Consider the following 144,179-nt stretch of genomic DNA (forward strand, 5'->3'; position numbering starts at 1 on the left):
CAGTGCCACTGCCACGTCAGGGCCTATGCCACTGCCCAATGTCACTGCCCAATGTCACTGCCAGGGCAGGGCCCCTGTCACTGCCCAATCTCACTGCCCCCTGTCACTGCCCAGTGCCACGGCCCCGTCAGGGCTTCTGTCACTGCCCAGTCTCACTGCCCCCTGTCACTGCCCAGATCCACTGCAATGTTAGGGCCTCTGTCACTGCCCAATCTCACTGTCCTTGTCACTGCCCAATCTCACTGCCCCCTGTCACTGCCCAGTGCCATGGCCACGTCAGGGCTTCTGTCAATGCCCTATCTCACTGCCCCCTGTCACTGTCCAGTGCCACTGCCACTTCAGGGCCTATACCACTGCCCCCTATCTCTGCCCAATGTCACTCCCTAATGCCACGGCCACGTCAGAGCCTCTGTCACTGCCCCCTATCACTGCCCAATGTCACTCCCTAATGCCACGGCCACGTCAGAGCCTCTGTCACTGCCCAATCTCACTGCCCCCGTCACTGCCCAGTGCCACGGCAACATCAGGTCCTCTGTCACTGCCCAATCTCACTGCCCCCTGTCACTGCCTAATGCCACTGCCACGTCAGGGCCTCTGTCACTGCCCAATCTCACTGCCCCCTGTCACTGCCCAGTGCAACTGCCACGTCAGGGCCTCTGTCACTGCCCAATCGCACTGCCACCTGTCACTGCCTAATGCCATTGCCATGTCAGGGCCTCTGTCACTGCCCAATCTCACTGCCCAGCGCTACTGCCACTCCAGGGCCTCTGTCACTGCCCAATCTCACTGCCTCCGTCACTGCCCAGTGCCACTGCCACGTCAGAGCTTCTGTCAATGCCCAGTCTCACTGCCCCTGTCACTGCACAGTGCCACTGCCACGTCAGAGCCTCTGTCACTGCCCCCTGCCACTGCACAGTGCCAGTGCCACTGCCCCTTCAGGGTCTCTGTCACTGCCCCTCTGCCACTGCACAGTACCACTGCCCCTGTCACTGCCTCCTATCACTGCCCCTGCCACTGCCCAGTGCCACTACCACGTCAGAGCCTCTCCCCCTGCCACTGCCCAATGTCACTGCCCAATGCCACGGCCCCTGTCCATTCCACTGCCCCTGAGAGTGACGGGTGACTGCTGCAGAGCTCTGTCACTGTCCCCTTGCCACTGCCCAATGGCACGGCCTGGGCAGAGGCCTCTGTCCAAGCGACTGCCTCTGAGAGTGCACAGTGCCCAGTCACTGCCCAGGACCCCGGTCACCTCTGAGCCCCGACATGCCACTGCCCAGTTCCATTTCCCGGTATTATGATCGTCACAGGCGCCTGTCACTAGTGAATCACTGTCTTTGCTTCCTGCTGGTGCACACTGTCCCCGACCCTGCACTCCTTGCAGCTGATTGTGAAAACTTCCTGTCAGTGCCACTTGCACCCAGTCTCTGTCACTCTCCTAGCGCCTCTGTCACAGGCCCTACCCCTGGCGCTAGCTCCTGGTGAAAGAGCTGTCAGTACCCCTTGTTCTCAATCTTTATCACACTGCTAGCGCCTCTGTCACAGGCCCTGCCCCTGGCGCTAGTTCCTGGTGAAAGAGCTGTCAGTACCCCGTGTTCTCATTCTTTATCATTCTCCTAGCGCCTCTGTCACAGGCCCTGGCGCTAGCTCCTGGTGAAAGAGCCGTTAGGGCCCCTTGTACTCATTCTTTATCAATCTCCTAGCGCCTCTGTCACAGACCCTGCCCTTGGCACTAGCTCCTGGTGAAAGAGCTGTCAGTGGCTCTTGTAGTCCTTGGCGCTGGCTCCCCGTGAAAGAGCTGTCAGTGCCCCGTGTAGTAATTCTTCATCACTCTCCTAGCGCCTTTGTCGCAGACCCTGTCCTTGGCGCTATCTCCTGGTGAAAGAGCCGTCAGCGCCCCTTGTAGTCCTTGGCGCTAGCTCCTGGTGAAAGAGCAGTCAGTACCCCTTGTACTCATTCTTTATCACTTTCCTAGAGCGTCTGCCACAGGCACTGTCCTTCGCGCTAGCTCCTTGTGAAAGAGCCGTCAGTACCCCTTGTACCCATTCTTTATCACTCCCCTAGCGCCTTTGTCACACACCCTGTCCTTGGCGCTAGCCCCTGGTGAACACCTCCTGGGGCACCACCCTAGCTCAGCTGTGTTTCACAACCTGCTTGCACTTCCTCGCCCACTGCCGGTGTTGCAAGCCTCCTGAGTACCAGTGGTTGTCAGTCCCGGGTCACCTGTGCCAGGTGACCACCCTGCCAGCTTCGGGTGCGCCTTGCTGTGCCCTTGTGTGAGCGCCTCGCCGGTAGCTGCCCGCCTTCCTGCCCGCAGCGCTGGCAATAGGTGACAGGTCCCTGCCTCTGTGCCCTGCCGGAAGGGCCGGAGTCCCCCTGGGCTCTGGAACAGCGACACCCCCTCCAGGTAAGGAAGCGTCCTTTACTCTCGCGATCAGTCAGGGTTTCACCCACAGGAGACCTCCAAAGCTTCACCTAGTGCTGCTGGTGTCAGCTGTACCCTCTCTGCCTCTCTGCTGTGCCCTCTCTGCCTCTCTGCTGTGCCCTCTCTGCTGTGTCCTCTCTGCTGTGCCCTCTCTGCCTCTCCGCTGTGCCCTCTCTGCTGTGCCCTCTCTGTCTCTCTGCTGTGCCCTCTCTGCCTCTCTGCTGTGCTCTCTCTGCTGGGCTCTCTACTCCCTCCGCTCTGCCCTCTCTGCCTCTCTGCTGTGCCCTCTCTGCCTCTCTGCTGTGCCCTCTCTGTCTCTATGCTGTGCCTCTCTGCTGGGCTCTCTTCTCCCTCTGCTGTGCCCTCTCTGTCCCTCCACTGTGCCCTCTCTGTCTTTCTGCTGTGCCCTCTCCGCTTTGCCCTCCCTGTCTCTGTGCCCTCTCTGCTTCTCCGCTGTGCCCTCTCTGCCTCTCCACTGTGCCCTCTCTGTCTCTCTGCTGTGCCCTCTCTGCCTCTCTGCTGATCCCTCTCTGTCTCTCTGCTGTGCCCTCTCTGCCTCTCTGCTGGGCTCCCTACTGTCTCCGCTATGCGCTCTCTGCCTCACTTCTGTGCCCTCTCTGTCTCTATGCTGTGCCCTCTCTGCCTCTCTGCTGTGCCCTCTCTGTCTCTCTGCTGTGCCCTCTCTGCCTCTCTGCTGTGCCCTCTCTGCCTCTCTGTTGCTGTTCCCTCTCTGCCTCTCCGCTGTGCCCTTTCTGCCTCTCTGCTGTGCCCTCTATGTTGGGCTCCCTACTTCCTCCACTCTGTCCTCTCTGCCTCTCTGCTGTGCCCTCTCTGTCTCTATGCTGTGCCTCTCTGCTGGGCTCTCTACTCCCTCTGCTGTGCCCTCTCTGTCTCTTCGCTGTGCCCTCTCTACCTCTCTGCTGTGCCCTCCCTGTCTCTGTGCCCTCTCTGCCTCTCCGTTGTGCCCTCTCTGCCTCTCTGCTGTGCCCTCTCTGCTGTGTCCTCTCTGCTGTGCCCTCTCTGCCTCTCCGCTGTGCCCTCTCTGCTGTGCCCTCTCTGTCTCTCTGCTGTGCCCTCTCTGCCTCTCTGCTGTGCTCTCTCTGCTGGGCTCTCTACTCCCTCCGCTCTGCCCTCTCTGCCTCTCTGCTGTGCCCTCTCTGCCTCTCTGCTGTGCCCTCTCTGTCTCTATGCTGTGCCTCTCTGCTGGGCTCTCTTCTCCCTCTGCTGTGCCCTCTCTGTCCCTCCACTGTGCCCTCTCTGTCTTTCTGCTGTGCCCTCTCCGCTTTGCCCTCCCTGTCTCTGTGCCCTCTCTGCTTCTCCGCTGTGCCCTCTCTGCCTCTCCACTGTGCCCTCTCTGTCTCTCTGCTGTGCCCTCTCTGCCTCTCTGCTGATCCCTCTCTGTCTCTCTGCTGTGCCCTCTCTGCCTCTCTGCTGGGCTCCCTACTGTCTTCGCTATGCGCTCTCTGCCTCACTTCTGTGCCCTCTCTGTCTCTATGCTGTGCCCTCTCTGCCTCTCTGCTGTGCCCTCTCTGTCTCTCTGCTGTGCCCTCTCTGCCTCTCTGCTGTGCCCTCTCTGCCTCTCTGTTGCTGTTCCCTCTCTGCCTCTCCGCTGTGCCCTTTCTGCCTCTCTGCTGTGCCCTCTATGTTGGGCTCCCTACTTCCTCCGCTCTGTCCTCTCTGCCTCTCTGCTGTGCCCTCTCTGTCTCTATGCTGTGCCTCTCTGCTGGGCTCTCTACTCCCTCTGCTGTGCCCTCTCTGTCTCTTCGCTGTGCCCTCTCTACCTCTCTGCTGTGCCCTCCCTGTCTCTGTGCCCTCTCTGCCTCTCCGTTGTGCCCTCTCTGCTGTGCCCTGTCTGCTGGGCTCTCTACTCCCTCCGCTGTGCCCTCTCTGCCTCTCTGCTGTGCCCTCTCTGCCTCTCTGCTGTGCCCTCTCTGCCTCTCTGCTGTGCCCTCTCTGTCTCTATGCTGTGCCTCTGTGCTGGGCTCTCTACTCGCTCCGCTGTGCCCTCTCTGACTCTCTGCTGTGCCCTCTATGCTGTGCCCTCTCTGCCTCTCCGCTGTGCCCTCTCTGCCTCTCTGCTGTGCTCTCTCTGTCTCTCTGCTGTACCCTCTCTGCCTCTCTGTCTCTGTGTCCTCTCTGCCTCTCTGTTGCTGTGCCCTCTCTGCCTCTCTGCTGTACCCTCTCTGCCTCTCCGCAGTGCCCTCTCTGCCTCTCTGTTGTGCTCTCTCTGCTGGGCTCTCTACTCCCTCTGCTGTGCCCTCTCTGCCTCTCTGCTGTGCCCTCTCTACCTCTCTGCTGTGCCCTCTCTGTCTCTATGCTGTGCCTCTGTGCTGGGCTCTCTTCTCCCTCCGCTGTGCCCTCTCTGTCCCTCCACTGTGCCCTCTCTGTCTTTCCGATGTGCCCTCTCTGGCTCTCTGCTGTGCCCTCCCTGTCTCTGTGCCCTCTCTGCGTCTCCGCTGTGCCCTCTCTGCCTCTCCGCTGTGCCCTCTCTGTCTCTCTTCTGTGCCCTCTCTGCCTCTCTGCTGATCCCTCTCTGTCTCTCTGCTGTGCCCTCTCTGCCTCTCTGCTGGGATCCCTAACCCCTCCGCTGTGCGCTCTCTGCCTCACTTCTATGCCCTCTCTGTCTCTATGCTGTGCCCTCTCTGCCTCTCTGCTGTGCCCTCTCTGTCTCTATGCTGTGCCCTCTCTGCCTCTCTGCTTTGCCGTCTCTTTCTCTATGCTGTGCCTCTCTGCTGGGCTCTCTACTCCCTCCACTGTGCCCTCTCTGCCTCTCCGCTGTGCCCTCTCTGCCTCTCTGCTGTGCCCTCTCTGCCTCTCTGCTTTGCCGTCTCTTTCTCTATGCTGTGCCTCTCTGCTGGGCTCTCTACTCCCTCCACTGTGCCCTCTCTGCCTCTCAGCTGTGCCCTCTCTGCCTCTCTGCTGTGCCCTCTCTGTCTCTCCGCTGTGCCCCCTCTGCCTCTCTGCTGTGCCCTCTGTGTCTCTCTGCTGTGCCCTCTCTGTCTCTATGCTGTGCCCTCTCTGTCTCTCCTCTGTGTCCTCTCTGACGCTGTGCCCTCTCTGCCTCTCTGCTGTGCCCTCTCTGCCTCTCTGCTGTGCCCTCTCTACCTCTCTGCTGTGCCCTCTCTGTCTCTCTGCTGTGCCCTCTCTGCCTCTCTGCTGTGCCTTCTCTGTCTCTCTGCTGTGCCCTCTCTACCTCTCTGCTGTGCCCTCTCTGCCTCTCTGCTGTGCCCCCTCTGCTGTGCCCTCTCTGCCTCTCCGCTGTGCCCTCTCTGTCTCTCTGCTGTGCCCTCTCTGCCTCTCTGCTGTGCCCTCTCTGTCTCTGTGCTGTGCCCTCTCTGTCTCTGTGCTGTACCCTCTCTGCTGTGCCCTCTCTGTCTCTCTGCTGTGCCCTCTCTTCCTCTCTGCTGTGCCCTCCCTATCTCTGTGCCCTCTCTGCCTCTCTGCTGTGCCCTCCCTGTCTCTGTGCCCTCTCTTCCTCTCCACTGTGCCCCCTCTGTCTCTCTGCTGTTCCCTCTCTGCCTCTCTACTGTGCCCTCTCTGTCTCTCTGCTGTGCCCTCTCTGCTCTTCCCTCTCTGTCTCTCTGCTGTGCCCTCTCTGCCTCTCTGCTGTGCCCTCCCTGTCTCTGTGTCCTCTCTGCCTCTTTTTTGTGCCCTCCCTGTCTCTGTGCCCTCTCTGCCTCTCCGCTGTGCCCTCTCTGTCTCTCTGCTGTTCTCTCTCTGCCTCTCTGCTGTGCCCTCTCTGCCTCTCCGCTGTGCCCTCTCTGCTGTGCCCTCTCTGCCTCTCCGCTGTGCCCTCTCCGTCTCTCTGCTGTGCCCTCTCTGCCCCTCTGCTGTACCCTCTCTGTCTCTCTGCTGTGCCCTCTCTCCCTCTCTGCCTCTCTGCTGTGCCCTCTATGCCTCTCCGCTGTGCCCTCTCTGCCTCTCTGCTGTGCCCTCTCTGTCTCTCTGCTGTGCCCTCTCTGCCTCTCTGCTGTGTTCTCTCTGTCTCTGTGATGTGCCTCTCTGTTGGGCTCTCTACTTCCTCCGCTGTGCCCTCTCTGCCTCTCCACTGTGCCCTTTCTACTCCCTCCACGGTCCCCTCTCTATCTCTCTGCTGTGCCATCTCTGTCTCTGTGCCCTCTCTGCCTCTCCGCTGTGCCCTCTCTGTCTCTCTGCTGTTCCCTCTCTGCCTCTCTGCTGTGCCCTTTCTGTCTCTATGCTGTGCCTCTCTGATGGGATCCCTACTCCCTCCGCTGTGCCCTCTCTGCATCTCTGCTGTGCCCTCTCTGCCTCTCTGCTGTGCCCTCTCTGCCTCTCTGCTGTGCCCCATCTGCTGTGCCCTCTCTGCCTCTCCGCTGTGCCCTCTCTGCTTCTCTGCTGTGCCCTCTCTGTCTCTCTGCTGTGTCCTCTCTCCCTCTCTGCTGTGCCCTCTCTGTCTCTCTGCTGTGCCCTCTCTGCTGTGCCCTCTCTGCCTCTCTGTTGTGCCCCCTCTGCTGTGCCCTCTCTGCCTCGCCGCTGTGCCCTCTCTGTCTCTCTGCTGTGCCCTCTCTGCCTCTCTGCTGTGCCCTCTCTGTCTCTCTGCTGTGTCCTCTCTCCCTCTCTGCTGTGTCCTCTTTGTCTCTCTGCTGTGCCCTCTCTGCCTCTCCGCTGTGCCATCTCTGCCTCTCTGCTGTGCCCTCTCCGCTGAGCCCTCTCTGCCTCTCTGCTGTGCCCTCTCTGTCTCTCTGCTGTGCCCTTTCTGTCTCTCTGCTGGGCCCTCTCTGCCTCTCCGCTGTGCCATCTCTGCCTCTCTGCTGTGCCCTCTCCACTGTGCCCTCTCTGCCTCTCTGCTGTGCCCTCTCTGCCTCTCTGCTGTGCTCTCTCTGTCTCTCTGCTGTGCCCTCTCTATCTCTCTGCTGTGTTCTCTCTGACTCTATGCTGTGCCACTCTGCTGGGCTCTCTACTCCCTCCGCTGTGCCCTCTCCGCCTCTCCACTGTGCCCTCTCTACTCTCTCCGCTATGCCCTCTCTGCCTCTCTGCTGTGCCCTCTCTGTCTCTCTGCTGTGCCCTTTCTGTCTCTATGCTGTGCCTCTCTAATGGGCTCCCTACTCCCTCCACTGTGCCCTTTCTGCCTCTCCGCTGTGCCCTCTCTGCCTCTCTGCTGTGCCCTCTCTGCCTCTCCGCTGTGCCCTCTCTCCCTCTCTGCTGTGCCCTGTCTGACACTCCGCTGTGCCCTCTCTGTCTCTGCTGTGCCCTCTCTGCCTCTCTGCTGTGCCCTCTCTGCCTCTCCTCTGTGTCTTCTCTGCCTCTCTGCTGTGCCCTCTCTGTCTCTCCGCTATGCCCTCTCTCCCTCTCTGCTGTGCCCTCTCTGCCTCTCTGCTGTGCCCTCCCTGTCTCTGTGCCCTCTCTGCTGTGCCCTCCCTGTCTCTGTGCCCTCTCTGTCTCTCTGCTGTGCCCTCCCTGTCTCTGTGCCCTCTCTGCCTCTCTGCTGTGCCCTCCCTGTCTCTGTGCCCTCTCTGTCTCTCTGCTGTGCCCTCTCTGCCTCTCCGCTGTGCCCTCCCTGTCTCTGTGCCCTCTCTGTGTCTCTGCTGTTTCCTCTCTGCCTCTCTGCTGGGCTCCCTACTCCCTCCGGTGTGCGCTCTCTGCCTGTCTGCTGTGCCCTCCCTGTCTCTGTGCCCTCTCTGCCTCTCTGCTGTGCCCTCCCTGTCTCTGTGCCCTCTCTGTGTCTCTGCTGTTTCCTCTCTGCCTCTCTGCTGGGCTCCCTACTCCCTCCGGTGTGCGCTCTCTGCCTGTCTGCTGTGCCCTCCCTGTCTCTGTGCCCTCTCTGCCTCTCCGCTGTGCCCTCCCTGTCTCTGTGCCCTCTCTGTGTCTCTGCTGTTTCTTCTCTGCCTCTCTGCTGGGCTCCCTACTCCCTCCGGTGTGCGCTCTCTGCCTGTCTGCTGTGCCCTCCCTGTCTCTGTGCCCTCTCTGCCTCTCCACTGTGCCCTCTCTGCCTCTCTGCTGTGCTCTCTCCCTCTATGTCTCTGCCCCTTCTATTATGCTCCCAGCCCCCTCTGCTTTGTTTTTTGTCCCCTTTGCTGTGCTCCCCAACCCTCTGCTGTGGTCTGTCTACCACCTCTTTTGTGGTCTCTCTCACTACCACATCTACTCTTGTCTCTCTCTCTACCACCTCTGGTGTGGTCTCTTTTTCTACCACCTCTGCTGTGGTCTATCTCTCTCTCTACCTCCTCTGCCGTGGTCTCTGCCCTCTCTGCTGTGATCCCCACCTTCTGCTGTGCCCTCTGCCCTCCCTGCTCTGCTGTGCCTCACACTCAAGGGAGTAGAGAACATTAGAACACCCCCACACACTTTGAACCAAAACTCTGGTGGAAACATGCCAGGAAGCAAATGGCCCCTCCTTTTCTTCTTCCATCCAAGCATCTATCTATTTATCCTTTCACCCACCCACTGATGGCCACTATTTCATCTTTACATTATGTCATCCATTAACTCTTTCATCCATCATTCAATCTATCCTCATTCCATACACTAGCTATTCCATCCATCCATCCATCTATCCATCCATCCATCCATCCATCCATCATCTACGCATGGATCCATCCACACATCCACCCACCCAAACTTCCATCCTTTGACTTACCCATCCATCAATAAAGCCATCCTTCCTCGCTGTCAGATTTCTCTTTACTCTATCTTTACCTGTTCATCCACCTATTCATTTACTTATCCTTTCACCTGCTCATCCACCTGTCTAGCTAACCCAAAAGACTGCGGGGGAAAAATGGACCAGTGTCCATCCTCATTCATTAACCCACTCATCCATCCTCCTGTCACTCTTCCTACCTTTCACTCTTGCTTCCTCCTCTTCAATGGTGTTTTCTTTTCCTCCCTTTCTATCTCCCCATCTCTCACTGGTATTTCTCTATAGAGTTCATTATGAGCTTTTGTCTGCCAAGTTACAAGCAGAAGAGACCCATGAAGGATGTCACCCCTTAAGCTCCTCAAGGGAGGGGGTCACCGCACCCATCCTCATCCTCTCTGCTGGCCTCTACTCCCTCTCCTGTGGAGTGTCCACCTCCTCTTCTCTGATTCCTTCCACCCCTCTGCTCTGTTTCTGCCCCCGCAGTGCTGTCTCTGCCATTTCTCTGCTGTGCTCTCTACCCCTCTGCTGTGTTGTCTGTCCCTTCTGTTGTGCAGTCTAGTTTCTATCCCTCTTTTGTGATCTCTTCCTCCCCTCCACTCTGTCTCTTTCCCATCAGTGCTGTTTGTGCCCCCTGAAGTGCTGTGTTTGCCATCCCTCTGCTAGAATCTCTGCCCCCCCTGCTCTGCTCTCTCTCTGTCTGCAACCCCTCTGTGGCCAAGGCCAGACTGGCCCTACCGGGCATCGGGTGTTTCCCCGGGAGGCTGGAATGGTGGGGGGCTGCTTTTGTTACTGGGGGCTGGTTTTGTAGCAGTGCAGAATTTTTAAAAGCACTGCAGAGTGCCTTTTATATCCAACAGTTTTCAGGCAACCATGAAAGTGCCAAGATCACTCTGGTGTTTATTCTACCTGCTGGAGACAAATCAGAGTTTTGTCTAGTGGCAATTTTGACTCATCTAAGGTAGCGCAGATAGTTAATATGCCGGCCGCAAAGAATGTGCACTATGCAGAGTACAAAATAGTATTTTATGTGGTTTGCTCAGAGGGATACTGCATTTGTCAAAGAGATCTTTTTGTTACTATGCAGTTCATAAGTTCCATTCATAATCTAGCTCAGTGAGCTATGAACTGCCATCAAAGAGCTGCGTGCAAACTGCATAAAAACAGTTAAAAGTTAAATTTTTTCCCATTCTTGGATTATCCTAATATGCTAAAAAAAAAAAATTGGGGTAGAAATAAATTGCTATAAGTAAAGTCATCCATAACCACTGTCTTATACTCTGAAACCTGAGTTTATTCTTCCCACCAAGCACTCTTAAAAATACTTGCCAGTATGGATGACTTGTGAATGCGACACCTTGCAGTCCCCTTTGTCTTATGTAACATTTTCTGTGCACTGATTTACACATGTATGATTCATTGTCTCTGTAAGTGTGTTCGATGTAAAGTGCTCTGACACCCTATCCTGGGAAGAGAGGCACTATAGAACAAATGAAATACATGTGAGAGAGGTGCTCTGAAGAGATGATAGGCACTGTTACGGGGTGATGGTGAGGGAATCATTGAAGAGCCCCAGTAGAGATTGCAGTATCCTGGTGCACTGTAAGGTCATCATTTACTGTGCTTTAAAAACGAATACAATTGAATATATAATGGAACATTTGTTGTAAACTGCACCATTTTTCCCATTTTTCCCAATTTTTCTTAGGGAGGAGAACTCCCCACCCAGTCCCTATTGTGGTGGTCAGACTAGCTATGCACCGTATGAGGGCTGGTCTGGCAAAATTTGCCAGGGCTGTATTGAGTTCCCAGTCCGGCCCCATCTGTGGCCTTCCCCCACCAGTAGTTGTGTGCCTCTGCAGTGTTAATGACGGCAGCCATATTGGAATGGTCATGTACTGGAAGCCAGTGCAGCTGTCTCCGTACTTGAGTCATATGAGCCAGTGTCACAGTCTGGACTGACTGGTTCTGAGTTATCTGAAACCGGTGCAAGAATCCTGTAGACAGACTGCCATGACGTGTGTTGAGGTAGCCCTATGATGAGAACCAATAAGATTATTTTACCCTTGGCCTATCCTGGTAAGATCTCCCTCAGCTCTTGGGCCTGTGTGGATTGCCTGTGAGACTGCGGGAAACAATGGACAAGTGTGTCACTCATGGATGTTAAATGACCAAAAGGCCAGGGGTAGCGAAAACGACATCACTGGCCATTTGACCTTTACTTCGACTCCCACGTACATACGCATTCACACATACTCATACTCTCTCTCACATACGTAAAACACTCTCATCCGCAAGCATGCACACTACATACATGTAAAATAATTTTTTTCTTACCTCTGCTCCAGGGAGGGTGATATTCCACCTGACTGTATTCCATTTTTATTACAATAATAGTGACTCATATAATATAATTCACTATTAGTACAAGCATTTGCAATGCAATAGGTCTTGCATTTGCTTGAGTTAGAGTTCTTGGCGTTGTAAATTCATAACTGGACTTTTCTTGCCACATAAATTGGTCAATCCTGCCTCATTATTTTGTCTTTTCCTCCTGCCACTTAATTGCAGTGGCCCTGCATATAACTAAAGCACTTCCATTTACCTCCTTCCTCTATCTGCAGCCATAAATGAAAATGTTACCATTTAGCATCCTAATTTAAATCTGCCATGCTAATTTCAATAGAATACCACTTTCACCATCCCACCATCAGAGTTGCTGGCTGGCTAACACAATTCCCAAAACAAAACAACCACGGAGGAGTAACGAGAGAAATAAACTAGAAGGGTCACCCACACATATCAAGAGTGTTAAACAGTCATAGTGTTATAAGGAAGTTATGTTGGCCTCAATCATGGTCATAATTACGAAAGGGAGAACTTAATAAAACATATGCAATTATCATATAAAACCAATAAAAAACTTTGTCAGAAATAAATGTTGGATTTAGAAAGTAATGCACAGAACAGCCCCTAGAAGACACCACAATGAAAATAGCATTTGTAAGAATTATGGTCATGTTACCATATAGTTAGCCCCTAGTAGGCATAATGACATGAAAAGAAAATGACTGAAAGTAATGCAGTGTAACCATATATTTAGCCCCTGCCTGGCGTAGTGCATTACACATTTTCAGGGCTAGCAGGCCTACTGCAATAGTATTACAAACAAGACCCTTAAAACACAATCTACTCTCCGCTGTAAAGCAAAAGCTCCAGACATGAGAGAGGTTAAAAAGACACTGAATGGATGGAGAGGTTATTATTTTGGGGTCCCCACTAACCTAGTGTGGGGACCCAGGGTGATCCAGACCGAAAGAGCACATTGTGCTCAATGTTTTGAAGGCGGTCCCATTGTCCTAGGACCACCACAGGCTGAGTTCTGAGCAAAAATGTTTTGTAAAAAAATACCTTGCAAAGCATGACCAAGTGCAGTAGTATGTTGACAGTAATGCTCAGAACAGTCCCTAGAGAACACCAAAATAAAAATGTAATTTGTAAGAAACATGGTCATCTAAGCAGATATTTAGCCCCTAGAAGGCATAGGCCCATATTTATACTTTTTGACGCTAAACTGCGCTAACGCAGTTTAGCGGCAAAAATTTTTGCGCCGTCTAACGCCATTCTGAAGCGCCATGCGGGCGCCGTATTTATGGAATGGCGTTAGCCGGCGCAAGCAGACCGGCGCTGCCTGGTTTGCGTGGAAAAAAACCACGTACACCAGACAGCGCCGGCGTAGGGGGAAAATGGCGTATGGGCGTCTTAAAATGGGGCAAGTCAGGTTACGTCGAAAAAATCGTCGTAACTCGACTTGCGCCATTTTTTTTCTACGCCCATCCCCCATCAACATGACTCCTATCATTGTAAAGATAGGAGTCATGCCCCCTTGCCCAATGGCCATGCCCAGGGGACTTATGTCCCCTGGGCATGGCCATTGGGCATAGTGGCATGTAGGGGGGCACAAATAAGGCCCCCCTATGCCACAAAAAAAAATTGAAAAATAACAAAAATTATACTTACCTGAACTTACCTGTACTTCACTGGGTTTGGTCCCTCCATCCTTGGGTGTCCTCCTGGGGTGGGCAGGGGTGGCAGGGGGGGTCCCTGGGGGCAGGGGAGGGCACTGTGGGCTCATTTTGAGCCCACTTGTCCCTTAACGCCATCCCTGACCCAGGCGTTAAAAAGCGGCGCAAATGCGCCGTTTTTGGCCACGCCCACTCCCGGGCGTCATTTTTGCCCGGGAGTATAAATACCACGTAAAGGCCTGGGAGTCATTTTTTAAGACGGGAACGCCTCCCTTGCATCTCATTAACGCAAGGAAGGGGTTCACGCTAAAAAATGACGCTCACTCCGGGCACTTTGGCGCCCGAAGCGTCTAACGCCATAGTATAAATATGGCGTTAGTTGGCGTTAGTTTAGCGTCGAATTTGCGTCGAAAAAAACGACGCAAATTCGGCGCAACCAGAGTATAAATACGGCCCATAGTGCCTTACACGTTTTCACAAACCACTCTGGGCTGTAAAACAAAAGTTCCAGCCATGAGAGCATTTACACAGACACTGAATGGTGGGAGGTGTTATTATTTTGGGGTCCCCACCAACCTAGTGTGGGGTACCAGAGATGATGTAGACAGAAAGAGCACATTGTGGTGAACGTTTTGGGTGTGGCCCCATTGTCCTAAGACTACCAGAGACTGAGTTATGAGCAAACTATTGTGAAAAATAATTATTGCAAAACATTATGGGGCGAGTTATCCGAGTGCAGTGAATATTTAAGTATCAGCTCTCTAACTGTGTCGGGAGAGCTGCTTTGAGGATTTGTGTGTCTTTTATGTAAGCATCTATCAATTACAAGTTTTTTTGTGGAAGCTATGGAGGGCGAAGGGGAGAGTCAAAAGAACAGTTTGAACAACGTGACCAGCGCTTCAATACCGCCAATGGAGTTTGCAATGTTCTACGCTGTGAGCACTGTGAGCGCCATGGCCGCCATGGAGAACAAAGGGGAGAGACAAAAGAAAAAAACAGTTCGCCCATGCAGAAAAATATTGCTTATCATGCAATAATCTATGTCCCAGGGTAAGTCTGCAAGGTGGTAACAAAACCGCCCCAAGGCTGGACAAGCTTAAAGCATTCACCAATGACATCAAGGGATATTTGAAAGGGAAGCTCACGAACGAGTGAAAGTGATGGGTGTGAGGTGGGCGTGGTTAGAAGCCCACAGAATATTTACAACAGGTCAAAGCGCTTACACACTTGACCTAGTGAGAGGCAAAAAATTAGGGGAGAGGCAAGCCAAGGATCCCAGGTCTAACACCATAGGGAAAAGATATTGAGTCCACTACTCCTGCAGAAGGTCCCACACTGTCAGGACTTAAAAGTACTTCTAAGGAGAATGAACCAGTTATCAAACAAGTGATAACACAGTGCTAAACACATAAAATGGGAAATAATTCAAAATGAAAAAATAATAATTACAGATTAAAATTAAAACCAGCTGCACACTTTTTGTTAAAGTACCTAGATAGAGCCTGGCACCGGCCGTGTACACAGTAAAGGGTGAGGCAAAGTATACAAATGTGATCAGTAAAGCTTCTATTGCAGTGGTGTGAGACAATTAGCCTATATAAACACCAACAACGTGCAGCTAAAGGGGCAGAAAGAATCACCCTGGTAATCTTAAAACAAGAATTTGCAATGCAATAGGTGTCGCATTTGCTTGAGTTAGAGCTATTGGCATTGTAAATTTATAACTGGATGTTTCTTGCCACATAAATTGGGCAACCCTGTCTCATAATTTCATCTTTTCCTGACATATAATTCCAGTGGGCCTGCAAATAACTAAAACTCTTCCATTTACTTTCTTCCTCTATCTGCAGCAAAAAATGCAAATGTTGCCATTTTGAATCCTAATTTAAATCTGCCATGCTAATCCCAATAGAATACCACTTTCACCGCCCCCCATCAGAGATGCTGGCTGACTAACACAATACCCCCCAAAAAAGACACAAGCCAGCGACAGAGGTGAAACAAACTAGAAGGATCACCCAAACACATAAAGAGTGCTCAAACAGTCATAGCGCAATAAGGATGTTAAGTTGGTCTGAATCATGGGCATAATTGTATTAAAGAAAGATTATTAAAATTATCATTTAAACCTTTAGCAGAAATAAAGTTTTGGCATTAGACTGTAATGTTGAAAACAGCCCCTAGAGGGCACAATAACAAAAATATTGTTTGTAAGCAACATGGTCATGTAACCATACTGCTAACCCCAAAAGGGGATAACCCCATGAAAATAAAATCAGGAGAAAGTAATGCAGTGTAACCATATACTTAGCCCCTAGAGGACATTTTAGGGCTAGCAGGCCTACTGCAATGATATTACAAACAAGGCCTTTAAAACAAAACCTCTCCCAGATGTAAAATAAAAGTGCAGCCATGAGAACGCTTAAAAGGCACTGGATGGTGGGAGGGGTCATTAATTTGGGGTCCCCGCTAACCTAGTGTGGGGACCCAGAAATGATGTAGACAAAAGAGAGTTTTGAAGGTGGTCCCATTGTCCTAGGACCACCACAGGCTGAGTTATGAGCAAAAACGTTTTGTAAAAGTAATGCCCTGCAAAGCATTATGGGTTGAGGTTTCCTGAGTGCAGTGACTATTGTAGTATCGGTTCTCCCGCTGTGCTGCCCTTTCAAGATTTCTGTTTTACTCAAAGCGTTCTCCAATTTCAAGTGTTTCAAGGGGATGACCACAAGAAATTACTCTTATGAGGTAACTGTGAACAATGTGACCAGTGCTCCAATACTGCCGATCGAGTTCACATGTTTGTGCTGGGCGGCCCATGGCCGCTATGGAGCACGAAGCGGAGAGACAAAAGAAATAGTTGCCCACTCTGAAGAAGTATAATGCCAATTGTGCAATAATCCATATAACAGGGGCAGTGTGCAAGGCATGACAAAAACAGCCTCAAGGCGGTACAAACGTAAAGCATATACCAATGACATCAAGTGATTTTTGAAAGGCAAGCCCACAAATGAGTGAGTAGTTAAAAGCTCACAATACTAATAACAGGTCAAAGCGCTTGCATGCTCAAACTAAACAGACCGATATCCTGTGATTAGCATCAAAATAAGCAACACACACTGTGCTGGAACGTCCATGGGGCACAACACATGTCAAACGAATCAAGTTAATTGTCATCTTTTGACCACAGCACCCCAAGCAAAAAAAAAAAGACGAGTGGAAATTGAGAAAAGATGACTTAACAAAATAACAAAGTTTGCAATTTTGTTTGTCCTGCTGGCCACGGTTTTGCCAGTCACAAGCCTTCTGTTTGCAGGGCACTGGGTGTTAGAACAAAATAGTACCTCGATCACGCCGGGAGCAGTGGACAGGCACTAATTAGTATGAATCAGTGCTTAATTTGTGCTTGTTGTTTCTGGTGCTGAGCACCGGCACTTATTGTTGAGGGCCGGGACTTACTCTTCTGCCTAAAGCATTTGCTGCGAGCAAAAGACACATATGGGACAGACGGAAGAAGGGAAAAACAAAAAAGCGTCACAAGGGGAGAAAGTAGAAAGCTGCAAGAGTGAGCTGAAGGGGCAGGGAGTGGCTTTATATGGATTAAAGAGGCCCGAGATGGCTTCAGGATTACGCTGCCTCAGTATTCCGTGTTACCACATTTAATTGCAGCAGCCGCGTCTTTAAGAGGGCTTTGAGCACCTGCACGTTTTTATTTACAAATTAATCACTGGAGGGGGTGCTCGCCTGGCTCGGCCACATCTCTTAAACAAGCTCTGAATGGAAACCAACAACGAGCTTCCCTGGATCCAGGTTTACTTTCAGCTCCTAGAACAAGAGCAAGGACAGGAGAGGGGACACTGCATAGGTCTGCACCGTGACCCGGAGGCTGCTGGGCCGGGCTTGGGGCCTCTTAAAAATGTTTTCACCCACATTCACAACCCCTTCCCGTTTGCAAATGGGTTGCCATCTCCTCTACGGAGCTGGTGAAGTATTAATGTTTTGTGACCGCATCCCAGTCGCAAAACATTAATACTTATCAGTGGGACTCAGTTTTAGGAAGGGAACGCCCTGAACATGTCCCTTCCTAATACCGAATCGCAAAATAAAAATACGATTCAGTAATGTTAGAGAGTCGCATTTTGCCTTATGTACACGCCGAAAAGCATTTTACCGATTGATCGGTAAAATGCTTCGTACATCGAGTGCTTAGGATATAATGCACTTGTAATATGGCAGAATTAATAGCTCTCACATTTGTGACAGGGTAACTTGTCCACCAAACTCTAAATAAGGGCAAAGTATGTAGGTCTGGTCATCATGTGTTTTTCCAATGGGCACCCTTCCCTGTTCTTTTTAAAAATAGACTGGTTCCATTTGAGCCTCTACATGGATTAAATTCTGTGTTCAGTCAGGATCACACATCACAGGACCCGGTCAAAGCCCGTAGGCGTGGGTTTTTAAGGATGATCCATACTCTGAATTGGATGGAAGTAGCACTTCTCAGCAGAAGTGTGGAAAGCTTCACATGGTACTAGCAGCACATTAGCACACTTTCATCCCTTTAGGGACACTTGTCACACTTTTTAGCCTGGCTGCTGGAACTTCTCAGCAGGGACGTCATTCATTTCTTTCAGCAGCATCAGTACTTCTGAACAAGGTTGTTAAAGTTTTAAAAGTTCAGAACTGACATAGGGTTGTAGCCTCATCTGAGAGACTGATATTTGGTGGGAAATGGGGGTGTCTGGGTGTAGGAAAGTACCATCTTGCCTAGCATGTTACCCCCATTTTTCACTGTATATATGTTGTTTTAGTTGTATGTGTCACTGGGACCCTGGTAACCCAGGGCCCCAGTGCTCATAAGTGTGCCTGAATGTGTTACCTGTGTAGTGACTAACTGTCTCACTGAGGCTCTGCTAATCAGAACCTCAGTGGTTATGCTCTCTCATTTCTTTCCAAATTGTCACTAACAGGCTAGTGACCATTTTTACCAATTTACATTGGCTTACTGGAACACCCTTATAATTCCCTAGTATATGGTACTGAGGTACCCAGGGTATTGGGGTTCCAGGAGATCCCTATGGGCTGCAGCATTTCTTTTGCCACCCATAGGGAGCTCTGACAATTCTTACACAGGCCTGCCACTGCAGCCTGAGTGAAATAACGTCCACGTTATTTCACAGCCATTTTACACTGCACTTAAGTAACTTATAAGTCACCTATATGTCTAACCTTTACCTGGTAAAGGTTAGGTGCAAAGTTACTTAGTGTGAGGGCACCCTGGCACTAGCCAAGGTGCCCCCACATTGTTCAGAGCCAATTCACTGAACTTTGTGAGTGCGGGGACACCATTACACGCGTGCACTACATATAGGTCACTACCTATATGTAGCTTCACCATGGTAACTCCGAATATGGCCATGTAACATGTCTATGATCATGGAATTGCCCCCTCTATGCCATCCTGGCATTGTTGGTACAATTCCATGATCCCAGTGGTCTGTAGCACAGACCCTGGTACTGCCAGACTGCCCTTCCTGGGGTTTCTCTGCAGCTGCTGCTGCTGCCAACCCCTCAGACAGGCAGCTGCCCTCCTGGGGTCCAGCCAGGCCTGGCCCAGGATGGCAGAACAAAGAACTTCCTCTGAGAGAGGGTGTGACACCCTCTCCCTTTGGAAAATGGTGTGAAGGCAGGGGAGGAGTAGCCTCCCCCAGCCTCTGGAAATGCTTTGTTGGGCACAGATGTGCCCAATTCTGCATAAGCCAGTCTACACCGGTTCAGGGACCCCTTAGCCCCTGCTCTGGCGCGAAACTGGACAAAGGAAAGGGGAGTGACCACTCCCCTGACCTGCACCTCCCCTGGGAGGTGTCCAGAGCTCCTCCAGTGTGCTCCAGACCTCTGCCATCTTGGAAACAGAGGTGCTGCTGGCACACTGGACTGCTCTGAGTGGCCAGTGCCACCAGGTGACGTCAGAGACTCCTTGTGATAGGCTCCTTCAGGTGTTAGTAGCCTTTCCTCTCTCCTAGGTAGCCAAACCCTCTTTTCTGGCTATTTAGGGTCTCTGTCTCTGGGGAAACTTTAGATAACGAATGCATGAGCTCAGCCGAGTTCCTCTGCATCTCCCTCTTCACCTTCTGATAAGGAATCGACCGCTGACCGCGCTGGAAGCCTGCAAACCTGCAACATAGTAGCAAAGACGACTACTGCAACTCTGCAACGCTGATCCTGCCGCCTTCTCGACTGTTTTCCTGCTTGTGCATGCTGTGGGGGTAGTCTGCCTCCTCTCTGCACCAGAAGCTCCGAAGAAATCTCCCGTGGGTCGACGGAATCTTCGCCCTGCAACCGCAGGCACCAAAAAGCTGCATTACCGGTCCCTTGGATCTCCTCTCAGCACGACGAGCGAGGTCCCTCGAATCCAGCGACACCGTCCAAGTGACCCCCACAGTCCAGTGACTCTTCAGCCCAAGTTTGGTGGAGGTAAGTCCTTGCCTCACCTCGCTGGGCTGCATTGCTGGGAACCGCGACTTTGCAAGCTACTCCGGCCCCTGTGCACTTCCGGCGGAAATCCTTCGTGCACAGCCAAGCCTGGGTCCACAGCACTCTAACCTGCATTGCACGACTTTCTAAGTTGGTCTCCGGCGACGTGGGACTCCTTTGTGCAACTTCGGCGAGCACCGTTTCACGCATCCTCGTAGTGCCTGTTTCTGGCACTTCTCCGGGTGCTACCTGCTTCAGTGAGGGCTCCTTGTCTTGCTCGACGTCCCCTCTCTCTGCAGGTCCAATTTGCGACCTCCTGGTCCCTCCTGGGCCCCAGCAGCGTCCAAAAACGCCAAACGCACGATTTGCGTTTAGCAAGGCTTGTTGGCGTCCATCCAGCAGGAAAACAATTCTGCACGACTCTCCAAGGCGTGGGGGATCCATCCTCCAAAGGGGAAGTCTCTAGCCCTTGTCGTTCCTGCAGTATTCACAGTTCTTCAGCCTAGTAAGAGCTTCTTTGCACCAACCGCTGGCATTTCTTGGGCATCTGCCCATCTCCGAGCTGCTTGTGACTTTTGGACTTGGTCCCCTTGTTCCACAGGTACCCTCAGTCAGGAATCCATCGTTGTTGCATTGCTGATTTGTGTTTTCCTTGCATTTTCCCTCTAACACGACTATTTTGTCCTTAGGGGAACTTTGGTGCACTTTGCACTCACTTTTCAGGGTCTTGGGGAGGGTTATTTTTCTAACTCTCACTATTTTCTAATAGTCCCAGCGACCCTCTACAAGGTCACATAGGTTTGGGGTCCATTCGTGGTTCGCATTCCACTTCTGGAGTATATGGTTTGTGTTGCCCCTATCCCTATGTTTCCCCATTGCATCCTATTGTAACTATACATTGTTTGCACTGTTTTCTAAGACTATACTGCATATTTTTGCTATTGTGTATATATATCTTGTGTATATTTCCTATCCTCTCACTGAGGGTACACTCTAAGATACTTTGGCATATTGTCATAAAAATAAAGTACCTTTATTTTTAGTATAACTGTGTATTGTGTTTTCTTATGATATTGTGCATATGACACTAAGTGGTACTGTAGTAGCTTCACACGTCTCCTAGTTCAGCCTAAGCTGCTCTGCTAAGCTACCATTATCTATCAGCCTAAGCTGCTAGACACCCTATACACTAATAAGGGATAACTGGGCCTGGTGCAAGGTGCAAGTACCCCTTGGTACTCACTACAAGCCAGTCCAGCCTCCTACAGTGGGCACATCTGGTGGGACATATCAGGGCGTGCACAAGACAGCACTTGTGCAAGGCTTCAGCGTACACAGAAGAGTTACAGCCCAGGTGTCAACAGGGCAAGCTTCTCAGGGAAACACAAGCAAGTACAACGCAGACATCAGCAGTGCAAGCTTCTGTGTTGCACCCACAAACACACACACACAGACACACACATGCATACACACACACACACACAGACACACACACACCCATACACACACACACACATACACGTGTTACCGCCCTTATGGGGACTATATGTGGACACTTGCCTTGTAGGGACTAACCTTTCCTAATGTTTACAAAATTGACCAGTAACAGGACAATGTTAAGAAAAAATTGATAATACAGGATCCTGCTTCAAATTTACAAATATGTTGTTATTTAATCTCACGCACAGAACTCACACATACACACACGTACACGGACAGAGACAGCAACACTTCATTCAGATGTAGCAGGTATATCAAAGGTATGAGCCGTGCAAGCTTCTCTTGCAAACCCAAACAGGTACAACATAGACATAAGCAGTACACACACAAACACACACAACAGGCTCAGTACAGCAAGCAGAAGTGTTTCATTCAGCTGTAGCAGGTACATCACAAATATGAGCAGTGCAAGCTTCTATGGCAGCACAGACACACAAACACACACACGAGATAGGCCCAGTACAGCGAGCAACAATGCCTCATTGAGACGAGCAGGCACAGATATGAGCACTGCAAGTTTCTCTGGCGCACACACACATACAAGTACACACACATGCAACAGGCCCAGTACAGCAAGCAACAATGCCTCATTCAGACGAGCAGGCACAGACATGAGCAGTGAAACCTTCTCTGGCGCACACACACAGGCACGCACACACACACACACATACACACACACACACACACACAGAGGGCAGGCACAGTACAGCGAGCAGCAATGCCTCATTCAGATGCAACAGGCACAGATATGAACAGTGCAACCTTCTCTACGTGCACACACAAACACACATGTGACAGGCCCAGTACAGCGAGCAGCAATGCCTCAATCAGACACAGCAGGCACAGACATGAGCACTGCAAGCTTCTCTGGCGCACACACACATACAAGTACACACACATGCAACAGGCCCAGTACAGCAAGCAACAATGCCTCATTCAGACGAGCAGGCACAGACATGAGCGGTGCAAGCTTCTCTGGCGCACACACACATACACACAGACAGACACACATACACACACACACACACATGTGACAGGCCCAGCGAGCAGCAATGCCTCATTCAGATGCAGCAGGCACAGACATGAGCACTGCAAGCTTCTCTGGCGCACACACACAGGCACACAAACACACATGCAACAGGCCTAGTAAAGCGAGCAGGGATGCCTCATTCAGATGCAACAGGCACCAATATGAGCACTGCAAGCTTCTCTGGCGCACACAAACACACACACATGCCACAGGCCCAGTACAGCAAGGAGCAATGCCTCATTCAGACGCAGCAGGCACAGACAAGATCATTTCAAGCTTCTCTGGCACACACACACACGCGACAGGCCCCGTACAGCGAGCAGCAATGCCTCAATCAGACTCTTCTCTGGTGCACACACACATACAAACGCATACACATGCGACAGGCCCAATACAGCAAGCAACAATGCCTCATTCAGATCCAGCAGGCACAGATATGAGGAGTGCAACCTTCTTTCAGGAGCACACACCCAAACACACACACACACGCGACAGGCACAGTACAGTGAGCAGCAATGCCTCATTCAGACGAGCAGGCACAGACATGAGCAGTGCAAGCTTCTCTCGCGCACACACACAGGTGCACACGCACGCACACCCACACACGCACGCACACAGACGCACGCACACCCACACAGACACACAGGCATACACACACACAGGCATACACACACACAGGCATACACACACCCATGCACACCCAAACACACACAGATATGCGTGCACACGCACACACATACACACCCACTCACACACAGAGGGCAGGCACAGTACAGCGAGCAGCAATGCCTCATTCAGATGCAACACACACAGATATGAGCAGTGCAACCTTCTCTGGCGCACACACATAAGCACACACACACGCGCATGCGACAGGCCCAGTACAGCGATCAGCAATGCCTCATTCAGATGCAGCAGGCACAGACATGAGCAGTGCAAGCTTTTCTGGGGCACACACAGACACACACACACACACATGCGACAGGCCCAGTACAGCGAGCAGCAATGCCTCATTCAGATGCAGCAGGCACAGACATGAGCACTGCAAGCTTCTCTGGCGCACACACACAGACACACACACACACACACGCAGAGGACAGGCACAGTACAGCGAGCAGCAATGCCTCATTCAGATGCAGCAGGCACAGACATGAGCACTGCAAGCTTCTCTGGCGCACACACACAGACACACACACACGCAGAGGACAGGCACAGCGAGCAGCAGTGCCTCATTCAGACGCAGCAGGCACAGACATGAGCAGTGCAAGCTTCACACACACATACACACAGAGGACAAGCACAGCGAGCAGCAGTGCATCATTCAGACGCAGCAGGATAACCTAAACTCCATTGCAAGTTTAGTTCATCCTGTCTTGTTTGTCAGGTTGCACTTGACTTGCACTTCTGTGCAGGAGAATCCTGTATTTTATTTCTTGTATTTGTCTCACTTGAGGGTTCTATTTTCACACTACGGGAGCACCAATGTCAATGTTTATTTGTATATAGCATTTATTCCACCTCATTGTGCCTACGTTGAATTGCAGTTTTGTAGAAAAGAAAGAACTAACTATTGAAGTCGGTGGCTTGGATTCTTGTTTCTGTTGGGCTGGGGGCGGTAACTGAGTGATTTAGGGCTTCCGGCTTTGTTATTTAAGATCACTCACCTTTCACTGTCAATCACACTAACCCAGGGTTCTGCAAAGTCGGTCCTGGAGAGCCGGGTCCATGCCAGGTTTTTAGCATATCCACATTTAGAAAAAAGATGTTTCAGAAATCTACATTTTACTAAATGTGGATATGCTAAAAATCTGGCATGGACCAGGCTCTCCTGGACCGATCTTTGCAGAACCCTGCACTAACCGAACGTTCGGTGACTGCTGCTGCCCCACCCCTCAATCACTCAACACTGCTACACATCAACAACTGGAGACAAAGACACAGAATAAAACATGCCTGATCCGCTCTGGCAAGTGATCACTCAGACAGCCTGAGTGCCAGGGATTAAAGGATGGGTGGGGGTGTGGCAGATAACAGCGGTATCAATGGAGCATTAGGAGGCAATCTCACTGTCCACAGGGAGGGAGGAAGTAAACACAGAGCTCTCTCTCATGACAGGTGCCTGACAGATTCTTTTCTTACAGGTCTGTGTGTCTCACTGCACACTCAGTGAACACCTTACTGTACACCTGTAATTGCCTGCTGCCTGGCTGGCCTGCTGTGTGCTGCACAAACCATACTATACTTTGAAGGAGAGGTGCAAACTAGGGGAGTGAGAAATTCACACAATTCTCTTTTGCATAACTATGGGAAGTTTCAGAAAAATTATGCAAAATTACGTGAAATGGAAATCGGGCAATTTGTGTTATATTTTAGTGCAAAATGTATAATTGTGCCTATTTTGAAGGCAAGAATGCACCCCGCACTAATAAGGTGGTGCCGAAAACACGTGTCGCAAACAGAAGCCGCTTGCGATCTGTCCATTCACATTGTTCCGGTGCTCCTACGATAGGATTTTTACGTGAGCAATACCCAATTAGGCCAAGTGCATTGTTCTGTGTAATTTTGTGTAAAAAGAGTAATATTAAATTTCATAAAATTTGCAGATTATGCGACCATAGCTGAAATTTTACCTTGGCCTAGTGTCACTGTTTCAATGTGTAAAACAATACACTGAATTAGGGCAACATTTCCAGCAACCCCAGAAAAAAAACAGCTGCTCTCTACTGATGAAGGGCTGAACCCAGAAACACGTGTCTAGAGATATACAGTACTAGCTGCACCCACTAAGGTGAAAAAATACAGACTGCAGATGAAGCAAGCACACATTTGTACTGCATTTACCATAATCAATGGGGCAAACTGCATGCTGGAGTGTGAAGCAGTGTGCTCCCAACTGTTTACTATTCTATTCTTTGGAATTTTTATAGCGCATGGCTACCCGACAGCTCTCCCAGCGCTAATAATAAACGTCACTATCAGTGCTAAACGCATGCCTAGTGCAAGAATACATATGTTTTCAGCTGTTTCCTGAAGCTGATTTCTGATCTGTCCAGTCTTATGCGCAGGCGGAGAGCGTTCCACAGTTTGGACGCTAGATATACGAAGGAGTTTCAACCACATCTTGCAGTCATGACCCTTGTGCATGTAGGGGGTTACCAGACGTTGTATGAGCTGGGGGCCTTTTTTGTTCACATCGCGATGCCAAGCAGAGAGATTTGAACTGTATTCTCTTCTGGATTGGCAAGCAGTGCAAGGTTGCCAATGCAGGTGCTGCTGACGTATGCTTGGGGATTTCGTAAAGAGTACGTGCTCCAGCGTTCTGGACTACCTGCAGTCGATTTGTCACATATTTGGGGCTGCCTAGGTAGAGGGAGTTTCCATAATCCAGATGTGAATTGATTAGTTCCTGTCAGTGCTTAATTTGTAAATAAAAACGTGCTGATACCCAAAGCCCTCCTATTAAATATGCAGCTGCTGCAAATAAATGTGCGAACACTTAACACTGAGGCAGCGTAATCCTGAAACCATCTCGGTCTCTTTACTCCATTTACAGCCACTCCCTGCCCCTTCAGCTCACTCTTGCAGCTTTCTGCTCTCTCCCCTTGTAACGCTTTTTCATTTTTCTCTTCCTCCGCCTTTTCCAAATTTGTCTTTTGCTTGCAATAAATGCTTGAGTCAGAAAATTAAGCGCCAGCCCTAAAAAATAAGTGCCGGTGCTCAGCACCGGAAACAAAAAGCACAAATTAAGCACTGGTTCCTGTACTACGACTCTGCGGAGAGGAACTAAGAGTCAGCTTAGTAGTTTTCTTCTACTGCGAAGAAGTCCAAAGCAGCAGGTGGCCATATTCTTGGCCTGGACTTGCATGTACAACCTGCCATCTAACCAGAATCCCAGGCTCTTGACTAAGAGGGTGTGGGAAGTGATCCAAGGCAGTCAGGCTAGTTAAGTTCCAACCAGCGGGATGGATTGTTTACTACGACTAAGACCTCTGTTTTATCCCCGTTCAGTTTCAAACAGCTGTCAGACATCCAGTTTGTTACTTGTTTAAGGCCTGCGTTTAACTGATTCGAGGTATTAGTTGTGTCTGCAGAGAGCAAGATGACAAGCTGTGTGTCATCTGCATAGGAGACCAGAGCGAACCCATGAGCCTGCACTATTTGTGCCAGTGGGACTTACAGAAGATCCCTGTGGTGCTCCGCAATTTAATGCATATGTTGCCGACAGTGGATAGTCCTCCTGAATCTGAAATTAGGAGTCAGGCGTGACGGAATTACAGCATGGACTTCTGCTCTGCCTGATGTGGAAGAACCAGACCTGATTTTACCATGTGGTAATTCTGCATGGTTAAACTGCATAAGGCTTTGACTGAGAAGCAGCTAAGCCTCAGTCCACTTCCCTTCCCTACTCCACCAAACCCTTCTGTTTCACACCACCGCACCCAGAGGTCCCTCCATCCTTGCTCGGAGGTGTATGGGAATTCTGTGTAGTTTTACAACCGGAAAAATCAGACTCACACCGTAATTCCCTATTCCATGCAGTTTAACTTGTAATTACACAGTACTGGGATGGATTCAACTTATGGTAACAATAAACTCCTATGTTTCTTTACTGTGTCCCCACTAGCCTACTACTCAGAATGAGGACCAATGATGTGCAGTGCATTGAATGACTCACCAACTCTAAGCACTTCTTATCAGAGCTCTCAAGTTCCCAGTACCACGCACGAGGAGCTCAGCCAGTCCAGGAACCGTCTTGAATTCTGAGGAAGGCAGAGGGTGTCAAATTCCAAGACTGCCCATTACTGCACTCTTGTGGCTTTACAGCACTGTAAATATATCCTTCAGTAGTACTCATGTCATTCACTGCTGGTAGAGAGGGAGGAAGGGTGCACCCTTCCTTTCATTCTCAGGCCTCTAGGGCAGGGGCGTCTCCCCACAATAATATGCCACTGTTAGACTAGAGTCCTATATAAGCCTGGTTCTTATTCATCATTGAGGCTTTAGTGCGTGACCACCAGAGTAAGGCCAGTCTAGGACATCCCTGGGTTCACCTGTTCATCATAGAGCCTGTGTCCAGCAGAGAAATGCGGGTCTAGAAGTACCTGGGTTTACTTGTTCATTGTGGAGCCTATGTCCACCAGAGAAAGGCCACTCTAGGACACACACCTGGGTTTGTGGAGTCTATGTCCACCAGAGAAAGGCCACTCTAGGACACACCTGGGTTCACCTGTTCATTGTGGAGCCTATGTCCACCAGACAAAGGCCACTCTAGGACACACCTGGGTTTGTGGAGTCTATGTCCACCAGAGAAAGGCCACTCTATGACACACCTAGGTTCACTTGTTCGTTGTGGAGCCTATGTCCACCAGACAAAGGCCACTCTAGGACACACCTGGGTTTGTGGAGTCTATGTCCACCAGAGAAAGGCCACTCTAGGACACACCTGGGTTCACCTGTTCATTGTGGAGCCTATGTCCACCAGAGAAAGGCCACTCTAGGACACACCTGGGTTCACCTGTTCATTGTGGAGCCTATGTCCACCAGAGAAAGGCCACTCTAGGACACACCTGGGTTTGTGGAGCCTATGTCCACCAGAGAAAGGCCACTCTATGACACACCTAGGTTCACTTGTTCGTTGTGGAGCCTATGCCCGCCAGAGAAAGGCCACTCTAGGACACACATGGGTTCACCTGTTCATTGTGGATCTTATGTCCACCAGAGAAAGGCCAGTCTACAACACACCTGGGTTCATCTCTTCAATGTGGAGCCAATGTCCACCAGAGAAAGGCTAGTCTCAAAGACACCTGTGTTCACCTGTTCATTGTGGAGTCTGTGTCCAGCAGAGAAACATGGGTGTAGGACACACCTAGGTTCACCTGTTCATTGTGGAGCCTGTGCCCAGTACAGTAAGTCGGGTCTAGGACACACCTGCGTACACCTGTTCATTGTGGAGCCTATGTTCACCAGAGAAAAGTCGGTCTAAGACACACCTGGGTTCACCTGTACATTCTGGCACTTGTGACCACCAGAGAAGGCAGGTCTAAGAAACACATGGATTCACCTATGTATTGTAGAGCCAATGCCTACAAGAGAAGGAAGGTCTAAGACACACCTGGATTTACCTGTGTGTTGTTGAGTCAAAGCCTACCAGAGCAGAGAAGAGAGGTCTAGGACACACCTGGATTCACCTGTTTATCGTGACCTATTCAGTGTTCAGGCTGAACACTGCAAACACAGTTTGTCTGGGGCATACATGGACTCAGCTGTTCATTCTAGAGCCTATAGCTACTAGGAAAGGCAGGTCAGGCAGCTACCTGCACTCACCTGTTCATTCCAGAGACTGCAGCTGCTACAGAAAGACAGGTCAGGCATCCACCTGGAATCACCTGTTCATTTCAGAGCCTGCAACTACTGGAGAAAGGCAGGTCATCCAACCACCTGGACTCACCTGTTCATTCCAGACCCTGCAACTACTACGGAAAAGCAGGTCGAGATCCACCTGGACTCACCTGTTCATTCCAGAGCCTGCAGCTACTGGAGGAAGGTAGGCCAGGGATTCACACAGACTCACCTGTTCATTCCAGAGCCTGCAGCTACTACAGAAAGGCAGGTCAGGCATCCACCTGGACTCACCTGTTCATTCTAGAGCCTGCAGCTACTGGACAAGGGCAGGTCAGAGATCCACCTGGACTTACCTGTTCATTCTAGAGCCTACACCTACTGGAGAAAGGCAGGTCAGGGGCCCACCTGGACTCATCTGTTCATTCTAGAGCCTGCAAGTACTGGAGAAATGCAGGTCAGGCATCTACCTGGACTCACCTGTTCATTCCAGAGCCTGCAACTACTACAGAAAGGCAGGTCAGGCATCCACCTGGACTCACCTGTTCATTCTAGAGCCTGCAGCTACTGGACAAGTGCAGGTCAGAGATCCACCTGGACTTACCTGTTCATTCTAGAGCCTACACCTACTGAAGAAAGGCAGGTCAGGGACCCACCTGAACTCATCTGTTCATTCTAGAGCCTGCAAGTACTGGAGAAATGCAGGTCAGGCATCTACCTGGACTCACCTGTTCATTCCAGAGCCTGCAACTACTACAGAAAGGCAGTTCAGGCATCCACCTGGACTCACCTGTTCATTCCAGAGCCTGCAGCAATGGGAGAAGGGCAGGTCGGAGATCCGCCTGGAGTCACCTGTTCATTCCAGAGCCTACAGCTACTGGAGAAAGGCAGGTTAGGCAACCACTTGGACTCGTCTCTTCATTCCAGAGCCTGCAACTACTACAGAAAAGCAGGTCAAGATCCACTTGGACTCACCTGTTCATTCCAGAGCCTGCAGCTACTGAAGGGAGGTAGGCCAGGGATCCACATGGACTCACCTGTTCATTCCAGAGCCTGCAGCTACTACAGAAAGGCAGGTCAGGCATCCACCTGGATGCACCTGTTCATTCTAAAGCCTGAAGCTACTGGAGAAAGGCAGGTCAGGCAACCACCTGGACACACCTGTTCATTCCAGAGCCTGCAACTACTACTGAAAAGCAGGTCGAGATCCACCTGGACTCACCTGTTCCTTCCAGAGCCTGCAGCTACTGGAGGAAGGTAGGCCAGGGATTCACACAGACTCAGCTGTTCATTCCAGAGCCTGCAGCTACACCAGAAAGGCAGGTCAGGCATCCACCTGGACTCACCTGTTCATTCCAGAGCCTGCAGCAACGGAAGAAGGGCAGGTCAGAGATCCGCCTGGAGTCACCTGTTCATTCTAGAGCCTACAGCTACTGGCGAAAGGCAGGTCAGGGATCCACCTGGACTCATCTGTTCATTCCAGAGCCTGCAAGTACTGGAGAAAGGCAGGTCAGGCATCAACCTGGACTCATCTGTTCATTCCAGAGCCTGCAAGTACTGGAGAAAGGCAGGTCTGGCATTTACCTGGACTCACATGTTCATTCCAGAGCCTGCAGCTACTGAAGAAAGGCAGGTCAGGCAACCACCTGGACTCACCTGTTGATTCCAGATCCTGCAACTACTACAGAAAAGCAGCACGAGATCCACCTGGACTCACCTGTTTATTCCAGAGCCTGCAGCTACTGCAGGAAGGTAGGCCAGGGATCCACATCGATTCACCGGTTCATTCCAGAGCCTGCAGCTACTACAGAAAGGCAGGCCAGGCATCCACCTGGACTCACCTGTTCATTCTAGAGCCTGCAGCTACCGGAGAAATGCAGGTCAGGCATCCACCGGGACTCACCTGTTCATTCCAGAGCCTGCACTTACTAGGAAAGGCAGGTCAAAGTTCCACCTGGACTCACCTGTTCATTCCAGAGCCTACAGCTACTGCAGAAAGGCGGGTCAGGTATCCACTGGGACTCACCTGTTCATTCTAGAGCTTGCAGGTACTGTGGAAAAGCAGGTCAGGCATCCACCTAGAATCACCTGTTCATTCTAGAGCCTGCCGCTACTGGAGAAAAGCAGGTCAGGGATTCACACAGACTCACCTGTTCATTCTAGAGCCTGCAGCTACTGGACAAGGGCAGGTCAGAGATCCACCTGGACTTACCTGTTCATTCTAGAGCCTACACCTACTGGAGAAAGGCAGGTCAGGGACCCACCTGGACTCATCTGTTCATTCTAGAGCCTGCAAGTACTGGAGAAATGCAGGTCAGGCATCTACCTGGACTCACCTGTTCATTCCAGAGCCTGCAACTACTACAGAAAGGCAGTTCAGGCATCCACTTGGACTCACATGTTCATTCCAGAGCCTGCAGCTACTGGACAAGGGCAGGTCAGAGATCCGCCTGGAGTCACCTGTTCATTCTAGAGCCTACAGCTACTGGCGAAAGGCAGGTCAGGGATCCACCTGGACTCATCTGTTCATTCCAGAGCCTGCAAGTACAGGAGAAAGGCAGGCCAGGCATCAAGCTGGACTCATCTGTTCATTCCTGAACCTGCAAGTACTGGAGAAAGGCAGGTCAGGCATCTACCTGGACTCATCTGTTCATTCCAGAGCCTGCAGCTACTGGAGAAAGGCAGGTCAGGCATCCACCTGGACTCACGTGTTCATTCCAGAGCCTGCAGCTACTGAAGAAAGGCAGGTCAGGCAACCACCTGGGCTCACCTGTTGATTCCAGATCCTGCAACTCCTACAGAAAAGCAGATCGAGATCCACCTGGACTCACCTGTTCATTCCAGAGCCTGCAGCTACTGAAAAGAGGTAGGCCAGGGATCCACATGGACTCACCTGTTCATTCCAGAGCCTGCAACTACTACAGAAAGGCAGTTCAGGCATCCACCTGGACTCACCTGTTCATTCCAGAGCCTGCAGCTACTGGAGAAAGACAGGTCAGGCATCCACCTGGACTCACCTGTTCATTCCAGAGCCTGCAGCTACTACGAAAGGCAGGTCAAAGATCCACCTGGACTCACCTGTTGATTCCAGATCCTGCAACTACTACAGAAAAGAAGATCGAGATCCACCTGGACTCACCTGTTTATTCCAGAGCCTGCAGCTACTGCAGGAAGGTAGGCCAGGGATCCACATTGATTCACCGGTTCATTCCAGAGCCTGCAGCTACTACACAAAGGCAGGCCAGGCATCCACCTGGACTCACCTGTTCATTCTAGAGCCTGCAGCTACCGGAGAAAGGCAGGTCAAAGATCCACCTGGACTCACCTGTTCATTCCAGAGCCTGCAGCTACTACGAAAGGCAGGTCAAAGATCCACCTGGACTCACCTGTTCATTCCAGAGCCTGCAGCTACTGGAGAAAGGCAGGTCAGGCATCCACCGGGACTCACCTGTTCATTCCAGAGCCTGCACTTACTAGGAAAGGCAGGTCAAAGTTCCACCTGGACTCACCTGTTCATTCTAGAGCCTGCAGCTACTGCAGAAAGGCGGGTCAGGTATCCACTGGGACTCACCTGTTCATTCTAGAGCTTGCAGGTACTGGGGAAAAGCAGGTCAGGCATCCACCTAGAATCACCTGTTCATTCTAGAGCCTGCCGCTACTGGAGAAAGGCAGATCAGGGTTCGCCCTGGACTCACCTGTTCATTCTAGAGCCTGCAGCTACTGGAGAAAGATAGGCCAGGCATCCACCTGGATGCACCTGTTCATTCTAAAGCCTGCAGCTAGCGGGGAAAAGGCAGGTCAGGGATCCACCTGGACTCACCTTTTCATTCTAGAGCCTGCAGCTACTGGAGAAAGGCAGGTCAGGGATCCACCTGGACTCACCTATTCATTCTAGAACCTGCGTCTACTGGAGAAAGGCAGGTCAGGCATCCACTTGAACTCACCTGTTGATTCTAGAGCCTGCAGCTACTGGAGAAAGGCAGGTCAGGCATCCAGCTGGACTCACCTGTTCATTCCAGAGCTACTACAGAAAGGCAGGTCAGGCATCCACCTGAACTCACCTGTTGATTCTAGAGCCTGCAGCTACTGGTAAAAGCAGGTCAGGCATCCACCTGAACTCACCTGTTCATTCTAGAGCCTGCAGCTACTGGAGAAAGGCGGGCAAGGGATCCACCTGGACTCAACTGTTCATTCCAGAGCCTGCAGCTACTACAGAAAGGCAGGTCAAGCATCCATCTGGACTCATCTGTTCATTCTAGAGCCTGCAGCTACTGGAGAAAGTCAGGTCAGAGATCCACCTGGAGTCATCTGTTCATTCCAGAGCCTGCAACTACTGGAGAAAGGCAGGTCAGGGACCCATCTGGACTCACCTGTTCACTCTAGAGCCTGCAGCTACTAGGAAAGGTAGGTCAGACTTCCACCTGGACTCACCTGCTCATTCTAGAGCCTGCAGCTACTGGAGAAAGGCAGGTCAGGCATCCACCTGGACTCATCTGTTCATTCCAGAGCCTGTAGCTACTGAAGAAAGGCAGGTCAGGGATTCACCTGGACGCACCTGTTCATTCTAAAGCCTGCAGCTACTGGATAAAGGTAGGTCAGGGATCCACCCGGACTCACCTGATATATTAGAGCCTGCAGCCACGACAGAAAAGGCAGGTCAAGGATCCATCTGGACTCATCTGTCATTCTGGAGCCTGTGGCTACTAGGGAAAGGCAGGTTAGGGATCCACCCAGATTCACCTGTTCATTCTAGAGCCTGCTGCTACTAGGGAAAAGCAGGTCAGGGACACACTCGGTCTCACCTGTTCATTCTATAGCCTGCAGTTACTAGGAAAAGACAGGTCAGTGATCTACCTGGACTCATCTGTTCATTCTAGAGCCTGCGGCTACTAGGGAGAGGCAGGTCAGGGTCCACCTGGACTCACCTGTTCATTCCAGAGCCTGCGACTACTAGGGAAAGGTAGGTCAGGGACACACCTATAATCTGCTGCTCAAGGCTGAGCCTGTGACAAACAGTGCAAGGCCAGACATTTTGCCAGTCTGGGATTTTCCTGGTAGGCTACTTGCGAGGGGCTGCTGTCAGAGCAGGATAGGCTGCCAATGACCCAAACATGCCACATGGTCCTGTTCTAGTTGTGGTCTACAGCAGTGTGGGGCCGGTTTGAAAATTTTTGCTGAGGCTTATTCTGGCCTCCAGTCCAACCCCTGAGCAGTGGAAGGAATACAGCCACTGAAGAGACAGGTCTTGGTACACACGAGCATTCACATGTTCAGGGTTCGAATTGTATACAGCAGTGCATGGGATATAGGGACTCAAAAGACAGTATTCGTATGCACCAGTATCCACCTGTTCAGTGTTGGGCCTGTGGTCAGGAGATAAAGGGCTATAGAGGCTAGAAATTCAGGTCTTAGTACACATCATCATTCACAAGTTCAGTCTTTAGACTGCGCCCAGCAGTGCATGGGTTATGGAGTCTGGAAAGATACTTCTAGTATGGACCAGTATTCACCTGTTGAAGCTGTGTCCAGCAGTTCAGGGGCACAGAGTCTGGAAATGTAGTTCAAGTACATAAGATATTCGCCTAGGCAGTGTTGTGCCTCTGTCCAGCATTGAGAGGGTTAATGACAGGCCTTACTTAGTACATACCAGTAATTAACCTTTATTTACCAGCACTGCATTGAGCCTGTGGCCAGCAGTGAGGGGGTTAATGGCAGGTCCTACTCAGTACACACCTTGAATTACCTGTATTCACCTGCACCGTGTTGACCTTACATCCAGCAGTGAAAAGGTTGAAGACAGACCTCCTCAGTACACACCTGTAAGTACTTGTAGGCCCTGTACAACGTGGAGTCTCCGCCCAGCAGTGAAAGAGTTTAGGTAGGTCTTACTTAGTACACACCTGTGATTACCTGTATTGACCGGTGCAGACTTCAGCCAGCAGTGAAAGGGTTAAAGGCAAGCCTCACTTAGTACACACTTGTAGTCAGTTACTTGTATTTACCCGTCTTCATGTTGTTAGACCTGACAGCCTTAGGGTGGTCATACCCCAACTTTTTGCCTGCCTCCCTCCACTTTTCTGACACTGTTTCTGCTGGTTTTAGGGCTCTGCGCACTTTACCACTGCTAACCAGTGCTAAAGTGCATATGCCCTCTCCCTTCAAACATGATAACATTGGCTCATACCCAATTGGCAGATTTAATTTACTTGTAAGTCCCTAGTAATGTGCACTACATGTGCCCAGGGACTGTAAACTAAATGCTACTAGTGGGCCTGCAGCACTGATTGTGCCACCCACATAAGTAGCCTTAAACTCCCCTTGTTCTACATATAAGTCACCTCTAAGGTAGGCCCTAGGTAACCCATAGCGCAGGGTGATATGTAGGTAAAAGGCAGGACATATAAAAGTGTGTTTTATATGTCCTGGTAGTGTAAAACTCCTAAATTTGTTTTCCACTACTGTGAGGCCTGCTCCTTTCATAGGCTAGAATTAGATCTGCCATCATATACTGTTTGAATGGTAGATTCTGATCAGAAAGGGGTAGTCAGGTCATGTTTAGTATGGTCGGGGACCCAGGCTTGGCTGTGCACAAAGGAAATCCTGGAGGAGTGCACAGGAGTCGCAGCAGCTGCAAATCACACGGTACCCAGCAATGCAGTCTAGCGTGGGGAGGCAAGAACTTACCTCCACCAGACTTGGACTGAAGAGTCACTGGACTATGGGAGTCACTTGGACAGAGTTGCTGAATTCCAGGGACCACGCTCGTCGTGCTGAGAGGGGACCGAGAGGACCAGTGATGCAGTCTTTTGGTGCCTGCGGTTGCAGGTAGAAGATTCCGTCGACCCACTGGAGATTTCTTCAGAGCTCCTGGTGCAGAGAGGAGGCAGGCTACCCCCAGAGCATGCACCACCTGGAAACAGTCGAGAAAGCCGGCAGGATGAAGCGATACAAGGTTGCTAGTAGTCGTCTTGCTACTTTGTTGCGGTTTTGCAGGCGTCCTGAGCAGTCAGCGGTCGATCCTTTGGCAGAAGGTGAAGAGGGAGATGCAGAAGAACTCTGATGAGCTCTTGCATTCGTTATCTGGTGAGATCCCCAAAGCAGAGACCCTAAATAGCCAGAAAAAGAGGTTTGGCTACCTAGGAAGGAGGATTGGCTACTAAGAGAGGTAAGAGCCTATCAGAAGGAGTCTCTGACGTCACCTGCTGGCACTGGCCACTCAGAGCAGTCCAGTGTGCCAGCAACACCTCTGAATCCAAGATGGCAGAGGTCTGGGGCACACTGGAGGAGCTCTGGGCACCTCCCCTGGGAGGTGCAGGTCAGGGGAGTGGTCACTCCCCTTTCCTTTGTCCAGTTTCGCGCCAGAGCAGGGCTGGGGGATCCCTGAACCGGTGTAGACTGGCTTATGCAAAGATGGGCAGCATCTGTGCCCATCAAAGCATTTCCAGAGGCTGGGGGAGGCTACTCCTCCCTAGCCTTTCTCACCTTTTCCAAAGGGAGAGGGTGTAACACCCTCTCTCTGAGGAAATCCTTTGTTCTGCCTTCCTGGGCCAGGGCTGCCTGGGCCCCCGGGGGGCAGAAACCTGTCTGAGTGGTTGGCAGCAGCAGCAGCTGCAGTGAAACCCCGGAAAGGCAGTTTGGCGGTACCCGGGTTCTGTGCTAGAGACCCGGGGGATCATGGAATTGTCTCCCCAATACCAGAATGGCATTGGGGTGACAATTCCGCTTCTTAGACATGTTACATGGCCATGTTCGGAGTTACCATTGTGACGCTACACATAGGTGGTGCCCTATGTGTAGGGCACGCGTGTAATGGTGTCCCCGCACTCACAAAGTCTGGGGAAATTGCCCTGAACAATGTGGGGGCACCTTGGCTAGTGCCAGGGTGCCCACACACTAAGAAACTTGGCACCCAACCTTCACTAGGTGAAGGTTAGACATATAGGTGACTTATAAGTTACTTATGTGCAGTGTAAAATGGCTGTGAAATAATGTGGGCATTATTTCACTCAGACTGCAGTGGCAGGCCTGTGTAAGAATTGTCAGAGCTCCCTAAGGGTGGCAAAAGAAATGCTGCAGCCCATAGGGATCTCCTGGAACCCCAATACCCTGGGTACCTCAGTACCATATACTAGGGAATTATATGGGTGTACCAGTATGCCAATCTGAATTGGTAAATTTAGTCACTAGCCTGTTAGTGACAAATTTGGAAGTAAAGAGAGAGCATAACCACTGAGGTTCTGGTTAGCAGAGCCTCAGTGAGACAGTTAGGCATCACACAGGGAACACATACGGGGCACATACTTATGAGCACAGTGACACATGGACTAAAACAACATACATACAGTGAAATATGGGGGTAACATGCCAGGCAATATGGTACTTTCTAACACAACACCCCCCCACCCCAAACGAAGGACAATAAGACTAGCCATGACCTGATGAGTCTTCATTGTCTAAGTGGAAATATCTGGAGAGTCCATCTGCATTGGAGTGGGTACTCCCAGGTCTATGTTCCACTGTATAGTCCATCCCCTGTAGAGATATGGACCACCTCAACAATTTAGGGTTTTCACCTTTCATTTGTTTTAGCCAAAGTAGAGGTTTGTGGTCTGTCTGAACAATAAAGTAAGTGCCAAACAGGTATGGCCTCAACTTTTTCAGTGCCCAGACCACAGAAAAGGCCTCCCTCTCTATGGCAGACCAACACTTTTCTCTAGGGGTCAACCTTCTGCTGATAAAAGCAACTGGTTGATCCTGGCCCTCAGAATTCAGTTGTGATAAGACTGCCCCTACCCCTAATTCAGATGCATCAGTTTGAACAATGAATTTCTTGGAGTAACATGGGCTTTTTAGGACAGGTGCAGAGCACATGGCCTCTTTGAGCTCCTCAAAAGCTTTCTGACAGCTAGCTGTCCACAATTCCTTTTTAGGCATCTTCTTACTAGTGAGATCATTAAGTGGGGCTGCTATGGAGCCATAGTTTTTACTGAATCTCCTGTAATACCCAGTGAGGCCTAAGAAGGCTCTCACCTGGGTTTGAGTTGTAGGGGGAACCCATTCCATGATTGTTTGGATTTTCCCTGCAGTGGTGCAATCTGTTCTCCACCTACCAGGTGTCCCAGATAAACCATCTCTCCCTGCCCTATCTGGCCCTTTGAGGCCTTGATAGTGAGGCCTGCCTTTTGCAGGGCCTCCAAAACTTTCCAAAGGTGGACCAGGTGCTCATCTCAGGTGGAGCTAAAGACAGCTATATCATCTAGATATGCTGCACTAAAAGCCTCCAACACATGTAGGACTGTGTTCACCAACCTCTGAAAAATGGCAGGTGCATTTTTCAAACCAAAGGGCATCACTGTAAATTGGTAGTGCCCTCCTATATTTGAAAATGCAGTTTTAGGTTTAGCATCCTCAGCCAATTTGATCTGCCAATACCCTGCAGTCAAATCAAAGGTGCTTAGATATTTGGCAGATGCCAGTGTATCTATGAGCTCATCTGCCCTGGGTATAGGGTGAGCATCAGTTTTTGTTACCTGATTGAGACCTCTGTAGTCTACACAAAACCTCATCTCCCTTTTTCCATCTTTTGAGTGAGGCTTTGGTACAAGCACCACAGGACTCGCCCATGGGCTTTCAGAAGGTTCAACCACTCCCAGATCAAGCATTTTCTGAACCTCGTGTTTTATGCAGTCTCTGACATGGTCAGGTTGCCTATAGATTTTAATTTTGACAGGCATGCTGTCTCCAGTATCAATTGTGTGTTCACACCAAGATGTGGTGCCTGGCACAGTTGAAAAGAGTTCAGAAAATTGTCCAAGGAGATTTATGCAGTTGTCTTTCTGTTCTGCAGTCAGACAATCTGCCAAAACTACTCCCTCCACTAAAGCATCTTCTTCAGTGGATGAGAAGAGATCAGGGAGAGGGTCACTCTCTTCTTCCTGTCCCTCATCTGTTGTCATGAGCAGGGTGAGATCAGCCCTGTCATAGTAGGGTTTTAGGCGGTTGACATAAATCACCCTAAGGGGACTCCTGTCAGTGCCCAGGTCTACCAAATAGGTAACCTCACCCTTTTTCTCAACAATGAGATGGGGTCCACTCCATTTGTCCTGGAGTGCTCTTTGGTGCCCCAGGCTCCAATACCCACACCTTCTGTCCTGGTTGGTACTGGATCAGAACAGCCTTCTGGTCATGCCATTGCTTTTGGAGCTCTCGACTGGCCTGAAGGTTTGTACTGGCCTTTTTCATGTACTCAGCCATTCTAGATCTTAGGCCAAGTACATTGTCCACTATGTCCTGTTTGGGAGCTTTTAAAGGTTGTTCCCAACCCTCCTTCACAAGTGTTAGTGGACCTCTTACAGGGTGTCCAAAGAGGAGTTCAAAGGGGCTGAGGTCCACTCCTTTCTGGGGTACCTCCCTGTAAGCAAAAAGGAGGCAAGGTAACAGGACATCCCATCTCCTCCTGAGTTTTTCAGGGAGTCCCATTATCATACCTTTGAGAGTTTTATTAAACCTCTCTCCAAGTCCATTAGTTTGTGGATGATAAGGAGTGGTGAATTTGTATGTTACACCACATTCCTTCCACATAGCTTTCAAGTATGCAGACATAAAGTTGCTACCCCTGTCTGATACAACCTCTTTAGGGAAACCCACCCTGGAAAAGATTCCCAGGAGGGCCTTTGCCACTGCAGGAGCTGTAGTGGTCCTTAGAGGAATTGCTTCAGGATATCTTGTGGCATGGTCCACAACCACCAAGATAAACCTATTGCCTGAAGCAGTAGGAGGGTCAAGGGGGCCAACTATGTCAACCCCTACCCTTTCAAAGGGGACCCCAACCACAGGTAGTGGAATAAGGGGAGCCTTTGGTGTGCCACCAGTCTTGCCACTGGCTTGGCAGGTCACACAAGACTTGCAAAAATCTTTAGTGTCCTCTGACATCCTAGGCCAGTGAATCAGGGGGACACGCCTTTTCCATGTTTTGATCTGGCCCAAATGCCCAGCCAAAGGAATGTCATGTGCCAGAGTTAGGAGGAACTCTCTGTACTGCAGGGGAATGACCAATCTCCTGGCTGCTCCAGGTTTTGGGTCCCTTGCCTCGGTGTACAAGAGGTTGTCCTCACAGTAAACTCTATGTGAGTCACTGACATCCCCATTTTGCTGTTTGACAGCTTGCTGTCTGAGACCTTCTAAAGTGGGACAGGTATGCTGTGCCACACTCAGCTCTTCCCTGGCAGGCCCCCCTCCATCCAAAAGCTCAGCAGTGTCTGCTTCCAGCTCATCTGGTAAAGGTTCTGCACAGGGAGGAAATTCCTCTTCCTCAGAAGGGGAATCATCTGTAGAGGGAGGGATAGTGGGTAGGGATTTACCCTTTCTACCCCTAGCTTTAGGGAGTACTTGGTCCATTGTTCCAGGATCCAAGTTACCCTGTCCTTTTTGCTTTTTGGCCTGAGCCCTGGTTAAAGCAAAAATATGCCCATGCTGCATGAGCCTCCAACTCCACTTCTGCCCAAGCTGATGTCTCTAAATCATTCCCTAGTAGACAGTCTACAGGTAAATCTGAGGCAACCACAACTTTCTTTGGACCAGTATTCCCCCCAGTTGAGATTCACAACAGCCATGGGGTGGCTAAGGGTGTTGTTATGAGCGTCTGTCACCTGGTACTGGTGACCAAGTAGGTGTTGTTCAGGGTGGACCAGTTTCTCTATCACCATAGTAACAGTGGCACCTGTGTCCCTGTAGGCCTGAACCTCAATACCATTTATTAGGGGAAGTTGCTTGTACTTATCCATATTGAGGGGACAAGCAACCAAGGTAGCCAAATCAATGGCACCTTCAGAGACTAACACAGCCTCTGTGGTCTCCCTAATCAGACCAACCCCAACTAAGTTACCAAAAGTGAGCCCAGCTACTCGCTTGGATTGGCTATTAGTAGGTTTGCTCCCACTACCACTGCTATTACCAGGGGCCCTAGGAGTTGCAGCAGGGGTTGTGGTAGTGGGAGGTTTGGTGTTTTTCTTTGGACAACTGGCATCAGTTGTCCAATGGCCTTTGACTTTAAACAAATAACACCAAGGCTTTTTAACTTGATTTGAAGAGGATTTGGACCCACCTCCCCCACCAGAGGATTTTTGTGGGCCTGATGAAGACTCTGTATGTTTACTTTTGTCCCCACCCTTGTCAGAAGACTTACCATCCTTCTTCTTGCCATCCTTGTCACCCCCTGTATGAACCTTTCTGTTCACTCTTGTTCTGACCCATTTGTCTGCCTTCTTTCACAATTCTTGGGGAGAGGTCAGATCTGAGTCCACTAGATATTGGTGTAACAAGTCAGACACACAGTTATTCAGAATATGCTCTCTCAGAATAAGATTATACAGGCTTTCATAGTCAGAAACTTTATTGCCATGTAACCACCCTTCCAAGGCCTTCACTTAACAGTCTACAAAATCGGTCCAGTCTTGAGAGGACTCTTTTCTGGTGTCTCTGAACTTAATCCTGTATTGTTCAGTGGTTAAGCCAAATCTATCCAAGAGTGCATCCTTCAAAACTGTTAAATTGTTAGCTTCACTTTCTCTAACAATAAGGAGCCTATCCCTACCCTTTCTAGTGAAAGATAGCCACAAAATAGCAGCCCACTCCCTTTGAGGGACTCCCTGTACCATACAGGCCCTCTCAAGTGCAGCAAACCACTTGTTGATGTCATCCCCCTCCTTGTAAGGGGGGACTATCTTGTGCAGATTCCTGGAATCATGCTCTCTAACAGGATTACTATCAGGAATACTGCTGCTTCCACCATGGAGTCCTAACCCCAACCTCTGTCTTTCTTTCTCAATGTTTAGGGATTCCCTATCTAAGGCCAGATGTTGCTGTTTAAGCTTCAGTCTGGTCTCTTCCACTCTAAACTTTTTGAGTTCCCTTTCTAACATGTTGTCTTCAGGGTGGGTGGGTTGGGAATGCTTTGACACAGAAGACAAGTTTGAAACAACAGAGGGGGACCTGTCCCTAACTGTCTGGACCTTTGTAACTTGGCCTTTAGGAATAAAGGATGCCCTACTGTGATGGGAACCTATATTACTACCAACATTACTGGGTGTCCTGCTAGGGAGCAGGCCCTTATCTGAACCCTCCCCATTCTTCTCAGGGAATTCTTCTGAATCAGACTGGGAAGTTTCTATATGTTCCTACCTCTCATTTGATGGACCAGCCTGGTTTTCATCATCTACAACAAGCATATTGAACAGAAACTCTTTTGTAGGGTTCTTTCCTATAACTAAACCTCTATCTAAGCAGAGACTCCTTAAGCTCTTGTAATTTAAGATGTCATAAGTAGCATTGACAGTTTTGGGAGCAGAATCTACCAGAGACATAATAGCAAAAGGTTTAGAGATAGTGAGAAAGAGAGAAAAAGTTTCAGAACTTTTTAAAAAACAGAGAAAAAACTTTTTCTAACTTTTTAGAAACTTTTAGAAGTTTTAGAATATTTTCAGTACTTTGTAAAAAGTTTAAGAGGAGAAAAGCAACACTTTTTGGTTAGGTATACATACACTGAACTTGTTTTGTATATTTTTCTCTTATGAAAAGTACAAAATGACAAAGTGGTAAGTAGTTACAAGTACTTATCCCACCGCTGCACAACCAATGTAGGAGGCTGGCCTGGCTTATAGTGGGTATCTAGGGTACTTACACTATGTGCCAGGTCCAGTTATCCCTTATTAGTGTAGAAGAGGTGTTTCTAGTAGCTTATGCTGATAGAAGGTAGCTATGGCAAAGCAGCTAAGGCTGAACTAGGAGACATGTAAAGCTCCTACTATACCACTGGTGTCATATGCACAATATCATAAGAAAACACAATACACAGAAGTACTAAAAATAAAGGTACTTTATTTTATGACAATATGCCAAAAGTATCTCAGTGAGTACCCTCAGTATGAGGATAAGTTATATACACAAGATATATGTACACAAACCAAAATTATGCAGGTAATAGCAAAAATAAGTAATGCAAGCAATGTAAAGTTACAGTAGATTGTAATAGGAGCACATAGGTATAGGGGCAACACAAACCATATACTCCAAAAGTGGAATGCGAACCACGAATGGACCCCAAACCTATGTGAGCTTGTAGAGGGTCGCTGGGACTGTAAGAAAACAGTGAGGGTTATTAAAATAGCCCACCCCAAGACCCTGAAAGGTAGGTGTAAAGTGCACCTACTACCCCCAGAGAGCACAGAAGTCGTGATAGGGGGATTCTGCAGGAAGAACAAACACCAGCAACGCAACAACAGTGGATTTCCGGACCTGAGTACCTATAAGAGAAGGGGACCAAGTCCAATAGTCGCGACCGTGTCGAGAGTGGGCAGGAGCCCAGGAAATGCCAGCTGAGGGTGCAAGGAAGCTGCCACCTGTTGGAAGAAGCTTGGAGTTCTGCAAGAAAGAAGAGAGCTAGGGACTTCTCCTTTGGAAGACGGATGTCCCACGTCGCGATGAAGCTTGCAGAGGTGTTCCCACGCAGAAAGACTGCAAACAAGCCTTGCTAGCTGCAAGGGTCGCAGTAGAGGTTTTTGGGTGCTGCTGTGGCCCAGGAGGGACCAGGATGTCGCCTCTTGGAGGAGGAGACAGAGGGGGCGCCCAGCAAGTCAGGGAGCACTCACAGAAGCAGGCAGCACCCTCAGAAGTACCTGAACAGGCACTTGGAAGAGGAGTGAACTGGAGTCCACCCGAAGTCACAAAAGGGAGTCCCACAACGCCGGAGGACAACTCAGAAGGTTGTGCACTGCAGGAAGGAGTGTCGGGGACCCAGGCTTGGCTGTGCACAAAGGAAATCCTGGAGGAGTGCACAGGAGCAGAGCAGCTGCAAATCACGCGGTACCCAGCAATGCAGTCTAGCGTGGGAAGGCAAGGACTTACCTCCACCAGACTTGGACTGAAGAGTCACTGGACTGTGGGAGTCACTTGGACAGAGTTGCTGAGTTCCAGGGACCACGCTCGTCGTGCTGAGAGGGGACCCAGAGGACCGGTGATGCAGTCTTTTGGTGCCTGCGGTTGCAGGGGGAAGATTCCGTCGACCCACTGGAGATTTCTTCAGAGCTCCTGGTGCAGAGAGGAGGCAGGCTACCCCCAGAGCATGCACCACCTGGAAACAGTCGAGAATGCCGGCAGGATGAAGCGATACAAGGTTGCTAGTAGTCGTCTTGCTACTTTGTTGCGGTTTTGCAGGCGTCCTGAGCAGTCAGCGGTCGATCCTTTGGCAGAAGGTGAAGAGGGAGATGCAGAGGAACTCTGATGAGCTCTTGCATTCGTTATCTGGTGAGATCCCCAAAGCAGAGACCCTAAATAGCCAGAAAAGGAGGTTTGGCTACCTAGGAAGGAGAATTGGCTACTAAGAGAGGTAAGAGCCTATCAGAAGGAGTCTCTAACGTCATCTGCTGGCACTGGCTACTCAGAGCAGTCCAGTGTGCCAGCAACACCTCTGAATCCAAGATGGCAGAGGTCTGGGGCACACTGGAGGAGCTCTGGGCACCTCCCCTGGGAAGTGCAGGTCAGGGGAGTGGTCACTCCCCTTTCCTTTGTCCAGTTTCACGCCAGAGCAGGGCTGGGGGATCCCTGAACCGGTGTAGACTGGCTTATGCAAAGATGGGCAGCATCTGTGCCCATCAAAGCATTTCCAGAGGCTGGGGGAGGCTACTTCTCCCCAGCCTTTCCCACCTTTTCCAAAGGGAGAGGGTGTAACACCCTCTCTCTGAGGAAGTCCTTTGCTCTGCCTTCCTGGGCCAGGGCTGCCTGGGCCCCCGGGGGGCAGAAACCTGTCTGAGGGGTTGGCAGCAGCTGCAGTGAAACCCCGGAAAGGCAGTTTGGCGGTACCCGGGTTCTGTGCTAGAGACCCGGGGGATCATGGAATTGTCTCCCCAATACCAGAATGGCATTGGGGTGACAATTCCAAGATCTTAGACATGTTACATGGCCATATTCGGAGTTACCATTGTGACGCTACACATAGGTGGTGCCTTATGTGTAGGGCACGCGTGTAATGGTGTCCCCGCACTCACAAAGTCCAGGGAAATTGCCCTGAACAATGTGGGGGCACCTTGGCTAGTGCCAGGGTGCCCACACACTAAGTAACTTGGCACCCAACCTTCACCAGGTGAAGGTTAGACATATAGGTGACTTATAAGTTACTTATGTGCAGTGTAAAATGGCTGTGAAATAATGTGGGCATTATTTCACTCAGGCTGCAGTGGCAGGCCTGTGTAAGAATTGTCAGAGCTCCCTAAGGGTGGCAAAAGAAATGCTGCAGCCCATAGGGATCTCCTGGAACCCCAATACCCTGGGTACCTCAGTACCATATACTAGGGAATTATATGGGTGTACCAGTATGCCAATGTGAATTGGTAAGTTTAGTCACTAGCCTGTTAGTGACAAGTTTGGAAGTAAAGAGAGAGCATAACCACTGAGGTTCTGGTTAGCAGAGCCTCAGTGAGACAGTTAGTCATCACACAGGGAACACATACAGGGCACATACTTATGAGCACTGGGGCCCTGCCTGGCAGGGTCCCAGTGACACATGGACTAAAACAACATACATACAGTGAAATATGGGGGTAACATGCCAGGCAAGATGGTACTTTCCTCCACCTGGGGCCTGTAAATCAAATGCTACTACTGGGCTTGCAGCACTGGCTGTGCCACCCACATGAGTAGCCCTGTAAACATGGCTCACACCTGCCACTGCAGTGTCTGTGTGTGCAGTTTTAAACTGCCAGTTCGACTTGGCAAGTGTACCCACTTGCCAGGCCTAAACCTTCCCTTTTCTTACATGTAAGGCACCCCTAAGGTAGGCCCTAGGCAGCCCCATGGGAAGGTTGCAGTGTATGTTAAAGGTGGGACATGTACGGATGTGTTTTACAAGTATTAACAGTGAAATACTGCCAAATTCGGTTTTCACTGCGCAAGGCCTATCTCTCTCATAGGTTAACGTGGGGGCTTCCTTTTAATACTATTAAAGTGCAGATTCCCTTTGGGAGCAGATAGAAATGTGGAGATTATGTTCTCTGAACTCACAATTTAAAAATACATCTTTTAGTAAAGTTTGTTTTTAGATTGTGTGTTTGAAAATGCCACTTTTAGAAAGTAGACATTTTCTTGCTTAAACCATTCTTGTGACTTTGCCTGTTTGTGGATTCCCTGTCTGGGTCAGTTTGACAGTTGGGCTGTTTGCACCTCTCCTCTAGACAGTGACACAAAAGGGAGCTGTGGTGTAGCCTGCATATCCTGATGAGCCATCTGTGCTGGGAGGGATGGGAGGAGTGGTCACACACAATGTAGTCTCCAACACCCTGGTGTGTGTCTGGGGCCTGGCCTGGGCAAGGCAGGATCTTACAAACAAGAGAGACTTTCCTTTGAAGTTTGCCTACTTCAAAGGCAGAAAGGAGTATATTTAGTGGACCCAAAACCCCTGAAAATTAGATCACTTCTGGAACCAAGAGGAACCTCTGCCAAGGAGAAGAGCTGAAGAGCTGAGGAGAAGTGCTGCCCCTGCCTGTGACTGTGCTTTGTTGGGCTATCCTGCAGTTCCTGCTTCTGCCTGTGAAAGGGGACAAAGACTGGACTTTGTTGTGCATTCCTGCTTGAGAAGAATCTCCAAGGGCTTGAACTGAGCTTGCCTCTTGTTGTTGAAGTCTCAGGGCCATCAAAGACTTCCGCTGCCAGCACCTTGACTCTCTGCTGGGACTCCTGACCTGCCAAATTGTGCCCTTTCCAGTCCCTGGGCCCTTGAAAGGTGAAGCTGAGAGACAAGAAGTGAAAATCCATGCACAGAACGCTGTGCGGGGAAATTTATGACGCACCTTCCGCAACGCGGCTGATAAACGATGCGCCGCCGGCTTCACGACTGAAATCGACGCTCCACCTGCATCGCGGCTGGGAGATCGACGTATTGCGGCCGGAGAAACGACGCGCAACACCCGCTTGCGGAGGCTGTAAACGATGCAAACCCCACACAGCACAGTTTTTTAACACTGTGCAACCAGATTTTCCACGCATCGTCCCTGGGCGTGCAAGTCAACCCGACTATGTGCGGATTTGAGGTGCCCCATCTGGAAACTGATGCATCGTTCTCTTGCGAGGGAGAAAAACGACGCATCAGCAACCCGACTGGAGAACGAAACGATGCACAGCCTCACTTGGGAGTAAGGAATTGATACATTGCCACCCTTTTCCAACACAAGCTCACCCATGCAGCTTTTTATTTTTTACGCTAACCAGGTACTTTGTGTAACAACAGCATTCTCACTGTTTTTTAAGGATTAAGGGGGTTATTCCAATTTTGGAGGAGGTGGTAATCCGTCCCAAATGTGACGGATTTACCACCAGCCGTATTACGAGTTCCATAGGATATAATGGACTCGTAATACGGCTGGTGGTATATCCGTCACTTTACCGTCACTTTTGGGACGGATTACCACTTCCTCCAAAGTTGGAATAACCCCCTAAGACTCTTATTCTTTAGAAAATTCATATCTTGACTTGTGTATGTTGGATTTTTGTCATGTTGGTCTTGTTTTATTTAGATAAGTAATACCTATTTTTCTAAATCTGTGTTGTGTCATTTTGTAGTGGTTCACTGTATTACTGTTTGTGTTGGTAACTAATACTTTACACATTGCTTCTGAAATTAAGCCTGTCTGCTCATGCCAAGCTACCAAGGGGGTGAGCAGGGGTTAACTGAGTCTGATTCTCCTTTACCCTGACTAGAATGAGGTTCCTTATTAGGACAGGGGGGGTAACCTGACTGCCAACCAAAGACCCCATTTCTAACAGAGAGGAACTAAAGCTGCATGCCAGAAATCGACGCAAAGTCCCTTGCAGCATGGAAAGAAACAAAGCATCATCTGTACCGCGTCAGGAAATCTGACGCACACCCTATTTTTCCACGCATCTCCTTCTCTGCGGTGTCCGTGCATGTTATTTTTGATGCAAACCAGGTACTTTGTGCAAATAACAGACAACTGTTGATTTCTAAGATTTAAGACTCTTTTTGATCTTGCAAAAGTAATAACTCAACTTATGCTTATTGAATCTTTGACCTTAATTTAACTAGACAAATAGCCTATGTTTTTCTAAACCTGTGTGGTGTATTTTTGTGGTGTTTTCCCTGTGTTACTATATGATTTATTGCACAAGCATTTTACACATTGCCTTCTAAGTTAAGCCTGACTGCTCAGTGCCAAGCTACCAGAGGGTGGGCACAGAATAATTTGGATTGTGTGACGTACCCTGACTAGTATTGTCATCCCTATTTGGACAAAGGTGTATACCTCTGCCAACTAGAGACCCAATTTCTAACACATGTGTATAGGGCTTAGCCTGTAGTTACCTGAATTCACCTGTGCAGCATTGGTCCTGCTGCCAGCAGTTTGAGTTAAAGGCAGACCTCACGTAGTTCACAACAGTATTCATCTGCACTCACCTGTGCAGACTTCAGTCTGTAGCCAGCAGTGAGAGAGTTAAAGGCAGACCTCACGTAGTACACACTTGCAGTTAGTTACCTGTTTTACCTGTATTCACCTGTGCAGGCGGGTCCTGCACCCAGAAGAGAAAGGGTTAAAGGAGGACGTGTGTTCACCTGTGCTAGACTGATCCTGCACCCAGCAGTGAAACGGTTAAAGGCAAACCTGACTTAGTACACACTTGTTACTGTATTCACTTGTGCAGTGCACCAAGCAGTGAAAAGGTTAAAGGCAGACCTGCATTTACCTGAGCAAAGCTGGTCCTGCGCCCAACAGTGAAGGGGTTAATAGCAGATCTGTATTCACCTGGGCAGTGCTGTCCTGCGCCCAGCAGTGAAAGGGATAAAAACAGACCTGTATTCACCTGTGCAGCAGTGGTCCTGCGTCCAGCAGTGACGGGGTTAAGGGTTAAAGGCAGACCTATATTCACCTGTATTTACCTGTGCAGCGTTGGTCCTGCTTCCAGCAGTGACAGGGTTACACACCTGTATCCACCTGTATTCACCTGTACAGCACTGCACCTGTGTCCAGCAGTGACAGGGTTAAAGGCAGACCTGTATTTACCTGTATTTATCTGCATTGAAGCCTTGGTCCTGCGCCCAGCAGTGACAGCGTTACACACATGGATTCACCTGTGCAGTACTGGCCCTGCGTCCAGCAGTGACAGGGTTACAAACCTATATTTACCTGTGTTCACCTGTGCAGCATCAATCCTGTGCCCAGCACTGACAGGGTTACACACCTGTATTAACCTGTATTCACCTGTGCAGCATCAGTCCTGGCCCAGCTGTGACAGGGTTAAAGGCACTCATTTTGCTATATAGTAGATTGGGAGAGCGTGCACTGGACCAATCAATCTCCTGGTCCCCCCTTTTTCTTAAGGGTTAAATCCACACCTCTTTTAGTTCACACCTGTATTTACCTGTATTTACCTGTACTCACCTGTGCAGCCTTGGCCATGCGCCCAGCAGTGAAAGGGTTACACACCTATATTCACCTGTACAGCGTCAGTCCTGCACCCAGCAGTGACAGGGTTATGGGAAAAGGGCAGCCGGCCAGCCTGGGACACACCCCCCTCAGTGCAAAGACCATTCACATGACATGTGCCACAGTGTGTGTCCTGCCTCCAGCAGTGAAAGGGTTACACACCTATATTCACCTGTACAGCGTCAGTCCTGCCTCCAGCAGTGACCGGGTTACACACCTGTATTCACCTGTACTCACCTGTGCAACGTCAGTCCTTTGCCCAGCGGTGACAGGGTTACACAGCTGTATTCATCTGTACTCACCTGTATAGCGTCGGTCCTGCGCCCAGCGGTGACAGGGTTACACACCTGTATTCACCTGTACTCACCTGTGCAACGTCACTCCTTTGCCCAGCGGTGACAGGGTTACACACCTGTATTCATCTGTACTCACCTGTATAGCGTCGGTCCTGCGCCCAGCAGTGACAGGGTTACAGGAGAGGGCACCCGGCCAGGCTTGGACACACCCTCCCTCGGTGCAAAGACCGCTCACACGTGTCCCACAGAGAGTGTCCCGCCTCCCTGCCACTGGCCCCACAGCCGCCTGTACCTGAGCTGACCAGTGAGGGGCCCTGGACAGACCCCCCGGCCGCGCTGCCCTGCCCCAGCTCCGAGGGGCCACCTGTGGGACAGACTCTCAGGTAAGGGGGCTGTGCCGTGGGGCAATGGGTCCTGCCACCCTACAAACCTCTGGAGTGAGGAGGGGGCTGTAGGGCACGGGACTGGGGTGGACTTTACCCCAGAGGTTAACCTGGACGTCTCCTGGCAGCAGGGGCCCCTGGGGCAGTGCTGTGGCCGCATAGAGACGGTCACGTGGCTGCGGGAGCTCCTTCAGGGCGGATGAGTGACTTACACAGCTCACTGGACCAGCGTGTCCGCTTCAGTGCGCTAGGTAAGGCGAGGCACTCGGTGACGCTGGTGTTACATGCTCGGCGCCGACACGCTTGCATTTCATTGCTTTAATGTTTCATGTTTGCATCGGTTACTCCTGGGTTTGTAGCCCTCCCTTTGCAGCGCCCCCTGCTGGAACTGCGATCTGTAGGGTCAGTAAACCAGGGCTTTAAATGGGCAGGTGCTCTCCGGTACTCAGTATTTGCACTTGCACTTCTAAGCAGTCAGCACTGCTGCTGTACATTTAATGAGAGAGTATCGGCACTTCTCAGGAGCAACAGGTACTCCAGCCAGTGAGTGCCTGCACTGCTATATTTCTATTTAAAGCGCTGTTAACTGTAATGTCTGGCACTAGTGCAAACCGCGGGTGGTGATCGTGCCAGCGCCGAGAAGCTGGCGCCTTGCCAGTGCCGCTAAGTGACTTGTGCCGTCTGATACATGCTACCTTTAAATCACATTAATGCAATGTACCTGTCACATACTTCTGACTTACTTATGCTATAAACTTTGAAAAGCAAGAATTATTACTGAAACAGAATCGCAGGGTGTCAAACGGAAGCCACCGACGAAATGTTTAAAACAAACATTATGTTCCGTGTATATCTTTTAAAATGAGTCATTTTGTATTCAGGCAACTCCGATTTTGAAAGCGGGCGAGGTCTGGCGGACTGGATACACCCATGTCTCACCAAGGCGGTGGGGGGGGGGGGGGGGGGGGGGCGGTACCTCTGGGCACCGAGAAGGGTGTGTGGGGTCAGGCCAGGCCCCTGCCTACTGCTGCAGAGGGATTTAAACATGCCTACTGCTGCAGCGGCTGCTAAGGGCTTTAAACATGTCTACTGCTGCTAGGGCTTTAAACATGTCCCCTGCTGTGAGGGCTTTAAACATGCCTACTGGTGCAGAGGGCATTAAACAGGCCTACTGCTGCTGAGGGATTTAAACATGCCTACTGCTGCAGAGGGCTTTAAACATGCCTACTGCTGCTAGGGTTTTAGCATGCTTGCTGCTGCTGAGGCTGCAGAGGGCTTTAAACATGCCTACTGCTGCAGAGGGCATTAAACAGGCCTACTGCTGCTGAGGGCTTTAAACACGCCCCTGCTGTGAGGGCTTTAAACATGCCTACTGCTGCTAGGGTTTTAGCATGCTTGTTGCTGCTGAGGCTGCAAAGGGCTTTAAACATGCCTACTGCTGCTGAGGGATTTAAACATGCCTACTGCTGCAGAGGGCTTTAAACAGGCCTACTGCTGCTGATGCTGAGGGCTTTAAACAGGCCCCCTGCTGTGAGGGCTATAAACATGCCTGCTGTTGCTAGGGCTTTACACATGCCTACTGCTGCTGAGTGCTTCAAATAGGCCTACCGCTGCTGAGAGCTTTAAACATGCCCCCTGCTGCTAGGGCCTTAAACATGCCGACTGCTGCTAGGGCTTTAAACATGCCTACTGCTGCTGAGGCTGCTGAGGGCTTTAAACATGCCTACTGCAGCTGAGGGCTTTAAACATGCCTACTGCTGCTGAGGCTGCTGAGGGCTTTAAACATGCCTCCTGCAGCTGAGGGCTTTAAACATGCCTACTGCTGCTGAGGCTGCTGAGGGCTTTAAACATGCCTACTGCAGCTGAGGGCTTTAAACATGCCTACTGCTGCTGAGGCTGCAGAGGGCTTTAAACATGCCCACTGCTGAAGAGGACTTTAAACAGGCCTACCGCTGCTGAGGGCTTTAAACATGCCTACCGTTGCAGGGGGCTTTAAACATACCGACCACTGCTAGGGCTTTAAACATGCCTACTGCTACTAGGGCTTTAAACGTGCCTACTGCTGCTGAGGCTGCAGAGGGCTTTATACATGCCGACTGCTGCAGAAGGCTTTAAACACAAAATCTGAGCCCACAGCCAACAACACTATCTAATGCCTGAGTCAACAGCCTCACAGCACTGGCTCAAAGTCTGAACCCACAGCACTGGCACAACATCTAAGCCCACAGCACTGTGACACTCTTCACCTCCATCATATGGTGTTGTACTCTTCACCTGTCTCCTGTGGTGTTGCACTCTTAGACGTCGTCCTGTACTGTGGCACTCTCATCCTCCTTCTGTGCTGTGACATCCTTCACCTCCATCCTGTGGTATTGCACTCTTAGCCTTCATCCTGTGCTGTGGCACTCTCATCCTTCTATTGTGCTGTGGCACTCCACCTCCATCCTCTGGTGTTGCACTCTCATCCTGTGCTGTGGCACTCTTCACCTCCATCATCTGGTGTTGTACTCTTCACCTCCATCCTGTGGTGTTGCACTCTTAGCCTTCATCCTGTGCTGTGGCATTCTCATCCTCCTTCTGTGCTTTCACCTCCATCCTGTGGTGTTGCACTCTTAGCCTTCATCCTGTGCTGTGGCATTCTCATCATCCTTCTGTGCCGTGGCACCTTTCACCTCCATACTTTGGTTTTGTACTAAGCCTTCATCCTGTGCTGTGGCACTGTCATGCTTCTACTGTGCTGTGGCACTCTTCACTTCCGCCCTCTGGTGTTGCACTCTCATCCTTTGGTGCTGTGACACTCTTCACCTCCATCCTCTGGTATTGCACTCTCATCCTGCCGTGCTGTGGCACTCTTCACCTCCATCTTCTGGTATTGCACTCTCATTCTTCTGTGCTGTGGCATTCTTCACCCCCATTCCGTGGCGTTGCACTCTCCGCCTTCTCCCACTTGGGCGCATGTTAGTCCTTAATACTTGAGATGTGTAATTCGGAGCTATCCCAACCATCACCTTGGTTTGTGCAACATGTGTCTGCTGGGGTGACTGTTGTCTGCTGGGGGTTCTGTTTGTGGGAACGTTAAATACTGGTACTGGGGAAAGTGAAGGAATTCAGTCCAATGGGTGGTGGACAGAACATTCCTAAATATATCAAAGCAAGAGGTCCACAAAAAATGACAATACAAATACTGGTAAGTTGAGCATACATGCCCCGGAGGTGCATTGTCTGCTGCAGTGATTTGTGTGTAAAGTGCTGCTCGTAACTTTCATTGCCAGTAAGAACCTACTTACTTACTCATGCCTACTGCCCCTCCTGGGGTATAGACTATCAACCAGGACTCTCCAGCCGTCTCTGTCCTGGGCTTTTCTTTCAATCTGACTCCAGGTGTAGCCCATCTCCTTGCAGCCAGCCTCGCGGCCTCGGTGACAGGTGTTTTTAGCCTCCCTCTTTTCCTATTCCCTTGGGGATGCCAGGTCAGGGCTTGCCTGGTGTTGTTTGACGCACACTTGTGGAGGGTGTGGCTTATCCACTGCACGTCTTCTCGTGATTTCTTCATGTGCAGGGAGCTGGAAGGTTAGCTGGCATAAGTTATTGTTGCTGATGATGTCTGGCCAGTGGATATGAAGAATTTTCCTCAGGCAGGTGCTGATCGAAGGTCTGGACTTTGATGGTGGTGATCACTGTTGTTCTCCAACTTTCTGCTCCAGAAGGACTGATTTTACGTTGCTGTTCCTGACGTTGGTTTGCAGTGTTAGGTCCATGCAGCTCCAGATCTTTAGCTGAATGAAGACAGTCCTTGCTTTGCCAATTCTTGCCTTGGCATCAGCATCTGTGCCTCCATGTTTGTCCAGGGCACTGCCCACTTAGGTGACGGCCTCAACCTCTTCCATTGCATCGCCTGCAGGAGTGACTGCAGTTGTGCGGGCCGTGTTAGCCTTCGGGATTCTGATTTTCCCCTGTGGATGTTGAGGCCAAGTTGTGCTGATGTAGCTGCCGCACTGCCAGCCTTCTATTGCATCTGGAGATGGGTATGGGAGACTAGGGACAGGTCGTCTGCAAAGTCCAGTCCTCGAGTTGCATCGACGGTCTCCACTGGATCCCATTTGTTCTACTTGCTGTGTATGACTTCATGATCCAGTCTAGGGGCAGCAGGAAGAGAAAAGGTTGAGAGTAAACAACCCTGGCGGACTCAAGTCCTCACTTGGAAGTTTTCCGTGATTTGTCCTCATTGAAATATCTTGCACGTAAGAGTTTCTGGTGATTCTTAGGGACCTGTTCTGTGCAGGATTTGCCTTTGTAGAAGCCAGCTCGATGGTCTTGCAGCTGGACACTGACTTATTCCTTCATTCTGTTTGGGGTGACTCTGTTGAACACTCACTTGGGGTTCATAGAATAGTTATCCCCTTGTAGTTTGCGCAATTACTCGTCATCTTTCTTGAGGATCCTGATGAGATATTCCTCCTTCCAGTCTGATGACACCACTTTCTCTTTAAAGAGCCTTCCAAACATGGGGTAGAGCATGTCTACTGAAGCTACAATGTCTGCCTTCGGTGCCTCTTCAGGGATGTTGTCTGGTCCTGCTGCCTTCTCATTTATCTCATGTTTGATGGCTTGCTGTTTTTCTTCCTTGGATGGTCAGCTGCGGGTGATTGGCAAGTCCTTGACAGCTGGCTGTATGTCTGGTGGAGACTGTCGCACGGGCTGGTTCAGCAATTCCTCAAAATGCTCACCTCCTCTTCGTTGTTGGCCTTTGTTACCCCTGATTGTCTTCCTAGCTTTATCTTTAGCAGGTCTTTCTGGCTTTCCAGAGAATTTCCTCGTTATGTCCTGGAGAGTTTCCTTGTTATGTTGTAGAGTTCTTTCAAGTTTCCATGGCTTGTTGCTTCCCGGGCTTCTGTGGCAAGACCATCAATGAATGTTCGCTTTTCTGTTCTTAAGCTTCTATTTGCTTCCTTGTTGGTTTTGGTGTGAGTTAGACTATTGGGTTAATGTGTTTGCTGCAGAAAGAGAGACTCGCCCTATTTGTCCCTGTATGTGTTTTCCAGCCACCTCAAGCATGTTTTCATTTTGTGGCAGATAATTCATTTATTGTGAACTTCATTTCAAGAAGCAGTAAATGGTTTTACAGAGAATCTGTTCCCTCAACACTATACTCCAGGTTGGCAGATTGCCTGTTGTGGTACATTCATTCCAAAATATTTTTTTCATTTTTAATGAGGATGAACCTTAAAAACCACAAACAAATACAATGGGAATTACAGATATGGACATACCAAAAAGGACCCTTTATTCAGTAGAGACGTTTCGTGCACTGTGGACGTTTTAGGAAGAGAGGTTGATGTTTCTTCCCATGTTCTTCAGGGTGAGGTTGATTTCCTGCTCTTGGCATCATCCCTCACAAAGTTTCGTCTGTCGCTTTCACAACCACTCTTTCTGTTTTTTCTTGATATTGGCTCGATCACCGCACCCCTGGGACACAGTATCTTTGGAATGGGTGGTCTGTTGACATCCCCTGCATCTAAAAACATCCCTGTTGTCAACTCATCACCTCTTGTAACTGACTGTGTGTGACCTAAAGGAAGTGCCATCTTTTGCTACTTCACTGGGATAAACCCATTTACCAGGTCACCTCAAACCTAAAGTGCTGCACATAAAACACCCTCGTGTGCATGGGGTGCGTTTGAAACCAGAAGCATAAACTTCTACTGTTGCATGAACTGAGGCCATAGGGCTTCTGAGGCATCCTAACCACCTCCTGCTTCCCAGGGTTTGTGGGTACCGGGCACCAACCCTGAGCTTACCAGGAGCTCACAAACACCACTGATAACTCACGAATGTAAATATTGGGTGTGTGGCATCCCCCCATGAAGACACGCTCTTGTGGATACTGCCACCAGAGTCTCCGGACCTAATCGTCTAATAGAACAATTGGGGCAGCAACACACCAAACATTCCCCTGTAGTTGCACCCTGAGGATCTCACACTCTCAGCTTCAATCAATGCTGTCGCACCCTAAACCTCCTTTCACGCTGTGGCACTCTCGGCCTCCTTCGGTGCTGTCACACTCCAAACCTCCTATCATGCTGTGGCACTCTCGGCTTCCGTCGGTGCTGTCACACTCCAAACCTCCTATCATGCTGTGGCACTCTCGGCCTCCTTCGGTGCTGTCACACTCCAAACCTCCTATCACGCTGTGGCACTCTCTGCTTCCGTCGGTGCTGTCGCACTCTAAACCTACATTCACGCTGCAGCACTCTCGGCTTCCTTCGGTGCTCTCACACTCTAAACCTACAATCACGATGTGGCACTCTCGGCTTCCTTCGGTGCTCTCACACTCTAAACCTCCTTTCACGCTGCAGCACTCTCGGCTTCCTTCGGTGCTGTCGCACTCTAAACCTACATTCACGCTGTGGCACTCTCTGCTTCCGTCGGTGCTGTCGCACTCTAAACCTACATTCACGCTGTGGCACTCTCGGCTTCCTTCGGTGCTGTCGCACTCTAAACCTCCAATCACGCTGTGGCACTCTCGGCCTCCTTCGGTGCTGTCACACTCCAAACCTCCTATCACGCTGTGGCACTCTCTGCTTCCTTCGGTGCTGTCACACTCCAAACCTCCTATCATGCTGTGGCACTCTCGGCCTCCTTCGGTGCTGTCACACTCCAAACCTCCTATCACGCTGTGGCACTCTCTGCTTCCGTCGGTGCTGTCGCACTCTAAACCTACATTCACGCTGCAGCACTCTCGGCTTCCTTCGGTGCTCTCACACTCTAAACCTACAATCACGATGTGGCACTCTCGGCTTCCTTCGGTGCTCTCACACTCTAAACCTCCTTTCACGCTGCAGCACTCTCGGCTTCCGTCGGTGCTGTCACACTCCAAACCTCCTATCATGCTGTGGCACTCTCGGCCTCCTTCGGTGCTGTCACACTCCAAACCTCCTATCACGCTGTGGCACTCTCTGCTTCCGTCGGTGCTGTCGCACTCTAAACCTACATTCACGCTGCAGCACTCTCGGCTTCCTTCGGTGCTCTCACACTCTAAACCTACAATCACGATGTGGCACTCTCGGCTTCCTTCGGTGCTCTCACACTCTAAACCTCCTTTCACGCTGCAGCACTCTCGGCTTCCTTCGGTGCTGTCGCACTCTAAACCTACATTCACGCTGTGGCACTCTCTGCTTCCGTCGGTGCTGTCGCACTCTAAACCTACATTCACGCTGTGGCACTCTCGGCTTCCTTCGGTGCTGTCGCACTCTAAACCTACAATCACGCTGTGGCACTCTCGGCTTCCTTCGGTGCTGTCGCACTCTAAACCTACAATCACGCTGTGGCACTCTCGGCTTCCTTCGGTGCTGTCGCACTCTATCCTACATTCACGCTGTGGAACTCTCGGCTTCCTTCGGTGCTGTCGCACTCTAAACCTACATTCACGCTGTGGCACTCTCGGCTTCCGTCGGTGCTGTCGCACTCTAAACCTACATTCACGCTGTGGCACTCTCGGCTTCCTTCGGTGCTGTCGCACTCTAAGCTTCCTTTCAGGCTGTGGCACTCTCGGCTTCCTTCGGTGCTGTCGCACTCTAAACCTACAATCACGCTGTGGCACTCTCTGCTTCCTTCTGTGCTGTCGCACTCTAAACCTCCAATCACGCTGTGGGACTCTCGGCTTCCTTCGGTGCTGTCGCACTCTAAACCTACATTCACGCTGTGGGACTCTCGGCTTCCTTCGGTGCTGTCGCACTCTAAACCTACATTCACGCTGTGGGACTCTCGGCTTCCTTCGGTGCTGTCGCACTCTAAACCTACATTCACGCTGTGGGACTCTCGGCTTCCTTCGGTGCTGTCGCACTCTAAACCTACATTCACGCTGTGGCACTCTCGGCTTCCTTCGGTGCTGTCGCACTCTAAACCTACATTCACGCTGTGGGACTCTCGGCTTCCTTCGGTGCTGTCGCACTCTAAACCTACATTCACGCTGTGGCACTCTTGGCTTCCTTCGGTGCTGTCGCACTCTAAACCTACATTCACGATGTGGCACTCTCGGCTTCAATCAATGCTGTCGCACTCTAAACCTACAATCACGCTGTGGGACTCTCGGCTTCCTTCTGTGCTGTCGCACTCTAAACCTACAATCACGCTGTGGGACTCTCGGCTTCCTTCGGTGCTGTCGCACTCTAAACCTACAATCACGCTGTGGCACTCTCGGCTTCCGTCGGTGCTGTCGCACTCTAAACCTCCAATCACGCTGTGGCACTCTCGGCTTCCTTCGGTGCTGTCGCACTCTAAACCTACATTCACGCTGTGGCACTCTCGGCTTCCTTCGGTGCTGTCGCACTCTAAACCTACATTCACGCTGTGGCACTCTCGGCTTCCTTCGGTGCTGTCGCACTCTAAACCTACAATCACGCTGTGGCACTCTCGGCTTCCTTCGGTGCTGTCGCACTCTAAACCTACAATCACGCTGTGGCACTCTCGGCTTCCTTCGGTGCTGTCGCACTCTAAACCTACATTCACGCTGTGGCACTCTCGGCTTCCTTCGGTGCTGTCGCACTCTAAACCTACATTCACGCTGTGGCACTCTCGGCTTCCTTCGGTGCTGTCGCACTCTAAACCTACAATCACGCTGTGGCACTCTCGGCTTCAATCAATGCTGTCGCACTCTAAACCTACAATCACGCTGTGGCACTCTCGGCTTCCGTCAGTGCTGTCGCACTCTAAACCTACAATCACGCTGTGGGACTCTCGGCTTCCTTCGGTGCTGTCGCACTCTAAACCTACAATCACGCTGTGGCACTCTCGGCTTCCGTCAGTGCTGTCGCACTCTAAACCTACAATCACGCTGTGGGACTCTCGGCTTCCTTCGGTGCTGTCGCACTCTCGGCTTCCTTCGGTGCTGTCGCACTCTAAACCTACAATCACGCTGTGGGACTCTCGGCTTCCTTCGGTGCTGTCGCACTCTAAACCTACAATCACGCTGTGGGACTCTCGGCTTCCTTCGGTGCTGTCGCACTCTAAACCTACAATCACGCTGTGGCACTCTCTGCTTCCTTCGGTGCTGTCGCACTCTAAACCTCCAATCACGCTGTGGGACTCTCGGCTTCCTTCGGTGCTGTCGCACTGTAAACCTACAATCACGCTGTGGCACTCTCGGCTTCCGTCGGTGCTGTCGCACTCTAAACCTACAATCACGCTGTGGCACTCTCGGCTTCCTTCGGTGCTGTCGCACTGTAAACCTACATTCACGCTGTGGCACTCTCGGCTTCCTTCGGTGCTGTCGCACTCTAAACCTACAATCACGCTGTGGCACTCTCGGCTTCCGTCAGTGCTGTCGCACTCTAAACCTACAATCACGCTGTGGCACTCTCTGCTTCCGTCGGTGCTGTCGCACTCTAAGCTTCCTTTCATGCTGTGGCAGTCTCAGCCTCCTTCAGTGCTGTCGCACTCTAAGCTTCCTTTCACGCTGTCGCACTCTAAACCTACATTCACGCTGTGGCACTCTCGGCTTCCTTCGCTGCTGCCGCACTCTAAGCTTCCTTTCATGCTTTGGCACTCTCAGCCTCCTTCGGTGCTGTCGCACTCTAAGCTTCCTTTCACGCTGTGGCACTCTCAGCCTCTTTCGGTGCTGTCACACTCTAAATCTCCTTTCATTTTATGGCATTCACAGCCTCCTTCAGTGCTGTGGCACTCTTGTCCTCCCTTCATGCTGTGGCACTCTGCCTCCTTCGGTGCTGTCAAACTGTAAACCTCCATTCACGCTGCGGCACTCTCAGCCCCCTTGGGTGCTGTCACACTGTAAACCTCCATTAATGCTGTGGAACTCTCTGCTTCATTCGGTGCTGTCACATTGTAAACCTCCATTCACGCTGTGGCACTCTTGGCCTCCTTCTGTGATATCACACTGCAAACCTCCTTTCACTATGCGGCACTCTTGTCCTCCTCCGGTGCTGCCACATTCTAAGCCTCCTTTCACGCTGTGCCACTCTCGTCCTCCTCCGGTGCTGCCACATTCTAAGCCTCCTTTCACGCTGTGCCACTCTCGTCCTCCTCCGGTGCTGCCACATTCTAAGCCTCCTTTCACGCTGTGCCACTCTCAGCCTCCTTCGGTGCTGTCACACTGTAAACCTCCTTTCATGCTGTGCCACTCTCAGCCTCCTTCGGTGCTGTCACACTCCAAACCTCCTATCATGCTGTGGCACTCTCAGCCTCCTTCGGGCTGTCACACTGTAAACCTCCTTTCATGCTGTGCCACTCTCAGCCTCCTTCGGTGCTGTCACACTGTAAACCTCCTTTCATGCTGTAGCAATCTCAGCCTCATGTTCTGTCACACTCTAAATCTTCATTCACGCTGTGGCACTCCCTGCTTCCTTCGGTGCTATAACTCTCTAAACCTCCTTTCACGCTGTGGCACTCTCAGCCTCTTTCGGTGCTGTCACACTCTAAATCTCCTTTCATTCTATGGCATTCACAGCCTCCTTCAGTGCTGTGGCACTCTTGTCCTCCCTTCATGCTGTGGCACTCTGCCTCCTTCGGTGCTGTCAAACTGTAAACCTCCATTCACGCTGTGGCACTCTCAGCCCCCTTGGGTGCTGTCACACTGTAAACCTCCATTAATGCTGTGGAACTCTCGGCTTCATTCGGTGCTTTCACACGCTAAACCTCCATTCACGCTGTGGCACTCTTGGCCTCCTTCTGTGATATCACACTGCAAACCTCCTTTCACTATGCGGCACTCTCGTCCTCCTCGGGTGCTGCCACATTCTAAGCCTCCTTTCACGCTGTGCCACTCTCAGCCTCCTTCGGTGCTGTCACACTGTAAACCTCCTTTCATGCTGTGGCACTCTCAGCCTCATGTTCTGTCACACTCTAAATCTTCATTCACGCTGTGGCACTCCCTGCTTCCTTCGGTGCTATAACTCTCTAAACCTCCTTTCACGCTGTGGCACTCTTGGCCTCGTTCGGTGCTGTCACATTGTAAACCTCCATTCACGCCGTGGCACTCTCAGGCTCCTTTGCTGCTGTCACACTCTTAACCTCCTTTTATGCCGTGGTACTCTCGCCTCATTCGGTGCTGTCACACTCTAAACCTCCTTTCACGATGTGGCACTCTCGGCCTCATTTGGCGCTGTCTCACCCTAAACCTACTTTCACGCTGTGGCACTCTTGGCCTCCTTTCATGCTGTGGCACTCACGGCGTCCTTCGTTGCTGTCACACTCCAAGCCTTCATGCTGTGGCACTCTCGACAGACCGGTATCATCCACCCCTTGCAGGTACATGTACAGAGCTCCGCTGCCCTTGGCGAAGGTTTGCGCTATAGAAATACCTTATACATACATACTACATACGTACATACATACGTGCACACCACAGCACCTGACGTGTAACCAGCCCCTTAGGGTTGCCACCCGGCTGGCATCTCACTATCTCACCTTTAAATTTAATTTCAAGACCAGTGATGATTGAATACCTTTTCTGTGGTACATGTTAATCTCCCCAGGCTGCACTCTCAGCAGTCACTGAGCAGATGCCCTCCTACATGTAGTGTGTGCGTGCATTGGTGAGCCACATATCAAGGGGCATCATGTGGGGCTTGGAGCATCTTACATGATCCTAAGTATCAGGCAAGAAACCTTCAGTGCTCACATTGTAGGCGCAGGGAGATCCAGTTCTACACACGGGAGTAATTTGTTTAATTTCGTGAGTTTTGCTTTGTGCGTGTTACGCGAAATTCCTGCAATTACAAGATTATTAAGTGACGGATTTGCATTTTGTGTTTTTCAAATTTACTGAAATTTGTCAGAATTATGGGAAATCAAATCAAACAAATTTAGCTCACCGCTAGTTTAAAGTCGATAGCTTATCCACTGAACTACTTCTGAGTAGGCTGGGCTTACGCTGTTACTAGCAGTAACAACCACAACATTTGTAACAGGGCCCTGCTTGTCCCACCTCACATATCATCATTACTTCACTAAATTGTGATCGTCACATCAGCGGCGTAACAAAACTTTAGGGGGCCTCCCTGCAAAGTACATCGAGGTCCCCCCCCCCCATGCACTTAGAAGCTCTCAGGCTAGGGTACTGTGCTGAGGGCGCCCTCTAGAGCTCCCCCACCAGCCCCCGCACACTCTGCGGGGGGCCTTTGTTACCCACTGAGTCACTTTCAAAGTTTTTTCATTTAAGAAAATAAAATATCCCTAGACTTGTCAAGTTTCAGGGTCTCTAAGTGTGACTAGTGGTGCAAGAATAAATGAGTGTACCCCAGAAACTTGCACCCTTTCATTTCTATACGGCAAAGGAGGCCCTCCTTGTACTGTGGACGGGTATGTTTCGGCCAGAGGTAAAGAGTGGAAGTTTTGAGGCTGCGTCAGGTGACAGCCCTCTGGGAAGCCTGGTTCCCTTTGCTCAGGCCCCTGTGTTTACTCAACCCCAGAGGATGTATGCCACGTTGACCTTTCATTTACGACTGAGATTTACGACATTGGCGTATGTCTGGTATTTTATTCAAAGTGGCACTCTCGGTTTTGTGGTGTGGTACCAGAATATTATTGTCAGAATATCGTCAGCCATAAATATGTGTCCTAAATAGTATTTCCCCAGAGAAGTGAATAATAGAAAATCTACACCCAATGGGGCAACAGACAATCCTTCTCTATACTAAATTCTAACACGCAGCCACTTAAACTGCCTGTCTCACACTGCTTTCAGGCTCGCTGCTTCCCTTGTTAACCCAGTGCGGTGCTCATGCTCACTGCAGCCTCAGATGCATCCTCGGAGTGAATGCCTTGCTACTGACTGCTCGCTCAGCACTCTCACTGAGTGCTCATAGTGCCGCAATCACACTGAGGTCACACTGCACAATGCACACTGGCACCTACTGTTGGGGCTTCCCACAGTGCCCTGCACACACTGACTCTCATTCATTTGCACTGCTCTCCTCACACTGCACAGCTCATCCTGCACTAACGATGATGGCCCGGACACTGCTTGCCCACACTGCGCTCACGTAATGTTTACACTAGAGTGACAGTAACTGACCACTCTGTAGTCTCACTCACTCTGGCTGACCTGCTCACGTTACACTGCTCACACTGCAGTCATGTACAATGCTCACGCTGCACTCGCGTACAGTGCTCACACTGCAGTGACAGTAACTGACCACTTTGTAGTCACACTCACTCGTGCTGACCTGCTCACGTTACACTGCCCACACTGCACTCACGTAGAATGATCACACTGCAGTGACAGTAACTGTTGTCTGTGTAGTCACGCTCACTCTGGCTGACCTGCTCACGTTACACTGCTCACACTGCACTCACGTACAGTACTCACACTGAACTCACGTACAATGCTCACACTGCACTCATGTACAGTGCTCACACTGCAGTGACGGTAACTGACCACTTTTCACGCTCACTCTGACCTGCTCACCTTACACCGCTCACACTGCACTCACGTAGAATGGTCACACTGCAGTGACAGTAACTGTCGTCTCTGTAGTCATGCTCACTCTGGCTGACCTGCTCACGTTACACTGCTCACACTGCACTCACGTACAATACTCACACTGCACTCACGTACACTGCTCACACTGCAGTGACGGTAACTGACCACTCTGTAGTCACACTCACTCGTGCTGACCTGTTCACGTTACACCGCTCACACTGCACTCACGTACAATGCTCACACTACACTCACATACAATGCTCACACTGAACGCACGTACAGTGCTCTCACTGCAGTGACGGTAACTGACCACTCTGAAGTCACGCTCACTCGTGCTGACCTGCTCACGTTACACTGCCCACACTGCACTCACGTAGAATGATCACACTGCAGTGACAGTAACTGTTGTCTGTGTAGTCACGCTCACTCTGGCTGACCTGCTCACGTTACACTGCTCACACTGCACTCACGTACAGTACTCACACTGAACTCACATACAATGCTCACACTGCACTCATGTACAGTGCTCACACTGCAGTGACGGTAACTGACCACTTTTCACGCTCACTCTGACCTGCTCACCTTACACCGCTCACACTGCACTCACGTAGAATGGTCACACTGCAGTGACAGTAACTGTCGTCTCTGTAGTCATGCTCACTCTGGCTGACCTGCTCACGTTACACTGCTCACACTGCACTCACGTACAATACTCACACTGCACTCACGTACACTGCTCACACTGCAGTGACGGTAACTGACCACTCTGTAGTCTCACTCGTGCTGACCTGTTCACGTTACACCGCTCACACTGCACTCACGTACAATGCTCACACTGCACTCACGTACAATGCTCACACTGAACTCACGTACAGTGCTCTCACTGCAGTGACGGTAACTGACCACTCTGAAGTCACGCTCACTCGTGCTGACCTGCTCACGTTACACTGGTCGCACTGCTCGCACTGCACTCACGTACAGTGCTCACACTGCACTCACATACAATGCTCACACTGCAGTTGCAGTAACTAATCACTCTGTAGTCACGCTCAGTCATGCTGACCTGCTCACATTGCACTGCTCGCACTGCACTCATGTACAGTGCTCACACTGCACTCACATACAATGCTCACACTGCAGTGGCAGTAACTGTTGTTTCTGTAGTCACCCTCACTCGTGCTGACCTGCTCACGTTACACTGCTCACACTGCACTCACGTAGAATGTTCACATTGCAATGACAGTAACTGTCGTCTGTGTAGTCACGCTCACTCTGGCTGACCTGCTCATGTTACACTGCCCACACTGCACTCACGTACAATACTCACACTGCACTCACATACAATGCTCACACTGCACTCATGTACAGTGCTCACCCTGCAGTGACGGTAATTGACCACTCTGTAATCACACTCACTCATGCTGACCTGTTCACGTTACACCGCTCACACTGCACTCATGTACAATTCTCACACTGAACTCACGTACAATGCTCACACTGAACTCACGTACAATGCTCACACTGAACTCACGTACAGTGCTCACACTGCAGTGACGGTAACTGACCACTTTTCACGCTCACTCTAGCTGACCTTCTCACCTTACACCGCTCACACTGCACTCACGTACAGTGCGTACGTACTGCAGAGACGGTAACTGTCATGTCTGTAGACACACTAACACGTGCTGACCTGCTCACGTTACACTGCACTCAGGTAGAATGGTCACACTGCAGTGACAGTAACTGTCGTCTCTGTAGTCGCGCTCACTCTGGCTGACCTGCTCACGTTACACTGCTCACACTGCACTCACGTACAATACTCACACTGCACTCACGTACACTGCTCACACTGCACTCACGTATAATGCTCACACTGCACTCATGTACAGTGCTCACCCTGCAGTGACGGTAACTGACCACTCTGTAGTCACACTCACTCATGCTGACCTGTTCACTTTACACCGCTCACACTGCACTCATGTACAATGCTCACACTGAACTCACGAACAATGCTCACACTGAACTCACGTACAGTGCTCACACTGACTGCAGTGACGGTAACTGACCACTCCGAAGTCACGCTCACTCGTGCTGACCTGCTCACTTTACACTGCTCACACTGCACTACGTACAGTGCTCACACTGCACTCACATACAATGCTCACACTGCAGTGGAAGTAACTGACCACTCTGTAGTCACACTCACTCGTGCTGACCTACTCATGTTGCACTGCTCGCACTACACTCATGTACAGTGTTCACACTGCACTCACATACAATGCTCACACTGCAGTGGCAGTAACTGTTGTCTCTGTAGTCACGCTCACTCGTGCTGACCTGCTCACGTTACACTGCTCACACTACACTCACGCACAATGCTCACACTGCAGTGACGGTAACTGTCGTCTCTGTAGACACACTCACTCATGCTGACCTGCTCACGTTACACTGCCCACACTGTACTCATGTAGAATGGTCACACCGCAGTGACAGTAACTGTCGTCCCTGTAGTCACGCTCACTCGTGCTGACCTGCTCACCTTACACCGCTCACACTGCACTCACGTACAGTGCTCACACTGCACTCAGGTACAATGCTCACACTGCACTCACATACAATGCTCACTCTGCAGTGATAGTAACTGACCACTCTGTAGTCACGCTCACTCGTGCTGACCTGCTCACGTTACACTGCTCGCTCTGCACTCACATACACTGCTCACACTGCAGTGGAAGTAACTGTTGTCTCTGTAGTCACGCTCACTCGTGCTGACCTGCTCACGTTACACTGCTCACACTGCACTCACGTACAATACTCACACTGCAGTGACAGTAACTGACCACTCTTTAGTCACGCTCACTCGTGCTGACCTGCTCACGTTACACTGCTTGCACTGCACTCACACACAGTGCTCACACTGCACTCACATACAATGCTCACACTGCAGTGGCAGTAACTGTTGTCTCTGTAGTCAAGCTCACTCGTGCTGACCTGCTCACGTTACACTGCATACACTGCACTCGTGTACAAGGTCCACACAACAGTAACAGTAACTGTTCATTTCACAGTCACGTGTGCTGAACTGCTCATGTTACACTGCTCTCACTGTGCTCATGTAGAATGTTCACACTACAGTGACAGTAACTGGCCACACTGCAGATAAGCTCACTCATGGTGGACTGCTCACATGGAATGTTCTCACTGCCATCACATGAAATATTCTCACTGCACTCACATAAAACGTTCATGCTACACTCACATTGAATGTTCATACTGCACTCACATGGAATGTTCACGCTGTACTCACATGGAATAATCTCACTTCACTCACATGTAAAGTTCATACTGAACTCACATCAAACGTTCACACTGCACTCACATGGAATGTTCACACTGCTTTCACTTAGAATGTTCCCACTGCACTCAGATGGAATGTTCCCACTGCACTCAGATGGAATGTTCCCACTGCACTCACATGGAATGTTCCCACTGCACTCACATGGAATGTTCCCACTGCACTCACATGGGATGTTCCCACTGCACTCACTTAGAATGTTCACTCTGCAGTAACACGAAATGTTCACACTGTGTTTACATGTAATGTTCTCACTCCACTCACATGAAATGTTCTCACTGCACTAACTTAGAATGTGAACTCTGCAATAACATGAAATGTTCCTACCGCACTTAGATGGAATGTTCCCACTGCACTCAGATGGAATGTTCCCAATGCACTCACACGGAATGTTCCCATGTTCCCACTGCACTCAGACAGAATGTTCCCACTGCACTCACACGGAATGTTCCCAATGCACTCAGACGGAATGTTCCCACTGCACGCAGATGGAATGTCCCCTCTGCACATAGATGGAATGTTCCCACTGCACTCAGATGGAATGTTCCCACTGCACGCAGATGGAATGTTCCCACTGCACTCACACCTACTGCTTACCTTACACTCCTACTGCTGCCTGTCTGTCACCCATGAAAGTATTGCAAGAGCTCAGGGGCGCCCATTCATAACCTGTGGCCTTTCAGCGAATGTATGTGACAGCTGTGATATACCATCTACCAGTAATCACCATAAAATACTCTGGTAGGCACAGCCCCTGGAGCAAGGTGCGTTTACCACTTGGTGCAGTGCATGGCACCATCTTCAAAGTCCACCAAGCTCTGGTACTTTGTGAAATCTGTACGGATGTCTCAGTATAGAGCAATCTCACAGTAGAGGTGCATCACGAGAGCTCTGTGAATGTTTCTATACTCTGTAATCGGTGCAAGGTGCACAGCACACGGTGAGAGCACTCTGATGCCCTAGTGAATGTCACAGTAGTGAGTTAGTGATCAAGTGATGCCTGGTGCAGGTCCATCTAGAGGTGCATTGAGGGAGCTCTGTGAATGTTTCTATACTCTGATATGGGTGCAAGGTGCACAACACACGGTGGCAGCACTCTGATGGCCTAGTGAATGTCACAGTAGTGAGTAAGTGATATCTGGTGCAGCTCCATGGAGAGGTGCATCACGAGAGCTCTGTGGATGTTTCTATACTGACAGCACTCTGGTAGCCTAGTGAATGTTACACTTGTGAGTTAGTGATATCTGGTGCAGGTCCATAGAGAGGTGCGTTGTGGGACCTCTGTGAATGTCTCTTTACTCTGAAATCGGCGCTGGGTGCACATCACACGGTGGCAGCACTCTGGTGGCCTAGTGAATGTTACACTAGTGAGTTAGTGATGTCTGGTGCAGGTCCATAGAGAGGTGAATCATGAGAGCTCTGTGGATGTTTCTATACTGACAGCACTCTGGTAGCCTAGTGAATGTTACACTAGTGAGTTAGTGATATCTGGTGCAGGTCCATAGAGAGGTGCATTGTGGGACCTCTGTGGATGTTTGTATACTCGGATGTCAGTGCATGGTGCACAACACAGTGTGACAACACTCTGGTAGCTTAGTGAATGTTACACTAGTGAGTTAGTGATATCTGGTGCAGGTCCATATAGAGGTGCATCGTGGGACCTCTGTGAATGTTTCTATACTGACAGCACTCTGGTAGCCTAGTGAATGTTACACTTGTGAGTTAGTGATATCTGGTGCAGGTCCATATAGAGGTGCATCGTGTGAGCTCTGTGAATGTTTCGAGACTGATATCAGTGCCTGGTGCACAACACACTGTGACAGCACTCTGGTAGCTTAGTGAATGTTACACTAGTGAGTTAGTGATATCTGGTGCAGGTCCATAGAGAGGTGAATCATGAGAGCTCTGTGGATGTTTCTATACTGACAGCACTCTGGTAGCCTAGTGAATGTTACACTAGTGAGTTAGTGATATCTGGTGCAGGTCCATAGAGAGGTGCATTGTGGGACCTCTGTGAATGTTTCTGTACTGACAGCACTCTGGCAGCCTAGTGAATGTTACACTTGTGAGTTAGTGATATCTGGTGCAGGTCCATATAGAGGTGCATCGTGTGAGCTCTGTGAATGTTTCGAGACTGATATCAGTGCCTGGTGCACAACACACTGTGACAGCACTCTGGTAGCTTAGTGAATGTCACAGTAGTGAGTTAGTGATATCTGGTGCAGCTCCATATAAAGGTGCATTGTGGGAGCTCTGTGGATGTTTGTATACTCGGATGTCAGTGTATGGTGCACATCACACTGTGACAGCACTCTGGTAGCTTAGTGAATGTTACACTAGTGAGTAAGTGATATCTGGTGCAGCTCCATGGAGAGGTGCATTGGCGGAGCTCTGTGGATGTTTCTATACTGACAGCACTCTGGCAGCCTAGTGAATGCTACACTTGTGAGTTAGTGATATCTGGTGCAGATCCATATAGAGGTGCATCGTGTGAGCTCTGTGGATGTCTCAGTACTGAGATGTCAGTGCAGATCAGTGTATGGCAGTACTGGCACCATGAGACCCCTGCTCTTTCTGTTGTGCACAGTGCATCCGATGGGCACAGATTCTTCACACACTCGTTTTTTGCCTGCTGGGCATCCAGTATTTTCTATCAGGTGCACAACTCTCTTGCAGGCGCAGTTCTACTCCCGACAATTAGTACTCCTGAGTAATGTGGTAGAATGAAGTATTAACACAGCTCATTACTTCCTTTTCAGAACTGGCTTCAAAACATATTATTGCTGAGCCAATGCATTTGAAAAATGGTTTTATAAAGTGCTCTTTTTTCCATATTTATATATTTTTTTCTTAGGCGGCAGATTGCCCCTATTCTCTCTGCAGAGTGTTGCCCGGCTGCACACTCACTGCAGTGAGTGGGGGGGGGGGCAGGGGGTGGGCGAGGGGTTTCATGAGTTGGGGGGGGGGGGGCGAGGGTTTTCATGAGTTTTTGATCAGGGCTGCCACTGGCTTCCAGCCCGGCCAAGAGTCTATGAGTTTCTGCAGTATGTTATATTATTGTCCGGGGGGAGCGGCGGGGGAAGGCCTGGGAACGCTTTTCTAAATAATGTCACCAGAATTCTAACCAGTTTTTAAAATCTGAAAAATCATAGCTCTTTTTGTCAGAGAATGTTGCCAAGTGGCACGTCGAGTCACTGGCCCTGGCCCCCCTCCAGTGCATGGGTGGCATCACTTATGTGCCGCAGGTCACACGCTGGCTTTGCGGCACCTTACTGCTAGAGTCTTGCTGAGCCCTAGAGGTGGCCCGGTGCAGGGTCAGCACCACACGTCACTCCCAGGCTACTGACTGCCTGCTCTGTCCGGCCTCCCTGCAGTATGCAAAGTCAGTACTTGCTAAATGACTAAGGGCCAGATGTAGCAATTTCCGAATCGCAAATTCGGATGCAGAACGGTGTCTCAGACACCGTCTGCGAATCGCTATGGGGTCGCAAAGACCCACCTCATTAATATTAATGAGGTGGGTCGCATTTTGCGACCCCATAGCGATTCCCTGCACTGACAGGGATGGTGGCCTGCTGGAGACAGCAGACCTCCATGTCTGTGACTGCTTTTTAAAGAGCAAGCCTCGCATGTTTTCTGTACTTGGTCGATGCACTCGAGGAGGGCTATCCACCGGAAAAGGCATGACGTATGCATGCCTTCGACTAATGAAACAAGCAGATTTTATTAGGCAAGCCCACGAACCAATGAAAAACACTGACGTGACCTCGACAGGGCTCCGGGCCCTTTTCTAAACACTAAAGCGTCTCGCTGCGATACGCATGCGCGAGCGCATGCAACGCAGGCTCGACCCTAAAAAATAACTAAACCATTTGGTTTCGTTTTTTCAGAGTAGGCAGTGGTCCATTGGACCACTGTCTGCTCTGAAAAATTGTTTTTGGCAACATTCACAAAGGGGAAGGGGTCCCATGGGGACCCCTTCCCTTTTGCGAATGGGTTACCACCAGTCTGACACTGGTGGTAACTACTAATTGCTTTGCGACCGCGGTCACAAAGCAATTTAGCATTGCGGTGCGAGTCGCAAATAAGAAGGGGACACCATTTGCGAAGGGGTATTGCATTCGGTACCGACTTGCAAAATGTGCATGAGCATAGCGATGCGCATTTTGCATGGCGCAAACTGCGATTTTCGCAGTTTGCACCATGCAAAATGCTTCCTACATCTAGCCCTAAATTATTTGAGTGTGTTGGCACTTGCAACCATGCAGAATGTGTGCCAGCACAAATGAGGCACTGACCAGACCAAATCAACATATCACCCAGACCCAGGTGACCTGACCAGTGAAGGCCCAATATTCACCAGACAGCTTGTTAGTACACATGGTAGGTCTTTCTACTGTCCCTGCCTCTACTGACCCGGAAGTGCTGCTGCCAGAGCTGGTTCTGGAGGGGGGAGGGGGCTGGTGTGGTGCAATTGATCTGCCCCCTACACACACACACACACAGTCTCTCTCTCTCTCTCTCTCTCGCTCTTTCTCTCTCTGTCACTCTCCGTCACTCTCTCTCCCTCTCTGTTTTGAAAGCCCTAAAATGTTGATTATTTTACAAACTATTGTGTTTCATTCACTTAGTACTCCTACCAGTCTGCATTCCTCCTCTCCCTTTCCTCTGTCTCCTAAGCCCCTCTCATGCACCCTGCTTGTCATATAATATATACTTTATATGATAGGGTGATTGTCGGGGAATCTGAAGCTTACACCCCCCAATCTCACTGACCAAGCTGCGCCCCATGCCTCCTGGGTCTTTTCTGAGCCACCATGGCAAGTGTTTGTGAAAAGCTCCAGACCTGTGGGGCCAGCCCTCAAGTGAGACCACCGGTCAGCACAACTTAGCTTACAACCTGTCTGTACTCCGCTCACTGGCGAGGGTTGGACATGTGACAAACCCTCCTGGGTGACACTAACTTTAAGGATCACATTCAGAAGGAACCGTGCACACTTCTAGGGATGTGTTAAAATAATGCATGAAAGAATTTCAGCTGGGATGCTTCAAAGGCATCTCTAAGAGGGGCTAATTATGTCATATGGAATAGGAAAACCTTAACTGAAATAGTCAAGGAAGGCTACATTGAAATGACAGGTTAAAGAACTCGAGGACAAGCAAACTTCCGCCAGGTGCATCGAGCGACCAAACGGCATTCTGGGACAAAAAGATGCGACAACTTTGAATATCCCTGGACAACAGCAAGAAGTCAGTGACGTGCATAACGCGATTCAGTCTACAGGAAATGTTACATAAGACAATGAGGGTTACAAGGTGTAGGAATCACGTCATCCATACTAGTAGGCAGGATATTTCAAGAGTGTTGCCTCTGGAGAAGCACAAAGTCGGAATTGACAACGTACCACAGTGGTTGGGTTTGGCTTTCAGACAAACAAACCCTTTCTAGCAACATTAGGATACTGAAAGACCTGGGAAAAACTGTGGGCCTGATTCACAAAGGAACACTTAGACCTTTAGTCTAAGTTGAGACCTGAAGTCTAAGTTCGACCTGAAGTCTAAGTTTAGAATTCAGGTTTAAGTTTACCATTGTGAATCGGGCCCATAATGCTCTAATCTGTACTATGCAGTGTGCTATATGAGGATTGTAATTTATGAACTGCAAATAGCAAAAGGATTTCTGTGACAAAAGCAGTAACCCAATGAGCTATCCACATAAAACAGTTCTGTGATTAGCCTGATACATGTTTTTTGCCGCAGGCATATTAACCCTATAGGCTATTTTATGATGAGTCAAAACTACCACTAGACAAAACCTTCTCTCTTTCCAGCAGTAACATTAACTACCTGAGTCAAACTGGCATTTTTATTGTTGCCTGAAAACTGCTGGACACACAAGGGACTCTACAGCAGATGCTTTTCAGCCCACAAGTTACTTATACACACAGTGCTTCCCCCAGCTCAGGGCCAGGTGCAGCTGCACCAGTCGCACCGCAGTAAACCCGGCTCTTATAATTCTAACAGAATGGCAGATGTGTTTAAGAACACAGCTTTAGAAATCAGGAGTAATTCAGGTCAATCTGTGTAAAGCTAAGTGACTGAGACTTGATAGTGAGCAACCAGAGGGTTAAGTCTCAGCATTCACGTGAGGAGAAGTGGATAATGTTATTGAGGAATCCTCACATAGTAAGGGTAACTGAGACCCCATGAAGCAATTCATGAATTATGACAAACCCTTGTTCTTTATGGCAGTTCAAACTCCACATCTGCCATGTGAAAGCACAGTGAATAATAGGTGTTTATACTGGCCATTTTATTACTGCTCAATTTACCGACCTTGAAGGACTTACTGGGAACTGAACTTGCGGCCTGCAGATCACTGCATTTGTTAGTGACACGTGGTTAGCTCACTGAGCTGGCATTGATCCCAGAATGAGTTTGAAAGTCTTTGCAAACAGATGGAGGTAAAACACCTGGCAACTAATCCACGTGGATCAACATTGATGTAATGAGCACTCATATCTTAGATTTAGCAGCTGTGATTGGACACAGGGACCTGTGTAGGCTGCAAGTTGGAAAGCTTGCTGTAGATGTCAACAAGGCCTTTGTTTGCCTGTATTGGCAGTACCAAGGGACGGTGAAGGACTGATTGTGGCTGGTGCTCTATTCATTCAGCATGTTCAGTCACTGAATGAAAGACCAACAAACACACATCTTGATCAACCTTCTCTTAGGAGCTAAAGTGACATTAAGTAGAAACACAGGGGCATATTGTAGGAGGCTGGCCTGGTTTGTTATGGGTACCAAAGGTACTTACACCTTATACCAGGTCCAGTTATCCCTATTAATGAAATGTGGTCAGTGTCTAGAAGCCAGGCTATCTAGGGGTCGCTGTAGCTGAGCAACCTATGCTTATCTAGGAGGCATGCAAAGCTCATGCACTACCACTGTAGTCACACAGCACTTACACACATGAAAGAAAATACTCAGTGTTACAAAAATAAAGGTACTTTATTTTGGTGACACAAATGCCAAAAATACCTTAGAGACTAAACTCCCTTAGCAGGTAAGTAACATACACAGTATATACACTAGAATGCAGTAATAGCTGTAAAAACATTTAGAAAACGGTGCAAGTAGTGAAAATCACAATAGATAGAAATGGGCCTACAGGGAACACAAACCATATACTAAAATAGTGGAATGCGAAAGTTGGTTTCCCACCTAGGCAATTGTAGTGTGTAGAGGGGCGCTGGGAGTGTAAGAAAACACTAAAGGTAAGTAATAGAACTTACCCCAGAGCCCAGGAAAGCAGGAGTAAATCACAGTAACTTTCCTAGAACACACAAGAACACATGATAGAAGATTTAGCAAGAACCAGAAGAGACTGCAATACACCAATGATGGATTCCTGGACCTGAAGACCTGTGGAAGAAGGGGAACAATCCCAAGAAGCACTGAAGAGTCCAGGGAGAACAGGAGCCCCTGCTAACCTGGATGAAGGTGCAAAAGAAGAACCACTGGTGAAGAAGAACAGTCAGTACTGCACCCATGAAGACGGATGTGGGTTCCTGGTTGGTGCAGATGATGTCCCATGCCGGATGGATGATTGCAGTCTGGTTTGTGTCACTGGATTCTGCCAACAAGCCTTGGCAGACGTAAAGCACATGTTTACCAGAAAATGGCGCTGCCCAGGACCAGGAGGGAACTGTTGGCCTCTATCCAGGAGGGGGAGACATAGGGGGCTCTTAGCAACTCAGAGAGCCCTCAGAAGACCAGGCAGCACGCACAGGAGTCCCACAGCACGGGGACAGAGAAGGTGCAAATGGAGGCCCACGCAGCACAACACCAAGGAGTCTCATGCCGCTGGGGAACCACTCAGGAAGGAGTGCTGGGGGCCAGAACTGTGCATGAAGAACTTCTTGGAAGGTCACACACAAGCCTTGGCAAATGCAAAAAACACACTGCATGGGTGTGCTGTCTTGCTTGGGGAGGCAAGCTCTTACCTCCACCAAAGTTGGGCAGCTGGACCTTAGGACTGTCGGAACCACTTCAGTCAACCACCTGTATAGCTGGATCCACGCACTTCATCAGGAGAGGGGACCCACGCCACCGGGCATCGCCGCAGAGGGGTGTCTGCTGAAGCAGGGAAGTGACTCCTTCACTACAAGGGAGATTCCTTCGTTCTTCTGGTGCAGGCTGAAGACTGGCTGCCCTCTGAGGATGCACGACCTGGAAACAGTTGCAGTTGCTGGCAGTAGCTGAAGATGCAATGTTGCAGAAGTCGGCTTGGCTTCTTTGTTGCAGTTTCTAGAGTTCCTGGAGGGTCCAGATGCTGTTTCGTCAGTAGAAGGTGAAGTAAAGGATGCAGAGGATTCCTGCTGGAGCCTTGCAATCTGAATCTGAGGAAATACCCAGGAGAGATACCCTAAATAGCCGTGAAAGGGGGATTGGTCAGCTACACAGGTAAGCACCTATCAGGGGAGGGCTGTGACGTCACCTGCTGACACTGGCCACCCAGATGTTTCCAGAGTGCCCCACCACCTTGGAAATCAAGATGGCAAAACCCAGGGACACTCTGGAGGAGCTCTGGACACCACCCCTGGGGTGGTGATGGATGGGGGAGTGGCCACTCCCCTTTCCTTTGTCCAGTTTCGTGCCAGAGCAGGGACTGGGGGATCCCTGAACCGGTTTAGACTGGCTTATGCAAGGAGGCCACTATCTGTGCCCTCCCATGCCTGTAACACCTATTTCCAAAGGGAAAAGGTGTAACACCCCTCTCCCAAAGGAAATGCATTGTTCCGCCTTCCTGGAATTGAGCTGCTCAATCCCCAGGAGGGCAGAAACTTGCCTGTGAAGTGACAGCAGCTGTGGCTGTAGTGGAAACTTCAGAGGTTTGGCGGTGTGGGACCTTCCAGTGTAGTGCTGCGACAACCGCAGTTTGCATCTCCTTTGTCCCTGTGATCTGGGACTCTTCTTGGTGCTGCCTGGTCTCCTGAGGTCTCTCTGAAGTGCTGAGAGCCCCCTCTGTCTCCTCAGTCCGAGTTGAGACCCCCCAGGTCCCTCCTGGGTCCAGGAAGCTCCTTTTTGACGCAAACCGCCTACTTGCTTGAACCGAGGCTTGTTGGCGGAATCCAGTGACGCAAACAGCCTGCATCCAACAACTCGACGTGGGACATCACCTGCACCACACAGGAACCTGCAGCCATCTTCTTTGGTGCTCTTCTGTACTCTTCTTCCTACCGGATAATCCACTTTTGCACCATCTTCTAGGGTGGCAGGGGCTCCTGTCCCTCCTGGACTCCTCTTCGACTTCTGGACTTGGTCTCCTCTCTTCACAGGTCTTCAGGTCCAGGAATCCATCGTTGGTTTCTTGCAGTCTTTCTTGGTTCTTGCAAAATCCTTTATCACGACTTGTAGTGTGTCCTGGGGAAACTTGCAGTACTTTACTCTTACTTTCCTGGGCTCTGGGGTGGGGTACTTTACTTACCTTTGGTGTTTTCCTACACTCCCAGCACCTCTCTACACTTGCCTAGGGGGGAATTCGACATTCGCATTCCACTATTTTAGTATATGGTTTGTGTTGGCCCTAGGCCCATTGCAATCTATTGTATTTTCTACTGTTTGAACTATTCTATGACTGTTTACTTACCTGATTTTGGTTACTAGTGTATATATTGTGTGTAATACTTACCTCCAGAAGGAGTATTGCCTCTAAGATATTTTTTGCCTTGTGTCACTAAAATAAAGTACCTTTATTTTTGGTAACACTGAGTATTGTCTTTTATTGTGTATAAGTACTGTGTAATTATAGTGGTATTTCAGGAGCTTTGTAGATCTCATAGTTCAACCTAAGCTGCTCTGCTACAGCTACCTCTAGACAGCCTAAGCTGCCAGAACACTGCCTACATTTCACTAATAAGGGATCACTGGACCTGGTATCCTACAGTGACCAGTATGCCAGTTTGGGATGAAATACTGGGTTACCAGTATGCAGTGACACATTTGAGAGGAGAGAGAGCATAAGCACTGGGGTCCTGGTTAGCAGGATCCCTCTGACACAGTCAAACACAATGAAATCAGGCTGAAATTGGGGTTAACGTGCCAAAAAGAGATTTCTTTCCTACACATATTTATGACATATTGGCGAAGCGCAGCACCGCAAGTCTTTTTGGTGCGCTGCACTGCCCTACGCCAATGTGAAAGGGCAGGAACGCACCGTATTTATGAAATACGGTGCATTCCTGTATTTTCACCCAGCGCTGACACACAATTGGCTGCCTAGCACCAATGCAGGCACCCTTACGCCATGGTGCATAGGTACCTTGTTTGTGGGCAGGATTGTGTTTGTGCAGGAAGGGGCACCTTGCTGCACAAAAACAATACTGAGAGGTGTTTTTCTCTTTGTGTGCTGCAGAACGCAGCACACAAACAAAGAAGAAAAAAGGAGGGGAAATAAAGAAATAAAGATATTTCTCCTCATTACGCCTCACCTAGGGAGGCGTAAAGTTTTGGCCCTGTCCCATGTTTAGTAAATCTGGGGCAGCATCAAAATCCAAGGGTGTTGCATGGGAAAACTCTCCACAACACCCATGGAACGCCTCCCCAATGTAGCGTAAGGCAACGCAGCGACTTGCACTGCCTTGCCTTACTCTGTATCTGTGAGAACGTTCAAAGCTATGCAAATTGGCTTTGAGTGCGTCGTAGATATGGTTCTGCAGCCTGCCCCTCAGGAGCGTAAAACATGTGGCACACGGCAGCTCACGGGATTTGTAACTATGCCCCACAGTCCATAGGTGTCCTCTGTCACTGTTGCTTTCACAACATATACTCAACCCTTTTAGGGAAAGGTTAGCATATTACGCCCTTTTGCACTGGACATTGGTGTAGAAAAGTCCTGCTTTACGCCAATGATATACTTATTTTTACCTTGGGACACGAGCTCAACAATTGGCTGAGGAATTTGGGAAAAGGAAAGAGGTGTAATTGCTAAATGAGAATAAAGCTAATAGGATATTTTAAAGAAATTGCCTAAGAAACAGTAAAGATGATTTGAAATATTACAAAAACCGAAAATACTTCAACGGCGTGGAAGTGCACAGAATATAAGTGGATGTGTAGGTTGCATCAGAAGCACACATGCACTGCAGTTAAGTCTGGTAGAAGTGTTTATTACAGTGGGCCCTCGCCAGGGGTGTTTGCATGAAACATCGAAGAAAAAATAAGCCAGGGCCACCGACCACGGGAGCACCGCCAACAGGCTGGCGGTGCTCCAACGAGCATTCTGACCGCGGCGGTTCAGCCGCGGTCAGAAGCGGAAAGTCAGCGGTCTCCCGCCGACTTTCCGCTGCTCGTTTGAATCCTCCATGGCTGCGGAGCGCGCTCCGCAGCCATGAGGATTCTGACCCCCCCTACCGCCATCCTGTTCATGGCGGGAAAGCCGCCATGAACAGGATGGCGGTAGGGGGGGGTCGCGGGGCCCCTGGGGGCCCCTGCCATGCCCATGCCAATGGCATGGGCACGGCAGGGGCCCCCGTAAGAGGGCCCCGCAAGGTATTTCAGTGTCTGCCTTGCAGACACTGAAATACGCGACGGGTGCTACTGCACCCGTCGCACCTTCCCACTCCGCCGGCTCGATTACGAGCCGGCATCCTCGTGGGAAGGGAGTTTTTCCCTGGGCTGGCGGGCGGTCTTTTGGAGACCGCCCGCCAGCCCAGGGAAAAACTCATAATACCCTCCGCGGTCTTCTGACCGCGGAGCGGTATTATGGGGGCGGAATTCTGGCGGGCGGCCTCCGCCGCCCGCCAGAATTAGAATCACCCCCATTGTGTGGAGAAAATATTGTGTCAAAAATATTGAGGACAAAAATAGCGTGAAGGTAAGTTTCTATGGAAACGCAAACATTAACTTCACTTAACTCCACATATATGTACCTTGACGATGCATATATTTAGGTTGGGCAGAACTCTCAGAGTTTCATTCTGTGGAATTCTACGAAGTTACATGAAAACTTCACAAGATTCCAAGGAGTTCCACAATCGGGTGGAAATCGGCACGTTGCGCTGAATGTTTAGCACTGGGAGCTTGTTCTGCCCTGACAAATCAGCACGAATGACACAATGTGGTGCGCCACAGTGCACTGCTGCTCAAGTTGATTTTGCTGCTGCTCGAGTACATTTTCTAATTGAGCTGCAGGTTCCTCAGCACAAATGGCTGCAACTGCCCTAATTGGGAAAATTGGTATCAGGGTGCTCTCCTAGCACCCGAAAATCGAGCTAGCGGATGCAAATGCTGACCTGCGCTCACCAACTAAACGTTGGTGAGCTGCGCATGAGAAATAAACCCCCCCACCCAGTGGTCAGCGGAATTGGCCAAAACTCTGCTTTACATGTGTAACACAGAATGGCCAAAACTCCACCAACTCCAGCGGAATGTATCGCCCATCCCTAGTATATATCTTCAAGGTACGTAGGGGTGGTGTTACGAATAATAAATCTATACTTACCTACCAGCTCGATGTTTTAGTCTTCGATATTTACGACACAATATTCTGTCCACTCAATATTTGTTTCCTCAAAATTCTGTCAGACACCTGGCATTCTGCAGTGTCAGAGGACACGTGGTGGTCACCGCATACTCCCCCCTTTTACGACAATAAAGAGTTAGTAAATTAACATGAACCAAAAATATCATGCCCCCACATGCATCTGCAGCAACACATCAAAAAACACAATCCATACAATGGATACACCACTGAACTGACCAGTAGACTCCAAGAGCAGATCACCATATTCACCAACTCTTTGCCCATCTTACAACAACACATGCACAGAACAAACACCGCCAGAGCACAGCAAAATGCAGTCTGTGTCTCCAGATCCTGTCGTAGTTTGGACTCTGGCTCTGAGCAAGACTGCTGGTCTGAGGATGACAGTACTTTCGTTTGTAGGTGACTAAGGCCCTCATTCTGACCTTGGCGGTCGGCGGAGAGGCGGCGGTCGGACCGCGAACAGACCGGCGGTATTAAAAATGGCATTCTGACCGCGGCGGTCACCGCCGCGACCGACCGCCACTTCCCCACTCCGACAGCCACGGTGGTCATGACCGAGGGGCTGGAGTCTGCGCACTCCGGTCCGGCGGTCGACCCAAGACCGCCAACGGTATCATGACCCTGCTTACCGCCGCGGTTTCTGGCGTTCGGGAACCGCCATGCGAACCATGGCGGTAGGCACTATCGGGGCCAGGGAATTCCTTCCCTGGCACTGATAGGGGTCTCCCCCACCCCCCACTGCCCCCCGAGTCCTCCCCCCACACCCTCCACCCCCCTGCCACCCCCCAGAGGTGGTACGAACCCCCTCCCCACCCCACCCCGACATGCACATACACGCACCCCGACATGCACACACCCCCAACATGCACATATACACACCCCCTACACACACACATACACAACGGGGACACATACCCACACACATACATGCCGACATGCGCACCCGCCGAACTACACACATTGCCCATAGGCACAGCAGCACTCCCCGCCCGCATGCACGCACTCACACACCCCCTCTACACACTCACACGCACACCCCCATGCACGCACACATCACACAACACCCCCCCACCCCCTCCCCTCACGGACGATCAACTTACCTTGTGCGTTGGTCCTCCGGGAGGTGACAGGAGCCATGGGGAGGTGACCGCCAACAGAAGACCGCCAACAGAAGACCGCCACACAGAAATGTGGGTCGTAATTCTGTGGGCGGTGTTCTGCTGGCGTGGCGGTGGAGGTTGACCAGTCTCCACTTTCCTGCCGACCGCCAGTGTGGCTGCTGGCGGTTTTCCGGCTGAACGCTCCCAGCGGTCAGAATGCGCACAGCGGCATACCGCCGCGGTCGGCGGTCTTCACCGCGGCGGTAACTCGGCGGTCTTGCGAAAAGACCGCCAAGGTCAGAATGAGGGCCTAAGTCTCTTCCTACAACTAGTTGTAACTGTTGTCCAAACCTTACCGGCTTACTAGCAGTACCTCACCAGAAACACAGTAGTAAAAGGTGATTTGTAGCAGTCGCTTACGCGTGGACTCAAAGTAAGATCTCTCAGGGTTGTCGTGGTTAAACGGAAATTACCCTTTTCTCACAGATATATTATGTCTCATACAAACAAAGGCAATAACACAGATGCAGTGAAGTTATAATAGTTTTTATTCAACATAACTGCAATTTGTGATAAGTCGCATGAACTGCAATGATTAGGATAATGAATATACCAAGCAACAGTATTGTGCAGAAGAGAGTCATTGTTATAAAGACCCCCACCATTGTGCAATATATGTATATGTATAAGATGGAATAAGCCCTAATACCCTAAGGAGAGTAGGTCTAACCTCCTACCTAAAAGGAGAGCTGGGTTCGTTAAACCTAATCTGCCAAAGCCGTGTCCATGAGAGGAGCCCCCAACCCTCGTTACCTTGGAATGAGGTCTCTATCTCAGACTCCGCAGGGACACGAAGACTGGGTCAGCGTCAAGATGACTGCAGCATCGGTATCAGCGATGGTGGCGATGCCCAATGGTCGGAATCCCTCTGATTATCTGTCTAAAGTGTGATGTATTTATACAGATCTACAAGGTCACCTGACATAAGTGTTATTCATAACAATAGATAACAAGCATGCTTGGGACGGCAATTAATATAACCAATCCCTCGAAAGTATAGAGAGGGAAAATCCCTAAGTGTGAAGACCTACTGTATGTTTGTCTTTGGTGCTTGATCTTGACGCCTTGGCGCAGTGACACTGATAATAGAACCCATAACAAGTGGCCTAACTATAAACAAGGCCGCCATCTTAAAGGAAATAAATAATTAAATTGACTAAGACAGAGCAAGCTAAGTAGGTTAAAAGTCACTGGGTGACGAGGGCACGAGTTTACAAGCCTACGGCTAAGCTAATTCCTGTTATCCCGTTAAAACAAACTAGGATTCACTACAATCCCATAAACACCAGACCACGCTGGCTGGCCGGACCAAATAGAACCAATGCAAAGCATAAAACTACATTAAATACCTTGATTATCTCCCACTTCCACAGAAAGAAATCACAAACATGAAATAACACCTAAGAGCATGCAAGAAACAAATACAGCAGTGTGCAATACCATACACATCTCTATGACACAGTGTCAAACTGTCACCATATATCCATGTCATATATAGGCATCACTTGGAGAAATCACAGGAGCGTCAGCTACGTGCGATCCCATGCACAATTCCATGCCCCATATAGACATGTCTAACATAAACTCACATATAGCTTTACCTTGTGCTGGCAACCCATCTTTTGTGACAAACACATCTCAACAATGACAGTGCTGAGATCTGTAATGTATTGTAATGTGTGTAATGACAGTGCTGAGAGCCGTAATGTATGTAGAATGGCACGCGCCAGGATACCCTGCCCGGTGATATTGCGCTCACTTCACAACATAACATAACCTAATGATAGAGCTACCATCCATAGTGTAATGTAAACAAGACCTATAGGAAGGGCTGATAGGTACAGACACTGAGTTGTCCTGACTCTAAGTTCCATAGCAATAGGCCCTAAGCTGAAATTTACCACAGGTCCTTCACTGGTATCTCACTCACTAAGCTACATGGAGAATACAACAATCAGTCGAGGGATTGACAGATATATTTTTGAAACAATGCTCAATTTGATTCTTTTTGGCTATAAATATTTCAGGATCAAAAATATGGGCCCACATTTACGAGGCCCTAGCAGGACACTGCGCCACCGGTGCGTACATTTTTTTATGCTCCAGTGGCACAGTATAACAGCCCGTATTTACAAACCCGTACAAAGCCACCTTGCGTGGCTTTTCATGGGCTTGTCAATATAGACCCCTTTCACACATAACATTGCGTGAAAGGGGCGTTCCATGGGTGTTGCTGTGGGTGTCCCCCCAACACCCATGGAACCTGAAGGAATATGACGCATTACCAGATCTACAACTCTGGAAATGCGTCAGATTACTACAACACCTCAGGGGTGGCATATGAAACTCTCAACAGAGAGAAATATCTTTATTTCACCGCGTTTTGTCCTCTTTCTATGTTTCACATAGAAAGAGGAAAACACCACTTGTCATTATTTTTGTGCAGGAAGGTGCCCCTTCCTGCACAAAAACAATCATCACGCAATGCAGGCATCCTTGCACCATGGTGAAGGTGTGCCTGCGTTAGCGCTAGGCAGCAATTTGTGCACCAGAACAGAGGGAGAGGACAGAAATGTGCCATATTGTGTAGATATGGCACATTTCTGCCCTTTCCCGGTGACGCAGGGAAGCTCAGCAAGGCACTTGCAGTGCCGCGCTGTGCCACGGGCCTCATAACGAGGCCCTTTGTTCCATAGCTGTCCTTGTCTAGCTTTCTGCTCTATGCTGTTCCATACCCAGCTAGATACTATTAACAAGCATTGGCAAAGCCAATAGATCTTGCCGATGCAAGAGCTATTGGCTTTGCCAATGTGTTTTATCCATGTTGCTGCTGCTTATCATGGCTAAAAGTTAGTGTCACAGAGGAGAATGGCAAAGAGTGGAGTAGAGTGTTGTAGAGGAGAGGGGCAGACAGTGGCATATATTGGTGTGGCGTATAGTGGCATACACTGGAGTGGCATAGAATAGAGTGGACTGGTTTAGAGTGCAATTGTGTAGAGTGTTGCAGAGTATAGTGGCGTAGTGTGCAGGGGCATTGAATTCAGCTGTGTACAGTGCAGTATCGTAGAATGCAGTGGCATAGATTAGAGTGGTGCATAGCAGAGTGCGGTGGTGCAGAATGAAGTGGTGCACAGTAGAGTGGTGCAGAGTAGAGTGGCACAGAATAGAATAGAGTAGAGTGGCGTAGAGTGTAGTGGTGTAGAGTAGAGTGCTGTAAAGTGGTGCAGACTGGCGTAGAGTGATGCAGAGGGCAGTGGTGCAGAGTAGAGTATGAGAGTGAATTAGAGAGTAGAGTGGCTTAGAGAGCAGTGGCGTAGAGTTCAGTGATGGAGAGTAGAGTACAGTGGCGTAGAGTGCAGTGACATAGAGTGCAGTGTGTAGAGTGCATTGGCATAGAGTGCAGTGGTTAAGGGTAGAGAAGCATAGAATGCAGTGGCACAGAGTGAAGTAGAGTGGCGTAGAATAGGTTGTTTCAGAGTAGAGTGTAGTGACGTAGAGTGGAGTGGTGCAGGGTAGAATGCAGTTACATAGAGTGACATAGAGTGTAATGGCGCAGAGTAAAGCGGTATAGAGTGCAGTGGCATAGAGTTCATTGGTACAGAGTAAATTAGAGTAGCGTACAGTGGATTGGCATAGAGTGCAGGGGCATAGAGTTGAGTGTCACAGAGTAAAGTGAATTGGCTTAAAGTGTATTGGCATAGAGTGCTGGGGCATAGTGTTGAGTGTCACAGAGTAAAGTGCATTGGCTTAAAGTGTATTGGTATAGACTGCAGTGTTGCAGAGCGGCAGTGAGTACAGTGGGGTAGTGTGGAGTTGTGCAGAGTAGATTAGTGTGGTCTAGACAGGAGTGGTGTAGAGCAGTGGTTCCCAACCTGTGGTCCGGGGACCCATGGGGGTCCGAAAATCCTCCTCAGGGGGTCCACGACTCCATAGAAAATTAAATAATATTAACAGATTGGGTCCCCAGCTTTAAGTAATGACTCAGTGGGGGGTCCCCAGTTTCCAATATTGATTCTGTGGGGGTCCCCGAATTCCAGTAATGATAAAGTGGCGGTCTACAGCAGTCAAAAGGTTGGGAACCACTGGTGTAGAGTGCAGTGGCTAAGGGTGCAGTGGTGTAAAGTAGAGGGGCAAAGAGTGCATTGGCATAGAGTAGAGTGGTGAGGGGTAGAGAAGAGAGGTGTAGCATGAAGTGTCGTGGAGTGCAGTGGGTATAGGGTGCTGTAAAGTGTAGTGGTGCAGAGTGGAGTGCAGTGGTGTGGAGTGGTGCAGAGTAGAGTGGAGTGGCTTACAGTGGAGTACTCCTGGTGTGGTAGCACACTTCAATTACAGACAACACATCTTCAATTGAAATGACAATTACATTGGCACAGACATACAGTTTTACTAATCAAACTGACATTGAACAGACGTAAATGTGTGGAAATTGCATCATATAGTGTAATGATTTGTTTTTATCATATTAAAGTATTTGTTTCCAACACACTTCAGAAATAGTAAAAAAAAAATCTTCATTTGTGTTCCTAATTCTGATATATTCTGAAATATTTACACAGTTCATTAAAATTTTTTCTTGTGCTAGGAAAAAAAACTCTTTCCCAACCCGTAATCCAGCATGTGTTTTACATAAATCCTCTAACTTTGAGACTTTGAAGTCAGATAACGAAAAGTCAACAAGCGCCCTCGGGAAGACATCGCCTGATATATGACCTTGGTCTTTGAACGCACAGCAAATGTGACGAGATAACAAATTTTACATTACAGGCCTCTTTACAGAAAGGGAACACTTGGAAGGGTACTGTGAATATGGTTTGGGCAAGGGAAGGTACAAAATCAAGCTGGCCAGTCTAAAACAAATCAAGCTAGCAAATGGAAAGCCAGAAAGTGTGAGTTACAAACCACAAAGCCAATGACAAGGAACAGGCAGAATGCATTACTAGGTCAACTTTCTGAATGTCCCCAAGATATCTGTAGCTGTCTGGGTAGACTGCAACCTAAACAGGAAGACTAGTGTATATTATTCATACAATGCAAACTTAAGGCAAAATAAAAAGAACGTTAATCAGAATCAATAGATCCAAAGGGGTGGCCCCTCCATTCCCCACACACCCTGGTCTCCAGTAGTGCACAGGGATTGGCTGGTGAACTGGTCAGCAAAAATGATTAATGGAAACTTACTTGACTTTCAGGAAGGCTCAACCAGACTCTAAACAAGGGTGGCAAAGATTCAACAGTCTCAAGAGTCAACAAGAAAAGCAGCCGGTCATATAATTTATTTGTTGTAGATTAATTACGTTTTAGCCCAAATGATGCTGAGCTCTTGACCTGGCTTGGTGTGAAATGCAGAATTGTAGGTCAGATTCACAAGACAGTCCGTTGGATTTGTGTTGTCTTAACCCCTTCCGTGGGTGTTGGCCACCCCCAAACCTCCAAACACAGAGCTGCCTACTCCCTCCTGGCTCCAAATGGACAAGTAAGAAGCTTAATGTGCAACAGGACAACCCCTTGCCCATCCCTTGCAACCCCTGACATTCCCTCTGCGACCCCTGGCCTCAGAAGTTGCAAAATCAGTGCCAGGAAGACAAGGGACATTGGTTGGGGCTTCGATTTCCTTGGTTTGTTGTCATGTTTCAATTACACTAATCGTGAATAATATTAGATTATTTGCAATTAGTGTGATAAAAAATGGAAGACAGTTAGTTGGAATCTGAGCCTCTCTGGCAGCCGAGGTAAGTAAAGATACTTTTAAATGTATGTTGTGTGCATGCTTGCAGGTGAGAGTGTGTTTTTTGTGAGAGACTGTGTGTTTATGTGTGAGGGTGTGTATATGTGTAAGCATGAGTGTGTGAGTGAAAGTACAGGTAAAATGCAGTGTGATGTCACTTCCGCTGCCACAGACATTTTGGTGAATTGATGTTCATGTGTGGGAGGGATAAGAAAAAGAGAGAAGTCTCCACCTTGTTGTGCCACTCACCTCTTCCACTTCTATCAGAATTTAATGAAGTGTCTGAAGGCCTGAAGAAGAAGAGTGAGATCTTTTAGTAGGTGATCTTACCTAATTATGTGCAGATTTTGGTGTCCCTCTGAAAACTAAAAAAACACTGGTTCTACAGCAATACCTGAATAGCAGATGCATTGACCTCTCCTCTGTAGTTTAAATAGGTTATGTCTGGAGTACAAAGGTCACCTCTCACAGGTGCAGAGAGTAGACACTGTGAGGAGATACTGAAGATCAATTCTCATTGGTTGCACTGCTTTAGACTCCTGCCTCACTACAGTACTGGAGTGACGCTTCATAGCTACTGCTTCATGGCTGGTGAAGAACTGCTCCTTGTGGTCACTTTTGGCTTAAAATTGTATTGTTCTTTGTGACTCATTGGTCAAGTCAAGTGGAACAACCCACTTTAGCAAACAGTACCTGGAGTTTGTCTTCTGTTGGCTGCTTTGCTTTTGTTCATCTTAAGTTCTTCTGTTTTCATTTAATTCATGTCTAATCATGTGTATTCATGTTTCTTTTTAGTATCAGGAAATAGGAAGAGGAAGTGATGTAAACCGTGAACAGGTACTTGGCCTGAAAGAATCAGAGCCAGAGATCACCAGACAAGAACCTACACAAACCCAAGTGCACGGAGTGCCTATCAGGAGCCAGAGACAAAGACAAGAGCTCTCACGCCCTTGACACAAACATCCGAAGGGTAAGTATCAACAGAGGACAACTGAAACCTGGATAGTTCCCTCCAACAGACCCTGATGTAGTGCAAGCTGATGAACTGACTCTTTATGCCTTACTGGCTCCACCTGGCCCCATCTGGACCATTCTCAGAAGAGCAGGTCAAGCCACACGTGTTCCCCTTGACTGCACTTTCCTTTATTTAGTGAATCACTGAGTCCACCGTGACTCAGTCGCTCCATCACTGCATGCCCTCTTTGGCCAGCCAGCACATACAGTTTGTTGTACATGGTAATGCTTTCTTTTAACCCTAACAATGCACAATGTTGACTCACCTTTGGTATTTCCATTGACATCCTCAATGGGAGCATTGCTAGTGATAGCGCAGAGTTGGGTCAAAATTTAATAAATATTGTGCAACCTTTCAGTTACCTTCACTTACAGGATCAGGGAGAGTTTCTGCGCCGATTTCTCCTCTCAGGTGATGGATCTTGGGCATGTGTTTTGATCAAAGCGCTACATCAAAGTAATCAATACATTCAATTCCATTATAAGATTTTCCATCAATAATGAGAGTTTGATGACGTTTTAAGACTTTATTCTCATTTAAGAGATTAGTAAATTTCTTTTGTTGTTTTATTAAATAAGTGAAAACGTCTTTAGCCAGCTTACAGAAATGTCATAAAAAGGTTTGGTTAGATCAAATAATCCAGCAATGCATTGAGTGTGTTCCATGAAGGAATGAACCATTTTCCAAAGAACAGGACCTGAATTTCAAGTTAGTAGAACTCATGAAGTGTCCAATGTCTTAAAGGAAAGATCGAGATTTAAGGAGCGTGAAGCTAAGGTCAAAATCATAGTCATAGAAGGTCCCATAAAGAGAGGTTCAAAAGATTCTGTAGAATCTCAAAACAGTACAGGGAAAATAAGCATCTGATAGAGTGGCCAAGGGTTCTTCTCTCTCCTCCACCTACACCTACACCTACACTGCACAGGGAAACACACTTTCATACAGAGCATAAATCATTGTTGCAATACCCGTTGCCTTGTTCTTTTGTCTTCAGCCAATGAGAATTCAGTATAGACAAGTACCCAGCTCAAGACTGAGGCCGCGATCCTTCTGGCTAGCTGTGCCATGATCAGTGGACATCTCTGGCCACAATCCTACTTTTATATGTATTCACTTAAAAAAACAAAGGTTGCAGGGAGGTTATAGGTAGGCTCACATTTTAAACGTACGAAACCATAGAAATTCACCAGTTATAGCTAGAGTTATCTCAGGTAACTATAACTCGTGCCCTAAGATAACTATAACTCGTGCCTCCACCAGGCACAGTTTTTTCGTCAAACATTTTACTGCAAATATTACATTGATACTATCAATGATGTAATCAAAGATGTCATGAGTGCCATAATTTGTGGGGTCAGTAGCAGTGCATGGCAAGGGCTTGAGTTATCTTGAGAACATCGTAGACAGCCGGTTCAGTCCCAGCAGTGCCAAAAGATGACAAATATTAATACATTAAAAGTTGTTAAGAAGGGTCACACGCAAACACCTGGAAACTGTGATGATAATGATTTGGGTCGGATAAGAGACTTTATGGATAAGAAGGGCATGTTGTTGCATTATCTGGCCAGAAAACCTCACCAGTTATGTAATCTCCATAGATCAGGATAGTGAGGGTGGAAGGTTTGAAAGCCTCAGATTGTCTTTTCATCTCTACTTGTCAGTCATTTATCCAAGAAGCTCACACAGGTCTTGAAGTGAAGAGAGGATGGAACTTTATTTGCAGACAGCTGTGAGGTTGCAAGAGGAACAAAGGAGAGATGAGGTGTAGTCTTGGGATTCAATTCAGGATCATCTTTTTTCTGCAACTAAGGGCCTGACGTAAATCTTGGCAGACGAGTTACTCGATCACAATGTAACAGATATCCCGTCTGCTGAAATATAAACCCCATAGATATAATGGAATTTATATTTCGGCAGACGGATATATCCGTCGCTGTTGTGACGGAGTAACTTGTCCACCAAGAGCTAAATAAGGCTGCAAATCAAAGATTCGTTTGCAGCCTAGGTATCTTTTTTTCAATTAACTCATGAGAACTCTACAGACCATTCAGACCAAGGAGGCGAGAATCACTCTCAACGTGTGACGCCACACTCACCTCACACCACACCCGAAGGAGCTCGCCTGGCTCCCCAGACACAAACAAACACAATTCAAACTCCACACCCACACTAAGGGCCAGATGTAGGAAAGGATTTGCGCCTCGCAAACGGCGAAAAATGCCGTTTGCGAGGCGCAAAAGCCTCTCCGCGATGCAGAAATGCATTTTGCGAGTCGGGGGTGTTCCCTTCCTATTTGCGACTCGCAACTCTATGCAATTTCATTTGCGACCGCGAAAGCAGAAGTTATTGCAGAATGAGTCATCCTCACACCTATTCTATTCAAGAAGAGAAGCCTCAGCCATACTCATTAAACACAACAAGCATTGGCAAAGTCAATGGATCTTGGTTTTGCTACCATAAGCAGACCAGTTTGCCTTCTGAATTTTTTTTCCGGCCCCATAGGTTACGTAATGATAACAGGCACCAAAAGCAATTCACACACATGTAATAATTTCTTACAAATCAATATTTCTTGGGCACAGCAAGAAAGCAAATCTCTTGGAGAACAATCTTCAAAATCCAGAGCTTCATACATTAAACACAGAATTAGTTCCACACATTTAGGATACACATGTTCCCACAACTGACTCTGGAAGTGGACATTTCACAGGATACTATTCATACTGTAAAGAAAAGGAATGTGGTCCAGGCTCGGGATGATGCACATTAAAGGTTTCTCGTGGGTTGAGAGAGAGCTGCCTATGTATTCACAGTGGTTAAAGACTTAAGCGAAGACACTGGTAATTTAGGGCCTTACAAGGAAAAGATTCTCCGAGAGATAATATGAAAATAATATGGTTCATTGACCCAACTTAAACATATTGATTCACAAAGGTAAACTTAGACTAAAAGTCTGAGGGTCATATTTACAAACCCCATTCCACCGCAACACTCATTGCTTTTGATGCTGCCCCAGATTTACAAGAATTTGTAAATCTGTGCAGCGCCAAAAACTAACGCCAATCAAGGGGTGGTGTTAGCATGGCCCAACGAGGAGAAATGCTTTCATTTCTCCTCGTTTTTGGTTTTTCTATGTGTGCTGAATTCTGCAGCACACATAGAAAGAGCAAAACCGCCATGAAGGATTGTTTATGTGCAGGAAGGGACCCCTTCCTGCACAAAAACAATCTATCCCCTCAACGCAGACACCCCTGCACTATGGTGCAAGGATGCCTGCATTGAAGCTGGCAGCTAAATTTAGCACCGGCACAGGGGGAAACACAGCGGTGTACCGTATTCTTGTAAATGTGGCACAACCTTGCGTTTCAAAACTGGTGCAGTGCGATGCTGCTGATTTTGTCACAGCACAGTGCTGCACCAGTTTGTTGTAAATCTGGCCCTAAATTTAGACCAAAAATCTAAACTTAGACCAAAAGTCTAACTTTACTCATAGTAGAGTTAGACTTTTGGTCTAAGTTTACACTGTTGGTCTAAACTTGGACCAAAATTGTAAAGTTAGACCAAAAGTCTAACTTTACTACGAGTAGTTAGACTTTAGGTCTAAGTTTAGAGTTTTGATCTAAACTTAAACTTCTGGTGTAAGTTTAACTTTTTGAATTAGGCCCATTCTCAGCTGCTTTCAGTTGTAACACAGGAGGAGACCTTTGTAGGCCTCTGTGCAAGAGAAGAGATTGAGACATTTGAAGGAACCCAACCCTTCAGCCACTTTTCTACCTGTTTTCAAAGTAAAGGCTGTACTTTTTCAGCACTTCTTGTTTGAATCAGGTCTCAAGCATTCTTCTTTAAAAGTTTCCTCCATCATTTGTATATGCTAATAACAGTGCAAATTCTGCGTCGACGTATGGCTGCACGGGTGCATCATTAACTGCTCTTCATGCTTGAGTTGGGTGATATTTGCAAGATGTGTCTTGGTACGTGCAGCTATCTTGCCATTCTGCGGTGCTGAGAGGAGTCAAAATCATGTGGGGCTCAAAGGAAAAGTCTTATTGCAAATAATTATATTCATAGCAGAAGCTCTGTCCTACTCATCCACCAAGCGGCGTCCCAGCAGCCACTCACTGCTCCTACTTATGCAGCAAGGTCTACCATCCTCCCTCCCAGCCAGACCGACAGACCCACATACGGTGTTCATCTGTGAATAACAGGAGTAATGCAGATATAGAATGATGGGGCTGGCGCAGTCTCCTAACTCCAGCCGTGCTGCTGATGCTGCTGCTAGGTGGTCTTCTGGTTAACCTCGGCCATGAATCTGATGTTTTACCAAAATACATGGAAAGACACTTAGGGCCACATTTATGGTCACGTCACCCAGTGCAGCACAGCAAACTCACCTTGCCACGCTGCACTGCATGTCAGGGAAAGGGCAAGATTGCTCCTTATTTAAGGCATACGGTGCATTTGTGTCCTTTCCTCCTCCACTGGCGCACAATGGGCTGCCAAGCACTGTAAGAAAGCACCATTTTACCAGGCATGTTACCCCCATTTTCACTGTATGTATGTATGTTTTAGCCCCTGTGTCACTGGGATCCTGCCAGGCAGGACCCCAGTGCTCATAGTATGTGCCCTGTATGTGTTCCCTGTGTGATGCCTAACTGTGTCACTGAGGCTCTGCTAACCAGAACCTCAGTGGTTATGCTCTCTCTGCTTTTAAACTTGTCACTGCAGGCTAGTGACCACTTTTACCAATTTCAATTGGCACACTGGAACACCCATATAATTCCCTAGTATATGGTACCTAGGTACCCAGGGTATTGGGGTTCCAGGTGATCCCTATGGGCTGCAGCATTTCTTTTGCCACCCATAGGGAGCTCAGACAATTCTTACACAGGCCTGCCACTGCAGCCTGAGTGAAATAACGTCCACGTCCATTTTACACTTAAGTAACTTATAAGTCACCTGTATGTCTAACCCTCACTTATTGAAGGTTAGGGGCAAAGTTACTAAGTGTGAGGGCACCCTGGCACTAGCCGAGGTGCCCCCACATAGTTCAGGACAATTTTCCCAGACTTTCTGAGTGCAGGGACACCATTACACGCGTGCACTACATATAGGTCAATACCTATATTTAGCTTCACAATGGTAACTCCGAATAAGGCCATGTAACATGTCTAAGATCATGGAATTGTCCCTCCATGCCAAATCTGGTATTGGGGTGACAATCCCATGCATCCCCAGGGCTCCAGCATGGACCCCGGGTACTGCCAAACCGGCTCTCTGGGGTTTCCACTGCAGCTGCTGCTGCTGCCAATCCACAGACAAGCTTCTGCCCTCCTGGGGTCTGGGCAGCCGATTCCCAGGAAGGCAGAACAAAGAATTTCCTCAGAAAGAGGATGTTACACCCTCTCCCTTTGGAAATAGGTGTGCAGGGCTGGGGAGAAGTAGCCTCCCCAGCCTCTGGAAATGCTTTGAAGGGCACAGATGGTGTCCTCCTTGCATAAGCCAGTCTACACTGGTTCAGGCATCCCCCAGCCCCTGCTCTGGCGTGAAACTGGACAAAGGAAAGGGGAGTGACCACTCCCCAGTCCATTACCACCCCAGGGGCGGTGCCCAGAGCTCCAGTGTGTCCCAGACCTCTGCCATCTTGAATGCAGAGGTGTGAGGGCACAATGGAGAGCTCTGAGTGGCCAGTGCCAGCAGGTGACGTCAGAGGCCCCTCCTGATAGGTGCTTACCTCTCTAGGTTGCCGATCCTCCTCTGAGGGCTATTCAGGGTCTCTCCTGTGGGTTTCTCTTCAGATAACAACCTGCAAGAATTCACCAGAGTTCCTCTGCATCTCCCTCTTCGACTTCTGCCAAGGATCGACCGCTGACTGCTCCAGGACGCCTGCAAAACTGCAACAAAGTAGCAAGAAGACCACCAGCGACATTGTAGCGCCTAATCCTGCCGGCTTTCTTGACTGTTTCCTGGTGGTGCATGCTCTGAGGGCTGTCTGCCTTCACCCTGCACTGGAAGCCAAGAAGAAATCTCACGTGGGTTGACGGAGTCTTCCCCCTGCTACCTCAGGCACCAAACTTCTGCTTCACCGATCCTCTGGGTCCCTTCTCATCATGACGAGCGTGGTCCCTGGAACACCGGAGCTGGATCCAAGTGACCCTGACAGTCCAGTGGTCCTTCTGTCCAAATTTGGTGGAGGTAAGTCCTTGCCTCCCCACGCCAGACAGTAATCCTGTGTACTGCATGAACTGCAGCTGCTAGGGCTTCTGTGCACTCTTGCAAGGATTCCTTCATGCACAGTACACCCTGGGTCCCCAGTACTCCATCCTGCATTGCCCAACTTGCTGAGTTGATCTCTGGCTTCATGGGACCCTCCTTTGTAGTGTTGAGATGACCGCTGTGCTCAGATTTCTTGAACCCCTGTTCAAGTGCTTGTGCGGGTGCTGCCTGCTTCTGCGTAGGCTCTCTGTATTGCTGAGTGCCCCCTATGTCTCCTCGTCCAAGTGGCGACCTCCTGGTCCTTCCTGGGCCCGGGCAGCACCCTTTTTCTTGAACCGTGACCTTTGCAGCTAGCAAGGCTTGTTTGCCATCTTTCTGCGTGGAAACAACTCTGCATTCTCCAGCACGTCGTGGGACATTTTCTGTGCAAAGGTGAAGTTCCTGGCACCTTTCGTTGTTGCAGAATCTTTAGCTTCTTCCACCCAGAGGCAACCCTTTTGCACCTTCATCAGGGGTTTAGTGGGCTCCTGCCCCCCTGGACACTTATGTGACTCTTGGACTTGGTCTCCTTCCTTTACAGGTCCTCAGGTCCAGGAGTCCATCTTCAGTGCTTTGCAGTCAGTTGTTGTCTTTACAGGATCTCCTATCACGAATTTAGTGTGTTTCTGGGGAAGTAGGGTAACTTTACCCCTATTTTTCAGGGTCTTGGGGTGGGGTATCTTGGACACCCTTAGTGTTTTCTTACACTCCCAGCGACCCTCTACACACTAAACTAGGCCTGGGGCCCCTTCGTGGTTTGCATTCCACTTTCAGAGTATATGGGTTGTGTTGCCCCTAGGCCTATTGCATCCTATTGTATTCTACAGTGTTTGCACTACTTTTCTAACTGTTTACTTATCTGATTTTGGTTTGTATGTATATTTTGTGTATTTTACTTACCTCCTAAGGGAGTATATCCTTTGTGATATTTTTGGCACGCTGTCACTAAACTAAAGTACCTTTATTTTTAGTAACACTGAGTATTGTGATTCTTGTGATATAGGCCCTCATTACAACTTTGGCGGGCGGCAACCGCCGCGCGGCCGCACTTTCCGGGGTGGCCATTACAACATCCCAGCTAGGCCGGCGGGCGGAAACCAGCTGGGATGTCGGCCGCAACACGGGAGCCTGCTCCATATGGAGCCAGCGGTGCGACGGGTGCAGTTACACCCATTGCGCAAAAGCTCCATGGGGCTGTGCCAGGGGGCCCAGTGACTCCCCTTTCCGCCAGCCTTTTCATGGAGGTTCCTACTGCCATGAAAAGGCTGGCGGAAGGGGGACTCGTAATCCCCTGGGCAGCGCTGCTGGAGGATTAAATCCGCTGGGACCACTGTGGCGGAAAACCGCCGGTCCCGGCGGTGCGACCGCAGCGCTTCCGCCGCGGTCGTAATACCCAGGATTGCACCGCCAGCCTGTTGGCGGTTGTTAGAAATGGGGCCTTTGGTTGACAGTCAGGTTACCCCCTGTTCAAGCAAGGACCCTCACTCTAGTCAGGGTAAAAGAGAATCACCCTCAGCTAACCCCTGCTTACCCCCTTGGTAGCTTGGCAGAGCAGTGGGCTTAACCTCAGAGTGCTAGGTGTAAAGTATTTGTACCAACACACACAGTAACTCAATGAAAACACTAGAAAATGACACAACACCAGTTTAGAAAAATAGGAAATATTTATCTAAACAAAACAAGACCAAAATGACAAAAATCCGACATACACAAGTCAAGTTAGGAATTTTTAGAGATTAAACTCAAAAATAGCGCTTAGAAACAAAAATGCTTCGATGAGATGTTAACACGGCGTCGTGACGGAGTCGTTCCCAACAAGCCGACACCAGCGGCGCCGGACACGGAGTTGTGTAGACCCCCAAGTACAGTACCTTTGGTGAAGAGTGAAAACAAGCCGATGCACGAAGTCGGGAATTGCGGCGTCTGTGTGAAACGTTGAATCCGTGCACTTCGCGGCGTCGGTCACGACGTGGTGCGGTGACTTCCACGGAGTCGCGGACTTCAGCTGGGCTGCTGCGGCGTCGGGCCTGCGAAGAGCGTCGCGTTCCAGCGAAGCTCACGGCCTCGGGTGCAGGCGACGTTACCGGATTCAGCAGCAGCGTCGGTCCGGAGTCAGCCGAAGTCGATTTCCTTGGATTTCCAACCAGCTTTCCTTTCAAGGGCCCAGGGACTGGATAGGGCACCACTTGTCAGAGCAGGAGTCTCTCCAGAGACTCCAGGTGCTGGCAGAGAGAAGTCTTTGCTGTCCCTGAGACTTCAAACAACAGGAGGCAAGCTCTAAATCAATCCCCTGGGAGATTTCTTCACAAGATGGAAGGCACACAAAGTCCAGTCTTTGCCCTCTTACTCTGGCAGAAGCAGCACTGCAAGAAAGCTCCACAAAGCACAGTCACAGGCAGGGCAGCACTTCTTCCTCCGCTCTGAAGCTCTTCTCCAGGCAGAGGTTCCTCTTGGTTCCAGAAGTGTTTCTAAAGTCTGTAGATTTCGGTGCCCTTCTTATACCCATTTTAGTCTTTGAAGTCACCGTTCTTCAAAGGGGACTCACACCTACCTGCGAAATCCTGCCTTGCCCAGGCAAGGCCTCAGACACACACCAGGGGGTTGGAGCCGGCATTGTCAGAGGCAGGCACAGTCCTTTCAGATGAGAGTGACCACTCCACCCCTCCCTCCTAGCAGAGATGGCTAATCAGGAAATGCAGGTTACACCCCAGCTCCCTTTGTGTCACTGTCTGGTGTGAGGTGAAAAACAACCAACTGTCAAACTGACCCAGACAGGGAATCCACAAACACGGCAGAGTCACAGAATGGTTTAAGCAAGAAAATGCTCACTTTCTAAAAGTGGCATTTTCAAACGCACAATCTCAAAATCAACTTTACTAAAGATGTATTTTTAAATTGTGAGTTCAGGGACCCCAAACTCCACATGTCCATCTACTCTCTAGGGGAATCCACGCTTTAATCATATTTAAAGGTAGCCCCCATATTATCCTATGAGAGAGACAGGCCTTGCAACAGTGAAAAACGAAGTTGGCAGTATTTCACTGTCAGGACATATAAACCACATTACTATATGTCCTACCTTATCCATACACTGCACCCTGCCCTTGGGGCTACCTAGGGCCTACCTTAGGGGTGCCTTACATGTAAGAAAAGGGAAGGTTTAGGCCTGGCAAGTGGGTACACTTGCCAAGTCGAATTTACAGTGCAAAAATACACACACAGACACTGCAGTGGCAGGTCTGAGACATGATTACAGGGTTACTTGTGTGAGTGGCACAACCAGTGCTGCAGGCCCACTAGTAGCATTTGATTTACAGGCCCTGGCACCTCTAGTGCACCTTACTAGGGACTTACTAGTAAATCAAATATGGCAATCATGGATAAACCAATTACATACAATTTACACGGAGAGCATATGCACTTTAGCACTGGTTAGCAGTGGTAAAGTGCTCGGAGTTGAAAAGCCAACAGCAACAGGTCAGAAAAAATAGGAGGCAGGAGGCAAAAAGACTGGGGATGACCCTGCATAAGCAAAAGTCCAACAGCGGTGCAATCGACAAAACAGCCCTTGCGGTCTTTGACCGCCAGGGTTGTAATGAGGCCCATAGTGCTATATGATATAAGTGGTATAGTAGGAGCTTTGCATGTCTCCTAGTTCTGCCTAAGCTGCTCTGCTATAGCTACCTCTATCAGCCTAAGCTGCTAGAACACTACTAATCTACTAATAAGGGATAACTGGACTTGGCACAAGGTGTAAGTACCCTTGGTACCCACTATAAGCCAGGCCAACCTCCTACAAGCACCAACACAGGCATCCTTGTACCATGGTGCCTGAGTTGCATGCAGGATTGTTTTTGTGTAAAAAGGTAAACCTTCCTGCACAAAAACAAATCTTACAAGCGTTTTCCTCTTTCTATGAGTGCTGCACAGCGCAGCACTCATAGAAAGAGGTAAAAAAAGGAGAAATAAAGATGTCTCTCCTTGCTACGCCTCTCCTGGGGAGGGATAACGCTTTGGCACATTACCAGGCTTACAAGTTTCTGTAAATATGAGAATGTGTCAAAATTCATGGATGTTGCGTGGGAACACCCACACAGCACTCATGGAAATGCCTCCCTGGTGCAGATTTGTGTTGTGTTGCATTACTCAAGATTCATGAAGCAATGCAGTGCTACACACAAGGTGGTCTTGCATGGCTTCATAAATCTCACTTATGGTTTGCATCGCTCCTGCACCACGGTGGCTGGTGCAAGAGCGACTCAAACCAGGTCATCAATATGGCCGCTAGTGCGCGCATGCATAAGAGGCAGTCATCTTTAAATGTAATTTATTAATGCTTTAAATAATAGATTTGACACATACCACAGTGTAGGCATGGTGAGTATCTCAGTGTGGTTTAATTTTGACATTTCTACTGGGGAAAGCTATAATGTTGCAATTTTTTATTTACCTTCACGATACACGTGTGTGTGTGTGTGTGTCAGGAAAACATTTTAAAATGCCTGCCTGCTGATAGGACAGTGGGTCGCTGAAAGTTAGAAAAATACTAGTAGCTGGAGAGCAAGAGGAAGTCTGTTGCTGATGGGAAGGAAGGTGTAGAACAGGAAGGCAGGGAGTGAAACGGAGAGGAAATAGTCCCTCTTCGGTCTTGCAAAGCAAGATCTGACTTCATCAGTCTAAGACTTCATCATCCATTCAAAACTCTGTGAGACTGGAGTGCACATTGATAGGACAAACACAAGTATATGGAGGAAAGCCATCAAAACAGGAGCAAGGAATTAAGACAGATAACAAAGCCATTCAACCATGAACAAGGGGCTGACCCAAAGCTCATTCGTAAGAACACGTAATGCATTGGAAACAATAGGTACTGCCAACAGACAGCCTAAGCTATTTGTAGCAAAAACATACAAATCAGAAACCATGTCAATACTCACTTGTAACGTGTGCAGGCCAATCAGAAGCAGCAGGGTCAGCTGACAAGTACCTCCCTCTGAAATGACTAGTAGAAGGTCTGATAACAGTCCCTCCTCCTGGAATATTGTTATTAGTTTACATGGCTGTTTAGCAGAATTTGAGACTTGCTCAAATAGAATGGTACCTAACCCAGGATGTGGTCTCAATGGGTGCATTACAGTGGATGATTGGTCCACAGTCCTTCTTCTGCCATTAGGTTATTACTTACTTTTTTCTCGGTTTGCCTTTTACCTACTTTTATAATGTTTGCTATCCTGAAAACTGCATTGTCTTAATCTTATCATTACAATATTTTAATTGTATTCTGTACACTGAAGACTTGATTGCAAGCTCACCATGAAAAGCCAGATCAATACAGTCTCTTCTGCCTTCTTCCTCACCCTCTGCATGCTCCGTAAGATCTTCAAGACTGTCACTGAAGCCCTAGTCATCATCCTGCTGGACTACAACAACGTACTCCACGTAGGAACCACCACACACCTCCTGGAGAGACATCACACCATACAGAATTCAGCGGCTGTTTGTTCTGCCTTCCTGGGCTCGAGGTGCTTGAGGAACAGGAGGGCAAAAACCTGTCTGTGAGGCGGCAGCAGCTGGGGCTGCCTGGAAATCCTCAGAAGGCTGGTATGGCAGTACTGGGGGTCCACTGTGGAGCCCACAGAGTGCATGGAATTGTAATACCAATACTGGAATCAGTATTGGGGTACAATTCCCAGGTGTTAGACACTTTACATGGCCATAATCAGGGTTACCATTGTGAAGCTGGACATAGGTATTGACCTATGTCCAGTGCACGCTTAAAATGGCGTCCCCGTACTCACAAAGTCTGGGAAAATGGCCCTGCACGACGTGGGGGCACCTCTGATAGTGCAGGGGTGCCCTCACACACAGGTACTTTGCACCCAGCCTTCAGGGTTGGAAGGCCTGGCATATAGGTGACTTATAAGTGACCTTGTGCGGTGTAAATGGCTCTGAAATTGTGCATGGACCATTTCACACAGACTGCTTTGGCAGTCATATAGAAGCCTTTGCATGGGCTCCCTATGGGTGGCAAAAGTAATGCTGCAGCCCATAGGCATCCCCTGGAGCCCCAATGCCCTGGGTACCTAGGTACCATATACTAGGGACTTACAAGGGGGCATCAGTATGCCAATTGTGAATGGAATACTGTGTTAACAGTATCCAACAACCACATTTAAAGGGGAGAGAGCATAAGCACTGGGGTCCTGGTTAGCAGGATCCCAGTGACAGTTAAACACACTGACAAACAGGCCAAAAACCATAGGCACTCGGGTCCTGGTTAGCAGGATCCCAGTACCACACTCAAACACACTGACAAACAGGCCAAAAATGGGGGTAACCATGCTAGAAAGAGGCTACTTTCTCACAATCTCCATATGCTAATTAGCAAATATACTGCTGTGAAAGGAGCCCCCTTTATCTGTCATTAATGGATTTAAGCTCCGCCTTTGGTTGAGTAAACAATTCAAAACTTTGGGGCCGGCTCACTGATATAGGTATTGACTTGACTAAACCCGAGTTCCTTTATGCTCTTCACATAGGTGTTTCAGCTTCTATGAGATTTTGAGGAGGAATGAATGTACACGGTCATTATCCCTGAATCGAGGGTCAGACAAGGGTGTGTTATGGTACTCATCATGTTCCTGCTGTACATGAACAACATTTATCCCCTTCTAATTGCACAAGGACAAGGCATGTCAAAAGTAAATTCTACCCTTATACCCACCCTTATGTACGCTGATGATGCAGTGCTAATGTTGTTGACGCCGACAGACTAAAGTCCTAATCGACAAATGTATATAATGTGCATGGATAATCTTGACCTTGGTATCAATCTAGAAGAAACATTTCATATGGCCAGTGGCCCAAAACGTTTTAAATCAAGAATTTTAATATCAAGGGTAAGAGAATGGAGAAGGTTAGCCATTTTTCATACGTAGCTACAGTCATGCCCATCTACTAGGCAGCAAACGTTATTCAGTTGGTACTCTTTTCTGCTTTGCAACAATATTGGTGACAGGCCAATCAAACCCTTATAGAAATTTATAACCTGAGGTGTCTACCCATTTTAACTCATTGGGCAGGGTTGTGGGCTATCTTGCTATAAGTAATATGCAAGGGGAAGAGAACCCCTTCTGCAGGCATCTATTAGGGCAACAGCCCAACACCCCCAACTACTTCCTGCATGAGGATTTGGGCTAGGTATGTAAAAGCTCTCATAAAAATGGCTTGAGTGTTACACTGCTTGTCTGTCTGCTTGAATACTCAAACTACTTCCATTCAAAAGATTATACAGGATAGTCTTGCATGCCTTTGACCATACTACACTTTGGCTTCACCATATACAGCATACTGCTAATGCCCTCGGAAGACTTGAGTTATTTACCAGCCTCAATATAGTTACGAAGAGGGAGAACTCCTCAGTTAAAGAATGTTTTAGGAAGCACATAAACTCCATCCGAGAGGGTGCAGAATTCCAAATATACTCCATAAGGGATTATTTTATAACCAAGAGCACAAGGCATATGGAGCCACATCTGGACTGGTTTTTAAACTCATAGGAAAGGACTCTTAGCGAGATTCCATTTAGTGACCATCCTTTACCTCCTCAATTTTCCCTTGGGACAATATGATTCACCCACTGTATTAGTTTGTCCATGCAATGAATCTTCAACTCAAACCTTGTTGCACCTTTTGCTTTTTTGTAAACGTTATCAGTCTTGTATGTGTCATTTGTAATGCCTGTTCTTAAAGAATTATATATTTACTAAATGGAAACCTGCATTTTATTTCTTACGGACATTAAACAACCCTTCAATATGCTATTCGGTGGGTAACTTTCTTAAATCTCTGCTTGCATATTGGAGAAAAGATGCTGTTTTAATATGCATGACTCTATTTGTATAATATTTCATGAACTGATCGTATTTTATTGATTTGTAATGTGTAAGGTTCTTTCATGATTATTTTCAATCATGAAAAAAAGATTAAAGTATAACTTCAAATTAAATACTCCAGCCAGCATGTGTTTCCCTTAGGTCACCTCTTCAAACCACAAACATCTATTAAGATTGTGGAGCCTTTAAAAACCTGATAGATCATTTGGAACTGCCCTTCTAAGTTTTTTTATTTATATTGATTGCACGATCACTGTTAAAATACGGTATATTCTGTATTCACACAGATGTAATTTTGTTCTATGTGTTATCTTAGATTTAGAAATATAATATCTATTTTTAATTCTCCAGGTGGTGGAAGCAAGCACAAAAGTGTCAGAGGGCAATTCATCCCCAGAATCAATACAATGAACATGCTGCGCTGGAACTAAGTGAAATACTGTAGACGGTATTCAAGAATCTATGCGTGATGAAGAATTAACAACCACCTAGGAGTGAATTTATACCACTGATGTATATCTGAACCTCACCAGTAGAGGATCTAGAATCCAGAAAATGTATGAATAATCTGGGAATGAAAGGTTACCCGGGTGTAAGCAAAGCCACAAAAGAACTGAAGAACAGATTCCATCACTAAGACAGGTGTCTTCGGCTGAAAGAGTCATCCAATTTACAACAAAAAAAGTGGAAAACAGGCTCCTGTACTGCATATTAGGAGATCGTTGGTTATAAATTTAGTGTGACTATGTGTTAGTGGGGAGCAGGTAAGAAAGGGTGGGGTGGTAGAGGTTAGCACAACAGAGGATAGTGCTTGTTGGGTAACAGGAGACAAAAATCACACAATCACAGAGTGAGGTGACTGCAGTAGGAACGACGCTGAGACAACAAAGAGAAAGGTACACGGGGAAGGTTTTGCTGTAGTCCATGGCAGCTTCAGATAGAATCGCCCTCGGGCCACTGGTCGGGGCTATTGACCAAGGCACTAGTTCCACTCGATTCTTGGTCTTCAATGCGAAAACAGCTGAACTACTGAGCCATCACCAGGTGGAAATAAAGCAGAAATTTCCAAAAGAAGGGTGGGTTGAACAGGATGCAAAAGAAATTTTGCAATCCGTTAATGAATGTTTAGAAAAGACATGTGACAAACTGACTCAGCTGGGTATCAGCATCAGCAACATTAAAGCAATTGGTGTGAGCAATCAAAGAGAAACAACCGTTGTGTGGGATAAAACAACAGGAGAACCGCTTTACAATGCAATTGTGTGGCTGGATCTGAGAACTCAGTCTACAGTTGAGAGGCTCCTGAAACAAATACCAGGGAATGATAAAAACTTTTTCAAGTGCAGGTCTGGCCTTCCTCTCAGCACTTACTTCAGTGCTGTGAAGCTGCGGTGGCTCCTGGACAATGTGGAAGACATCCGAAAAGCTGTGGCTGAAGGTCGAGCAATGTTTGGCACCATCGACACATGGCTTATCTGGAGTATAACGGGTGGAAAGAACGGTGGAGTACACTGCACTGATGTGACCAATGCCAGTCGGACAATGCTGTTTAACATCCACACATTGGAATGGGATAGCGAACTCTGCAAGTTTTTTGATATTCCTAAGGATTTGCTTCCAAAAGTAAGGAGTTCTTCAGAGATCTATGGACACATGAAATCAGGAGCACTAACTGGTGTACCCATATCTGGTTGCTTGGGTGATCAGTCAGCAGCCTTAGTGGGACAAATGTGTTTCCATGAAGGGCAAGCCAAAAACACATATGGAACTGGCTGTTTCTTGCTGTGTAATACTGGGCAAAAGTCTGTTGTATCTGAGCATGGTCTGCTTACAACGGTGGCCTACAAACTGGGTAGGGATAAGCCTGCCTTCTACGCCCTTGAGGGATCTGTTGCCATTGCCGGTGCTGTTGTGCGTTGGTTGAGAGATAACCTTGGCATTGTGAAGTCAATCGAGGAAGTAGAAAGACTAGCTTCTGAAGGTGGAACCTCCTATGGCTGCTACTTTGTCCCGGCATTCTCTGGGTTATATGCCCCATACTGGGAGCCGAGTGCAAGAGGCATCATTTGTGGCCTCACTCAGTTCACGAATAGAAATCACATCGCATTTGCAGCATTGGAGGCCGTCTGCTTCCAGACCCGAGAGATCTTGGATGCAATGAACAAGGACTGTGGAATTCCTTTGAGCCAGCTAAAAGTTGATGGTGGAATGACCAGCAACAAGATACTAATGCAGCTTCAGGCTGATATTCTCTGCATTCCAGTGGTTAAGCCATCAATGCCAGAAACAACAGCCTTAGGAGCTGCTATGGCTGCTGGGGCCGCAGAAGGTGTTGGGGTCTGGAGCCTCGATCCAAAGAATTTAACCGCGGTGACCTGTGAACAATTCGAACCACAAATCAACCCAGAAGAAAGTGAATTTCGCTATGCAAGGTGGAAGAAAGCAGTGTTGAAGTCAATGGACTGGGAAACATCTGAGCCACCTTCTAATGGAAATGGTGGCAACAGTATATTCTGCAGTTTGCCTTTGGGCTTTTATGTTGTGGGTAGCATGATAATGTTAATCGGAGCAAAGTTTCTCTCGGGTTCTGACACGTAAATTAGATTTGATTGAAAATACACAGTGTTTGGGAAGCCATTTGTGTCAAAATTACAATTAAAGAACAACAAATATGGCACTTATTGCATAGCCCACAACATTAGTATACCACATACCAGAAAGAATGTCTCAAAATAAATATAATACATGACAGAAAAATAGCAAAGCAAATACGATTCACAGCAAAATGAAAATACTAGATAAAGAAATTAATAAAACATTTGCTGAATGAACACACCATACACTGTAATATATAGCAAGTATACTGAAATAAACGTGGCCCATACTAAAAATAATAAAGTAAGCACTGAAATGAAATTGACATGCACCGAAAACAGAATATGACATTCTCTGGAATGCCTGGCAAGTGCCAAGAGGAATATGACACTATGAAGGGAATATGATTCACTGATATTTATATAATTGTAATTGAAATGAATATGACAGATGTTAAAATTAATATATTATATTTTGATATTAGAATAATACACACTAAAAAAAGACACCTAAAATGGATTTACTTATTGAAATGCGCATGACTCGCCTTGAAATGAATATAACACACATGGAAGTGAAAATGAGACAGGTTGGAATAAATTAAAGCTATTTTGAAATGAATATAACATGCTTAAGTGAATATGAGATGAGTTGAAATTAATATGACGAATATTAAAATGAACATGCCATTCCTTGAAATGAATGACACGTTATAATTAATGTGAGACAATTGGAACATGTATGTAATGAATATGATGAAAATTGATATAACATGTGCTAAAATTAATATAATATACATTGAAAAGAAAATAGATCCTGTTCAAATTGACACAATGCTTTTCACTGTATCACAGAAAAGATATCAGCCTTGGTGCATGCGTAGTAAAATGAAGGAATACAAAGTCTGTTGCGTTCCAAAATATAGCCGTAGGTGTACAAATAACACAGCAAGAGGAGTGTGTGGAACAAAGATGGAGACAAAGTGTGTATCTTATCACATGGCTAGATGGTGTGTTTCTTGAGCACATGGACAGGCGGAGGGAAGCAAAGACCTCATGGACACATAATGAGGACTTTGAGGCACATGAGTATGAAGAACCTCTGGCACCTTAACATGCAGTCATGCCCTCATTATTAGAAGAAACAGCACTTATGACAAGTGGCCCTTAAAATCAGATGGGCCCAGATGAGCCTGAAATCTCCATGTGAAAACCAGGGGTAAAATGCAGGAATTAGGGGTGGAAGAACAATTATTCTCTGCTGGCGGAGTTTGTGAAGTTTTTCCCACTCTGCGCTCCTCTTGGAGCACGGAGTTCTGACAAATCCCCGCCAAGAACCACGTGGCTTAGTTTTTTCTCATGCGTGGCTCGCTAACGTTAAGTTGGTGAGTGTGATTTTCAGGCCCAAGAAAGCCTCCTGGAGAGATTTCTCAATGTAGGAGGTCATGAGAGGTCGTGACCGTTTGTGTTGAGAAAGCTGCCGCTTGAGTATAAAATAAACTTGAGTGTCAGAAAGAAGTATCTCCATCTGGTGCGCCGAGGTTTTTCCATTCCCACTCATTTTACAGTGCAGAAGAAGCTCCTGGTGCAAAACATCAGCATGAGCAGCGCAACGTACCCACTTCTGCCTCCTTGTGAAGCTTTGTGGACTCTCACAGAGTTTTCTTGAAGCTCCGCAGAATGCTGCGGAGTAAAACTCTGCTAGATCCACCCAGTCCTAGCAGAAATCACAGCTTAGCCACCAATTCATATATGTTAATCCACAAAATCTCATAATCCCAGTTATTTCCAAACTGACATATTTATTGGGGCTCAGAAAGTGGGAGGATATTGTTCACAGGCAGATAGTGAAGAGATGTGGGTTTAAGACATAAAGTTTGAAGATCTTGGAGGACAAGTACTTGCCTTGTCAGGAGCTTGGTGCATACAGACAACTCTGGGAACTTACGCACACGGCTCCAAGCTTGAGGCACCTGAGGTTCATGAGTATGCAGCATAAGCTACTTGGGATACATTGGCATTCTGGGACAGTGCTCAGAAATTTGAAACGAACTAAGTGTACGTCTTATGCCCATATTTATTCACTGTCTGACTCTTAAGATCCTCATACTCACTGGGTCTTGTTAATGTGGAGGTATTCCTCGTTCTTCATCCCTCTCTGCTCACTCCTCCTCACTTCAAGAGTCATGCATAAAATAGTCATATGAAGACATCCTCGATGCAAAGCACCATCTACTAACCACAAGAGACAGGGCTTTAAGCCAAATAAAAACACCTCTTTGAGACACGTCTTAAAGAGGAGAAATGTTTTAACTTCTCCACATGCTTGCACCTTTCCATCTGAACTGCACTGTACAACACACATTCAAAGTGGGAAAAGTTTTAAAGTTTTCCTAGATTGTCTTGTTTGTACTTTTCCATTACAAAACCATTGGTAGATATCACACAGGCATCTTTTCACTTCTCTGCAGTGGGGTGTACTTGGTGCTATGCAGCCTGATTAATAGCCTGCTAGGCATGAGAGCAGGAATGCCATATTCAGTGCTTAACTTAAGCCGGTGGTTGCTGGTGGGGGGCACTGGCACTTATTTTTGGGGACTGGCACTTATTTCTCCACATGAGACATTTCCTGAGAACAAGAGAAGGTACAACAAACAAAACTAAAAGAAGGAGGAAGAGAAATACAGAAAATCTGTCACCAAGGGAGAAAGCAGAAACCTGTAAGAGTGAGATAATGGGCAAGGAGTGCCTGGCAGTGAGTTAAAGAGGCCTGAGGTGGATTCGGGACTGCACACCCTTGTTATCCTTGCTCTGACATTTTATAGCGCCAGCCGCGGGTGTCTGAGCAGCGCTTTGGGCACCAGCACTTATTATTTTACAAATAAAGCACTGCCATATTTTAGTAGATACGGTGCTATACTGGTGTCTGCCTGTCATACAACGCAGCACAGAAACTTTGTTGCTGCAATGCGTTGTGTGATATATTAGTAAATGTCCCAATTTATGCATCAAATTCATCATCTGGTCCATTCATTTTAAGTTTTTCCTGGGGGCAAAACCTACCCAAATTCTGCTGCTGCAAGTAACACTCAGGCCCTCATTACGAGTGTGGCGGTCTCAAGACCGCCACACTCGTGATAGCAGTTGGACCGCCGCAGACAGGGCGGTCCGACCGCTCTATCATGACCGTGGCAGATGGACCATTGTCCAACCACCGGCACCGCCAGGTTGCCACCTGTCGACAGCCTGGCAGTCTCAGCGGTCACAAGCAGCGCTGGGGATTATGAGTCCCCTTTCCGCCAGCCTTTGCATGGCATGGACAGTGCAGGGGCCCCCATGGACAGCCCCATCGCATATTTCACTGCCTGAATTACGGGCAGTGAAATGCGAGACGGGTGCTGTCACACCTGACACACCACAACATTGACGCCGGCTCAATTACAAGCCGGTGTCAATGTTGTGGTGAGTTTTCTGCTGGGCCAGTGGGAGCAAATGCTGGCCTAGCGGAAAACTCCTAATAGGGCGGGCAGCTTACCGCCAGTACTGGTGGTATGCTGGCTGTAGCGGCTTCGACGGTCTTTTAAGAAGGCCGCCAAAGTCATAATGAGGGCCTCAGTGTTAGTACCAGGTGCTTGAAATATGACACATCTTAAGGTAGCAATAAACCACAGTGAGGGATATATCAGACTCCCTGGCTCAGTATGAATGTCAGCGAAATGGCTGGATGTGAGTCACATTGGGGTGAACAAAACAGTCCTTGAAATCAATCAATCAATCAGTTTTTATAAAGTGCAACTATTCACCCGTGAGGGTCTCAAGGCGCTGAAACTGACCCGACTGTGAGTGAAACAGCTATGAAAATGACAAATTGTGTGTATAACACACATTGTCAAACACCTGACACTAACAGCCAATCAGGAATGCTTACATTTGAAATAATGTGGAACAGCATAAACATAGACATGATTTTGGCTCACACTAAGTGCAATTTGAAATGTGGAAAACATTTAGGGGGTCATTCTGACCCTGGCGGCCGGTGACCGCCAGGGTCACCGACCACGGGAGCACCGCCAACAGGCTCGCGGTGCTCCCGAGGGCATTCTGACCGCGGCGGTTCAGCCGCGGCCAGAAAGGGTAAACCGGCGGTCTCCCGCCGGTTTACCACTGCCCTTGTGAATCCTCCATGGCTGCGGAGCGCGCTCCGCAGCCATGGGGATTCTGACACCCCCTACCGCCATCCTGTTCCTGGCGGGTCTCCCGCCAGGAACAGGATGGCGGTAGGGGGTGCCGCGGGGACCCTGGGGGCCCCTGCAGTGCCCATGCCCATGGCATGGGCACTGCAGGGGCCCCCGTAAGAGGGCCCCGCAAAGTATTTCAGTGTCTGCTAAGCCGACACTGAAATACGCGACGGGTGCAACTGCACCCGTCGCACCCCTGCAACTACGCCGGCTCAATTCTGAGCCGGCGTCCTCGTTGCAGGGGCATTTCCTCTGGGCCGGCGAGCGCTCTTTTGGAGAGCGCCCGCCGGCCCAAAGGAAATGTCTGAATGGCCGCCGCGGTCTTTTGACCGCGGTGCGGTCATTCAGCGGCGGTACCTTGGCGGACGGCCTCCGCCGTCCGCCAAGGTCAAAATGACCCCCTTAGTGTTTACAGGTTATGCAAATACTGCAAAGCAAGTATGCCCTTTGACCTGGTACCAGCGTCATGACGTCGTGTTTGCACTGCTGCAAAAGATGGGCCCCATTAGATTTTATACTTTTTGCCCTTTGAGTAACATAGACTGGAGCATTTTTTACTCCAGTTTGTATGACATAAAAAGTAATGCACAGTAAGGTAACACATTTGGAAATTATTCTGTAATTGTATGCTGCATGTTCTTACAATTTGTTTTACACCTGTAATACTGTTTTAACAAATATATCCCCTGTCACTAATCATGTCTTTTAATGTAAGCGAGCTGGGTGCCATATTTGCTGCTCTCATGACTCCAGAGTGTGAAGTATTCTCTGGAACAAGCTTGTAAGAAATCAGGACCTGAGAACACACTAGGTGGTCGTACCAGTGTCACAAAGTGGACCATTTAATGTATTTCCCATAAAATAAAATAAGAAATTAAGTGAGTCCAATGTTTGCAGATTGTGTACTATTTAATGACTTTCACAACAAATAAAATAATAAGAAATTAAGTGAGTCCAATGTTTGCAGATTTAAAAGTTTAGAAACAATTAATTAGCCCCAATCCTTAAGAGTCTATAAATCACTACATGCACACACAGGAGCCTACATGGGCACACTACATGACACAGCTGCCCACCAAGTGTCACTCCATGTATATCAGAGGGTTTGTGTGGTCTGTGCCATTCCTCTGTGCTTACCCAGGCTATTAGCTGAGCCAGGGCTCAGAGACAGCCTTAGCACATGCAGGACTGGAAACATTAGGGGTGCATTGGGACTGAAAACCCCAGCCTCTCAGAGAGAAAGTATCAAAAGAAACCAGTGAGGGAATGTAAGGGTCATTTTATAGCAGTAACCCTACTCTGAATCATCTCTCAAAGCTTTATTAATAGACAGTATTATTAACCCACTACATGGGTCATATTATCAACGTGTGAAGGATGAAAGTCTGAGTCTAAAGACATTCAAACCTATGACCTACAGGTTTGAAGCAGATGCCTGGAGGCAGCTGGCACACTAACCCACCTAACTACTTTCCTGTGACTTAAGCCTGCTGATCGCATCTATCTAACCATGAGGTGCATTAACCCACTGAACTACCCTTGAGCTACCTTACTTGTTTACAGACCTGCAACCTGAAGCTTAGACGTCTAACGGGCAGGCACAGGGATCCAGATCCTCTAGCCCTTCAGCTTTGTAGCTCAAGGGCTTCGGACAGGTAAACAGATCCTTTCATCCCTGAAACGCGATGAATGTCAGGGATGTTGGATGTTACTGCAGCTGTCTTCTGTAGGGCTGTATGTCTCTGAATGCAATACACGTGGAGAGCTTGCCAGGTCTGGGGTTTGGTGGTTCATTAGCTTTGCTTAGGGACAACACCTGACCCTCAGCATGCGATATAGCCAGTCGCTGGCAGGAAAACCTCTTCTCTCTAGGCTGAGTGTGCGGGATTAACTCTGGGGTATAACCCTGGCGCCACTAAGTCAGAAGGATGTAGGAGATTGAAACAGCAGTGCAGGACCTGTCATCTCCTGGACTGGATGGACCAGGGGATAGTCACAGGTATCCAGAGTCTAGACTTTGTCGCCTCCAGGACTGGATGGAGTAGGGACAGTCACAAGAACCCAGAGTCTGTCACCCACAGAGCTAGATGGACCAGAGTACAGTCACAGGGATACAGACTCCAGAGTCTGCCACCTACATGGCTAGATGGACCAGGAGACAGTCACAGATATCCAGAGTCCAGAGCCTGTCCCCTCCAGTGATGGACCAGAGGACAGTCAGAGGTATCCACAGTCTGTCACTTCCAGTGATGGATCAGGGTATAGTCGCAGGGATCCAGAGTCGGTCACCTCTGGTGATGGACCAGGGGGCAGTCACAGATATATAGAGTCTGCCACCTCCAGTGATGGACCAGGGGTTAGTTACAGTTATACAGAGTCTGTCACCTCCAGGACTGGATGGACCAGGGGTTAGTTACAGGTATCCAGAGTCTATCAGCTCCAGGACTGGATGGACCAGGGGATAGTCAGAGGTATCCACAGTCTGTCACTTCCAGTGATGGACCAGGGGATAGCTACACATATGCAGAGTCTGTCACCTCAAGGACTGGATGGATCAGAGGAGAGTGACAGGGATCCAGAGTCCAGAGTCTGGAACCTCCAGAGCTAGATGGACCAGTGGAGAGTCAAAGTACAAAGAAATCCCCTATTGGGTTATAACATGTGGCTTAGGTACGTTTTTTGTTCCTGACGAATCGCACCGATCTTAACAGACATTTTTTGCGAGAAACATGTTGACCCCGATGATAGAAGTATAGTTAGTTCTGGACTCTAACTCTCCACATTCCCCTAATTCAGGGACTGACAGTTTTTTTGTTTCTGAGGTTGGACTAGACATTACTTCTAATCCTTACCCACACTCTGTTTTTAATCATGACAGGGGTCTGGGTTGATTAAATACGATATTTCCAGACCCCTAACCATTTTTATTTTCATATACCAATCCCACATACTAGCACTCAGCTACCGGCATTCTTTACACTCAAAAGATCTCCGGCAAAGAGCCCGCACGAGGGGCCCGTCAGGCATTGCCGTGCCGGTCTGACGAGGAGCATAAGCCTGATGATGAAGCATGTCACCATTTGGTGAGTGAGGGCTCTTGTTCTAATAAGAGCAGACTCATAGACTCTATTACTTACTTATTACATTTGTACTAGTCTATTGGCTGGAACTGTGTACTTTTGGTTTTTTGAGAGTCAAAGGTATCCACATTCCAGAGTCTGTCACCTCCAGGACTGGATGTACAAGGGGATAGTCACAGGTATCCAGAGTCTGTCACCTCCAGTGATGGATCAGGGACAGTCACAGGTATGTAGATTCCGTCACCTCCAGTGATGAACCAGGAGATATTCACAGGTATGCATAGTCTGTCACCTCCAGGACTATATGGACCATGGGACAGTCACAGGTACCCATAGACTGTCTCCTCCAGTAATGGACCATGGGACAGTCACAGGTATCCATAGACTGTCTCCTCCAGTAATGGATCATGGGACAGTCACGGGTATTCAGAGTCGGTCACCTCCAGTGATGGACCCTTGGGACAGTCACAGGTATCCAGAGTCTGTCACCTCCAGTGATGGACCAGGGGATAGTCACAGGTATCCAGAGTCTTTCACCAACAGTGATGAACCATTGAACAGTCACAGGGATCCAGAGTCTGTCACCTCCAGTGGTGGACCATGGGACAGTCACGGGTATCCAGAGTATATCACCTCCAGTGATGGACCAGGGGACAGTCACAGGTATTCAGTCTGTCACATCCAGTGATGGACCAGGGGATAGTAACAGGGATCCAGAGTCTGTCACCTCCAGTGATGAACCACAGGATAGTCACAGGTATCCAGAGTCTGTCACCAACAGTGATGGACCATGGAACATCTACAGGTATTCATAGTCTGTCACCTCCAGTTATGAACCATGGGATAGTCACAGGTATCCAGAGTCTGTCACCAACAGTGATGGACCATGGAACTGTCACAGGGATCCAGAGTCTGCCACCTCTAGTGGTGGACCATGGGACAGCCACAGGTATCCACGGTCTGTCACCTCCAGTGATGGACCAGGGGACAGTCACCATATACAGAGTTTGTCACCTCTAGTGATGGACCTTGGGACAGTCACAGGTATCCAGAGTCTATCACCTCCAGTGATGGACCATGGACCAGTCACAGGTATCCAGAGTATGTTACCTCTTGTGATGGACCAGGGGACAGTCACAGGTATCCAGTGCCTGTCACTCCCAATGATGGACCATGAGATAGTGACAGGAATCCAGAGTCTATAATCCCTAGTTATGGACCAAAGGATAGTCACAGATATGCAGAGTCTGCCACCTCCAGGACTGGATGGGCACAGGTATCCAGAGTCTGCTACCTCCTTTGGTGGACCCAGGGATAGTCACAGATATCTAGAGTCTGTCACCTCCAGAGGGACCGTCAGAGGTATCCAGAGTCTGTCATTTCCAATTATGGACCATGGGATAGCCACAGGTATTCAGTCTGTCACCTCCAGGAATGGATGGACACAGGTATCAAGAGCCTGTCACCTCCAGTGATGGTCAGGGAACAATCACAGGTATGCAGAGTCTGTCACCTCCAGGTATGCATGGCCTCACAGAAATGGCAAAGGGATACCAATTATTTCACCTCTGAACATTGAGGTGCAGGTGATTGATACAAAGCTACAAAATGGATCACATCTAAAGATATTTGGCATAGCTAGCGGCACTGGTATGGAGAGTCTGCTACCTATGGAGTAGAACTGGTTCGGGACTCAAAAGATACGTACAAGGACACAAAGGGGCTTATATACTCTTTAGTCAGGCCTGCTGCGTTCCGTCAGTATTCTACAACCCTGTAGGACTACAGCTTGCCATATTTAGAGATCTCTGCATGCCTGGCAAAGAACTCTGGGGCATATTTACAAGAAAGTGGCGCATGAGCTATGATGGGCCACTTTTCTTGCGTCACCCTGCGATGCCCTAATGTCACCATGGTAGCGACGTATTGACATTACGACGCACCATGGCACACATTAGCACAATAGTGTCAAAAATGTTTACGCTATAGTGGCACATTGGTTAACTAGTGCCAAAAATTATGGCACTAGTCCAGCAATGCGCGGGGAGGCCCATTGGAAACAATGGGAGCGTCACTTTAATGCATGCCTGTGGCAGGCGTTAAAAATGACAGGAAAAATGGTGCAGTGAAATCTCGTAAATTTCAGTGCATCATTTTTCTGGGCCCCCTAACAGGCAAACACTCCCTTGCATACATTATGTCTGGCACAGGCATAATGTGGCGCAATGCTAGGGCAGCTCAAGGAGGCGCTAGGGGCTTGTAAATATGCCCCTCTGTGCTTCAGAGGAGCCAACCAAGAAAAAATGCATTGAAAATCTGAAGGTCCTTTGACTAATGAGCCAATGTCAGCAGGCCATCAGCCAAAGGTTTCCACCGGCAAAGTCAGTGGAACCTCTGCTAGGAGGAAAGGAACAGTTCACGGACTCTACATAGAGTGAACAAGCTGGGAATGACAAGGTAATCTGCCATGTTTGTGATGGAGTACCCATTTGTCCAAATTCTAAATAAGAACGTAAGTCTGTCTCCTAGCTGTCTGAGTGGGGTCGGGGTGCAGAATATTATTCCTGTATCTGATTGCACTACTGAATATTGACTTGAAGAATATTGATATACAAGAACATCAAGGGTAGAATATGGAGGACAAAATATTGAAAAGTAAGTGCATATGGGGGAGTATATATTTACTATTCCTAACTTTAGATTTATGTACATTGAACATATATGTACTGCATAGGTACGTATATGTGGAATTAGGTATTGAAATGTAGAGTTTCTTACCTGTCGATATTTTTTCTTTCAATATTTTGTTTGAGATATATTTAGTACCCTCGATATTCTGACTGCGATATTTGGTATGCCGACACCTAAAGATGCATTGGCTTAAGAACTTTGGGGGTGATTCTAACCCTGGCGGTCGGTGATAAAGCGGCGGCCAACCCGCCAACAGGCCGGCGGTCCAAAAAATGGAATTCTGACCCTGGCGGGAACCGCCAACAGAGACCACCACATTAACACTCCGACCGCCACGGCGGTAGAGACAAACAGCACGGCGGTCACCGCCAACAGACAGGCGGCAGACAATGTACCGCCCACCCTATCACAACTCACCAATCCGCCACCTTTTCCGGGGCGGGAGCACCGCCGATAAAAATACGGCGGAAACAGACTACGAATGGGAAAACGCTCACCTCTATGCACTCCACGAGGACGGAGGACAGCATGGAGCCCGAATTAAACATCCTACCTGCTCTCGTCTACCTGCTCATCTACCAGGAGTACGAACTCCGGCGCAGACGACAACGGTGAGTACTGCACCTACGACACAGGGGAGGGGGGAGGAGGAAAGCTTACGGCACACACATATGCGACCCCCACCCTCCCCCAAACTATGTACACACCAATGCAGAGCAACAAGTCACAGTGACACCACCCAAACCCCCGTGAAAAATGCAAAGACATAATTTAATTGAGAATCAAAATTTATGTAAAAATCGCCTCTGATAAGTCATGGTCAAATAGCAATAAAAATATTAATAAAATAAAATAAATAATCTCTTCAATCGAGAAACCGAGGCAATTAGTCCTGCACAGTTAATGACATTCTAAGTGTCCGTGGGCCAAAGTGTATTATCAAAAGGGCAAAGCCCACACAGGAGACCTGAGTCCTTTGGAGAGAACACTGCAGGGGCATCTGATGACAAAACTACAGGCACCTCAGGGGGAAGGGAAGGGGGGGGCACCACAGCCACATGAGTCCACGACGCCAGATCCACGAAGGGGCCACCATGCCCATTGTTCCTTCCTGGGGAGTGCAAAGCCACAGTCTCTCAAGTCTCTACAGTGGGTGGCTTGCCCACCGTGCCATCCTGGGGAGTGCAAAGCCACAGTCCATCAGGTGGATAACAGTCTCCACTGGTCAAGGAGGAGGCATGGTGGGCACAGTGAACCGTGAACAGTAGCTCAACACAGATCCGGCACTGTCATTGTGCCAGTGGTGCATGACAGGAAGGGCCCAGCGGAGCGGTGCTTGACAGGAAGGGCCCAGCGGAGCGGTGCTTGACAGGAAGGGCCCAGCGGAGCGGTGCTTGAGACGGCGGGGCCCAGCGGAGCGGTGCTTGACAGGAAGGGCCCAGCGGAGCGGTGCTTGAGACGGCGGGGCCCAGCGGAGCGGTGCTTTAGACGGCGGGGCCCAGCAGAGCGGTGCTTGACAGGAAGGGCCCAGCGGAGCGGTGCTTGACAGGAAGGGCCCAGCGGAGCGGTGCTTGAGACGGCGGGGCCCAGCGGAGCGGTGCTTGAGACGGCGGGGCCCAGCGGAGCGGTGCTTGACAGGAAGGGCCCAGCGGAGCGGTGCTTGAGACGGCGGGGCCCAGCGGAGCGGTGCTTGAGACGGCGGGGACCAGCGGAGCGGTGCTTGACAGGAAGGGCCCAGCGGAGCGGTGCTTGAGACGGCGGGGCCCAGGGGAGTGGTGCTTGTTTAGGAAGGGCCCAGCGGAGCGGTGCTTGACACGGCGGGGCCCAGCGGAGCGGTGCTTGACAGGAAGGGCCCAGCGGAGCGGTGCTTGAGACGGCGGGGCCCAGCGGAGCGGTGCTTGACAGGAAGGGCCCAGCGGAGCGGTGCTTGAGACGGCGGGGCCCAGCGGAGCGGTGCTTGACAGGAAGGGCCCAGCGGAGCGGTGCTTGAGACGGCGGGGCCCTGTTCAGCGGTGCTCTTCTGCACGGCGGGGCCCTGTTCAGCGGTGCTCTTCTGCACGGCGGGGCCCTGTTCAGCGGTGCTCTTCTGCACGGCGGGGCCCTCTTCAGCGGTGCTCTTCTGCACTGCGGGGCCCTCTTCAGCGGTGCTTGTCCAGTAATTCAAGGGAGCCAGACCTGGCCTGGACTCCCTGCACAGTCGCCCTCCGACCGTGCAGTTGCAGGACCCTTCGGTGACGGAGTCCTGGGCCCTTTGGTGTCCTCCCTCACAGCTGGGATGGGGCTTGTGGGGCCCTCCTGCTCCGCGCTCCTGCTGGCTGACTTCTCCGCCCTGCTGCCCTTTTGCTCCTTAGAAGACGCTCTCTGGCCCTTGCCTCCCCTGGATGTTGTGGCAGGTGAAGTGGCCGTACTTTGGTCCTTGGGGGCAGCCGTGTCAGTCCTCTCACGGCGGCCCTTGACTTTCCGGGTCCTCTTGCCTGGGGGGCGGGCTGGGTGTGTCCTTGCTGCTGATAGAAGTGTCACTGCTGCCAAAGGGTGGACTCCAGAACCCATGCACCACAGTGACACTCAAAGCTGGGCTGGTGGTGGCTGAGGTGCTCTTGGGACTCTTTGCAGATGGAGGGGGTGGGTCAGGGGAGGGAAAGAGGTTAAGATTGGAGAGGTAAACCTTTTTTGGACCAAGGTAAAGGGTGGGAGTAGTGGTGATGGGAGTGGAGGAAGAGGATGTGGTTGTAGGTGAGTCAGGTGTGCTGTCTTTGGGTGCATGTGATTGTGACGTAGGCTGTCGTGAAGTGGATGGCTGTTGGGTGGGTGGCTGCCTGCGTTTGTGTGTCTTGGAAGAGGGGGTGACAGACACAGTGGGAGAGGACACAGGGGATGTGTAAATGGCAGTGGGGGTGGTGACTGCACGTGTGCGGACTGTACTGGAGGGTGTGCTGGTGATGGAAGCACTGGCTGATGGTGGTGTGCATGCAGGTGTTAGTGTAGACGTCACAGGGAGGGAGGAGGGAGACGAGGAGGAGGGGGACACAGAGGTGGTAGTGACTGTTGGTATGTCTGCATCTGGGTGTTGCTTGGGTGACTGTTTGTGGGATCTGTGGTGCTTGTGTCTGGATGAGCTGCCCTTGGGTGTTGAGGTGTGTGCAGGCTGGTCTGATGGTGTGGATGGGATAGGCTGAGGAACAGGAGACAGAGACAGGGTGGAGGCAGTTAGAAGAGGGAGGCTGGAAACAGGGACAATGGCTGCCGTCAGTGCTGAGGCCAGAGCATTGAACGATCGTTGATGGGCAGCCTGACCCGAATGAATGCCCTCCAGGTAGGCATTGCTCCGATGCACCTCCCTTTCTACCCCCTGGATAGCATTCAAAAGGGTAGTCTGCCCAACAATGATGGTCTGAAGGAGGTCAATGACCTCCTCACTGAGGGCAGCAGGGGTGACAGGGGCAGGGGCTGAGGTGCCTGGGGCGAAGGAGACGCCCGCCTTCCTGGGCGAGCGGGCACGGAGCGTAGGCTGAGGGGCTGCTGGAAGGGCGGGGCTGGTGCGCTGGGTGGCGGCTGTACCTGTTGAGGCGGGGGCCCGGATCTTGCCACCACCGCTAGGGAGCTCCCATCCGAGGACGTGTCGGTGTCGCTGGTGTCACCACCGGTCCCCGTTGTGGTGCTCCCCTCGCCCTCCGTATCACTGGTGCCCTCGGTGTCTGTACCATGGGCCACCGGGGCCTTGTGACTTGCAGCTCCCTCCTGCTCCGATGCCAAATCTCCTCCGCCTGATGATGCTAATGCACACATGCACAAGAAGAAAAATAAAAAGGGTGGGGGGAGAAATAAAAACAGGTTGAGTGCATGCATTGTCAACACCGTTGGCGGAGAGGACAGACACAGGAGCCTCATGCACTAAGCCGCGCAATCGGGGTACACTACTCAGTACTTCTGACTAGCCAACAGGTATAGGGACAACAAACGCGCACATAGGTGATGCAGGACCATGGATAGCTGTACTTGGCACCCTACAGAGGTGGGGGCGGGGGCACAGGGCCATGCCTAAAGGAGAGGGCTACACTACAGAAAGCGCCCTGGCCTAATGACACCCACAACCCTCCTCCCCCACCCAGACGCCTCCACTGCGCATAAAGATAGCAGAATGTGCTGATACTCACCCCCTTGTGTCTGCTGTGATGTCCTCAAGCGCCCATCCAAATCAGGGTAGGCCACCGCCAGGATCCGGGACATCAGGGGGGTCAGGGTACGACTGGCACCGCTCCTAGGTTGGGAGGCCATTCCCAGCAGTGACTCAGCGGTCTTCCTGGTTCCGCAGCGGATGTCCTCCCACCTCTTGCGGCAGTGGGTGCCCCGTCTGATGTGGACCGCCAGGGCCCGGACTTCCTTGGCGATGGCACGCCAAATGTCGACTTTCTGATGGGCGCTGACCTAGTTGACATGTACAGGGTGGGAAAGGAAATTCCATCATTTTTCTACATGTTAGATGTGAATCCCCCCCCTCCCCAACTTTGCCATGTGGCACATGCTCTCATCTGTCGTGCGTTGCACTCCTCATTCGCTCCCCACCCCACCAACTTTCATCCACCCCAAACAACACAGGCATAGCCCATTCAACGTGCACCCAGTGTACTTACCTGTTGGTCTTGAGGACCGTAGAGGAGCGCATACTGGGGGAGGACCCCATCCACAAGTTTCTCCAACTCTTCAGACGCGAAGGCAGGGGCCCTTTCACCAGTCACAGCAGCCATTGTCACTTCCAGACCGAGGTCACAGCAGCACTTGCAGTATAGGTCCTCTCCTGTGGAAGATCAGGTCTCGAGTGATTAATCATGTAGAAAATGGCGGTCACGCCTGCAGTGGTGCGTACCGCGGCGGTGCGTACCGCGACCGCCGGCGCACATCCTCATTGGCTCCTGAAACCCATAGGGTTCAATGTTAACCAATGTGGCTTCGTACAGCGGTCTTCGACCGCCTACCGCCACGGTGTGCCACGCCAGCGCATTGACCTCACATCCCATTGTCCCACTTCACAGGTCAGGCAGCCGCCATTTCAAGGGCCCACATGGCTTAATTTAAACTGCGTCACACAGGCCTAGGCCTTGCATTGCCACACATACACGCCTTTCAATACATAGATAACCGTGTGCTATGCAAGCTGTGGTGAACGCACCTGTGATTTGCTTGACTCCATACTCCATGTTGTCCTTCCTAGGCACCGTCTGCTGGGACTTGCAAGGAGAAGGATGAATCCTCGCGTGTACCGACCGCTGGTGGACCTGTCGACAATGGAAGAACGCCATATTATACTACGATACCGACTTGACCGAGCCACTATACATGAACTGTGTGCCCAGCTGGAGCCAGCCCTGATGTCCCCCATCCGCCAACCCACAGGAATTCCCCCTCTGGTGCAGGTTCTGTTGGTACTCCATTTTTTGGCAAGTGGGTCTTTTCAGACAACAGTGGCCATGTCATCAGGGATGTCTCAGCCTATGTTTTCTAAGGTTTTGTCAAGAGTGTTGTCTGCCCTGCTGAAACACATGCAGAGCTACATTGGATTCCCTGAGGAGGATGATTTGGCCACTGTGAAGGGTGATTTCTATGCCCTTGGACATATCCCCAACATCATTGGTGCCATTGATGGGACCCATGTGGCCTTAGTACCCCCAAAAGACGATGAGCAGGTGTACAGAAACAGGAAAAATTACCATTCGATGAATGTCCAGGTGGTCTGTTTGGCTGACCAGTACATCTCCCATGTAAATGCAAAGTTCCCAGGGTCAGTGCATGACGCGTATGTCATGCGAAATAGCAGCATCCCCTATGTGATGGAACAGCTACAGAGACAACGTGTGTGGCTAATAGGTGACTCTGGTTACCCCAACCTGCCTTGGCTATTGACCCCAGTGAGGAATCCCCGGACCAGGGCAGAGGAACGGTACAATGAGGCCCATGGGCGAACTAGGAGGATCATAGAAAGAACCTTCGGCCTCCTGAAGGCCAGGTTTAGGTGCCTGCATATGACTGGTCGATCCCTGATGTACTCACCAAAGAAGGTGTGCCAGATCATCGTGGCCTGCTGTATGCTTCACAATCTGGCATTGCGACGTCAGGTGCCTTTCCTGCAGGAGGATGGTCCAGATGGCGGTGTTGAAGCAGCTGTGGAGCCTGTGGAGAGTGAAGAGGAGGAAGACGACGGGGACGACACAGACAACAGGGGCACAGTTATCCAACAGTATTTTCAGTAGCACACAGGTAAGAATCACCCACGTCATTTAACATTTCCTGAAAGCCTCCTGCATCTTTACTTTGTGTATTTCCCCCCAGTTCTTTTTAACTGATGTTTGATTTTCCCTTCCCTTTTCAGTGCTGTATGACCCACTGCGTGACTTCTGCTTGGTTAGCACATGGACTAATGCTTATTGACATCGGTATGTTTTCATCACAAAGTTAACTGAACATTATTGATCAGTAATGTGTTATACATTTGTAAATAATACAGGCTGACTCCTGAATGATTTCAGTGCAATGAGTGATTTATTTTTAGTGCTAGATATTGGTACATGATATTAAAACGGTGATGGGTGAGGGTGGAGTAATGTCCATGGCAGAGTCCAGTTCTCAGTTTCACAGGTGCATTGTCCATATGCCTGTGGAAGGATGGAGCAGGGGCAGTTCAAGGTTGGACAGGGTGACAATGTGGGACAGTGGGATGACATCAGGGGGTATCTTATGCTGGCGGGTGTCTTGGCATCCTACTCTGTCTTCCTGTGAGATCTCAGGTTCCTCTTGCGGGGTGGCTGTTCTTCAGCAGGAGGTGGGGTTCTGGTGGCCTGTCGTTGTGGTGGGGCCTCCTGTCCACTAGCGCCGGCGGAGGTGGTAGGCTGTTCCTGGTCCTGGCTTGTGACAGGGGCCCTTTGTGGTGCCACATGGTCCCGCAATGTGTTTTCTATCCGGTTGAGGGCCTGGACTATGTTCCCCATAGCGTTACCGATGTCCCGGAGTTCATTGCTGAACCCCATGTAGCGTTCCTCCTGCTGTGCCTGGATCTCGGTGAACCTGGCCAGTACAGTCGCCATCGTCTCTTGGGAGTGGTGGTATGCTCCCATGATGGTGGTGAGGGCCTCTTGGAGAGTGGGTTCCCTGGGCCTGTCCTCCCCCCCTGTCGCACAGCAGCCCTCCCAGTTCCCCTGTTTCCCCGGGCCTCTGTCCCCTGAACGGTGTGCCCACTACCACTGCCCCCAGGTCCCTGTTGTTGTTGGGGTGGTGGGTCTACCTGGGTGCCCTGTAGTGGCGGACACACCGCTGATTGACCTGTCCTGGAGACAGAGGCATGGGCCCGCTGGGTGGGAGCTGTGCTGGTGTTCCCAGAGGGGGTTGGGTCTGCTGTGGCCTGTGTCTGTGTGTGGGGAACCCACTGTCCAGAGGTCCCCGATGGTCCGGGCTGGTCATCAGGTTCTAGGTCGACAGAGCTGCTGTCCTCACTGGGGGCTTGTTCTGGGGGTGGGATGGACACATCTGGACCCTCCGTGGTGGTGTGTTGGCGTTCGGGCCCTGCAGGGGTAAAATAGTGTGGTTATTGTTTTTGTGTGTGCCATGGCGTGCATTTTGAGTGCCCTTGTCCCCCAGTGCTGGCATTCCCTTGTGGGAGGTGTTGTGAGGGTGGTTGGGGGGGGGGGGTATGGGTATGTGCAATGGTCATGCTTTGGTGATGGCTGTCTATGGTTTGTGTTGGCATTCAGGGATTGGTTTTGGGTTGGGTGGGTTGTGCTGGTGAGACATTGGCAGGGAGGATGTGTGCTGGGGGGTTGGGGGTGAGGGTGGGGGTGTGGGTTGGCATGCTGGTGGTTGGGGGGTGGTGAAGTAGTTGAGATTCGACTTACCAGAGTCCATTCCTCCGTGTACTCCAGCGAGGCCATCAGGATGCAGGATGTTTACTACCTCTTGCTCCCATGCTGTGAATTGGGGTGGAGTGGGTGGGGGTCCGCCGCCAGTCTTCTGCACAGCGATGTTGTGCCTTGACACCATTGAGCGCACCTTCCCCCGTAGGTCGTTCCATCGCTTTCGGATGTCTTCCCGATTTCTGGGATGCTGTCCCACAGCGTTGACCCTGTCTCCGATCCTTTGCCATAGCTCAGCCTTCCTTGCTATAGTGGTGTGCTGCACCTGTGTGCCGAAGAGCTGGGGTTCTACCCTTATAATTTCCTCCACCATGACCCTGAGTTCCTGGTCCGAGAACCTGGGGTGTCTTTGGGGTGCCATGGGGTGGTGTGGATGAGGTATGGGGTGGTGTTTGTGGTGATGTGCGTGGTGATGTGTGGTGATGTGTGCGTAGATGTGGTGTGGGTGATGATGTTGTGTTCCTGTGTGTGTTGTGCTTTGCGTTCCCTGTGCTCTCTCTCAGTGTATTGCGCCTTCTCTCAGTAATTGTGGTTGTAGGGGTTTGTGGGTGAAGTGGGTGTGTGTTTTATAGTTAATTGGGTGTGTGGGAGTGTTGTGTGTATGTGTATCAGGTGTGTGTATTTCAAATTGTCCAATGTGGCTGTGTTTTGGAGCTGTGTGTGTATTTTGAGCGCGGCGGTGTGTACCGCCAATGGAATACCGCGGTTGAAAGACCGCCGCGTGGATTTGTGGGTCAGAATGGCATGGGCGTGTTTGTGTTGGCGTGGCGGTGGAGGTTTGGTCATCTCCAGTTTATCGCTGCCCGCTGATGAGGCGGCCTTCCGTGGATGTCGGGTTTTTGGCGGTTTCACAGTTGGTGGTCAGAATGACCGTGGCGGTTTACCGTGGCCGCGCGGTAGAATGGGGGACTTCTGACCGGCGGTAAGGGCCTTTTACCGCCGAGGTCAGAATCACCCCCTTTGTCTTCAGAAGCACAGTCTGTGAACTGTGGACTGGAACTTTCACTGGATAGATACAAATGTAAGGAGTGGGTTACTGGCTCATGGATAGGGAGTCTGTTACTTCTTTAGGACAGATGCTTAAGCAATATAAAGAGCATTTCTCCTCTAAACCAGAACGGGTTGAGAGATTGGTATACACACACACAGCATCTCAGCTTCAAGACTGAATAGTTTATAGGAGGGCATGTGCAAAGCAGATCATTTAGGGCAGTGGTTCTTAACCTGTGGTCTGGGGACCCCAGATGGTCCCCAATGCCTACTCTGGGGGGTCTGCGGACTGCATATAAAATGAAATAATATTAACTGATTAATAAAGTATATATAAATGAAGCAAAATTGAAAATTGTAAAACGTTTTGTAAATGTGAAGGAATTTGAAATTGGAGACTAAACATTAAGCGGGGAGCAGTATACATGCATCAAACAGACTATACCATGGACAAATTAATTTCGAAAAGCACTAACCTTCCTAGAACGTGACACTGACATTACAAGTTTTTTTATTTTTATATTTGTTTGTGAAGTAAACAAAATATTTCATCAAATGCATATTTATTTGATTGATGCTTGTTTCCTAATTTTTGTGGATTGTTTTGAGGTTCAAATAATCGAAATTGCATAGATCTGGGTCCTAGGATTCCAATAAATACTCTGTGGGGATCCCCAGATTCCAATAATGATTCAGTGGGGTCCCCAGATCCCAGTAATGATTAAATGGAGGTCCTCAGAAGTCAAAAAGTTAAGAAGCACTGATTTAGGGGAATAGGTCATGCTGATGGGTATAGGTCTTCAAAGCAGGTCAGGCTGATGGGTATAGGTCTTCAAAGCAGGTCAGGCTGATGGGTATAGGTTTTCAAAGCAGGTCAGGCTGATGGATATAAGTTTTCAAAGCAGGTAAGGCTGATGGGTATAGGTTTTTAAAGCAGGTCAGGCGGATGGGTATAGGTTTTCAAAGCAGGTAAGGCTGATGGGTATAGGTTTTTAAAGCAGGTCAGGCTGATGGGTATAGGTTTTCAAAGCAGGTAAGGCTGATGGGTATAGTGTCGCGTGGGCTCTCATTATCCTAAATGAGACTACTGGATTTCTAGGCAGCAGGATCGATAACGGTGTGGGGGACTGAGTCTGACCCACGTGTAAGGAACTCTGTCACCCTAAATCCGGTTTTTGTTCCGGCTAACTAGCAGTGCCTCATTTCTCCCACGGGGAAGAAATGATTAGGCAGCCGAGCGCATGACATCTTTGGAACTTCTCAGGGAAGTCGTGGTCACTCAGATCCAAACCAACTCTCTCATTTACAATATGGTCTCATATACAAATGACAAAGACATTATAAGTTTTATATAATGTTTTAATAAAACGACTGTATTTTAGATAATAAGGCGTGAGCCGCAATAACCAGAACAATACAACACAGTAGGATTGAAATAGTCACCAGGAGAGTAAAACATAAGAATAAAGCTATCATAGTGCCTAACAGTTTCTACTCTCCCTCTGCTTGTTCTATTTAGAGCACAGCATGTTAAGCTTCTAGCTTGCCTTTCCGAATCACCGGGGAGACATAAGCCTTCATACCTGAGCAAAAGCCTGTGATCTGGTTTAGCATCTGCAACGAGTCAGTCAGCGTCTAGCTGTGGGTCTCTGGTCGGAATCTCCCTCTTGCATGTATTGGGACAAGGAAGTGATTTTATAACTAACATGTCATCGTGATCACAAAATGTCCCTACGCAGGAATGCCAAATCTAAACTACCACGTCTATCGGCAATGTACCAGACTGTATCCTTGACTGAAGAACAGAGTGAATATGTTATGAAGAACTCCAGTGCTGAAGTAGGCAAAACAGTGTGATATGAATAAAAAACAACACAGTAGAACTGGCTATTTGAAAAATAACAGTACGAAGCCTAATAAAAAGCATTTAGAGCAAAGTGCACAGAGGCTCTAAGCTGTCAGCAAATGAATAAAATACATTCAGGGCAAAGTGCACAAAGGCCTAAAGCCTAAAGCTAAAGCGCAAAGTATACGTAAAACTAACCACACTACACCCTCCCCTTGTCGGTAGCAAGTGGTTCCAACAATATAAAAACATGCCCCAAACATAAACAATATATTTTGACAAGGTAAGAAGACAACAAAGTCATAAATTTAGGAAACATGTGACGATAAAGCCAAATTCAATATAGTGTCAATTTTGCAGAAGAAAAAATAATCCAATTGTCAGACAGAAGCAATAGAACGTAGGAGCTCCTCCACTTCGATATATGTTAATATCGGAAGATCCACGCCACAAAGTACCATGGAGCAGGTGTGTTCCAAAGCCCCAAAACCATTCAGGGCGGCACCCCGTGCAGGGCCAATGAAAGAGACAATACCATCTTCCTCCAGGAAGGGAATCTCATAAATCACCTCACGAAGCAAACGCAACCGTAGTGCACAAGTCTGGGAATGAACCCTAATCGGGAACATCAACAGATCAGGATCGACCACTGGAGGACGCTGCAGTGAGAGACAGAAAGCCAGTGCATGTTCAAATGAGCACCAAAGGCACCGAAACACGGGTTGCACACAATCCAAAACCGGTCTGAATGACAGAGACCAGTCACACTCCAAATGGCCCAGGAGTGTAGCTCCAAAATGGTGCATCATGCGTTCACGACACAGCTGCGCTGACGGGAGCAGCAATATAGGATCTCGTCGTGGCGGGACAGCCATTGCGAAAAAATAGCAACAATAGCAAGACTCCAGCCAACAAAGCCAAAGTAATCGGGAAACCCCCAAAAATGCTTCAGAAAATAGAGTGTATAGCCAAAGGTATCAAACCGAATATGGAAGAGAAGGTGTGAGCGAAACCAACACCAACGGCTTTGAAAAAATTAGCAATACCAGCAATGCTGGATGCATTAAATATACGTCCCACAAGTTCACCGAAGTGACTTGGAAAGTTAGTATTCAAAAGGGACTGTATCTCCGCCAATGACCTTGCCACCTGAAGTGCGTAGGTCTCGCTAGCAGATGTAAGGGCCACATGCTTTTGAAACAATAAAGCCTTCAGCCGACTCAACTTGTCGAAATCAACCTTGGAAGTAGCAATATGAGGCCAGATGTCCGCTACCTCCCTAATATGAGTGGAGGGAAACAACACATTCCCGCAGCACGTAACGGCCTTGTTGACAACGACAACGTAAACTATCCCGGCACGCATGCCACAGCAGCGTTCGCTGTTAAGAACAACGTAACTGCCGTTAGAAAGCACCTGGAAAGTGTTTTTAATAACCGGGACTGGAACACCCTTCAAATAACAAGCTAAGTTAGCAATCGAAGCGTTACACGCTCCGTGCAAGGACAGCTGTTTACAAACCATGGAATGGCTGACAGAAGCTTCGCATTCGCTACCGCTAAGAAAAACCTCCCTCAAACCATTAACACATCTGTATTGAAAGGGAAGCTCCCACACCTCGTGTATGTAACTGTCTCCCAATAGTTCATATCTACCCACCGGAATGTGCTTCAAACAAGAAGTAAATTGCAGAGTGGAGATAGGCAAATTAATAACCCCATGAATCAACCACTCAGCTGACAGAATCTCAGCCACCGTGAAAGGCAGTTTCTCCAATTTCTCAATATTCAACATAACATATGTCGCTTCCTTTTTAGCCATCAACTGTTGTTGACGAGTCAAATTAAAGGAGATAAAGATCTCTCTGGCACAAATGTGCTGCCATGGAACGCGACCCGCCTTCAAGGTCTGAAGAGTCCAACCCAGCTGCATGATGGACCGTGTCTGACTCTGCCCATGATATAAAGAAGACATGTCCGATTTAATAATTTCAATAGCAGAGGAAACAATGCTGTCAATCGTGTAAACACGGTCAGAAAGGGTATGCATGCCATTATCAACAACAGACAAAGTCTGCAGCAGATTTTCTTGATAAATCTGCCTCAACCGGGCTGCAGCCTCCTGTTGTGAAAGTTTCCAAACCTCATTATAAACTTCATATAAAAACCTTTTCTTCCGTGGTACCTTGGGACCTGACAAAAAATCTTGTAAATCAGTACCATTAGACAGTAACTTGAGATGCGACTTAACTGCATCCAGCGTGGATGACTTCAACCATTGTTGACAAAGCTTCCCCACGCTGTACGTAGTTATAATATCAGCATGTTCTGGTGAAATGTAACGAGGGTCTGCCCTACTAGTCCTGAACCCCCTGAAGAGGTGACAAAACGTTGATGACACTGATTAGTGTCTACGGGCCATAATAACCACCCGCCCGGATGTAACGATGAAGTGTTAAGCGTACCATTCTGGACCCAATGCGTAAATTCACTAAAAGTAGCATTCACATAGTGCTGCCAGTTGTTTAATTTGGAAGGGACAGGTATACTAGGCAAATTCAACTCTCTAATCGTCGCCAAGCCCAAACAGCTAGTCTGTTGTACCGTGTCATTGAGGAAAATCATCTGCACAGGGATAAGACATGCTCTAAATAATGTATCCCTGCCTTGCATCTGCCAATTTTTCGTACCCCAAACACTTTTCAAGTCAACAGTCTTTAACCAGTATTCATACCCCTCGACCGAAAGTTTAGATACAAACAAATTTGAATATAGTAATTTAGTATCAGTCAATAAAATTTGCTTATTAGAATCCGGTGCAACTTTAAAATAGTAAGACTTAGCATTCCGCTGATCATGCCCAGAAAAATATGCAAATTTATCATTATACGTTTTCGAACTCCCTTGTGGAGGAGTCGAGCAATGTTCCCATTGCACATAATTAAATATGGACTTAGGGCTACCAGCTTTATGAATAAAGTGGTGTCCATAATAGTTGTAGCAAAACATGTCACCATGATTATCTCTAAATTGGTAAGCATCTTCATCGTCATAGACAGTATAATATTGCAAATCCTTTAGCATAGAATCTACTGTCTTCACATCCCAATCATCAGAAACAATGCCTGGTATTACAATATCATTCATTGATAACTTTAGGACATACGGTATTTGAATCAATTCAGTGGGACCATATATATCAAACATTACTTTATCCCACACAATCCCATCCGGAATCGGTATTGCAGAAATGTTCACATTGGACAAGTCTCTTCGAACCATATGAGACGAAAAATGTGGTCTCAACACAGTCTCCACGTGCTCAATGTCAGATCGATCAGGAAGAAAATGACCATGTATCACTAGAAAAAAAGTAACTACAAATCCCAACCATAAAAAAAGAGTCATTACAGCCATAAAAAGCCACAAATAGTTCCAAGGAAAAACAAAATATGTACGTTTAAGCCAACTCAGCATCTTACTTGGACCTCGGACAGAAGACATGGAGGACGAAGAGATGGACACTGCTTCATCAACGTCGTTGAAGCAGCCAGAGGCAGTTCTTGCAAAAGGTGCAATTGTGAACAAAGAAGCAGATGGAGGCTCTCTCCTAGGCACGCTATAAACCACATGTTCAGAAACATCAGTAGAACGTACAGCAACTTGATCAAAAGATTCCATATTAATTGTTGTCTGTGGAACAATCGCAAGATCATCTTCCACCCTGCCCAAGCTCGGAGAGGAAACAGCGTTGGTGTAAATCACCTGCAGCGGGACTTCTTCCCCAGTAGTGAGAGGGATGCCGGAACTACTGGGTGTCCCTCTTGGACTGCTGTGCAGAATCGGCCACATGTTGTAACTTGACATTATCAATAGAAACAGAGCGATTTCCTATGGCCCCTTGCAGTGGTGGTAAAATCACAGTTCTCGTGCCGCTCACCCCTAACACAGGGACAGGTGCTCGATAAGAAGGACCAAATTCTTTCTTTACTGCGACCTTTTCACGCACTAGATCCCCAATCCTGGGAATCCAACGAGTAGGTGTTACTGGCTCATCCTTAATTCCTGAGGAGGCAGCACTTGCAGAAGAGTTATCTTCACGGAATTGTTGTAAATCCTGCAAAACAGTGACACGATCATTTATGTAAAAGGGCGTAACTGCCGCCTCCACACCAGGACCGTCTAGATCAGGAACATACATTCGTGTTCCAAACAGGCACTCATATGAAGTACGACCCCCCAGTGACCGTCTAGGCAAGTTATTAAGTGCTCTCTGTACTCCATATAGGTGGGCTAACCAACTACGACCCGTACCTATAACTCTGGCCGTTAAGGATTGCTTTAAATCACTATTTAAACGCTCCACAACAGAATTTCCCTCGGGATGAAATGGAGACGAGAATTGAGTTGGACCCCCAACGAACCCATGGTGTCCCTGAATGCCTTAGAGGCAAAAGCAGGGCCCTGGTCCGAATGAAAAGCCGCAACTGCAAATGTATCGACAAAGATGCGCAAATCTTTAATAACAGTCCGAGCGTCAGCCGAGCGTTGTGGCCATACCCGCACAAATCTGGAGCACGAATCTACAGCAACCAATATATATTTGTATGCACTATCTGGTGTCAGCGGACCACAATGATCCAAGTACACACACTGTAACGGTTTGTTCGAAATCAGAAGGGGTGTCTGCTGCGGGCGTCTAGCCGACGATGCTTTAATTTGTTGACAGACGTCACAACAAAGGACATACGGCTTCGTCTCTTTATAGAGACCAGGCCACCAGTAACGAGCCTGTAAAAGTGAAATCATGGCAGCCACACCAGCATGTGCAGATGCCACCCCCTCATGTGCTGCAAAAATTAATCGAGGTCTCTCAATTCAATTGGGAAGTTCACGTACACCAATGCCTGGAATATTAACAACAGCATTTAGCGCACTACTCAAGCAGTAACAATATTTAGAAGGAAATCCTTTAGGAAACGGCGTGCCATCAGCCGTAGCTTTTATAGCAGCCGAAATCTCTGTGTCTGGTTTGGAACTCGAACGAGTCACTGCGGCCACAGTGGCGACAGCCACTGCCGACTTTGCGGCTTCATCAGCCAAAATATTCCCAGCAACGTGTATTCCAACGCGCTGGTGTCCAAGTGTATGCACAACATGGACCTTAGGAAGCGTTTCTTTCAGATCCGCAACCTTACCCCACAACAATTTATGTTTAATGGTGTTGCCTTTAGAATCTCTGAACCCATTCAACTTCCAATAGTGCAGATATTCATTGAAAGACTGAACACAGTAGTAGGAGTCACAGACCAGCAAGGTCAAAATCGCCGGATCCGCGTGCTCCAACGCTAACAATAGAGCTTTGAGCTCAGCCAGCTGTGCCGTGCAATCTCCCAAGGTTTTAGTATAAGTATGTCGGGGGCAGAACACTTCCCCCTCCATAGTGCCACTCACCACCGCACATGCAGCAGAATACTGCTGTTTAGTCCCAACCGCTGGTTGCGCAGAGCCATCGGTATACATGACCACTTGATATTGGTCAATAGGCAATGTGCCAGCAGGAACTGGGTACTCTATTTCATATTGAAGAAATTCTTGAGTCTGCAGTTTAGGGTCAAATATGTAATCTACATTAGTGGCTGTCAAAGACGTAGCCCATTGTATCCATCGCAGGTGTAAAGCTTTCGAATTAGGAACACTCGCTTTTGTAACAGCCTCTAAGGCCGGAATCGGGGAAACGACAATGATGCGTTGGCCCTGGGCAAGCGGTCTTTCTTTGATCACAGCCATCTGTACTGCAGTGAGTATTTTCTCAGTCTGTGCAAATCGTTGTTCTGCAGCAGAATACAAGTGGGACTTGTATGCAATCGGGACTGTCTCACCCTCATTGAAGGTGACATACGTAAACCCAACAGCCCCAGGTATCACCCTGATGACTAAATGTGTCTTATTGTCCCGTGTGTGTAAGTGTTTAACTGCTAAAAGATCAGTCTGTAACTCTCGCAGTATGTGTGTATGCTCAATCGTTCAAAATGTACCGAAAAATTCGGGCAAATCAGTTCGTATAAGGGTTTTATACGCGTAGCATAGTCAGGAATGTAAGTTCTGCCAAAATTCAGAAACCCCAACAATGACTGGAGCTTCCGAACCGTATTAGGAGGCTGCAATAAAGCACATTTCTCCCAAAAATGTGGTGCTAGGCTCTTGCCCTCACTCGATAACTCATATCCCAGGAAAATGACGCTGAGGAAGGCAATCTTTGATTTCTTAAAATTAAACTTATAGCCAATATCAGCAAATCCCACAACAATGCGCGATACGCGCCTTAGATGTTGCAGAATCTCATCGTCTGTCAAATATATGTCATCAACATATGATAACGCTTCAGGGTCCAACTCGTGCAGCATTTCAGTCACACGAGCCGAAAACAGTCCTGGGCTATTCTTATACCCCTGAGGCAAACGACAAACATTTTTCTGAGAGCCAAACGCACTGAAACTGGTATATTCCCGACTTTCGGGCGCTATATTTTGGCAGAAAAATCCATTCGAGATATCCAACGTTGTTTTGTATTTTTTACGCACTATATTGTTCATAAGTGCTGCGCTATGTGAATTCTGTATTGCATATGTGCGTGTGTGACTATTCAAATTTCTATAATCCACCACTATCCTATACGAATGGTCCGGTTTAGCAACCGGAAATAAGGGATTATTCATCGGCGAGACACAGGGCTCAATTACACCCTGGTACTCCAATTGTGTAAGTATTTTCCGAACCGATGCCCTTGCCTCAAATTTAATAGGATACTTCGGCTGTGGCTGAGGTGTGCCCTTTATTGGAATTACATGATAAGGTGATTGTCTATCCCACCCCACATTATTTCTATATAGGGCGGGAGCCTGTGCTAGAGCCCATGTTTTACCATAGGACTCCGCTAGCTCTCTCGGAACAAGTGGTGAGAAGGAAGGTACTATAACATCCTCCCCAACCGGACAGTCGCGAACAAAGTCAGGTGGCCAATCCTGTTCGGCCAACAGAACATCATATGATTTTACAACATGGTCCCAAAAGATGGCGTGTACAATGCGGTCAATGTCCCCTTCTAATCGTAAAGTCACTTGATATACTCTATCAGGATCAGAGACTCGCATATCCGCCGTTTCGACTTGTATGAAGTCATCAGTTGCTTTCACCTCCAGATGCTCTAGAAGACTCCAGCAAACTATTGTGACCTCTGCCACGCTGTCTAACAGTGCTAATGCCCATGTCTTGTTCATCAAGAGAACTCTCTTCTTGAGCGGCATGTCTAACTGAGACTGCTGCCACTTTTTTCTTTTTAAATTGCTGTTTTTGTTGCAGCGGTTTCTCTTCTTGTTTAACAGAAACCTCTGCTGAGCGTTGTGAATCCTGTCTCGGTTTCGCGTACTCCGTCCTCCGCTCTGACCGCCCACCTCTCTCACTTCTCTTCTCTGAGGAGTCCTGAAAGGAACGAGATTGGCGTGTATCAGTATATTGATATCTATCAGGCGTCTTCAAATTATCCCTATTTCTGAGATTATACCTATTCTGCGGGGTCTCCGGTTGCGGAGACTGTACTCCATCTTTTTTAGGTGTTTGCTGTTTCTTTTCCCAGCGCTTTTTTGTACCCTCAGGTTGCTGTTGCTTAGCATTATCTTTATTATTTTTACCCTGCAATTGGGGTTTCTGCGGTCTAGCCCCTAGGCTATCGCGACCAATACTAGAATATGTCTCAGCTATTATTCGCGGAAGTTCCCGCTCTTGATTAATCTGCGGAACATCCCGAAGATGCATTCGCACGGCTAGTGCTACTGCCTCTCCCTTGAGATTACTCAAAATAATAGAAGAAACTGCGGCAAAATTGCCCATTAACTGCATGCCCAAATCTAAGGCAGGGGCAGCCCCATATTCATCTTGAATTTGTTTAAGCACGTCCGGTAAATTAGCTAAAGTCGGCGTACCGTGTGCTGTAGTGTAGAGCGCGGCAAACACCGTGCCCCAGGTATTACAAAGGTCCACCGGAGGAACCATCCCATACGGCAAACACATCGTCAAAATTCTATGTTTATCCTGAGGTCCCGTATGGGGAAATACTGCTTCCAGCGTATTAATTTTTTGCGCCAGCCAAAATGGAGTCTCCTCACGTTTAGCCGGTACCTTGCCCATAACTGAGTGTACAGTGGCCGGATTGATTCCCGGAACCACTGCTTGTGGGTGCGCCGGAGCAGCACGCGCTGCATTAGTATTTAATGTCTGCATCACAAACTGAACCAGTCTTCTGTATGTTGTAGCTAAGTCTATATATAAACGACGCACATCAGCCACTGCCAAATTTGCAACCGCAGGATATGGTGTGTAAGTAGCCAATAAAGGCCAGGTCGGACCATCATTACTCAACGGACCTAACCTCACTTGTGCTACTGTATGTGGGAGGGCGCCATCAAGCCAATTATGGTGTTCTTGATAAGATAGAGGTATCTCTAAGTAAGCGTAAGCCCGGTGTTGTCCAGGGACATTCGCAACAGTGTATTCGTGAAAAGTATTTGGACCCCCATCAGCTGCTGGAAATATGACCCAAGAATAAAAAAGTTCAGTTCTATAGGCTGCATGGGCGTCCACCACAAAAGTGATTGGACCCCCCTGGACTGTCAGTCCATGTGCTATCAGATGTCCTGTGAGCGGGTGACGCATATTGATTGCTATATTCACTACATTAGGATTCGCCATTTGTAAAAAATAGCTCTAGGTCAGAGAAGGCACACCAATATCGGGGTTTTTCCATTCAAAGTTCAAGCTTGAACAACCAACCACTAAGCAATAGGACGTACCTATCCCGTGGTGGCGGAAACCCTCAGCCCCACGGACGTCTCCGCGTATGGAACTGAGGAGTCAAAATATATATGAGACAGAGAGAGTCAGTTGGACCTAAACATTAGAGCCAGACCAATCGTTGGCGGCGCCATGTCGCGTGGGCTCTCATTATCCTAAATGAGACTACTTTCTAGGCAGCAGGATCGATAACGGTGTGGGGGACTGAGTCTGACCCACGTGTAAGGAACTCTGTCACCCTAAATCCGGTTTTTGCTCCGGCTAACTAGCAGTGCCTCATTTCTCCCACGGGGAAGAAATGATTAGGCAGCCGAGCGCATGACATCTTTGGAACTTCTCAGGGAAGTCGTGGTCACTCAGATCCAAACCAACTCTCTCATTTACAATATGGTCTCATATACAAATGACAAAGACAGTATAAGTTTTATATAATGTTTTAATAAAACAACTGTATTTTAGATAATAAGGCGTGAGCCGCAATAACCAGAACAATACAACACAGTAGTATTGAAATAGTCACCAGGAAAGTAAAACATAAGAATAAAGCTATCATAGTGCCTAACAGTTTCTACTCTCCCTCTGCTTGTTCTATTTAGAGCACAGCAGGTTAAGCTTCTAGCTTGCCTTTCCGAATCACCGGGGAGACATAAGCCCTCATACCTGAGCAAAGGCCTGTGATCTGGTTCAGCATCTGCAACTAGGCAGTCAGCGTCTAGCTGTGGGTCTCTGGTCAGAATCTCCCTCTTGCATGTATTGGGATAAGGAAGTGATTTTATAACTAACATGTCATCGTGATCACAAAATGTCCCTATGCAGGAATGCCAAATCTAAACTCCTACCACGTCTATCGGCAATGTACTAGACTGTATCCTTGACTAAAGAACAGAGTGAATATGTTATGAAGAACTCCAGTGCTGAAGTAGGCAAAACAGTGTGATATGAATAAAAAACAACACCGTAGAACTGGCTATTTGAAAAATAACAGTACGAAGCCTAATAAAAAGCATTTAGAGCAAAGTGCACAGAGGCTCTAAGCTGTCAGCAAATGAATAAAATACATTCAGGGCAAAGTGCACAAAGGCCTAAAGCCTAAAGCTAAAGCGCAAAGTATACGTAAAACTAACCACACTACAATAGGTTTTCAGAGCAGGTCAGGCTGATGGGTTTTCAAAGCGTATCACAGTAGGGGTTAGGGTTAGCGCAAAGGTATGGAAAAGTCTCCTATATGATTTGGATGTACTTGATGAATTGACAGAGGGACACATAGGCCCTCATTCCGACTCTGGCGGGCGGCCGTAGCCGCCCGCCAGGCGGGAACCGGCATTTGGCCACCATGCGGCCAAAATACCGCTTCCCGCATTCGGACATTCCCGCTGGGCCGGCGGGCGCTAACCAAGTTAGCGCCGGCCGGCCCAGCGGGAATGGGGGCCGCAACACAGGAGCCGGCTCCGAATGGAGCCGGCGGTGTTGCGGCGGTGCGACGGGTGCAGTTGCACCCGTTGTGCTTTTCACTGTCTGCTAGGCAGACAGTGAAAAGCTTCATGGGGCCCTGTTAGGGGGGCCCTGCACTGCCCATGCCAGTGGCATGGGCAGAGCAGGGGACCCCAGGGGCCCCAAGACACCCGTTCCCGCCAGCCTCTTCCTGGCGGTGACAACCGCCAGAAACAGGCTGGCGGGAAGGGGGTCAGAATCCCCATGGCAGCGCTGCTTGCAGCGCTGCCCTGGCGGATTCGCCTAGCCGGGGGAAAACCGGCGGGAAACCGCCGGTCCCGGTTTTCTGACTGCGGCTTTACCGCCGCGGTCAGAATGGGCATGGAAGCACCGCCAGCCTGTTGGCGGTGCTTCCGTCATTCGCGGCCAGGGTCAGAATGACCCCCATAATCTGTCACCCTTAGTAATGAGAAGCCTGCCTGACTATTACTTTTGTGTCCTCTGCGCGAGTATACCTTGAGTACAACGAGATACAGATACAAAGCGCGTCCGCTATGGGACAGGATTGATTAGATGTACAAAGCATATGTAGACCTGGATAAAGAGCCTGTTGCCTCCAAGGTTGAATCCTTCAGCTCATTGACAGGGAAATACAAAGTTCTTGCATTAAGCTGGTTCGGGATTTAAGAGATCCATCACTTCGGAAGGAGTGAGGCAAGAAGACCGGAACAAGGATAGACTAGTATGGAACAATGCACACTGATATTCAGTGCTTGCCCCCTTTAAAGAGGAATGGCTTAGGCAACTGATGCAAGGATGTAAACCTTGGTGACTCTAAAACTAGGTGGTTCATCAAACTGGCACAAAGATGCACAGTCCATCTTATCTAGGGCCAGATGAACTAGATGGTAGACAGAGGTGTGAAGTACTTTACTTCTAGGGCTAGATAGAGGGGTCTGCCATAGAGATGCAGAGGGACATATTTATCTTTTTTTCATGCAAAGTAATGCAACACAGCAAGACACCCCGCTGTGCTGCACTGCGTGAAAGGAAGAGGGCAGGAATGTGCCATATTTCCCAAGATATGGTGCATATCTGCTCGCTCCTTGCGCTGGTGCAAGGGTGCCTGCATTGTAGGCAGGATTGTTTTTGTACTGGAAGGGGCAACTTTGTGCACAAAAACAATCTTTCGAGGCTTTTTCCTCATAGAAAGAGGGGAAAACAAGGAGAATTAAACACATTTCACTTTATCACACCTCCCCTGGGACGGTGTAGAATTTTGATGCATTCCCAGGTCTACCACTCAAGGTAAATATGGAAATGTGCCATAATCTACCCTTGCCTCACCCATAGAAGGCCTCCCTGGGGCAGAGTAACTCAGTGGTGGTTGGTGACATTTGAAAGTGGTAGGGTGTAAAAGTTGGAAATTACTTTGATATAGCGAGTGAAGCGAGCAAACGTAATGGACAAATGGTGCATTTGAAAGCAAATACATTTAGTGAGAAAGCAAGGTTTATAAAACAGTGGGAATGTATGGCCTTGAAATATTAAACACGTTAAAAACTGCCCCACATGTTACTGCAACTATAAGTTCAACAGTTATTTGAATGTGCAAATTGTACAGTGTGAGAACTTCAGGCCCTTTAAAGTGTGTGCTAGCCCAGTGTCTTGCACTGCGTGCAGCGTAAATTTTGGAAGAAAAGGTTCTAACCAGGCATCGGGAAGCACCCACAGCTGCTAGCTGCAATCAGGCATACAGAAATATGTGCAGACAGGTCTTCACGTTGGATGAAAAAAGTGGGGGCTCTTTAAAAGAGACATGTAAAATAAATTTCTGTGATTACCATAGTGTGTCACCCGACCTGTATTTTTGTTTCTCTCTGAGATGTTATTGAATCCAAAATTATAACACAACTAAAAAACACCGAAAACTTATCAGTCCTATCGGCTTTGTCAGTGGTTGTTATCTGTTTAAGATAAATGAATAACAACAATGATTTCTTATAAATAATTAACATTTGAAATGTATCAATTCTGAAATTGTGAGACTCTGAATTAAATATTATTGAGGTCTGTGGAAGGAGTATGGCCTTCAGTTATGTGTGCTTCAGGTTAGATACGTTTGCCCTTTTTCTCTTCACATCTCATCCATCAGTACGTTTTCAATCTCCTCTCTTTCCTCTTCAGCACCCTCTTTTCACTGTCGCCTGAATCCTTGCATCTCCCTCATTTTACCATCTCAAGCATACACTGCACTCATACACAGTTGAGCACTTCATTTCCTTTTGCGTTTGCCTTCTAAATATTGTGACCTCTTTGCACAACCTTTGCACACATTTACACTGAATTTATATTGTAGCTGGAATACATGACCATTGCTCTGTGTGCTCTGCAGAGGTGCCAACAGACTGACAGGCACTTTGCTTTGCCTTCAGCCTCAGCACCAGCGCTGTCAATCAAAGCCCCTCATAAACACCTGGCACAAGTCAAAGTGTGCACTATGCAAGAGTAATAAAATGCTAGAAAAGAAATACCGAAACAGAGCATTATGAATCAGCTAACTCTCTTGGTGAATGCAACATTAAGTTAAACGCGAAAAAAGAGAGGAACAAAATCACTGACCTACATTACCTTAACGTTTTTAACATTCATTGTTCGCAAATCAATCCATATTTTTGGCATTAATGTTAAGGGCATGAAGATAGGGACAGTTTTAACCCATACAGCAGATAACTGCCTTTCCCGTAAGCACATATTTCTTGCTTTGAGCTTGACTTGGATATGTTGATAAACTTTGCAGGGAAATCAGAACCCTGCTCGTCTTTTGGAACAATTTAGCAAAGGAACAAATACAGCAGTGCCACTTATGAAGGGGCCAGCGATCTGCAGCCAGGGCCTGAGGTGTCAAACTGGGGGAGGTTAAGGTGACAAGGGGTCTCAGCACAATATAAATAACCCAAGATTAGCATTACAACACTTACCATTGCTGAGGACAAGGCACTAAACCAGACGTGCTTGTATCCACTTCTACTGCGTGATGAATGGGGAAAGGGTGGGATCGATGCCTGTGAATGACAGGTGGCTGCCCTCACGCAGGGATGAAGACTCCAATGCCCGAAACTATGACGTTAAAAGCATCACTGGCCAATAGCTGATACCACCATAGACCACAATGGAAATGAAGGGCTTTAGAAAGCTACGCCTTGTATTGTGTGTGTCAGTGCAGAGATTGATTTACTGCCTGTCTTCGATCTCCTACTTCAAAGCGAGGAGGGGCGGGCAGCCTTGGACAGACAGCCCAGAGTTAAATACATCGATTTGTTTAGAGATACAATTGTATCTCTAAACAAATGGATCTATTTAATATTGCTTTAATGTTGATGTGCAGGAATTTCGGGGGGGCGCAACCCCATAGCCCTAGAGAAGAAACCGCCCCTGGAGTAACTCCAGGCAGCATCTTGCACTACTATGTAGCAATCGAGATTTATCAAGCATTACACGGCCACATAAGGTTGCTTGGTAAATTTCATCTAGGTTGTAAGTTAGTCTTGCATTACCTAGTGTGGCTCAAAGGCGACACAAAACTTTGATAAATATGCCGTAGAGTGTTTCAGCTTGTTAGAAATGGGGTCTCTAGTTGGCAGTGTTCTGCATCCTGTCCAAGTAGGGACCCTAACTCTAGTCAAGATAAGGGAGTCATGCAGCTAAGATAACCCCTGCTCACCCCCTTGGTAGCTTGGCTCAAGCAGTCAGGCTTATCTCAGAGGCAATGTGTAAAGTATTTGTACACACACACACACACAGTAACACAGTCAAAGCACTACAAAAGGACTCCACACCAGTTTAGAAACATAGCCAATGAGTAAAACAAGACCAAAACGACAAAAATCCAACATACACAAGTAAAGAAATCACTAAAAGTTTAAATGAGTCTTAATCCATAGGAATCAATGGTTGTATCCTTTTAACACACAGGCCCTCATTATGAACACGGCGGTCCGTACCGTGCCGCCGGCGGTGGCGGTAAAAACCGCCAACAGAGGAGCAGGCCGGACCGGCAAATAATGAACCAAACGAAAGACAGGCATCCAGAAAACCACCCACCGCCAACGGAGGAGTGCCGACGACGACGGCAGAGGGAAAGGCCCAACCCGCCCATCAAATAATGAACCACCAGTCCGCCACCAGTTCAGTGACGGGAACCACGGCCACGCAAAGCAAGGTGGAAATGAACCAAATCCAATGAAACACTTACCGGAGGCCCTCACAACGCACCTAAGCATACATGGATAGAGAGCTGCAGATCATGCCAGCCCTGCTCCTTGCCATATACCTCCACGCCCTAGACTGCCGATGAAGACGACGACGGTAAGTACCGCAACCTACAAAACAAGGGAGGAAAGGACACAGTTACATACCCATCCACTCCACCCACCCCGCAACGCCCCCCCAACCCTTCACAGCAGCACAAGTCATACACCCCACAGCAAGAGGTACTTACCCGACACAAGGTAAATCCAACTTGACCATAGTACATACAAATGCCCCACACCCACAAACAATGAAACGAGAGACCAGGGTTCAAGAGTGTGCCGCCAAAACACAGGCCACACAGAAATATTTATTCCAGCTCACAGAGGCAACTACTTCCAACAAGGCCAATGGCCAGTCCGTAGCGCAAGAAGTCCCATGGGCCACAACGGACCCAACCTGACTCCCAAAAGTGCACAGTACTCCACCTAATGGGGCAACAATGGGGCAACCAGGCACCTCACGGAACAGTGGCAGGGGGTTGTGGGGGTGGGGATTTGCAACGGGGGTGGGGCTTGGACTTGCGCTTGTAAGGTGGAGGGGGTGTGGGTTTATCTTTTGAAGGTGGGGGTGTGTGTTTTGAGCGGGTGGAGCCAGATGGACTCGGCCCTGCCCGGGCAATTTTTTTCTCTGGGGAAGGGGCACGGGAATGTGAAGGGCGGACAGGGGTGGACTGTGAAGTGGAAGGAGTGGAAGGAAACTGGCTGCCGTCCAAGAGGAGGCCAGAGCCTGAAAAGATCTCTGTAGGGCAGACATGGCACCGTGAATGCCATCCAGATAGGCATTTGTCTGCTGCACCTCTGATGCTAGCCCCTGGATGGCATTGACCATGGTTGTCTGCCCTACAGCGATGGTTCTCAGGAGGTCAATAGCCTCCTCTGTGAGGGCAGCAGGGCTGACTGGGGCAGGGGAAGAGGTGCCTGGGGTGAAGGAGACGCCCACCTTTCTGGGTGAGCGGGCACAGGCAACTCAGTGGGGAGTAGAAGGAAGGGCAGTGATGGAATGGCAGAAGATGTCACTGCAGTGGTGTGGCCACTAGGGTCCACCACCGCCGGTGAGCCCCCATTAGAGGAGGTCTCGGAGCACTACCTCCAGTGGTAGTTGCCTCCCGTGGTACTCCCCTCGCCCTCCCACCCACTGGTCCCCTGGGCATCGGATGTCTCTGCCTCCGAGGAACCGTGGGCTGCTGTTTCCCCACTTGCTGGTGCCTCAGCTCCCTCGCCGGATGTTGCTGCTGTACCAAACCAACACAAGAGAACAAGGATGGGGAGACAAAACAGGAGAGACACTTGTAAATAGCTGAATGGAGGTACATAATGGCCAGACATACACCCACTCAGAAGTCACACCCAACAAGCAGCACCGTTCACTATGCCCAGGGCCATGCCCCTGACTACTGACAGAATACTGCTCTACACTCATCCCCTGGACTACCTAAGGAGGCGACGTGTGGGAGAACTGACAAAGACACCCCTACGCCCTTTGGGGACCATAATGTACATGGACACCAGTCAGATTCCCTGCCTCTAAGCAGCATGAACCCTAATGCACGCACAGACATCCTTCCAGACTGAAGTTTGTGACATCAGTATTCACCCCCTTGTGACTGCTGTGCAGCCTTCAAGCGCCCATCTAGGTCTGGGTACGCCACCGCCAGGATACGTCACATGAGGGGGGTCAGTGCCCGATGGGCACCCCTTCCACATTGGGAGGACTTCCCCAGCTGGGCTTCACAGATCTTACGCGCCCAGCTCCGCAGGTCCTCCCACCTCTTTCTGCAGTGGGTGCTCCGCCGGTTGTAGACCCCCAGGGTTCGCACCTCTTTGGCGATGGCATGCCAAAGTGCCCTCTTCTGGTGGGCGCTGACCTAAAAGGGTGACACAGATATGGAACACAGAGGTCAAGCGCTTGCAAGATAGGTACAGCTGGCTAATTGTCCACTATGGGACGGACAGTACTCTCAGACTTGCAGGCCATATGCACGCAGCATGCCATGCATCACGGCCCATGCAGGCTCAGAGGTGCACACATATGTCCATTCAACACCATCCATTACACCCAAACAGTGCCCCCCAAACCCAGACTCACCTGTACCTCTCGCCATCCGTACAGTTTTGTGTACAAGGGCAGGACCCCGTTCACTAGCCTCTCCAGTTCCTCCTGGGTGAAGGCCGGGGCCCTTTCCCCTGCAACGCGAGCCACATCCATTGCCAGAGGCAGGCCACAGCAGTACACACAGTACCTGTCCGCACGAGATCAGGGAGTCAAGTGAATAATCGATGACAAAATCACGTACATTCCGCAGGGGTGTGCACCGTCACCGCCGGCAGCAATCATGATACTCCGGGATTCCCCATTGGCATCCATGTTAACCAATGACGGTGCGAACCGCAGTAAACACCGCCTTACGATGTGACGTCAACCGCTAGCGGTATGAGGTCACTTCCACAACGAAAGACCTGGATTACAGTGGGCTGTCATTTTGGTAGTAACTACGCATCTATTAATAAAAATGTGCACAATGCAGGCCCTACTAGCCACATGAAGCACCTAAGCATGTGACCATTACGTAACATACCACACATGAAAAACACTGTTCCCTCATTGAGGTGTAGATGTAGATCTGTCAGGAAGCAGTTAATGTAGAGTCACTACAATGAACTATGCAGTGCACAAATGATGAAATGTGTGCCTATGTATGTGTCTTCATCACACCTTTTTGAAACCCCTCGTAGGTACCGACCCTTGTGGCGAGAAAGGGCACCATCGGTGTACAGAACACTTGTGGATATGAGGACCATGGTGGGGCATCAGATCATAATCAATTACCGACTCGCACGTGCAACAATTCAGGAACTTTGTGCTTTACTGGATCCTGCACTAACTCCTGGAAATCGTTATCAGCATGCCATCCCTAGTGAAGTGCAGGTGCTCTCGGCACTCCATTTCCTGGCCACAGGCTCATTTCAAGTGACAGTGGGCATGGGTGCTGGATTTTCACAGCCAATGTTCAGCATGGTACTGACAAGATTTCTGAATGCATTCGTACGACACCTGCAGTCCTATGTGAGGTTTCCCCAAAGTACTGACCTCCCTGCCATCAAGTCTGACTTCTATGCCTTTGCCAACATACCCCATGTGGTAGGTGCCATCAATGGCACCCACATACCGATCATCCCCCCAAGAGTCAGTGAACAGGTGTACAGAAACAGAAAGAACTTTCACTCCATGAACATCCAATTGGTATGTACTGCAGACCAGTACACCTCACATCTGAATGCCATGTTCCCAGGTTCAGTCCATGATTCATTTGTGTTGAGGAACAGTAGTGTGCCACAGAAGATGGAACAACTCCAAGAGGACAGAGGGTGGATCATAGATAATTGTGTCTGTCACTAACTGACACATAGCAGACAGACAGGCTGTCTGACTAAGGGGCTTAACAATGACTACTCTGTATTGCACCTTTTTCTAGGTGATTCTGGCTATCCAAACTTGCGTTGGCTCCTGACACCAGTGAGGAATCCTAGGACGGATGCAGAGAGGAATTACAATGAGGCCCATGGATGCACTAGGAGGGTGATAGAGCGCACAATAGGTCTCCTGAAGGCTAGATTTCGTTGTCTACAAATCTCTGGGGGTTCCCTGGCCTATGGGCCTGAAAAGGCGTACAGAATAGTGGTGGCCTGCTGCATGCTGCACAACGTGGCAGTGAGACATTCTATCCCCCTCTTGGAGGTGGAGGGTGCTGTATGTCCTGACCAGCTACCTCAGAGAGGGGAGGAGAGTGATGGTGATGATGAGGAAGGGGAAGATGTCAATTCCAGGACCCAACTGATACAACTCTACTTCCAGTAACTGTGTGGGACTTTGGGCTGACATTGGGGTTTGTGACACATACTGTCAGTGTGCTCAGTCATATGGGGGAGTTGGTATTGATAGGTGAAACATGGTCCAGTTCTGCATGGTACAGATTTATATTTTCTGCATTTACTCAGGGCCCACATTTAGGCACACAGGACTCCCTTCATGCAAAGATTTGACAATAAAGTTGTTATCAGCCAGTTGCATCCATACATCACTTTGTTCACAATTTAACACAGGGGACAGTGTTACAGGTGTGATATGTGTTTTATTGGTTGCAGGGAGTGAATAGAGCTATTTACAGTGATGGCAAGGCGTAAGGGGTGGGTCTCCTCAAAGCCAACATGGTGGCAGCCTTGTTGGTAGTACTGATGGGTCCATCTTTTCTTACATTAGATCATATTGCCTCTTAGTAATGTGTGGTGGCTGATTGAGTGGGAAGGTTGCTGTGCAGACTGTTGCTAAGTTACTTCTTGAAGGGGGCCTTATTCTTTGCTGGGGTTCCAGTGCCATACCTTGGCCTGAAGGTCCGTTTTGCCGCCTGCGGTTGATCTTCAGGGGATAACATGGTAGGCCCTTGGGTTTCCTGTGAGGGAAGTTCATGGGATGTTTCCGCTGATAGTGTAATCTCATGGTGGGTGTCCGGTGCTGTAGTGGGGGCCTCCTGTCCTGTGTGGGTCTCAGACTGGGTTTGCACCAGCTGCAGCAGTGCTCCTGCTATGATGGCCATTGTGGTGTTCTGCTGTTTCCACTGCTCCATGGCCTGTTGGTGATGTTCCTGCTGCATCCTCTGACTGTGCTCCAGGGTGGACACTATCTGTTCCAACCTGTCATGGGTATGCTGGTAGGCCCCCAATACCTCTGATATCACGTCCTGGGCTGCTGCATCCATCCTGTGGCCTCCCCCCTGGCCCACTGACACACTTGCACTTGCCCTAGCCCCCTGTGCCTGTGTCCCCTGCACAGGTCTGGCAGTACCACTTGTACTGGGGCCCTCGCCTTCTTGCATGTTGGGAGTGGGAGACTGTGGCCTCTGTACCTGTGTTCCACCAGTCAGTGGCCTGGATACACTGGTGTGGGGACGCTTACCCTGGGCTGCGGGTCTTGACTGGGTGGTAGGGGTGACAGTGGTTTCATGGGTGGGGCTGCTGCCTTGTGACAGTCCAGGACTGTGTGAGGGGCCTGCCTGCTCATCAGTCTCCAGGGATCCTTCACCAGTGTCCTGTGAGGTGCCTCTGTCTCCCTGGGGGGCACTGGCACTCCTTGTCCCGTCCGTTAGGGTTGCATGGGTGGTGGTGCCTGTTGGGGGACATAGACATGTCTGTTACAGCTGCATGAACGTTTGAGGTGAACAGGACTGGGCTATTTTGTGCTGGGGTTACTTTCAGTGGCCTTACAAGGTGCCTTTGTGAGGTTGACACTGCATTTTGCTTCGACTGTGGGGTTG

At 49.0% G+C, this 144,179-nt stretch overlaps 1 protein-coding gene across 2 annotated transcripts; it reads left to right on the plus strand.

Moving 5' to 3' along the window:
• The first annotated feature begins 1,496 nt into the window (after positions 1-1,496).
• Positions 1,497-104,347, plus strand: LOC138293672 (glycerol kinase-like). 2 transcript variants are annotated; one of them, XM_069232977.1, is made up of 3 exons: positions 1,497-2,404; positions 86,574-86,748; positions 101,292-104,347. In XM_069232977.1, the coding sequence occupies exon 3, from the start codon at positions 101,865-101,867 to the stop codon at positions 103,536-103,538; it is 1,674 nt and encodes a 557-aa protein (XP_069089078.1). In that variant the 5' UTR covers positions 1,497-2,404; positions 86,574-86,748; positions 101,292-101,864; the 3' UTR covers positions 103,539-104,347. The 2 variants fall into 2 exon arrangements, with proteins under 2 accessions (XP_069089078.1, XP_069089077.1); XM_069232976.1 differs by lacking the exon at positions 1,497-2,404 and adding an exon at positions 49,373-49,550.
• The last annotated feature ends 39,832 nt before the right edge of the window (positions 104,348-144,179 follow it).

The sequence above is a fragment of the Pleurodeles waltl genome, chromosome 4_2 (assembly GCF_031143425.1).
Source record: "Pleurodeles waltl isolate 20211129_DDA chromosome 4_2, aPleWal1.hap1.20221129, whole genome shotgun sequence".
Lineage (NCBI taxonomy): Eukaryota > Metazoa > Chordata > Amphibia > Caudata > Salamandridae > Pleurodeles > Pleurodeles waltl.

What these genes read in the sequence shown, in the direction of transcription:
- LOC138293672 (XM_069232977.1), top strand. Translation starts at nt 101,865, where the DNA reads ATGGCAGCTTCAGATAGAATCGCCCTCGGGCCACTGGTCGGGGCTATT.